Source organism: Oncorhynchus keta, chromosome 14, assembly GCF_023373465.1.
Source record: "Oncorhynchus keta strain PuntledgeMale-10-30-2019 chromosome 14, Oket_V2, whole genome shotgun sequence".
Classification (NCBI taxonomy): Eukaryota; Metazoa; Chordata; class Actinopteri; order Salmoniformes; family Salmonidae; genus Oncorhynchus; species Oncorhynchus keta.
The window spans coordinates 67,996,348-68,135,952 of record NC_068434.1 but is presented as its reverse complement, the minus strand read 5'-3'; the positions used below and the strand labels follow the sequence as shown (position 1 = coordinate 68,135,952).

At 44.1% G+C, this 139,605-nt stretch overlaps 3 protein-coding genes, 1 long non-coding RNA gene and 1 pseudogene across 13 annotated transcripts in view; 2 read left to right on the top strand and 3 right to left on the bottom strand.

Moving 5' to 3' along the window:
- LOC118393858 (putative golgin subfamily A member 6-like protein 3) overlaps window positions 1-8,037 on the top strand; it is a 30,785-nt gene extending 22,748 nt beyond the window's left edge. For 5 of the 6 annotated variants that reach the window (XM_052462246.1, XM_052462248.1, XM_052462245.1 and 2 more), the window contains 6 exons: window positions 1,149-1,351; window positions 1,539-1,719; window positions 3,851-4,078; window positions 6,170-6,292; window positions 7,622-7,748; window positions 7,894-8,037. In XM_052462246.1, coding sequence (XP_052318206.1) covers window positions 1,149-1,351; window positions 1,539-1,719; window positions 3,851-4,078; window positions 6,170-6,292; window positions 7,622-7,748; window positions 7,894-7,904 — 873 coding nt within the window. In that variant the 3' untranslated portion in view covers window positions 7,905-8,037. Of the gene's footprint in view, window positions 1-1,148; window positions 1,352-1,538; window positions 1,720-3,850; window positions 4,079-6,169; window positions 6,293-7,621; window positions 7,749-7,893 lie in introns of those variants that run through there. The other variant, XR_008064182.1, reaches the window with a different exon arrangement.
- A 10,788-nt stretch (window positions 8,038-18,825) lies between these two features.
- LOC118393857 (uncharacterized) lies at window positions 18,826-31,956 on the top strand. 3 transcript variants are annotated; one of them, XR_004827635.2, is made up of 11 exons: window positions 18,826-18,990; window positions 20,191-20,352; window positions 20,440-20,607; window positions 20,805-20,968; window positions 24,715-24,873; window positions 25,214-25,276; window positions 25,372-25,463; window positions 25,562-25,638; window positions 25,781-25,849; window positions 29,524-29,756; window positions 30,287-31,956. It is a non-coding gene; the product is annotated as an uncharacterized LOC118393857 (long non-coding RNA). The 3 variants fall into 3 exon arrangements; XR_004827634.2 differs by lacking the exon at window positions 29,524-29,756 and having other exon boundaries at window positions 25,413-25,463; window positions 30,287-31,955; XR_004827633.2 differs by lacking the exon at window positions 29,524-29,756 and having other exon boundaries at window positions 30,287-31,955.
- Window positions 31,957-50,338: 18,382 nt separating this feature from the next.
- LOC118394167 (pre-mRNA-splicing factor ATP-dependent RNA helicase PRP16-like) lies at window positions 50,339-73,368 on the bottom strand. Of its 3 annotated transcripts, none has more exons than XM_052462241.1 (25): window positions 73,085-73,368; window positions 72,229-72,573; window positions 71,880-72,085; window positions 71,600-71,764; window positions 71,320-71,488; window positions 71,067-71,185; window positions 70,887-70,960; window positions 70,627-70,782; window positions 70,318-70,479; window positions 65,174-65,281; window positions 64,959-65,083; window positions 64,689-64,826; window positions 64,162-64,348; window positions 63,427-63,612; window positions 63,039-63,179; window positions 62,081-62,308; window positions 60,897-61,004; window positions 60,678-60,790; window positions 58,450-58,658; window positions 57,595-57,749; window positions 57,324-57,479; window positions 56,886-57,146; window positions 56,625-56,720; window positions 56,393-56,514; window positions 50,339-52,398 (listed from the first exon to the last, which is right to left on the bottom strand). In XM_052462241.1, exons 2-25 carry the CDS (start codon window positions 72,555-72,557, stop codon window positions 52,317-52,319), a joined length of 3,795 nt encoding a protein of 1,264 aa, XP_052318201.1. In that variant the 5' UTR covers window positions 72,558-72,573; window positions 73,085-73,368; the 3' UTR covers window positions 50,339-52,316. The 3 variants fall into 3 exon arrangements, with proteins under 3 accessions (XP_052318201.1, XP_052318203.1, XP_052318202.1); XM_052462243.1 differs by having other exon boundaries at window positions 71,880-72,082; XM_052462242.1 differs by having other exon boundaries at window positions 73,265-73,340.
- A 4,526-nt stretch (window positions 73,369-77,894) lies between these two features.
- LOC118393855 (cytochrome b5-like) lies at window positions 77,895-82,380 on the bottom strand. The gene is made up of 5 exons (XM_035786994.2): window positions 81,969-82,380; window positions 80,517-80,645; window positions 80,345-80,371; window positions 80,198-80,229; window positions 77,895-80,068 (listed from the first exon to the last, which is right to left on the bottom strand). The coding sequence occupies exons 1-5, from the start codon at window positions 82,170-82,172 to the stop codon at window positions 79,978-79,980; spliced, it is 483 nt and encodes a 160-aa protein (XP_035642887.1). The 5' UTR covers window positions 82,173-82,380; the 3' UTR covers window positions 77,895-79,977.
- A 12,037-nt stretch (window positions 82,381-94,417) lies between these two features.
- On the bottom strand, window positions 94,418-110,822 carry LOC118394165 (adenosine receptor A2b-like; annotated as a pseudogene).
- Between the last annotated feature and the right edge of the window lie 28,783 nt (window positions 110,823-139,605).

Genomic DNA, 139,605 nt, shown 5'->3' with positions numbered 1-139,605 from the left:
ACGAAGGAGTGGCTTCGTAAGAAGCATTTCAAGGTCCTGGAGTGGCCAAGCCAGTCTCCAGATCTCAACCCCATAGAAAATCTTTGGAGGGAGTTGAAAGGCCGTGTTGCCCAGCAACAGCCCAAAATATCACTGCTCTAGAGGAGATCTGCATGGAGGAATGGGCCTAAATAGCAGCAACAGTGTGTGAAAACCTTGTGAAGACTTACAGAAAATATTTGACCTCTGTCATTGCCAACAAAGGGTATATAACAAAGTATTGAGATAAACTTTGTTAGTAGTGTGTTACTGATGGTAGGCTTTGTTACTTTGGTCCCAGCTCTCTGCAGGTCATTCACTAGGTCCCCCCGCGTGGTTCTGGGATTTTTTTCTCACCGTTCACCGTTCTTGTGATCATTTTGACCCCACGGGGTGAGATCTTGCGTGGAGCCCCAGATCGAGGGAGATTATCAGTGGTCTTGTTTGTCTTCCATTTATTTCCTAATAATTGCTCCCACAGTTGATTTCTTCAAACCAAGCTGCTTACCTATTGCAGATTCAGTCTTACCAGCCTGGTGCAGGTCTACAATTTTCTTTCTGGTGTCCTTTGACAGCTCTTTGGTCTTGGCCAAAGTGGAGTTTGGAGTGTGACTGTTTGAGGTTGTGGACAGGTGTCTTTTATACTATAACAAGTTCAAACAGGTGCCATTAATACAGGTAACGAGTGGAGGACAGAGGAGCCTCTTAAAGAAGAAGTTACAGGTCTGTGAGAGCCAGAAATCTTGCTTGTTTGTAGGTGACCAAATGCTTTTTTTTTCATCATAATTTGCAAATAAATTAATAAAAAAATCCTACAATGTGATTTTCTGGAATTTTTTCCCTCATTTTGTCTGTCATAGTTGAAGTGTTCTTAAGATGAAAATTACAGGCCTCTCTCCTCTTTTTAAGTGGGAGAATTTGCACAATTGGTGGCTGAATAAATACTTTTTTGCCCCACTGTACATACATACAAACAAACAAACAAACATACACACATACATACATATACACACACACACATACAAACACATACACACGCATACACACACGCACACACACAAACATACACATACACAAACACACACATTCTCCCTACACACTCCCTCACTGACACTCCCTTCTGTCTCCAGCGGGACAACCAGCAGGGGGCAGTGTGTGTTCTGCGCGGGGAGCTGCAGCGGTGGCAGGCGGAAGTCCGGTCTCAACAGGAGAGCAGTGAGGAGGTGTCGGGCCTGAGGGCTGAGCTACAGGAGACCCAGGGCAGGCTGCAGCAGTGTAGAGCAACCATGAAGCACCTCCGCTCTGACCTGGAGCACGCCCAGAGACAGACCAGGTAGGCAGAGGAGGAGGTGGGTGGGAGGAGTGAGAGGAGTACAGTACACAGAAAGACAGGAACATGGATTTCTCTTCACTTTAATAAGCAGTGAAGTACCCTCAGTACTGTCCTGTTGCACGTGTATGTAAGCCATTATACAGGCATATTGAAGTAGACTACAGTGTTCTGAGAATGTGTTGTCTAGGCTGAGGGCTGTGCTGCAGGAGGCTGAGAGCAGAGCAGTGGACACAGAGACAAGGCTGCAGCCCCTGACCAGGTCCCTGGAGCTGTACAGGGTCAAGTACCAGGCCTTCCTCACCAAGATCTCCCAGCAGGACAGCACTCTACAGGCCCAGGACGAGGACCTGAAGGAAGCCAGGGCTCAGGTCAGCTCCACGCCATCCTCACCCTGCAGGAAAACTAAGAGCTGATACTGGAGCTTTTTCTAGTTTTTCCAGAGCTTCTATTTGCTAGAGGTTCTGTCTACTAGAGGTTCTATCTGCTAGAGGTTCTGTCTGCTAGAGCTTCTGTCTGCTAGAGTTTCTGTCTGCTAGAGCTTCTGTCTGCTAGAGGTTCTATCTGCTAGAAGATGATTCTAAGATAATTGGCGTTAAAAGTTACTTACAAACCTTCATTGGTGTCAGTAATTTTTATTGAGTATTTTTTTGTTACACAACAACATGAGTTGGGGTATTTAGAGTAGTATATACAGTGGGGCAAAAAAGTATTTAGTCAGACACCAATTGTGCAAGTTCTCCCACTTAAAACGATGAGAGAGGCCTATAATTTTCATCATAGGTACACTTCAACTATGACAGACAAAATGAGAAAAACAATCCAGAAAATCACATTGTAGGATTTTTAATGAATTTATTTGCAAATTATGGTGTAAAATAAGTATTTGGTCAATAACAAAAGTTTATCTCAATACTTTGTTATATACCCTTTGTTGGCAATGACAGAGGTCAAACGTTTTCTGTAAGTCTTCACAAGGTTTTCACACACTGTTGCTGGTATCTCCTCTAGAGCAGTGATGTTTTGGGGCTGCTGCTGGGCAACACGGACTTTCAACTTCCTCCAAAGATTTTCTATGGAGTTGTGATCTGGAGACTCGCTAGGCCACTCCAGGACCTTGAAATGCTTCTTACGAAGCCACTCCTTCGTTGCCCGGGCGGTGTGTTTGGGATCATTGTCATGCTGAAAGACCCAGCCACGTTTCAACATCAATGCCCTTACTGATGGAAGGAGGTTTTCACTCAAAATCTCACGATATATGGCCCCATTCATTCTTTCCTTTACACGGATCAGTCCTCCTGGTCCCTTTGCAGAAAAACAGCCCCAAAGCATGATTTTTCCACCCCCATGCTTCACAGTAGGTATAGTGTTCTTTGGATGCAACTCAGCATTCTTTGTCCTCCAAACATGACGAGTTGAGTTTTTACCAAAAAGGTATATTTTGGTTTCATCTGACCATATGACATTCTCCCAATCTTCTTCTGGATCATCCAAATGCTCTCTAGCAAACTTCAGACATGTACTGGCTTAAGCAGGGGGACACGTCTGGCACTGCAGGAATTGAGTCCCTGGCGGCGTAGTGTGTTACTGATGGTAGGCGTTGTTACTTTGGTCCCAGCTCTCTGCAGGTCATTCACTAGGTCCCCCCGTGTGGTTCTGGGATTTCTGCTCACCGTTCTTGTGATCATTTTGACCCCACGGGGTGAGATCTTGCGTGGAGCCCCAGATCGAGGGAGATTATCAGTGGTCTTGTATGTCTTCCATTTCCTAATAATTGCTCCCACAGTTGATTTCTTCAAACCAAGCTGCTTACCTATTGCAGATTCAGTCTTCCCAGCCTGGTGCAGGTCTACAATTTTGTTTCTGGTGTCCTTTGACAGCTCTTTGGTCTTGGCCATAGTGGAGTTTGGAGTGTGACTGTTTGAGGTTGTGGACAGGTGTCTTTTATACTGATAACAAGTTCAAACAGGTGCCATTAATGCAGGTAACGAGCGGAGGACAGAGGAGCCTCTTAAAGAAGAAGTTACAGGTCTGTGAGAGCCAGAAATCTTGCTTGTTTGTAGGTGACCAAATATTTATTTTCCACCATAATTTGCAAATAAATTCATTAAAAATCCTACAATGTGATTTTCTGGATTTTGTCCCTCATTTTGTCTGTCATAGTTGAAGTGTACTTTTGATGAAAATTACAGGCCTCTCTCATCTTTTTAAGTGGGAGAACTTGCACAATGGGTGGCTGACTAAATACTTTTTTGCCCCACTGTAGGTAGAGAACATTGAACAGAACAAGGCTGTCATTAACTCCATTTAGACTAAAATGCAGATAGAACCTTCTAGCTCTCCAATTGTTGTGTTTTTCATCTCTGCTGCTTATACCCTTGCTGCCAGGAGTTGTTCTTGCATACATCACTAGGCCTGATTTATGAGTGTTAATAGCATGCCTTTTTATGTATATGTGTGTTTGTGTGCCTGCCTGCGTGTCCCCGTGTGTCTGTGTCCCAGGTGGTGGAGCGGGACGGGCATGTGCTGTGCTGCGTCTGTGTGCCCAGGCGGTGGTGTTGCAGGGGGGAGCTGAAGGCCCGCAGTGCCCAGCTGGAGAGCGGGGATGGTGCCCTGAGCCAGCACCTCCGAGACACCCAGAGAGACCTGGAGTCCAGCCGCAAACACAGCCAGGAGTGTGAGATGGTCATCAGCACTATGAGAGACAGCACTGCTGCACTGAGACGACAGGTCGGACAGTCAGTCAGTCAGTCAGACCAGTTAGGTCAGTCAGGCCGATCCTCATCTACAGGGATGTAGCTTCCCAATGACAGACTCGTCCAAAGACACAGACAAACCCGGTCACGCTGTGCTAATCACTCCCTTTCCACTACAAACATAGATTAACATACTAGTCCACTCAGTAGTTTCCCTCTACACAGTCAGGCCCACTCGTCCTGCTCACTACCCCTGCTACCTAGAACAGTGCCAGTCATGCGGTGAAGTCAAAGCCAGTCAAGTAGTACTAGCACTGTAGTATACCCAACTGGCCTCTCAGGTGAGTGAAGCTACATGCAGGTCAGTTGTCGTGCCACACCTCTGTAGGTAAGGCTCCATCTCTGCTGCTGATCTGTAAACGGGTGGAGTCAGACAGGGTACAACACACTGGGAGTCGGAGGCCTGGGGACCTCTGGAAGTGTTTTCACTGATTCCTATTGATCGGCTTCATGGCCCCCATACAGGAGGAAACACAATGAGAAAACACAGGCAGTGTGAGCTCCCTGGACAGCACAGAGCACAGCACAGAGCACCACCGTTAATGGCTGGCAGGAGGAAGCAGAGAGGAGGGGAAGACTGGATTACATGGGCAGAGCAGTGGAGAGGAAGGATTGATGTTTGGACTTGTTTGGGTGTGTGTGGTTGTGTGCATGCATGTGTGTGTGAGACACGGGGTGGTTGACAGCTCCATGCACGGAAGAAGCAAAGTGGAAAATCATGCTGGGGATGCGATATGTGGCTGAAATAATAGCGGCCGTGCCCAGTGGAGCTCAGCGTTTATGTGGTGTGGGGGTGGCTTGAGATGCAGTTGGGCATTTACCTCCTTCTGTGAGCCCACAATGGAGGCGCCGTTCCCATCACCTTCAGCTCTTACCCCCACACCCCACCACCTGGGTCCCTAACAACACCCCCTCCCACACAGCAGAGCTCCATTGGTAACACAGAGGCTCTCAATCACACACACAGTATTGATCTCTCCCATCCTCAGCTGTGTCCTTAGTGCACACAGCGCGACACACCACCTGCTCGGTTCAGACTTTTAAGTGATCACTTCCTGCCAAGTTATTTTTTCACACCAGTGTTTCTTTACCTCTTTCCTAAGTTTACATTTGTTGTCTGGAAACTGGGGTATGTGTATGTCTGTGTGAGAGAGGGAGGTAGAGAGAGGGAGAGAGAGTCTGATTTCATTTAATGAGCCGATCGCTCTGAGTCTGCTGTGAGACATCAATACAACCAGCTGATTTCACCACCTCTCACTCCATCTTCATCTTGCCTGTAACGGGCCCTGGCTTTATGAACACTACAGACAGGAGGTAGTGAAGGCTGTCTGGAAAACATAGACAACAAATAACAACAGTGGGTAACAGAGAGGAACACCATATTCAGATAGATATATTAGCCTCATAAACTTAGAGGCCATTTGGGAGTGTTTTATAAGTGCAGCAACACAAAGTAATCCTGACAAACCACCGACACACAATCGGACATTTTGACTGTGTGTGTGTGTGTGTGTGTGTGTGTGTGTGTGTGTGTGTGTGTGTGTGTGTGTGTGTGTGTGTGTGTGTGTGTGTGTGTGTGTGTGTGTGTGTGTGTGTGTGTGTGTGTGTGTGTGTGTGTGTGTGTGTGTGTGTGTGTGTGTGTGTGTGTGTGCCCCTCAGACAGGCCAACTCATCTGTGAGAAGCAGAATGTGCTCCAGTCACGAGCCATCAGGCCCAGCACATCGTGCAGACGGGGGAGACTGAGGGGAAACGTTCTGTTTGCCTGTCTCTGTTTCATTAGTGTGAACTCACCCAGCACCTCAGCCCCAAACTTAGTCTCATAGTGACCCCCGGCCTGCCTCACCCACAGTCAGACAGGAGGACCCCATGCAGTCTGCCCTTCAACCATAGTCTCACAGAGCTCCAGCCAGTCCTTCTGTCTCTACCTCGCAACACTCAACTACACAACACAGGAAAGAAATGGGAGGAGAGACCGACGAAAGTCAACCGCATGACAGTGGTTCTGTACCGGTCTGTCAACAGATATATCTGTGTACTATGTTTGTTCCTGTGTGCCTCTCTCAGGTGGAAGAACAGGAGGAGAGTGTGGTGAAGAGCCAAGCTGATTTCTCTGTCTACAGAGCCAGTCACATCCACTCTGACTCAGACTACGACTCCCAGCTCTGCCGCATCCAGGAACTACAACAGGTACAGTAGGGGCAGAACACTTCACCTCCTCATGCTGGAGTCCTGCTAACACAACCAGTCACTGTGGCCAGTGAAATCACAGTGACCAGAGAAAGTCATTGTCTTTAAAACTTCACTCTTCAACTATAGTTAGAAGTTTGGTCCTACTGTATGTTCAGTAAGTTCACTGTAGTTCTGTGTATTCCAACCCTGGCTTTAAACTGACCCTAGACGGAAGTCAGAGCAGCCATCGCCAAACAGACCCTGACCCACACCAACCAAGGTCCATAACGGCCACGGTGACTAATTGTTTGTTATGTCAGCATGCGTGTGCCCGTTTGCCATTAATGGAGTGTAGTGGGGCGATCCGTCAGGCTGTCAAACAGGCCCAGTGTCAGCTGGAGTGGCTGGCGTGTCAGAGGAGCGCCCGCGCTGCGCTGACGTGATTTACTGCCTTACTCCCAACGCACGCAGCCACCGTTCCCTGCTCCACTCCGACTCAGCCCAGATTGATTACCCAGCCCGGCTGGCCCACGATTCCCGCCATCTTCTGGCAACCTTTTAGCTGCGTTTTATAGATGGTTAGAGCACCTCGTTTGACTATTTATACATCTGTAAGTGGCCATGAAATCTAGATTTGTCTTGACGGGTGTCAGCGTCAGGGGGTAGTGAAAGCAGAGCCTGGTGACAACTCGTTATTTTAATGGTCTGAGATGAAGGGGGGAGATGGCAGGATCTTCCCTCCTCAACATGGCTGAATTATACTTTTATTATTTTCACTTAATGTTTACGTAGATATTTCACTCAAAGCTGTTGGCTTGTATTTTCTCCACCACGTTTGATAGGGTCTGAGAGCAGTGGGGAGATGGCTGACACACATACACACACACACTCTACCGGAGGAAGAGTGACAGTGACATGTTGACCTGTCAGCTGCCTGCGCTCACACACACACACACACACACACACACAACTTATCTTAGGTAAATATGTCATGGCAACCACACAGTGCAGTTGGCTGGTTAATTGAATAGTTAAAACATCAGTAGGTCTGTGCAGATTGGATGTGACACCTGTCAGATAGGTGCTCCCCTAACACAGGACACTTCCTCCACACACTGATACCCATGCCATCACGGTGGAAATGCCAAATTAGGGGCAGGCGCTTCACTGAACGCGCTAGAGCAGGTGTGGAGATGTCCTGGGGGGTGGAGGAGGGGTGAGGCATTGCTATGCTGGGTCTCTCAGGTGAGGATGTGGAAAGCCTTGGGCTTCGGTCCTCCCCTTCCCCTCAGGCATAGTCATAGGTGTGTGACAGGTGTGTGTGTGTGTCCGTGTGTGTGTGTCTAGGCATTCTCCCAGACCATGGAGCAGTGTTCCCAGGGTAGCCAGGACCTCAGTGTGTGCCAGTCAGAGGTTCCTCAGCTGAGAGAGGAGGTGTCCAGACTCACCCAGCTCAAGGACAACACTGTGGCAGGTGTGGTGGGCATGACACAACTCAACCAATAACTTTGTGTTTATGATAGAATACATAAAGGGTTAATTTTTTACTGCATAGTGTGGGTGTATTTGTGTGTGCCTCCTTGTATGTGTGTGTGTGCATCCATGTGTGTGTGCTGTAGAGGTGCTGTGACTGCAAGAGGCTGGGAGGCAGCTCCAGGCAGAGGCCATGATGGAGGGCCAGTGCAGGCTAGAGGAGGTGGGAGCTCAAGAGCAGAGGGCTGCCAGGCTGGAGCAGGACCTGCAGGCCGCCCACAGACAGTGTGCCAAGAGACAGCAGGTACACACTGCGGCACGATGCCAGGCCAGGCCCCATCACCTCCAACATGCCTGGAGGATAGGATAGAAAGACCTTACATACACCTACTCACTCAGAACTTCAGGAAGTGTAAAACATGCACACACACATAAATAGAACTCTCTGGATAAGAGGATACACACACAGGAGTATGCAATACCTTTCAAAAGTTTGGGGTCACTTAGAAATGTCCTTGTTTTTGAAAGAAAAGCTGCTTTTTTGTCCATTAAAAATAACATCAACTTGATCAGAAAAACAGTGTAGTCGTGGTTAATGTTGTAAATGACTACTGTAGCTGGAAACGGCTGATTTTTTAAATGGAATATCTACATAGGCGTACTGAGGCCCATTATCAGCAACCATCACTCCTGTGTTCCAATGGCACGTTGTGTTCCCTAATCCAAGTTTTTTGTTTTAAAAGGCTAATTGGTCATTAGAAAACCCTTTTGCAATTATGTTAGCACAGCTGAAACTGTTGTCCTGATTAAAGAAGCAATAAAACTGGCCTTCTTTAGACTAGTTGAGTATCTGGAGCATCAGCATCTGTGGGTTCGATTACAGGGTCAAAATGGCCAGAAACAAAGGACTTTCTTCTGAAACTCGTCAGCCTATTCTTGTTCTGAGAAATGAAGGTTATTCCATGCAAGAAATTGCCAAGAAACTGAAGATCTCGTACAATGCTGTGTACTACAGAACAGGGCAAACTGGCTCTAACCAGAATAGAAAGAGGAGTGGGAGGCCCCGGTGCACAACTGAGCAAGAGGACAAGTACATTAGAGTGTCTAGTTTGAGAAACAGATGCCTCACAAGTCTTCAACTGGCAGCTTCATTAAATAGTACCCGCAAAACACCCGTCTCAACGTCAACAGTGAAGAGGCGACCCCGGAATGCTGGCCTTCTACTGGCCAATAAAAAGAAAAGATTAAGATGGGCCAAAGAACACAGACACCTGACAGAGATATGGCTTTTTCTTTGCAACTCTGTCTAGAAGGCCAGCATTCCGGGGTCGCCTCTTCACTGTTGACGTTGAGACTGGTGTTTCTAAGTGGCCCCAAACTTTTTAACGGTAGTGTATGTTCACACACACGTACACTCACACTTTGACTGAGCCTTCCCTCTTTTCCCTCCCAGGCAGTGCAGATGCGGGATAACCTCCTGAGGCGTTCGAAGGCTGACCTGCTGGAAGCCCGAGAGACTCTGAGGAATCGGGCTGTGGAGGTGGAGCGGCAGGCAGCTGCAGTCAGGGGCCTGGAGGCTGACGTCCAGAGGGCTAGGAGGGAAGGACAGCAGAGAGAGGCCGAGTGTGGCTCTCTCAGGACCCAGCTGATGACCCTCAGGGAGGAACTAAAGGAGGCCCAAGGATGCTGCAGGGACACAGGTAGGAGGATTACACAGTCCTGGGGGGTGGGCTGGGAGACTGGTGTCTATAAAGCTGGACTCGTGCGTAGTCAGGTACCTTTGTAGCTCTCTCTCTCTCTCTATTTCTCTGTCTTGCTCTGTCTCTCTTTGTCTGACTGTTTGTCTCTCTCTCTCTCCTTCCCCCTTCCTTGATGGAGAAGAGGTTCTAAAAAACAGTTAAAAGCAGATGCATGAGGAAGAAGGAATGAGAGTAATGCTGATGGAAGGAGGGAAGGGGAGAAAGAGGAGAGTGACATGGTTGTAGTGGCAGCAGCAGTGCAGCCTCTAGGGCTGACTTTAATGATCAGTATGAGACAGTCACCTGTTTACGTCCTGCCTGCCCCAGAAGCCTCAGCAGCTAGCCAGCAATGAAACAGACCATCAATTCACAGCCTGGGGCCTTTTGTCTGACACACACACTCACACATACATACTAACATATGCATATGTACTCAGAGGGACCATCAAAATAAGAGACTACAGAACAGAAGAAGGGCAAATCAGCACACAAGATAACAGATAAGATATGTAATATAATAGTGTTGTTGATAGTAAATGATCAAAATATGTGTGGGGGGGGTGCAGCATCGGGCACAGGAACACCTGGCAGAGCGGGTGGCAGAGGTGGTGAGGGCAGAGCAGGCCCAGAGGAAGCTACAGGCAGAGCTACGCACCTTAAAGGAGAGACTCCGCACCACAGAACATGACCTGCAGGGCTACAGATACTCTACAGGGCTTTGGGTTCCCTAAAGCCCTCTGACTGTCTGCCACTATCTGGCTCCAAGTAGAGGTCTGCGCATGACTGATTTATTCATGCCATTCCCACCTGCACCCGCAGCTTTTCATACCACACCTACTCGCTCCCGCTGGCTTTCTGTCTAACTCCCACCTGCTCCCGCAGCTTTTCATACCACATCTACTCGCTCCCGCTGGCTTTCTGTCTAACTCCCACCTGCTCCCGCAGCTTTTCATACCACACCTACTCGCTCCCGCTGGCTTTCTGTCTAACTTCCACCTGCTCCCGCAGCTTTTCATACCACACCTACTCGCTCCCGCTGGCTTTCTGTCTAACTCCCACCCGCTCCCGCAGCTTTTCATACCACACCTACTCGCTCCCGCTGGCTTTCTGTCTAACTCCCACCCGCTCCCGCAGCTTTTCATACCACACCTACTCGCTCCCGCTGGCTTTCTGTCTAACTCCCACCCGCTCCCGCAGCTTTTCATACCACACCTACTCGCTCCCGCTGGCTTTCTGTCTAACTCCCACCTGCTCCCGCAGCTTTTCATACCACACCTACTCGCTCCCGCTGGCTTTCTGTCTAACTCCCACCCGCTCCCGCAGCTTTTCATACCACACCTACTCGCTCCCGCTGGCTTTCTGTCTAACTCCCACCCGCTCCCGCAGCTTTTCATACCACACCTACTCGCTCCCGCTGGCTTTCTGTCTAACTCCCACCTGCTCCCGCAGCTTTTCATACCACACCTACTCGCTCCCGCTGGCTTTCTGTCTAACTTCCACCCGCTCCCGCAGCTTTTCATACCACACCTACTCGCTCCCGCTGGCTTTCCGTCTAACTCCCACCCGCTCCCGCAGCTTTTCATACCACACCTACTCGCTCCCGCTGGCTTTCTGTCTAACTCCCACCCGCTCCCGCAGCTTTTCATACCACACCTACTCGCTCCCGCTGGCTTTCCGTCTAACTCCCACCCGCTCCCGCAGCTTTTCATACCACACCTACTCGCTCCCGCTGGCTTTCTGTCTAACTCCCACCCGCTCCCGCAGCTTTTCATACCACACCTACTCGCTCCCGCTGGCTTTCTGTCTAACTCCCACCCGCTCCCGCAGCTTTTCATACCACACCTACTCGCTCCCGCTGGCTTTCTGTCTAACTCCCACCTGCTCCCGCAGCTTTTCATACCACACCTACTCGCTCCCGCTGGCTTTCTGTCTAACTCCCACCTGCTCCTGCAGCTTTTCATACCACACCTACTCGCTCCCGCTGGCTTTCTGTCTAACTCCCACCTGCACCCGCAGCTTTTCATACCACACCTACTCGCTCCCGCTGGCTTTCTGTCTAACTCCCACCTGCACCCGCAGCTTTTCATACCACACCTACTCGCTCCCGCTGGCTTTCTGTCTAACTCCCACCTGCTCCCGCAGCTTTTCATACCACACCTACTCGCTCCCGCTGGCTTTCTGTCTAACTCCCACCCGCTCCCGCAGCTTTTCATACCACACCTACTCGCTCCCGTTGGCTTTCTGTCTAACTCCCACCCGCTCCCGCAGCTTTTCATACCACACCTACTCGCTCCCGCTGGCTTTCTGTCTAACTCCCACCTGCTCCCGCAAGAACTGGTCCTGAACCGCGGCCCCGCAATGTTATTTTAGGCGTATGTGATGCAGCTAGCTTGCTATTTTGTGCTCTATTGTCAATATCATAATGCCCAAAAATAACCTACGAAATAAGTAACATTTCCAGAGTCTCACATTCTCCATTATATTAGGCTATCTATATTACTGGGCTAGATCAGCCAATAGGCTAGACTTAGTTTGAAGAGAGCAGAGTTGGAGAGAGAGCGGACACTTGCATTTTCTCTTGAGCTACGTTTAATAGCCTACCTTTTAGGAGCGGGGCGATTTTCAGACGGTGATAAAATAATATGGGTGATTCATATGTATTACTAGGCAGTGTAGTAAACTATAACCTAATTATATTTATGAAGCTAATTCCCTTGGAAAGAGAACTGCCCCGTGCTTCTCCACCTATGCATAGGCTACAGCCTACTCTATTAAATTGAGACCAAACGCGCACCTGATCTCACACTTCCAACTAGGAAAGGTATGGCTACTGAACTTGAAGCAGCAAGAATGATGACAGCTGACACTTGCTCTTTCTCTTGAGCTACGTTTTGCATATAGGCTATAGCTATACTTTTTAGGAGCAGTACTATTTGTAGGCAGATACAAATAAACGAGTAATCAATATTTATTGAAAAAGAAAAGGGTAGAATGCTCACCATGGTATTTGCGCGTTTTGCCTTTTCCTTTTCAATGATGATCACATTTTTGGATTGCACCTCGACTCACTTTGGTTGAGCTCCCTCTTTATTTACAGACACATGTAGTAAACTACAGCCTAATCATATTTAAGTTAATTTCCTTGGAAAGGTTTGGCCACAGGATGAAAAATGCCGGACCGTGACTCAATGATCTCTGTCGGGACATGCAGCCCTCCACCGCCAAGCACACAGCATGACTTCATGTCATGAACCCTGTCTTTAACCACAATCCTTCACATTTCACTGAGCCATTAGTTCAACAGTGACTTGAGTATTTGCTGATTGCCATGAGTCTGTAAGACTGTCTTATTCCCATTTAGATCCAAACTGAACCTTTTGGCCAGTAAGGCCACAGTGTCTTTATGACTCATACAAGCCTCTCAAACAATCACTCTAAATAATGCCTGTGAAGAAAATGTGATCTGATGAAAATCTGATGTTAAATGTGTTTAGAAACCCACTGTGCCTCACACACACTCTCAACCTTGTCTGTATCTTAGTGGCTGAGAGAAAGAGAGAAAAGTGTTTTGGCTTTGTGACCCTTGGCACGCTGCCTCCCCCGCTCTCCTCCTCCTCCCCCCTGTCCATCTGGGCTGTGTGTGCTCCGGCCGCTCGATAGGCAGATCATTCCAGGTCGGGGCCCTCTTGTGAAATCATATGTTTAACTGGCCAGGAGAAGAGAGATGGGAGCGTCTTAACCAACACCTTGCCAAAGGTCTCCTGTTCAGTCAGCCGTCCTGCCGCTTGGAGTGCGCCCGCCGCCTGCCAATAGGCATTAGGGAGGATTTAGTAATTAAGTGATAGGCTGAGGACTAAATTGGGTGTTTGTGGGCTGGCGAGCCACCCAGAGGTCCCCACAGCCATGCAGATAGGGGATTCTAATTGCTAGGGATATTGATCAGCCTGGCGAGGGGGGGATGCAGGGGATTCACAAGCCATCGATTTGCTGTTACTGCGGCCGCCTTGTCAATGGGAGAGGGAGGTGAGCACTGAGAAGCCCCCCCCACACACACACTCTCAAACACTCACTCCCTTCTGGAAGGGCTTTACCCCTCAACCCCTGCCCACCTCCTCTCTATATCTCTCGTTCTCTCTTTGTCTTAGACTGTCTAAAGGTGTTGCTTATCGGATGGGTATTGGCAGAGAAGAGGGGCAGCTCTTTGGTAGAACATGTCCCTAGGGAACGCCTTCTTCACACTCTGCTCTCCATACAGTATAAGTTTCTCCTTCACACTCTGCTCTACGTACAGTATAGGTTTCTCCTTCACACTCTGCTCTACGTATAGTATAGGTTTCTCCTTCACACTCTGCTCTACGTACAGTATAAGTTTCTCCTTCACACTGCTCTACATACAGTATAAGTTTCTCCTTCACACTCTGCTCTATGTACAGTATAGGTTTCTCCTTCACACTCTGCTCTATGTACAGTATACGTTTCTCCTTCACACACTGCTCTACATACAGTATAAGTTTCTCCTTCACACTCTGCTCTACGTACAGTATAAGTTTCTCCTTCACACTGCTCTACATACAGTATAAGTTTCTCCTTCACACTCTGCTCTATGTACAGTATAAGTTTCTCCTTCACACTCTGCTCTATGTACAGTATAAGTTTCTCTTTCTCGCACTGCTCTACGTACAGTATAAGTTTCTTCTTCACACTGCTCTACATACAGTATAAGTTTCTCCTTCACACTCTGCTCTATGTACAGTATAAGTTTCTCCTTCACACTCTGCTCTACGTACAGTATAAGTTTCTCTTTCACACTCTGCTCTACGTACAGTATAAGTTTCTCCTTCACACTCTGCTCTACGTACAGTATAAGTTTCTCCTTCTCGCACTGTTCTATGTACAGTATAAGTTTCTCCTTCACACTCTGCTCTACGTACAGTATAAGTTTCTCCTTCACACACTGCTCTACGTACAGCATAAGTTTCTCCTTCACACTCTGCTCTACGTACAGTATAAGTTTCTCCTTCACACTCTGCTCTACATACAGTATAAGTTTCTCCATCACACTCTGCTCTACGTACAGTATAAGTTTCTCCTTCACACTCTGCTCTACGTACAGTATAAGTTTCTCCTTCACACTCTGCTCTACGTACAGTATAAGTTTCTCCTTCACACTCTGCTCTACGTACAGTATAAGTTTCTCCTTCACACTGCTCTACGTACAGTATAAGTTTCTCCTTCACACTTTGCTGGTGTGTCCCTTGTCCCCCTCCCTAACTCGGGGTATGTCCCTCCCTGGGCAGGCGAGGGCTTTGACGCTTTACTGTGGTCTGAGTTAATGTCTCAGGGAGAGAGGGCGCAAACTGGGATTTGATTAGCTGCTTCACCTGACGGTAAACAGGCCATGGCCACCCCTCACACACACAGCTCTGATCCCATCACTCACGCCCCAGCGCCCCATCAGCCCAACGCTCACCCCACTACACCATGCCACACCGCAAAGCACCGCACAGCCAGAATTAGTGCAACGGCCTCTCATTAAATGTTCAGGCTTGCCTGCTCAGATTAAATCTGACAGACACAAACACACACGCATTACTCTCAAATGAGCACATTTTTCACAAGATAAATGAAATTCCCTTTGATTTTGAAAATGTAGACAAGAGTGAAAACAAAGTTTACAGCATGTGGGGAGTAGCGTTGGCAGAGAGAGGTATCAAACATGCCAGTTTGAAAGTAGTGGTCGTTTAAAGACTGGGAGCCCCTGACTGATGGTGTGTCTGTGGCCGTGTGCATGCATCAGGACCCAGGTGGAGAGTCTGAAGAAGGAGGCAGGGGAGAGCAGGCAGGCCCAGCTCAGTGCTCAGCAGGAGGCCAACACACACCAGCAGAGGGCTCAGCAGCTGGAGGCAGAGCTGACCAACACCAAGGACACACTCAGGACTCTACGGAAACAGGTAAGACCTAACATTAACACATACAGCAAACCAACCAACAAGTTCCCCGTCGTGGGGTACACCCCCCAAAAAAAAAACTGTCCATTTTTATTTTACAACGGGGCTATACATTTGGGTGAGGTGTTTTTCTCGCCAAAAATACAATTAAACCATCTAGTGTTCAGCGAAATAACAACACAATGTCAAATACAGGTAGTCTAGTCAAATAATTAACATCCAATCACATTAACTGTTACTCTCTCGTGGGAATTTCACTAACGGTCCGTATGTAGCCAAACGTAGCTGCTGCACATGTTGGTCTCTGTACTGATGGAGCAAAAAACATGACAGGGAGACATAGTGGAGTGGTAATGCCCGCGCAAGCAATTGCTCCCGACACCACTTGGGTACACTGCAGCATCCACTGAGAGGCTCTTGCTGCCAAGGGAATGCCTGACAACTTCAAAGACGTTTTGGACACTACAGTGAAAATTGTTAACTTTATTAAAGCAAGGCCCCTGAACTCTCGTGTATTTTCTGCACTGTGCAATGATCTGGGCAGCGACTATGTAACACTTTTACAACATACAGAAGTGCGCTGGTTATCAAAGGGCAAAGTATTGACAAGTTTTTTTGACCTGAGAGACAAGCTTAAAGTGTTCTTTATTGACCATCATTTTCACTTCTCTGACCGCTTGATGACGTTTCTCACACGACTGACCTATCAGGGTGATGTTTTTTCTTGCCTGAATGATCTGAATCTAGGATTACAGGGACTCTCCGCAACTATCACCTCATCACCTGCTCATTTATCACTCCAGTGTTTATCTGCTAAATTGTAATTATTCGCTACTATGGCCTATTTATTGCCTACCTCCTCATGCCTTTTGCACACACTGTATATAGACTTTCTTTTTCTACTGTGTCATTGACTTGTTTATTGTGTTATTGGCTTGTTAATTGTTTACTCCATGTGTAACTCTGTGTTGTTGTCTGTGTCACACTGCTTTGCTTTATCTTGGCCAGGTCGCAGTTGCAAATGAGAACTTGTTCTCAACTAGCTTACCTGGTTAAATAAAGGTGAAATACATTTTTTATAAAAAAAATATATTCAATGTGCAGGACAAAATTGAGGCTATGATTAAGAAGTTGGAGCTCTTCTCTGTCTGCATAACAAGGACAACACACAGGTCTTTCTATCATTGTATGAGTTTTTTTGTGTGGAAATGAACTCAATCTTACGGACAATGTCAAATGTGATATAGCAAAGCACCTGAGTGAGTTGGGTGCGCAATTACGCAGGTACTTTCCCAAAACGGATGACACAAACAACTGGATTCGTTATCCCTTTCATGCCCTGCCTCCAGTCCACTTACCGATATCTGAACAAGAGAGCCTCATCGGAATTGCAACAAGCAGTTCTGTGAAGATTTTATTTAATCAGAAGCCACTGCCAGATTTCTGGATTGGGCTGCGCTCAGAGTATCCTGCCTTGGAAAATCACACTGTTAAGACACTGATGCCCTTTGCAAACACGTACCTATGTGAGAGTGGATTCTCAGCCCTCACTAGCATGAAAACTAAATACGGGCACAGACTGTGTGGGAAATGATTTAATACTGAGACTCTCTCCAATACAACCCAACATTGCAGAGTTATGTGCATCCTTTCAAGCACACCCTTCTAATTAACCTGTGGTGAGTTATTCACAATTTTCGATGAACAAATAAGGTTTTATATGCAAGATGGTTAAATAAAGAGCTAAATTATTGATTGTTATTATATTATTATTTGTGCCCTGGTCCAATAAGAGCTCTTTGTCACTTCCCACAAGTCGGGTTGTGACAAACTCACACTCATTCTTATGTTTAATAAATATATTGTATAGTGTGCATGTGTGGCAGGCTTAAAATGATGGCAAAAAAACAACATTTGAGAGTGGTGCTAAAAGGGGTACTCAGAAGGACGTTGAATGTTTGAAGGGGTACGGGACTATAAAAAGTTTGGGAACCACTGCACAAGAGGAACAGTCTTTTAACGCCACTTCGATACCAAAGTGAATTAGTCGTATCAGGTTAGGAGACTGAGGTTAAGGTTAGGAAAATGCTCTCCTAACCTGCCATAGAAATCACTTTGTATCGAAGTGGCGTGAAAAGAGGGTGTTGCATTACACTAGAACAATATATTGATTTGGGATAGCTAATGACCCAGTAGCCTTGCACTTGACTTTCCCTACTAGCAGTGACTTTGCTGATAACTTCTTTATTGAGAATTGTTTTGTTTTCCACTTTAATAATTTTATACAAATCATTTTTAATTAAAAAAATGTACCCCCTTTTTCTCCCCAATTTTTATCTTGTCTCATCGCTGCAACTCCCCAACGGGCTCGGGAGGTGAAGGTCGAGTCATGCGTCTTCCGAAACATGACCCGCCAAACCGCGCTTCCTAACACCCGCCTGCTTAACCCGGAAGCGAGCTGCACCAATGTGTCTGTAGAAACTTAGAGCTATTTATCACTTGTCAGAAATGTCCAGATCAACTAGCCCATGCCAGCTAACATTTTTTTTTCTTTTTTTTTTGCCGATATGTATTGTTGTAATTCTTTTAATTTTTAAAAATGTTAGAATTGCAAGAAAATATGCTTTGAAACTGCAAAATGCAAAATTTACACCCCATTACGAAATGTGTAGAATTGAATGAAATAAGCTTTGTCACACCCTGATCTGTTACACCTGTCGTCGTTATTCCACCCCCTCCAGGTGTCGCTTGTTTTCCCCAGTGTATTTATCCCTGTGTTTCCTGTCTCTCTGGGCCAGTGTATTTATCCCTGTGTTTCTTGTCTCTCTGTGCCAGTTTGTCTTGTATGTCCAAGCCTACCAGCGGTTTTCCCAGTTTCCTGCTTGGCCTTTTTCACCTTTTGCTAGTCCTCCCGGTTCTGACCCTTGCTTGTTTTCTGGACTCCATGCCCGCCTGCTTGACCATTCTGCCTGCCCTGACCTCGAGCTTGCCTGCCCTTCGGGAAACATCCTGAACACTGAACTGGTTTTGCCTGTCCACGACCATTCTCTTGCCTAAACCCTTTGGATTTATTAAACATCCTAAACTCCAACCATCTGCCTCCTGTTTCTGCATCTGGGTCTCGCCTTTACACCTGCAAAGTTCTCTCCACCAACAAGAGGGGTGTGAATCGTTTGTCATGAACAGTGCTTGGGCCCATAGAAATAGACGTTGCGCATGCGCAGGTGGGGAGTGGGATGTTCCCCAATGCTGGAAGGGGGGGCCCCCCGAGTGAGAATTTTTGGGAACCCCTGTGCTAAATGACTCAAATGTAAATGTAGCTTAACCTCAGAATATTGCCTGTAAACGTGTGGTCGGTTGGTTGACTGTGGTTGTTTCTGTGTTCCAGCTGCAGGAGCAGGCTGATGCCAGCCAGGCATTGCGGGCAGAGCTGTCCCAGGAGCAGGCCAGGCAGCAGTAGCTGCAGAAGAGGAACCAGGGGGCCAGGGAGAGAGAGGGTCGACTGGAGTCAGAGAGAAACCAGCTCAGAACCAGCATGGAAGCAGCTCACAGCCAGGTAGAGTCAAACACTATAATTAATCAATAAGGCACCTCAGGGGTTTGTGGAATATGGCCAATATACCACGGCTAAGGGCTGTTCTTATGCACGTCGCAGCGCAGAATGCCTGGATACAGCCCTTAGCCGTGGTATATTGGCCATAAACCACAAAGCCCAGAGGTGCCTCATTGCTATTATAAACTGGTTACCAATGTAATTAAATGTTTTGCTATACCCGTGGTATACGGTCTGATATACCACTGCTGTCAGACAATCTCCATTCAGGCTTGAACCAACCAGTTTACAATGTATATAAAACTAGCACTCAACTAGACATGTGCAGTCAACAACTCAGCACTCAACCAGGTGCTTTCACACACATACTAATGTATCTAAAAACTAGCGCTCAACTACAAATATGCAGTCAATAAATTCACACACATTGCAAATGCATGTCACACTCACACAACCAACAAATGTTAATTATACTGTAGTGTTTGTCTGTTGATTTATGACTAAAGGCAATATTCCAACAAAAATAATGTAGTGTCAGTGAACGTCATGAATTTAACCTGTGCTTGCTGACAGTTAAAAGTTTCAAGAGGCATTTTTTGGCTTTGCATGTTGTTTTTCCATTCGTCAGGAGTGTGTCTTCTCCTCACATAGTGTCTGACTAAAGCCTGGCTACACATCTACAAACCACTCAGATTCCCCCTCCAGCCATGCTCGCAAATTGAATTAGTTTCCGTCTCTGAATTTGTGTTTCAAAAATAGTAATTATTTTTTAACCCCAGAGGAAGCAAGAGAAACGAGTCAGATCTGCACACGTCATGAATTTTGTGAAATAATAGTTTTCCACCAGCCAAAGGGATACAAGCCTGAAGCGCGGCAATTTACCAACTGTTCAGCTGCTAGGAAATTAAATTGAAGCACATAATTCATATCTTTAGAAAGTTAAATCAATCTGATCAAAAAGTTTCCCACTCAATTACGGCCTGAAATGAATCTCCTTAATCCCAATTTTAAATCTGTCATGCATATAAGTGCAGATCTCTCATCTATCTGCCCATCCATGTGACTTAATCCTGGAACAGAGAGCTAAAATGGCGCTGCGATTGTCAGATTTAGTCCCATCTATCTTTGAGCCTGATATACACACAGTGACACACACACCTGATGGGAGCTCTGATAGGGGTGTGTCTGCTGTCTGTCCTACAGCTGAGGGAGCGGGAGAGGACTGTGGGGTGCCTGCAGGAGCGTGTGGTAGAGCTGCAGAGCACCACCCAGAGGCTGCAGGAGGAACAGACAGCCTGCCAGGCTCAGCTGCAGCAGTGAAGGAGGGAGCTGGAGAGCAGGGAGGGCCAGAGACACAGCCAAGAGGTCAGAGGTCACAATCACATACTGTCCATATTTTGAGTGTATTTTGTGTGTAGTTTGGGGCCCATGTTCCGTGTGTATTTTCTCCAGATGAGCGTCTTTCAGGAGACAGTGTGCAGGCTGAGGGAGTGTGTAGAGGAGGCCCAGGCCAGCAGCAGGCAGGGGACCAGGGACACAGCAGCAGCACAACACAGCCTCAGAGAGCTGAGACTGGAGCTGGCCTCCACCCAGGCTTCCCATAGAGAGAGCATGGAGCTGGTGGGTGCCCTGCTTACACACTGGTACTCTGTCAGGCATGTATTGAAAATACTGACGTTAAAACAATGACATTAACTCTCAACTTGTTTTAGGTTAATGACTGTGGAGGAAATAATGTGTAGTGGGACTAACAATGTATATTTTGTGTGGATGTTTGTTTTGTGGTGTGCGGCTGTGCGTGTGGTGGTACTGTTCAGCTGGCTGAGCAGAGTGGTGAGGCTGCAGGTCTACGTAGTGAACTGTCCCGCCTGCAGCAGAGGAGCTCCCAGCTGTCAGAGGAGAGAGGGGGCCAGGAGGAGAGGACCAGGCAGCTGGCTGCAGAGCTCCACAGACTACGCACTGCCAGCAGACACTGGACGAGGTGAGAGAGAAGGATCCACACATCAACATTTCCATTCATCCTCATGGCAATTAACCAATAACCATTCATTTCATTGTCAATAACCACTGATCTGGTTCTAGATCTGACACTGCCAACTGCCAACCATTAGGTCATGGACCAGATAGCCTCACATTAAATCCTAGACTGTTACAGCCTGTAGCCAACCACTTACACCATCACATGATTAGAAGTGTGATGGCTCAATCTTTCAACCTTATGTGTTGTATAATAGCAAAGGGGGTTATCTAGTGTAATATATACCCAGGGCTGGAAATGAACACTATGCCTGGTCATTAGTGTGGAGCACACAGCCCCTCTGAAGTAGAGACTTAACCTCCACAGGTTGCGCTGTACACTAATTGACCACTACAGGAGAGAGCAGGTTCTGTTGTAGAGAAAAGAGGTGTGACTTGTAGCAGTGCCCTTTCTGTGTGTGCGGGGCTATATTCCTAAAGCTGATTGGATAATGAGAGCTCTCTCTCAGACCCCCATAGATTCTGCATGTACAACACACACACACACACAGTTGAAGTCGGAAGTTTACATACACCTTAGCCAAATACATTTAAACTCAGTTTTTCCCAATTCCTGACATTTAATCCAAGTACAAATTCCCTGTTTTAGGTCAGTTAGGATCACCACTTTATTTTAAGAATGTGAAATGTCAGAATAATAGTAGAGAATGACGTATTTCAGCTTTGATTTCTTTCATCACATTCCCAGTGGGAATTAGTATTTGGTAGCATTGCCTTTAAATTGTTTAACTTGGGTCAAACGTTTCGGGTAGCCTTCCACAAGCTTCCCACAATAAGTTGGGTGAATTTTTGCCCATTCCTCCTGACAGAGTTGGTGTAACTGAGTCAGGTTTGTAGACCTTGCTCGTACACACTTTTTCTGTTCTGTAAGATTGAGGTCAGGGCTTTGTGATGGCCACTCCAATACCTTGACTTTGTTGTCCTTAAGCCATTTTGCCACAACTTTGGAAGTATGCTTGGGGTCATTTGGAAGACCCAAGCTTTAACTTCTTGACTGATGTCTTTAGCAGTTGCTTCAATATACCCACATCATTTTCCTTCCTCAAGATGCCATCTATTTTGTGAAGTCCACCAGTCCGTCCTGCAGCAAAGCACCCCCACAACATGATGCTGCCACCCCCGTGCTTCACGGTTGGGATGGTGTTCTTCGGCTTGCAAGAATCCCCCTTTGTCCTCCAAACATAACGATGGTCATTATGGCCAAACAGTTCTATTTTTGTTTCATCAGACCAGAGGACATTTCTCCAAAAAGTATGATCTTTGTCCCCATGTGCAGTTGCAGAACGTAGTCTGTTTTTTTAATGGCGGTTTTGGAGCAGCTTTCTTCCTCCTTTTCTTCCTTGCTGAGCAGCCTTTCAGTTTATGTTGATATAGGACTCGTTTTACTGTGGATATAGATACTTTTGTACCTGTTTCCTCCAGCATCTTCACAAGGCCCTTTGCTGTTGTTCTGGGATTGATTTGCACTTTTCGCACCAAAGTACGTTCATCTTCATGAGACAGAACGCGTACTATTGATTTGTATGACGGCTGCGTGGTCCCATGGTGTTTATAGTTGCGTACTATTGTTTGTACAGATGAACGTGGTACCTTCAGGAGTTTGGAAATTGCTCCCAAGGATGAACCAGGGGTCTAAAATAGAGAAATCTGAGGTCTTTGCTGATTTATTTTGATTTTTCCCATGATGTCAAGCAAAGAGGCACTGAGTTTGAAGGTAGGCCTTGAAATACATCCACAGGTACACCTCCAATTGACTCAAATTATGTCAAGCCTATCAGAAGCCTTTTATTTCATTTTTTATTTTACCTTTATTTAACCAGGCAAGTCAGTTAAGAACAAATTCTTATTTTCAATGACGGCCTAGTGGGTTAACTGCCTGTTCAGGGGCAGAACGACAGATTTGTACCTTGTCAGCTCGGGGATTTGAACTTGTAACCTTCTAGTTACTAGTCCAACGCTCTAACCACTAGGCTACCCTGCCGCCCCTATCAGAAGCCTCTAAAGCCATGTCATGATTTTCTGGAATTTTCCAAGCTGTTGAAAGGCAGTCAACTTCGTGTATGTAAACTTCTGACCCACTGGAATTGTGATCTAGTGAATTATTATTGAAATAATCTGTAAACAATTGTTGGAAAAATGACTTGTCATGCACAAAGTAGATGTCCTAACCGACTTGCCAGAACTATAGTTTGTTTACAAGAAATTTGTGGAGTGACTCCAACCTAAGTGTATGTAAACTTCTGATTTCAACTGTACATACAGAAAGAGTTTGCAAAGACGCAAATATTTAAACACACAGTTTTGCTTAGAGGAACTGCCTCACATAATAGTCAGTTTAACAGTTTAACTGAGATACTCATACAGTGCAGAAATGTAGTAACAGGTTTTCAAGTGAAAATGTCTGAGGCGTTATGGTTCAAATAGTCTAAGCATTGTGTTTGTATTGTGACAAATCCAAAGCACTTTGTTTGTGTACACAGGCACATAAGAGCTGTGTGTGCTTGCTCTGCAGTGCCAAACCTCTACAATGTGTTTGTATGTGTGTTTAGCCGAGGGCACATCTCTGTGGCTCATCGCTGTGGTCTCACGTCATCCTCCTTAAGTGCTGTCAATGTTGCATGGTAACAGCGGCGCTCTGCCCTCTTAATTGGTTTAGGAAGAGCATCCTTGTCATTTTGCGGTCAGCAAACTCCGCCAGAGAAAATGAAGTGTGAGTTGCACCCTCCCCACACAACCCATCCCACAAAATGATTATGTGCAGCTGTGTGTGTGTGTGTTTGTCAGTTTTTACTTTCCACTTTTAGAAATAATTGCTGGTTGCTCGATGGGATCAGAGGAAGGGTATAATGATTGTCTCTGGCTGTGTGGTATGGCTGGGTTCTGGGGAGGGCTCGGGGAGAGCAACTCATTTCACACACCTAAATGTGAGTGTGTGTGTGAATGTGTTAACATTAGTGTGTTTGTACAGCATGTAACCTGTTTGTGGTGTATGTGCTTGATGTGTATCTACATACTCTACGCGTGCACGGATTAGCAGGTGAACGCAGCAAGAGGATGACCAGACTGTGGTTGCGATACTGTCACACAGGGGTTAGGGGGAATACAGAGCTGCAGTACTGCAGTTTGGAGCCTCCAGTCCCCACACACACACCACTTTATTTGCCTTTGCTTCTTTCATTACATGTATTGCCTCTCCTCTGCATTGCGTGTTCCCTGGGCTTGTGGAAAGGTCATTGTAGTGGGGATGTGAACACTGCACGGCCTCAGTGTGTCCCAGCCAAGCAGGCAGAGTATAGAGCGGGGGATGAGGCTAGGGAGGACTGGTTACTGCTGTCCTTCACATTGTTCCTATAAAGAAAAACGTGTATTTTTATGGTGACCAGTTCTTTGATGTAGTGGCTCAACATGTACATGCATGTTAGCCTACGCAAGCACTGTTCAGAGTGATTTAGAGTCAGATGAATGTGACTATGACAGGACAATGTTACTAGAAGGAGATGTTTATGGAGGAGTTCACTACAATGTAATGAACTATCGTTTCCCAGTTTCCTACCTGGGCAGGGTTATAGGAAACCCCCATGAATATGTTGCTGTTCACCATTAATTTAAAAGGTTCATCAGTTTTCAGAAATGAGAACAAAAATGATATTAGGAAATGCCAATGACAGGTATCATCCCTCTCCCACCTAGACTCGGTCCTGTGAGGGCAGGCTGGCGGAGCTGAGTGCCCAGCTGGGGAGGTCTCGGTGCTGGGGCCGGGAGAAGCTGGTAGCCCTGGAGAAGGAGGTGGTGCTGATTAAGGTGGAGATGGCTTCTCTCAGGGAGAACTAGCATGCCAAGGTGGCCCAGGTCAGACACACACTTACACAATGGGTTCTGGGGACATTCTGGTAGGGTTTATGACTAAGGATAGGAGGTTTTGCTGACCATGTGACCTGATCAGGAAAAACTCTGGGCCGTTATAATACCCGGAAGCCTTACTGCCTAACTGTGTAACTAGGCCCAAAGTTTTCCTGATCAATTGATGTGCTCATGAAAACCTCTTGGCTCTAGTTATGACACATATCCTCACACTTTGCACTGGCACAGAAAGGCCAAACAGCATAGTTAGTAATCCCCTCTCAATGGAAAATGAGCTGTATAGCCATTAGGATGTGCAGCAGGGGTTTGTTCATGTGTCTCTGTTCAGGTGGAGGCCTTACACTCACAGCACGATTCCATGGAGCACAAGTACAGCACAGCAGCTAATGAGGTAGTGAACCCTTAAAACCTCCAGATATGTCAGATAGACACTGTTAGAGTTGTAGACTCTCATTACCTCCCTCCCCCCATCTCGTGTTGCACCAGTCTCTGGGTAATGCTCGTTCAGACAGTTCTCTTCTACACAGGGAGAGTGAGCTGGTGATAACCACCGTCAACCAGTGGGTGAAGGAGCAGAAGTAAGAGCATACCTAACTCCACACACACACTGATGCCCAGTCACATTCTACTCTACATTCACTATGCAGCATTAACCCGGTCTTAACCCTGTCGACAGGCAAGGGTCTGCAGGAGGAGATGAAGAGGCTGAAGGCTGAGCTGGAAGAGAGCAGGATTGAAGCCGAGAGGTTCAGAGTACGTACCATACACAGTTACACACACTGGATAACGCTGTTAGACCTCCACACATTTACAACCCTGATATACTATAAAAAACAACACCAATTGAAGAGCATTGTTCCTTTCTATTGAGTAATGTCACTTGTTTTTGTATCAGGCCTCAAGTCAGTGTGAGCGGCCAGCGCAGTGCCCTGACCAGACCTCCCATCCAGCTGCTCCACACAGAGTGAGTACTGTACTACTGGCACTGACCTGAGACACTGGATCTGTGGGCTTGGCTCTAGTCCATCCCCTGGCAACTTCCCAGTTCTCCAGGAACAAGCTGCAGCAGGTCCATACGAGGCAAATGACTACATGTCCTCTAACTCTTCACTAGTTTCTTTGCTGGGGCTCTAGAGACAGAATCAGTGACAAAGCAGTGACTTCCCGGACTGAGTGAATTCCTTTCTGTGTGTTTCCAGAGTAGAGCTGAGACATGGGTCAATAGCAACAATCACCAACACATCTCGGACAGTATTGGTTAAGAGCGGGAGCCCGTCTAACTCATAAGGGCTATTGGCAGCCATGTTGATTTCTGTTGTTCTGGGATTAGCATCTGTGTTTCTGGGGGCTAATGGTCCGTGTCGTCCGGCTGTGAAATCAGTGGCCTGAGAGCCTCTGAGAAGCCTGCAGATTGGTGTTTCAAATCCCCACCCCCCTCTAATGCAGCACAGCCTGTCTCAGCCACTCTCTCCATCTCCCAGAGTAGAACAGTTTCGCTGTTCCCGAGTTCTCCCTCCTCACCCTGGGTGACCCCCACTGCAGTCTCCCCACGCCTGGGCCCAGACGCCACCGGCCCTTCCTGCCCCACAGGACCACTGCAGCTTGTTAACACCGAAGATACATTTGTGCAGTCAGGCAGGAAATCCTAGAGGTGGCTATGGACGGTGGTAATCAAAGGCCAGGTGCTCTGACACTGAGGACTGGAAGAGGGCTTAGAGATGACCTCTAGTCTGGCCTCCTATCATGGCCGATCCGGACAGACAGAGCCATCCAAGGACACGGTCACCTCTCCTCTGGGCCAGACATGTCTTAGTCCTGTCTGTTTTCAGACACTCAGACAGACGTCACCCACACATTGCCATGGGACCGACTATATCTTTTTAAAATTGAACTTGCATTTTATATGTGATGCTGAGAAAAGGTGATTTATTGGTGAAATTGTGTTCCATATGGTTGTTTGACAGTTGAAGCCTTCTCATTTTGCGCTGCCTATACCTCCTCGCTTTAAAGTAAGCCAGTCCTGTGCTCACTGGCATTTCCCTGTAATGCGTTCCCGTCTGATTTCCTCCTAAATTGAAATGCGGTAAAGTTAGGACTGATTGGAGGGATTACTTTTGGTGAGTGTGAGATAGGAGGGAGAGAGAAAGAGACTAGACTGGTTGTGAACCCAATCAGAGCCCTGTGTTGACTGTGCTGATTAGAGGCTTGTAGTGTGTGGGATCCATTCTATCCCATCATTCCCTGTTTGCTCTGATAACGGAACCTCAACACTCATCATGTCCCTAACCTCATCCTCATGCTGTCACTTACAGCACACCACACTGATCTCTCTCAAACGTCTTATGCAAGGTGGGTAAATGTACCAAAAGACCCTTTAGAACTTTAAACCTGTTTTGAAAGAATAGTTGGCATGCTTTGGAAAAAATTCACTGGTTGGCTGAGTGTTAAAAAACATTTAAAAAGTTGCAATATGTAGTTGAGGAGCACTGAGGCATTGAGGATGGACATTACTCTGGAGAGAGTACCGTACCCTAATAAGTGTGTGCGTGCATTGTGCGTGTTGCCTTGCCTGATACCAATGGAGGGCAGATGCCAACTCAGCCCATAAAGGCCCACTGGATGACTGCGACTTCACTCAGCTAATGTTCCAGGACATCCAGGAAGCCTGTAGGGAGCTGGGAGAACACAGAGGAGCTCTAAAAGCAGCCAGAGAGAGTAAATACAAATAAATAGATAAATAAGTGAATGGCATGAGAGGAGCAGAGGGAACAGTCGTCCATTCTCGTGTACGCACCGCGTTTGTTTATTTATGGTGTCTGAGGGCCTGAGCAGGGCTGGTGGGGGGAGGAGGAGGGTGCTGGGGGAGGACACTGGGCCTCTCCTTCCTTACGCATGCCTGGCTCTGCTCCCCAGCTTTCATTAAGTGTCATTAGCAGGGCTTTCAGCGCTAGAGCCAAGCTGAGACCTGACATCCACTCCATAGATATGTGTGCATATGGATGGACTGCTGATCCTTCTTATCCGCCACTGAGGAGGGAGAATTAGGCCAGGGAGAGGAGAGGAGAGGGGGATGCAGCCATATCTGACTTTAATGGCCAGAATATAGCTATTACTTAAATGGAGGACAGTATTCATGCCTGATTGGTTGTCATGAATATGCCATACGGGTCAGGTTATCCACATGTAAAGTGTTTGTACACTGGTGATTGTAAGGGCTATGTACACTGCAGTGTGTTGTAGATCAGGATGACTAGGATGCATATCGATACAGTTACATATCAGGATATTCTAGTTGACTGTACCTGCACCAAAACACCAGTTTATTTCCTTCATCTTTTTAATGTGGGAGCCAAGACAAATTCAGCACTTTTTATTTCCATGAATGATCTTCATTTTCTCATGACTCTTGTCACTGCAGCAGACATATGGTGAGCAATATGATTGGAACATCAAATCACAATAAAATCGCAAATACCGAATCACAACACATATAGAATCGCAGTATATATCGTAATCGGCACCTAAGTATCACAATAATATTGTGTTGTGAGATGCCGGGCCATTCCCAGCCCTAATGGCCAGTAGCAGAAATAAAGGCATGCAGCTGATGTGAGATGTGCATTTCCTTCTACGCAAGGTGTTCATTATCAATGTCCCTTTCCAGTTCACTTCCTGTTAGAAGGCCGGCTGATTGATGGCTTGTGCTGTTTATTTGGATATCAGCGAATGAAATATTCATGTCGTACGCTTTCCCAAGCAGAAGTTATCTAGATGCAGCGTAAATGGTACTTGGGATTAGATTTTCACAGCAGATTGCAGTTATTACAGGAGAAAAAGGTGAAAAGAGACTGTGTGAGCAGTCGTTTTCCTGGGAGGCAATCTATTTCTCTTCCACTCAGAGCACCGGAGCGCTGGACCAGGCTCTTAATGCACGGGAGAGAAAGTGCTTTGGTCTGCAACCTTTCACACCTTCACCTCCCCTTCATGTGATTGAATAGTTAATAACTTTGACTTTCCTTTGAAAGCCTGTGACGTGGCTCCTACTGAACAGCCTGTTGTCTGGCTGACACACCTGCCTATTGCTCTGTCTGTCTGTCTGACTGACTGCCTGCCTACATGTCTACTTGGCCCAGATGCCAGATTGTCTGATAGCCCACCTCTCTCTTCTACAAGCCCTCTCACTTTCAAGCCTGTCCCTCGCATGAATTACCACCTAGCTTATCTGTCTTTCTTAAAGGAGCCTGTACATTATCAGAATTTTGATGGAAAGGGGTTTGGATTGCTTACTCTTCCTTCCTCCCTAAAGACACACACACACAGGGAGCTCATTAGCGCACCCCGTGCTCACAGCTCCAGCAGAATGTAACCTTGCCTAATTGTGCGCCATGCTCATTTGTTCTCCCTGCATGATGTGGCGATTGCTTATTTATTCTCCTCAGGGCTCCTCTCTCACATTAAAATTATTGACTTATTTCATTCACTGCACATTTGCCAAGCTTTATTTGATAAGCTCATTTCCCTTGGTGCCCAAAATCCCCCCTGTTCCCATGTTTTAAAAGTTCTAATGTTCCCAATGCAGATTATTATTCATACTTGTGATTGTTTCTTCGTCTAATTATCTGTGTTGGAATAATTTAGCATCTGTGAGCCTGTTTATCCCGGAGGACTGAAACGGCACAAAAGGGCACACATTAACGATGCGACTGGAATATCTGAGGAGCCAGTTGTGTACACAAAGCTGGCAGACGCGGTCAACAAGAAGCTTAACAGGGATTGGGACATCGTGGAAGGTTTACCAAAATAAGCAGACTGAATTTGCATTTGGTTAGAGGGCTGTTGACGAACAGAGCCATCAACATTTGGTCCATCAGGTAATGAGACAGGCTCTGTTTTGATGTGAATATATGCAGCGAGATGGAGCTAAACTATTTGTAGTCAATAGAGGTCATGGTTAAGGTGGGTAGTGCAGATCCATTCCACTCTGACCCATTGACCACCATCAGCCCTCTCCTCCCCTACAGTGGGGAGACCCTCCCTGCCCCACACCAAGAGGGGAGTTCTAGAGAGACTCAGCAGTTTAGAGAACAGAGCCAGTATCAGAGCAGAGACAAGCTAGCAGCAGGAGACCTGTTCAGTAGTGTACCAACTCACCAACAGAGGACACAGTGGGATAGTATTAGGTAGGGGAATGATTGGCATTATTTCTGCAGTGGGAGGTGAATGATACCTCATGAGTCATTTATTAACAGTAATTATATGGATAATATTCATGATGACAAATATGCAAACTTAAGGTCCATGGTGATGCCAACATACCAATAGTAACACTGAGCTCTGAGGCTGACTATTGAAGGTAACTTATTTGAATAATCTGTTTCTGTCTGCCTCTGCTCTGTCTCAGATCTGCTCTGACTGCGACAGGAGCCTTGAGTGGCCAGAGAGACAACCTGTGGAGGAGGAGCTCTGGCTGTCAACCTGCATCTGCGCTAGCCCCAGACTCAGCCTGTGTCTGCCTGGCAGGGAGGGGGGCCATGTTTGCTGCTGAGGTGGCCCTTAGGACCCTGGAGCGCAGACCCCTGCCATGTGGCCACCACCGCTGGAGCAGACCCGCTCTCTCAGCTGGGACAGGCCATGCCCTACACATCTCAGGGAGGGACACTGGTGGGGGCTATTATGAACCAGTGAGAAGGGAAGTACAGGTAGTTATGACTCAATAGAATACAGCACACAAATATTTATGATTTTGTAGCTTGATAGATATTAATAAATGATTGTATTATATTTAAGATTATTTAATGACAATACTAAACTTGAATAATTTAATTTCTTTGGTATTTTCAGTATATATTTTTTCAAAATCAAATCTTTGTGGCACAATATTGTAATCTCTTACCATTACTCCTTCAGACCAGTTCTACATTATGATTGTCTACTTATTCACAACAGGTTCTGTTGAACACAGATTCTGTGTTGTGAATCAGTAGACAATTACAATCTTACCTCTACAGTATCTGGGTCCTTCCACCAGTTCGGTGCCTTTTTAGAAGTGTAACTTGTGATTTCACAAAATGTTGACATTCTGTCCTAAAGAGCACATGTTCAACTTCATAAAAAACACGTTGCCATTCCAATAGGTTACATTTTTAAAAATACTATAGTTAGTGCCTATTAAGTGCCAAATAAAGTATCAGGGTTGACGGTATCAGGGTTGACGGTATCAGGGTTGACGGTATCAGGGTTGACGGTCATTTTTAAATCAGCCATAAATCCTCTCGTGACAGGGGGAATGGAAGCTTGTTCGTTTTCTATCACAAAACAGAAAATGGCCCAACAAGTTTTTACACTATGATTTGACTATTTGATGTTCAATGTTTCTTTTGAAAAATACATTTTAAATTAATAGTTTCACCATATTAAAACTAGAGGGTTGACCTTAAAATGAGGGACAGATGTGAATGAATCACTAATCAAATGAAATAAATATAATCTTCAGAACTGACGTAAAATAACTAGGTATGTACAATGGAGAAATGTTTGGATTACATGGGTTGAAGTCTTCCTAGAAGTGACACAGGGTTGGCAGAGGGACATGTCAAAATGATGAATTTAGCAAGCCTTTATTCATATTAAAAATCAGATTAATTGAATTCTCCATGCCGTCTATATTAAAGGGCACTTCATTGAGTAGAACGGGCTTTTAAAATTAATAATTTCTACTTAATATCAAAAGGCACTCTTCGTGGAACGACCCATCTGACAAATATTTGTATCTATCCATTCAGGGTTTTGATTTACATTTTTATAGAAACCTAGAAAGAATTAGAAAAAGTGTCCAGCCTTTTATTGTGGTTTGAGAAATAGTCCTGCTTATTTCTGAGGTTGTCAAATGATTGATTGATGTCTAGATCAAAGTACTAAAAATGTATTGGGGGGAGATTTCATGGTTTCAGTCACCTAGAGCAATACATCCTTGATTTCATGTAAATCCTAATGAATTGTGTAGGCAGAGAAGTCTTTGTGGCCAAATAAAAGTCTGGTAAAGGCAACTAAACCCATAACAAGTGTCCCTTTGTTCTAGCACTACTCTATTCATCATGGGTCGGCTGTGTGAATCCAGGCATTGCTGCAACTCTGAGTTCCATGCCCACCAGCTTTCAATAACTGGGGATGTCGGAGCTTGACAGTAGAAAGTATTTTCTTCTGACTAGAACAAAATAAGAGCCCTAAGCAATAGTAGATGAGCTGTTAGTAAGCACACAGTCCACTGGGAGAGAGACATGGCAGCATACTATACATAGTGCAGTGGTGAAGGCGAAACAAAAGCGAAATGTAATACTATTGTTTGCCGATATTAAAGATATCCAAACTATAGTGCCCCCCAATTACAGTAATAAACCATGACCATCATTGTAATGATCCACACCAGCATGCAGGGCGAACTTTAGAGGTGTGTTCACAGGGAAGGTTTGTGTCCTAAAGAGGCCCTAGTCACCCAATGGGATCGAGCAGTGGCTGTTGTTCACTGGCAGCCTGCTAGGATTAATCCCAGCCTTACAGGAAGACACCATCTTTTTCTGCCTTGGTCAGATCAATAGGCAACATTCTCTCCAGCACAGCAGTCAATACCCAACACTTAAGGTGTCTGTGGAAACTAAAGAATGCCAATAATTGTTATTAATGCCTAGGATTTCCCCAAGTACTGCATTTATAGGGTAATTCCAGTGTAACAGACATTCAACCAACATCACACACACAACACCAATGCCCTCCGGAGACGTAGTGTATACATTAAGAAACCTATACACAAATACAAAGATGGGGAAAAAATCTACAAAATGGAAGTGTATCCTTTTTTCAAATAAGTATTGTGTTTGTAACCTGATTTATAAATGGTATTGCTCTTTTGAGTCCGATACTCTAATGGTACTGAGTAGTGAGCTACTGCACCATGCTCTGGGTAAAACCTTGGCCCATTCAGGCCTTATGGAGAAATTGATCACTGAAATCCAATAATTTGTCCACGGTGCTAGTTTATTCAGTATGCCTGATATGCCTCTGGTATATTAATCAATACAGCCTGAGGTATGATATATAAGGCACAAGTGGGTGTGGTATATGGCCAATATACCATGGCTAAGAGATGTTCTTAGACACAATGCAATGCGGAGTGCCTGGATACAGCCCTGGGTGGTTCGAGCCCTGAATGCTGAGCGGTGGTATATCAGACCGTATACTACGGGAAGGACAAAACATTTATTTTTACTGCTCTAATTACATTGGTAACCAGTTTATAATAGCAATAAGGCACCTCGGGGGTTTGTAGTATATGGCCAATATACCATGGTAAAAGGCTGTATCCAGCCTAGAACAGCCCTTAGCCATGGTATATTGTCCATATACCACAAACCCAGAGATTCTTTATTGCTGTTATAAACCAGTTAACAACATAAATATAACAATTAACAATTAGTTTTTCGTTATACCTGTGGTATGTCTGATATATGCACCGATGGAATGCTGTTTCAGCCAATCAGCATCCAGGACCCAAACTGCCCGGTTTATAATGGCATTTAATAAAATGTTGAACATTGTGTGTGTGTGTGTCTAATAGCAGGTGTTATTCCGGCCACGTGCTGAGGAATGGATTTGTGTTGATTGTGGAGTGTTATGAAACATGACAGACATTAAAGAAATAGGACATTGTAATGCCTTTCTCCTTGCCTCTAAGATCAAGAGGATTTTTTCTGAGAGCCAAAGAAAGGCCTTGATTATTTTGTCTGATTGCTCAAGGATCATAATTATACCTCTGCCACTTTGAAGCTGCTCTGTCAGGAAGATAAAAAAAATAGAATTCTAGGCATTGCCTGCCATATGAATAAGATCACATTACATACATTGAAATATGTCAATTTGACCTTTCCCCCATCAACCCTACCTCCTGAAGTCCTTTTTTCATCTACTGCCTGTTAAGATTCCAGGAAGTAACAAAGAATACAACTTCAGAATTGACTTTGCCATGAGTATCTACTCCAGCATGGGGTGGGCTATCCTGTATGGATTTTGGAATTCCATCCAATTGTGTGTTAATTCATTCTGAAAGCACAGGGTCAGAGTTCACAGGTTTTAAATGTAAGCCATCGTCATTTCACAAGGCCTAAATACATACTGTACATAGGTATTACAAGGACAAGATCTCCCATTGGGTGGGCTGCAGCAGAAAGAGTAGGACCGCTTCAGGGAGAGGGGCCCTCGGAATTGCTTTTATTTCACTCAAGCACCACCACTCCACACGACACAACAACCGCTCTAGCAGTGGAAAGTGAAGGACAGTAAACTCCAAGCATACATTCCCTACCTCCTCTTTCCATTGAAAATCTGAATTCAATCAAGCGAAGTCCGTCCCCGGCAGGCAGGGACACAGAGAGAGCGAGGGGACGGATGAGAGAGATGAGGGAAAACTCAACTTAAGTTTCCACTGGGCCTGCTGGGCTCCTAATGCGGCCTTGGATGTAATTGGGTCCCAGAAGGCTGTTCATTATCGTGGCTGTTCATTATTGAGGCAACAAAACAGGGGTGGAAAGGAAATAAATGCCTCGCTCCACTCTGTGCCCTCCTCTCTGTCCCAGTGCCATTGTGGGATTGGAGTTAATTAAAAGAGCAGTTGATGCCACTGTTTTCCTCATCAATCTCACTTGTGCTCTTATTACGTTTGTAATGACAGTGGGGCTTGTCCTGGTCTGCCACACAGCAGGGGAGAGGGGGAAGAGAGTGGGTACGAGGTATGAGGGACAGATATTTCAACAAATCTCTCAGCGGTCAACAACATCTGTTGAGGATGTAGGTGGGGGGTGGGTGTAGATACTGCAGCGCTGTGAGAGGACGACATACCTCTTCTTCATTCAGGGGTGTTGAGGATGAGGACCAGTCTTTACCCCCTAATCCTGCAACTCCCTTGAAGGCTATTTTAATTCCTTTCATCATTACACAGATTTTCCCTGGAAACTTCTGGCAATCTCTGGTAAATAATGATGGACATTTCTGTGGCATGGTGTTTCTGGACCTCCAGAAAGCCTTAGATACAGTAGACCACCCTATTCTACTCTACAAGCTAATGGTCCTAGGTTTTAACAGCATGGCAGTAGACTGGCTCAGATCATATCTTTCAGGAAGGTATCAGAGGGTTGATGTCAATAGCACTTTTGTCTATTGCCAGGTTAATCAGCTGTGGAGTTCCACAAGGGAGTGTTTTAGGGCCCCTCTTCCTGTTATATATCAACTATATGAAATCATCTTGTTCCTGTCAGCTTTTTTTGTATGCAAACAATTGAGCTATTTTGGTCTCACACAAAGACAAGAGTATGGTAGCAACTCGGGAGCCAGCTTTTGCAGAACTGGAGGGTATCAGTAACTAGCTGTCAGATAACAAATTGTCTATCAATTTGGGGGAAACTGAGTCAATTTTATTGTCTCTAGATTAGGCTAGGTAGATCACCACGCTTCAGAGTCATGGTTGGTGACAGCTAAGAACTGTGTTAGGTACTTAGGCTGTGAACTTGACAGGTTTTTGACCAAGGAGGGCAGTGGACAGAACGTTATTGCCAAGGTGAACCAGAAAGTCACATTTCTTGCCAGAAAAGCCACATTTCTGGATAAGGGTACCTTGAAAGTACTTTCAACAGCATTAGTGCAGCCTCACTATGATTATGCTTGTACTACTGGTACAGTAGCGCCCCAAAGGTTTTAAAAACAAATTGCAAACGGCACAGAATAAAATGGTAAGGGTTATACTGAATCTTAGCTCTCGTTCTCAGGTTGGCTCTTCTCAACTCAGAGAACTCCAGTGTCTAACAGTTGTTAAAAGGGAATTGTTGGGATTGACTCACAAAATCCTGTATGGCACAGTCCCCGGTATCTAAAAAGCTATTTTACTTCAGTGAGGGACTCACACTCTTATGCCATGAGGCAGTGCCACAGACTTTGTGCCATATTTTTTTACTTTTGTTTATTTAGTAAATATTTTCTTAACTCTATTTCTTGAACTGCATTGTTGGTTAAGGGCTTGTAGTAAGCATTTCACAGAAAGGTCTACACCTGTTGTATTTGGCTCATGTGACAAATAAAATGTGATGTTATTTTAAGAGCTGTACTGGGGAAAACATGTTTTTATATATATATATATGGCATTGGTAGTGTGGAACAAAATCCCGGCTGCGATGAAAACAGTTCCTGACAGCCATAGGTTCAAACACCCCTGCAGGGCTTGGTTAATAATGTAAACCACCCTGCTCTATTGGAGGGATTCTCTATGCGTGTATATTTGCCTTTTTGTCTACAATGAGTGTACAAAACATTAGGAATTCATGCTCTTTCCAGGACATAGACTGACCAGGTGAATCCAGGTGAAAGCTATGATCCCTTATTGATGTCACTTGTTAAATCCACTTCAATCAGTGTAGATGAAGGAGAGGAGACGGGTTAAAGAAGGATTTTTAAGCCTTGAGACAATTGAGAAATTGATTGTATTTAAGTGCCTTTGAACGGGGTATGGTAGTAGTAGTTGTGATTGAATAGAATGTTGGGGTGTACAGTATGTCTTTTGCTGGGTGTTAATTGTTTGTATTTTAAATTGGCAAATCAACATTTTTTAAACGGTGACTGCTGACACTAACACACAAGGACTATTTCAAAATGTCAGCCTATAGTCTCATTAAAATTGGTGGAATCCATTATAGCCTCCCTCTCCTTCATTAGCCTACTCTCAATCAAGCAGACTTGGGGAATTGAGAGGTTGAAGGAAATGTTCACAATTATCTGCATTTGCATAAGGGTTACTGGGAGAGAGAACTAAATTGACCCAAGTAGAAATTAAAATTCAAGAGGGAGGCTGCCTCCACACAGCACAGGGGAACAGGCAGCAAGTTGTTGCACACCACTCAAGAAGGAATAATTCACAACAAAGCATCTATTTTTCATCTAGTCCTCCAAATGGTTGCCAAGGAGAATATAAGGTTTCAACTAGAAAACAAGGACATCAAGACATGTCACCAGAAACACGATGATGACACTGGCACATCATTAAGGCTGTTTGTTTCATACTGGGTATGACCTCAGAGGATTTACATATGGCTTCAGACTCAAGAGAGATGCGAAACACATCGACTTAGCTCCTCTCTTTACACTCAACATCTCACAGCTGAGAAAATCCAAAGCACTGGAATCATTCATGTAGAGCTGTTGCTGCATTATGGGAGGAATTCAGACCTGAGTTACGTGCACGTAAATGGAACTTATTTCCCTTTTTATGCACTCTCTCGAGACACATATTCTGACCTTGGGGAAACGCCTGTGCCAGACAGGTATTTGTTTGGGGTGTCAGAGGTGTGTCTACTCTAACAGTAGTGGTGTGTGGGTAAAATCACCAGGGGGAGAAAAGGCATATTTTAACCTGTGTTGTGATAATTGGGTTGTTTGCTCTATAACCTGCAAGTTCATATGCCTTGACACCGTGATATATAGGCCTATGGCAGAGACAATAAGAAGACACAGTGGCAGGATAAATTGAACCACACCTTTGTTTCATCACAATACCCGAGAGCAACATCTGTCCGGTGAAGTCCACAGAACATATTGCATGCAACAAACAGTTACATGACCTACAGCATGGTCAAGCAAGTTAATGTTTCCAACATTTTTGGACTACTGAACAACTATTGATTTAGAACCATGGAGAGCTGCCTCCACTATTATTCCAGCACCATTTCAACAGCAAATCAAATCAAACATCGTTAGCAGGTGTTATTGCGAGTGTAGCGAAATGCTTATGCTTCTAGATCCAACAGTGCAGCAGTATCTAACAGGTAATATCTAACAATTCCACAACAAAACCTAATACACACAATCTAGTAAAGAAATTAGATGAGAATATATAAGTATAAAATATATAGATTAGCAGTGACAGAGCGGCTAAGATACAATAGACAGTAAAGAATAGATAGTGAAGGATACAGTAGATACATCTGAGATGAGTAATGCGAGATATGTAAACATTCTTAAAGTGGCATTATTAAAGTGACTAGTGTTCCATTTATTAAAGTGGCCAATGATATCAAGTCTGTAGGTAGGCAGCCGCCTCTCTGTGGCTGTTTAACAATCACCTATGCTTAGTCTAATACTGTAACGAGTTTCCTCCTCTTCCTCCGAAGAGGAGAGGCGAAACGGATCAGAGGACCAATACGCGGCGTGGTAATTTTCCATGGTACTTTTTAATGCTTTCAGGTACACATGAACAAAACTAACAAAACAAGAAATGTGAAACTCAAATTACAGTCCTATCTGGTGCACACACAGAGACAGGAAACAATCACCCACAAACCCACAGTGAAACCCAGGCTACCTAAGTATGATTCTCAATCAGAGACAACCAATGACACCTGCCTCTGATTGAGAACCATACTAGGCCGAAACATAGAAATTCCCAAAACCTAGACAAACAAACATAGACTGCCCACCCAACTCACGCCCTGACCATACTAACTAAACACAAAACACAGAAAATAAAGGTCAGAACGTGACAGTACCCCCCCCCAAAGGTGCGGACTCCGGCCGCAAAACCTTGACCTATAGGGGAGGGTCTGGGTGGGCGTCTGTCCGCGGTGGCGGTTCTGGCGCGGGACGCGGACCCCACTTCACCCTTGTCTTTGTCCGCCTTATTTTCCGCCTCCGTGACTTTCTCACCATGGCAACCCCTCTCAATGACCCCACTGGACAGAGGGGCAGCTCGGGACAGAGGGGCAGGGGCTCTGGACAGAGGGACAGGGGCTCTGGACAGAAGGACAGGGGCTCTGGACAGAGGGACAGGGGCTCTGGCGCCTCTGGGCTGAGGGGCTCTGGCGCCTCTGGGCTGAGGGGCTCTGGCGCCTCTGGGCTGAGGGGCTCTGGCGCCTCTGGGCTGAGGGGCTCCGGCAGCGGCGCCGGACAGGCGGGACGCTCCGGCAGCGGCGCCGGACAGGCGGGACGCTCCGGCAGCAGCGCCGGACAGGCGGGAGGCTCCGGCAGCAGCGCCGGACAGGCGGGAGGCTCCGGCAGCGGCGCCGGACAGGCGGGAGGCTCCGGCAGCGGCGCCGGACAGGCGGGAGGCTCCGGCAGCGGCGCCGGACAGGCGGGACGCTCCGGCAGCAGCGCCGGACAGGCGGGAGGCTCCGGCAGCAGCGCCGGACAGGCGGGAGGCTCCGGCAGCGGCGCCGGACAGGCGGGAGGCTCCGGCAGCGGCGCCGGACAGGCGGGAGGCTCCGGACAGGCGGGAGGCTCCGGCAGCGGCGCCGGACAGGCGGGAGGCTCCGGCAGCGGCGCCGGACAGGCGGGAGGCTCCGGCAGTGGCGCCGGACAGGCGGGAGGCCCCGGCAGCGGCGCCGGACAGGCGGGAGCACCTGCAGAGAGGAGACAGAGAGACAGCCTGGTGCGTGGAGCTGCTACAGGAGGCAGCGGCGCCGGACAGGCGGGACGCTCCAGCAGCGGCGCCGGACAGGCGGGAGGCTCCGGACGCGGCGCCGGACAGGCGGGAGGCTCCGGCAGCGGCGCCGGACAGGCGGGAGGCTCCGGCAGCAGCGCCGAACAGGCGGGAGCACCTGCAGGGAGGAGACTGAGAGACAGCCTGGTGCGTGGGGCTGCCACAGGAACTACCAGGCTGGGGAGACTTTCAGGAGGCTTGATGTTAGGAGGAGCCTGAAAGACCGGGCTGTGGGGGAGCACTGGAGCTCTGGTGCGCAACCTTGGCACCACTTCCCCAGGCTGGACAACTACTCGAGCCCGGACCCTCAAGAGTGCAGGCACAGGTTGAACCGGGCTGTGGGTAAGCACGGGAGATCTAGTGCTTACTACACGCACCTCTCCCCTAGGCTCCACTCCCACAGTTGCCCGGTACGAGCGGAGCGCAGGCAGAGGACGCACTGCACCCTCCCAGCGCCCGGAGACACAGCACGCAGAGCCGGCGCAGGATAACCTGGACCCAGACTGCGTACCGGCGACCAGACCCGCTGAGCAGGCACCATACGCCCTGGCTCAATGCCCACACTCGCATGGCACTCTCGGGGGGCTGCCCTATAGCGCACCGGGCTATGGACACGCACTGGCGACACCGTGCGCTCAACCGCATAACACGGTGCCTGACCAGTAATGCGCTGCTCATAATAAGCACGAGGAGTGAGCTCAGGTCTGCTACCTGGCTTAGTACCACCCCTCGTGTGCCCCCAAAAAAAAATTTGGGGCTGCCTCTCGTACCTGTCGCACTGCCGTGCTGGCTCCTCATATTGCCGCCGATCAGCTTTCGCTGCCTCCAGCTCTGCTTTGGGGCTGCGATTTTCCCCAGCCCGTGCCCAGGGTCCCTCTCCGTTCAATATCTGCTCCCATGTCCAGGAGTCCTGTGATGGTGGCCTCTGTTGTTGATGCTGCTGCTGCTGTCGTCGCTGTCCTTTACCACGCCGCTTGGTCCGATTGTGGTGGGTGATTCTGTAACGAGTTTCCTCCTCTTCCTCCGAAGAGGAGAGGCGAAACGGATCAGAGGACCAATACGCGGCGTGGTAATTTTCCATGGTACTTTTTAATGCTTTCAGGTACACATGAACAAAACTAACAAAACAAGAAATGTGAAACTCAAATTACAGTCCTATCTGGTGCACACACAGAGACAGGAAACAATCACCCACAAACCCACAGTGAAACCCAGGCTACCTAAGTATGATTCTCAATCAGAGACAACCAATGACACCTGCCTCTGATTGAGAACCATACTAGGCCGAAACATAGAAATTCCCAAAACCTAGACAAACAAACATAGACTGCCCACCCAACTCACGCCCTGACCATACTAACTAAACACAAAACACAGAAAATAAAGGTCAGAACGTGACAAATACAGTGAAAACTAAAAGATACCAAAAATGATTTAGTCCAATTAACGTAAGCTAAATATGATGTGGCTGTCCATGGTACTGATGTGTGTGTGTGTGTGTGTGTGTGTGTGTGTGTGTGTGTGTGTGTGTGTGTGTGTGTGTGTGTGTGTGTGTGTGTGTGTGTGTGTGTGTGTGTGTGTGTGTGTGTGTGTGCGTGTGCGTGTGTGTGTAAGTAAATGATATACTTAGAGAAATGCCAATGCCATCCTCCTCTTTCAGGTTGCCTAAGCGGTCTATGACTGTCATATACACTTTTAGTTTTTGTTGTCCTACCTAGGCTACCTGGCTAAAATGCTTGCTCGCTAGCTTAGATTCCTTTCATGGTCAACGATGAGCCGTGTCCAGCTAGTGAACATTAGCCTAACGTTACTACATTTAGCTGCATGTTTAACTTCCATCCTCTCAGGCCAGGAGCAAGTGTATGAATTTATGGTTGGATCAGAATCACCGTTATAATCATTGGCCAGTACAGAGAATTAAGTTTAATAAAAGTCCAAATCTCTATCTCCATCCATGGCTAATTTAGAAAATTTAAAATTTTAGCTAGCTAGCCACTGGAGGACAATGACACAAGGAGATGGGACAATTCAAATCTTGTTAATGACATTTGGCTTCTAATGTGATGTGATTGGTGTGAAGACAAATCAAAACTGGCTTCCGTTAAGACTTCTTTGGAGGCGCCAGGACCATTCACAGCTGAGCTCACTCTGTTTAGCTCAAATATGATTTAATTTACAAAAATATCAAGAGGCCAAATGCTCGCTGGCTTCCCTTGTATTCAATGCTACAAGTGGCAACAATGTCATACTCTTTTTTTAATACTTTTACCTCTTTTTCTCCCCAATTTCATGGTATCCAATTGGTAGTTACAGTCTTGTCTCATCACTGCAACACCCGTATGGACTCGGGAGAGGCGAAGGTCGAGAGCCATGCGTCCCCCGAAACACTCAAACAACCCGTACTGCTTCTTGACACTTAACCCGGATGTGTCAGAGGAAACACTGTACACCTGGCGACCGTGTCAGCGTGCATGCGCCCGGCCAGCCACAGGAATCGCTAGAGCACGGCCAAACCTTCCCCATGGGTCTCCCGGCCGAACCAGGATCTCTAGTGACACAGCTAGCAACTGCAATGCAGTGCTTTAGATCACTGCGCCACTCGGGAGGCCTTGTCATACTCTTTTTGACCAGACAGCATAGATGGGATACACATGCAGAGATAGAGGAGAGCTGTTTCGTTTGCTTGGATGCTTTCTCCAGTGAGATACATTCAGCCTCATGTGAATTGAAGGAATTTTATGAAACACAGAGACAAAATAAATATTATTTGGTATATATTTTTTCCTTAGTCATTTTCTTTGCATGGCTTCCCTTGGTATCTATGAATACACACCACTGAGTGTCTACAGATATGCCGTATTCTGACCTTGACTTAATTCTCTCACAATATCACCACTTTTACGCACAAGGAAACCATGAATAAGGTCGGGCAAACCTCTCGGTTTGAAGAAATAACACCTTTCTCCATGCACTGTCATTTATAAATCGATAAGAGCTATTAATAAGCGCTAAGTAAATGAGTCATCCGTTTGGAGAAAGGGATTTTAAATACAATTAGCAATTGTTTTAGATAATTTAATTCATTCTCATCGCTGGAGATGAATGTCATGGACACAAAGTGAAAAGCATAAACATGACAAGCATTCCCGCCCCTTTCCACAGTGAAGTATAAAATTCAGTGACCTTATGCATCATTTTTATTGTATGACATTTGAAGAAACTTGGAGATGCAAGCCAAATGGGTAGGCCTGGAGCATGTGATGATGATGCAAGCCAAATGGGTAGGCCTGGAGCATGTGATGATGATGCAAGCCAAATGGGTAGGCCTGGAGCATGTGATGATGATGCAAGCCAAATGGGTAGGCCTGGAGCATGTGATGATGATGCAAGCATTGTGCAATGACAGTCACACCATATTTAACCTTTGGGCACTGTCGAATGTTTTAATTATATGCCCTGACTTTCTCTGTGTCCTACTATTTATTCATGTCAAATATTAGCCTCTATCAGTATGGACTGTCAGTAATAACCACACATATTTAACTGCCAATTTGGTTGGAATAATACTGTGAAATTGTAGAAATGATCATAATGCCCTTTTAGTGTTAGTTGAAAAGGCCGCCTGAAATTTCTGCATGTTTTGGCTTACCTGGTGACATCACCAGGCGATGAATTAGTTAATAGACTAATAAAAAGAGTTCCAAACCTCTCCCAATAACAGCTAGTTCCACCCTCCCCACTCAGACCACTCCCAGACAGTCCTAGCAAAGTTCTTACTTGAGAAAGTGCTCTTTCCTAAGAAGCTATTTTTATTTAAAACCATTTCAGTAAGGTACTTAATCGTTACCCAGAAATGATTTGACACTGAGATAAAAAATGCTGCATTGAAACTGATGCATGGTGCAAAACTTGGTGTGTCATCACACTGTTCCATGGTCAGTGTGGGCAATAGGCCAGGGTATACTGTTCTCCCTATTATAATTATATGTACATTCATATTCCAACATTACCATGGGTTGAAGAACTGAATGTGGCCATTTTCAGAATGATTTTTTTTGTGCTCCATAGGCTACATTATACTGTTGTGCCTTCTGGGACCCTAAAAGGTACACAGTATTTAAAGGGATTGCTTTAGATAAATGAAGAGAAAAACAAATTGAAGAAAAACTCCCTGACCAAATTGGTAGGCCACCCAGTGGGTGTGTTTTCTGGGATTTAATACAAATGTATTCAGTGCGTGGAAGGGAGCCACACCTGCAAACCTCGTTACGCACATGCATAGGGTAAGTCTGAATACCAAATACTGAAGTTCTTAAATCAAAATGCATAAAAAGGCATACATTTCTTATGTCTGAATTGGACCCTATGTGCTGGGGTTTAATTGGGAATTCAGAGGTTGGAGAGTTATGCCAAGATTAGGGGTAGGACTCGATTCAATCCGTATTGCGGAAGTTCAGCACTGTAGGGCACTTGAAATTTTTAGGCAATGTTCCTACGTTTGCGCAGACTGCATTCACGGTATACGCTGCGCATATGTCAGCTCAATTGTAAATTACCTTTACATTTTATCTTTAAATTGAGCTAAAGCACTGAACTTCCGCAATACGGATTGAATTGAAGCTAAGGTTAGGGTTGTGGTTGTGGCTAGGGTTAGGCTTGAACCTGGATGTGGACATAAAACTATGGTTAGGGTCACGGTTGGAGCTAGGGTTAGGGTTAAGCTAACATTCAAAGATAAGGCTTGGGACAACACTAGCCCAATCCCTATTCCTAGCTCAACACAACCCTAACCCTAGCTTCAAGTACACATCACGGTTCAACCCTAACCCTAGCTTCAAGTCCACATCACGGTTCAACCCTAGCTTCAACCACAACCCTAACCCTAGCTTCAAGTCCACATCACGGTAAACCTAGCCTCAAAAAAATCCTTAAATGTCCATCCCTAACTATAACATTTTCCGACAAGATAAAACTGCCAAAGGGGGCGGAGTTGCAATCTACTGCAGAGATAGCCTGCAGAGTTCTGTCATACTATTCAGGTCTGTGCCCAAACAATTCAAGCTTCTATTTTTTTTAAATCCACCTTTCCAGAAACAAGTCTCTCACCGTTGACGCTTGTTACAGACCCCATTCAGCCCCCAGATGTGAATTGATTGCCCCCCATCTATCTTCAAAGTTCATACTGTTAGGTGACCTAAACTGGGACATGCTTAACACCCCGGATGTCCTACAATCTAAGCTAGATGTCCTCAATCTCACACAAATTATCAAGGAACCTACTAGGTACAACTCTAAATCCATAACCACGGGCACCCTCTTAGATATCACCCTGACCAACTTGCCCTCTTAATACACCTCTACTGTCTTCAACCAGGATCTCAGTGACCACTGCCTAATTGCCTGCGTGCGTAATGGGTCTGTGGTCAAACAACCACCCCTCATCACTGTCAAACGTTCCCTAAAACACTTCAGAGAGCAGGCCTTTCTAATCGACCTGGCCCGGGTATCCTGGAAGGATAATATAATATAATAATAATATATGCCATTTAGCAGACGCTTTTATCCAAAGCGACTTACAGTCATGTGTGCATACATTCTATGTATGGGTGGTCCCGGGGATCGAACCCACTACCCTGGCGTTACAAGCGCCATGCTCTAACAACTGAGCTACAGAAGGACATTGACCTTATCCCGTCAGTAGAGGATGCCTGGTTGCACTTTAAAAGTGCTTTCCTCACCATCTTAAATAAGCATGCCCCATTCAAAAAATGTAGAACTAAGAACAGATATATCCCTTGGTTCACCCCAGACTTGACTGCGCTTGACCAGCACAAAAACATCCTGTGGCGTTCTGCGTTAACATCGAATAGCCCCCGCGACTTTTCAGGGAAGTCAGGAACCAATATACTTGGTCAGTTAGGAAAGCTAAGGCTTGCTTTTTCAAACAGAACTGTGCATCCTGTAGCACTAATTCCTAATGTTTTGGGACACTGTGAAGTCCATGGAGATTAAGAGCACCTCCTCCCAGCTGCCCACAGCACTGAGGCCAGGAAACACTGTCACCACCGATAAATCTACGATAATCATTTCAATAAGTATTTTTCTACGGCTGGCCATGCTTTACACCTGACTACCCCTACCCCGTCCAACATCTCAGCACCCCCTGCAGCAACTCTTGCAGCTGGTCACGGGTGCACCTCAGCCACACTCAAGGTACTAAACGACATCATAACTGCCATCGATAAAAGACAGTACTGTGCAGCCGTCTTCATCGACCTTGCCAAGGCTTTCGACTCTGTCAATCACCATATTCTTATCGGCAGACTCAGTAGCCTCGGTTTTTCGGATGACTGCCTTGCCTGGTTCACCAATTACTTTGCAGACAGAGTTCAGTGTGTCAAATCGGAGGGCATGTTGTCCGGTCCTCTGGCAGTCTCTATGGGGGTGCCACAGGGTTCAATTCTCGGGCCGACTCTTTTCTCTGTATATATCAATGATGTTGCTCTTGCTGCGGGCGATTCCCTGATCCACCTCTACGCAGACGACACCATTGTATACACTTTCGGCCCGTCACTGGACACTGTTATCTAACCTCCAATCGAGCTTCAATGCCATACAACACTCCTTCCGTGGCCTCCAACTGCTCTTAAACGCTAGTAAAACCAAATGCATGCTTTTCAACCGATCGCTGCCTGCACCCGCATGCCCGACTAGCATCACCACACTGGATGGTTCCGACCTTGAATATGTGGACACCTATAAGTACCTAGGTGTCTGGCTAGACTGCAAACTCTCCTTCCAGACCCATATCAAACATCTCCAATCGAAAATCAAATCAAGAATCGGCTTTCTATTCCGCAACAAAGCCTCCTTCACTCACGCTGCCAAGCTTACCCTAGTAAAATTGACTATCCTACCGATCCTCGACTTCGGCGACGTCATCTACAAAATTGCTTCCAACACTCTACTCAGTAAACTGGATGCAGTTTATCACAGTGCCATCCGTTTTGTCACTAAAGCACCTTATACTACCCACCACTGCGACTTGTATGCTCTAGTCGGCTGGCCCTCGCTACATATTCGTCGCCAGACCCACTGGCTCCAGGTCATCTACAAGGCCATGCTAGGCAAAGCTCCGCCTTATCTCAGCTCACTGGTCACGATGGCAACACCCATCCGTAGCACGCGCTCCAGCAGGTGTATCTCATTGATCATCCCTAAAGCCAACACCTCATTCGGCCGCCTTTCTTTCCAGTACTCTGCTGCCTGTGACTGGAACGAATTGCAAAAATCGCTGAAGTTGGAGACTTTTATCTCCCTCACCAACTTCAAACATCAGCTAGCTGAGCAGCTAACCGATCGCTGCAGCTGTACATAATCTATTGGTAAATAGCACACCCATTTTCACCTACCTCATCCCCACAGTTTTTATTTATTTACTTTTCTGCTCTTTTGCACACCAATATCTCTACCTGTACATGATCATCTGATCATTTATCACTCCAGTGTTAATCTGCAATATTGTAATTATTATAGACTCCCCTTTTTTTCTGTGTTATTGACTTGTTAATTGTTTACTCCATGTGTAACTCTGTGTTGTCTGTTCACACTGCTATGCTTTATCTTGGCCAGGTCGCAGTTGCAAATGAGAACCTGTTCTCAACTAGCCTACCTGGTTAAATAAAGGTGAAATAAAAATAAAATTAAAATTCTCTGATCCAACTCTACGCAGACGACACCATGCTGTATCCATCTGGCCCTTCTTTGGACACTGTGCTACCAAACCTCCAAACGAGCTTCAATGCCATACAACACTCCTTCCGTGGCCTCCAACTGCTTTTAAATGCAAATAAAACTAAGTGCATGCTCTTCGACCCATAGCAGCCCGCACCCTCCCGCCCGACTAGCATCACTACTCTGTACGGTTCTGACTTAGAATATGTGGACATCTACAAATACCTAGGTGTCTGGTTAGACTGTAAACTCTCCTTCCAGACTCACATTAAGCATCTCCAATCCAAAATGAAATCTAGAATCGTCTTCCTATTTCGCAACAAAGCCTCCTTCACTCATGCTGCCAAACATACCCTCGTAAAACTGACTATCCTACCGATCCTTGACTTCGGCGATGTCATTTACAAAATAGCCTCAGCAAACTGGATGTAGTCGATCACAGTGCCATCCGTTTTGTCACCAAAGCCCCATATACTAACCACCACTGTGACCTGTAGGCTCTCGTTGGCTGGCCCGCACTACATATTCATCGCCAAACCCACTGGCTCCAGGTCATCTATGTCTTTGCTAGGTAAAGCCCCGCCTTATCTCAGCTCACTGGTCACCATAGCAACAACCACTGTAGCATGTGCTCCAGCAGGTATATTTCACTAGTCATCCCCAAAGCCAACACTTCCTTTGGTCGCCTTTCTTCCAGTTCTCTACTGCCAATGACTAGAAAGAATTGCAAAAATCACTGAAGCTGGAGTCTCCCTCTCTAATTTTAAGCATCAGCTGTCAAAGCAGCTTACCGATCACTGTACCTGTACACAGCACACCCAACTACCTCATCCCCATACTGTTACTTATCCGCTTGCTGTTTTGCACACCAGTATCTCTACGTGCACATCATCATCTGCACATCTTTCACTCCAGTGTTAATGCTAAATTGTAATTATTTGGCCTCTATAGCCTATTTATTGACTTACTCCCCTACTCTTCTACATTTGCACACGATGTACATAGATTTTTCTATTGTGTTATTGACTATGTTTGTTTATGTGTAATTGTGTTGATTTACACACTGTATCTAGACTATTTTTTCTACTGTGTCATTGACTTGTTTGTGTTATTGGCTTGTTTATTGTTTACTCCATGTGTAACTCTGTGTTGTTGTCTGTGTCACACTGCTTTGCTTTATCTTGGCCAGGTCGCAGTTGTAAATGAGAACTTGTTCTCAACTGGCCTACCTGGTTAAATAAAGGTGAAATTAAAAATAATAATAACTAACCCCAAACCCTAGCTTCAAGTCCCAATCACGGTTCAACTCTTACCCTAGCCTCAACCACAACCCTATTTATCTTCAAGTCCACATCATGGTTCAACACTAACATCAACCACATCCCTAGCTTTAAGTCCAAACCATGGTTAAATCCTAACAATAGCTGCCTGCAACTCTAATTTTGGCTTAACCATAACCTTGGTTTATAATACTTTTATCCTACTTTTCTTTTTGGACCCGTAAGGTGCTGAAGCTCAGCATGGCACGCTCTCTAACAAGGTGCAGGAGTCTGGCTCTGGGTAGTCCAGCTCAATTTAACCACTGCATATCTGGAGGGAAAGGGGATAGCTAGTCAGTTGCACAACTGAATGCATTTAACCCAACCCCTCTGAATCAGAGAGGTGCGGTGGGCTGCCTTAAATCGACGTCCACAGAGCAGTTGTTGTTGTCTGGGGTTAATTACTTTGCTCAAGGGCAGAACAGCAGATTTTTCCACCGTGCCAGCTTGGGGATTCTAACCAGCGACCTTACGGTTACTGGCCCAACACTGTTAACCGACAGGCTACCTACCCGTGTTTTTGTGAGGGGGATGCACTGATTTATTTTGTTTTATCTGACAGGTTTACTCATCTAAGCTCAAGTTGTGTTCACTCTCTCCTATATCAATAGAACGTCACCGCAATTTGATCTTGTCAGAGCTAGGTGTTGAGCCATTTCTACTCTACTACACAGTGACATCAGTCATCATGACCTTTGCACTCCACCCCTATGGTCAAACATACGAGAAAAAAAGTACAAAATACCACAAATCCATGCTAGCTGGCTGGGAGAAACAGAGAGTAAAAAAGACACTGCTTTGTTTGGCCAAGGAGGGTCATCCATCATAATTAGAATTAGAAAGTGTCACCTCACCTTTCTGCCAGATCAGCGGCTGATTAAATATTCTCTGGCTGCGGCCAATAATTGAATTGTGTGTGTATGTGCGAGCATGTGTGTAAAACCCAAGGGCTGCTGGGAAAAGCTAAATTAATTACGGACAGGTCTGCCACCGCTAATGAGCGGGCCATGATTAGCTGCATATTTATTCAAATTGGGTTGTTGGGCAAGGTTCACCATTCCTCTGGCAGAAAAGCTGTTGGAACTGTAGTCACTCGTCAGATATTAGCAGGTTATATACATGAAAATCTATCCACCTGTCAATCATTAGCAGGTGATTACATACATGTAAAAGACTGGACTAAACTACATAAACATGGACTATGGGCTGGATAAAATCTGTATCACAGAAGATCCGTGTTGAAATGTAAGGGTTATTTCCAATTGAGCCGACATGGCTTATGCAGTGTTTACTGTGAATGCAGTCTCTGCGAACAGGGCCTTTAAAATGTCATTTGAGCTATAAAACGCAGATCTTCCGTGATACGGATTGAATCCAGCCCTTCAAGCATTGATCATTAGCTCAGACATGAGGTTTAGGAGATGGATTCAATCCGTAATCGCTGAAGAGTCCGCGGTATAGCATTGAAATGTAGGGCTGGATTCAATCCGTAATCGCTGAAGAGTCCGCGGTATAGCATTGAAATGTAGGGCTGGATTCAATCCGTAGCACTGAAGATTAGCGTTGTAGCGCGGTAGAAATGGTAAAATCATTTGATTTAGACATGCAGTCTGCGGATACATTGCCTTTAAATTTCCAATCACGCCATAATGCTGATCTTCGGCAGTACAGATTGATTACAGCCCTTAAAGGCAATGCTCCCACGTTCACGGAGACTGCATTCACAGTAAACGCTGCATGTCGGCTCAATCAGAAATGACCTTTACATTTCAATTGCGCTTTACTACAGCACTTCCGCAATGCAAATTCAATCGAGCCCTTAGGCTCTGACTGAGATAGCGTTTACTTTGTTTTACCTGTGGTGAGGGAATCAAGGACACATAAACCAACAGAGTAAAAAATAAGACCATTTATTTTCAGTTCCCAAACTGTAGTCAAGTTAAAAATTATATTCGCAAACCATGGGCTGGTGTTACCAGAGCCTAATTTCACATCACAAAACAGAATCACTGACCACCACAAGACAAGATACTGGTCTGTACAAAACTATACAAAGTCAATCTAGTACACAGAATGAATGACTTCAGAATCAAGTCCACCGCTTGGAACTTGCTGAAACACCTTGCTAAACCTGACTACTCAAGTGCAGGACATATCAGTCTGGTGAAGAGACATGATGTAAGACAGGGTTTCCGAAACTCAGTCCTGGGGCCCCCCAGGTGCACGTTTTGGTTTCTGCCCTAGGACTACACAGCTGAATCAAATAACCAACTAATCATTAAGCTTTGATTATTTGAGTCAGCTGTGTAGTGCAAGGACCAAAACATGCCCCTGGGACTGAGTTTGGGAAACCCTGATCTAAGAGACGTGCCACAGTTACACACACACACATATCAACTCCAACCATGTACCCTGCAAAATACATTTCTGGGATCATTCACCCACTTGACTTGGAGGGGAATCTCAAGATAAAATTGGTGGCCATTTTCAACACAAGGACCATGAGAGGCTGAGGCCATCATGAGTTTCATCCAGGTTCTGACATTCATGTGTAAACGGAGAGAAGCTGAGGAATATTACAGTGCTGTGGAGGGCTAATGGGGTTAGGAAAAGCTCAATTGCTAAAGCTTGTCCTCCAAACAGTTTGCATGAAGGGTGTTGTTAAGGTAGCTCCAGATATAAGGTCTGAGCCACTCATGCCACAAGCACAGTTTGGATAATGCTTCAGTCAGTGAAGGGGCACTTCACCATGGCACAGGCCATTTGCTACACACAACATACAAAAGGATACAGAGGTCAGCCAGTTGTACAAGGTGAAAATGATCTCTTGAAGGAGATTTGAGAGGGACATGATTCATGGACACACGACAGTACAACTTCTGCCTCCTCTCTCTACTCACACTGAATGTCATACAGCCCAATGAACACACTACGGGATCAGACTAGATTGGACCAGCCGCCCACTTATGACTGACAGCACAATGCAGCACTACTTAAACACTAGTAATGGGGGGGGTCTATACAGTTACATATCGGGATATCATTTGACGATATTTAATTGTTTTGACAATATCGCAATATTATTTTTGCGCTAGTTTCCTGTACCAAAACGCCAGTATTTTCCTTCCATTTCTTGTTCTCCATCTTTTGTATTCAGAACTTTTATTTCCATGACTGATCAAAACTCGTTTCTCATGGATCTCTCTCTTGTCCCTCTGCAGCAGATACATGGTGAGCAATATGTTCGGAACATCGACTCACAATAAAATCACAGTATCGAATCGCAATACATATCGTATCAGCACCAAAGTATCATGCTAATATGGTGAGGTCCCTGGCAATTCCCAGCCTTATTGAACATAGTTTATATTGATCGGGAGAGACTACCATCAAGAAAACAGCCCCTTGTAGGGTACAGTAGGAGATGGAACAACTAAAGGTTTCCTGCTTGGACACTGTAGCCTGTGAAGGATTATGATAAAGGCTTTGGCAGATTTTCAAAGTATATCACATACCCTTTAAAGACGATACCTTTTCAATGATGTTTCATCATTGTTTTTTTTTTTTTGTTCGTTTTTTTACTATCACAGAAATAGAAAATACTGCATTCTAACAGCCGTATACTGTATCTCTCTGCACGTAAAAATGGAGGGACACGATGTGGATTTGCTGACAGAAAAGGTCTGTTACGGGAGCCTCATGTCTTATACAAGTTCTACCTCTGCTGGCCTCTGTCTGAACTGCAGCTAGTACCGAACAATAGGAGGGGCAGTTATCCAAGCCCTCTCAGCAAAGCTCATCCAGTGATGGTATGGTACACATACAGGTGATATTTAGTGGTGAGTTCAAGTGTTTAAGTCTTAACAGAAGATCTAGAGCCCAAAACGAGCTGGGGTGCGCTTTGGGGTCATGGGTGCCTCTTCCTTCCTTCCCGGGGTGCAGATTTTCACAGCCCTATCGAGACAAAAGAATAGACAATTGGCAATAACAGAAGGCACATTTTTTTTTAAACTTGCCATGTCAGACATAATGGGACAGGCTAGCAGGGGGGGACAGGCTAGCAGATGGGGGACAGGCTAGCAGATGGGGGACAGGCTAGCAGATGGGGGACAGGCTAGCAGATGGGGGACAGGCTAACGGGAGAGAGACAGGCTAACAGGGGGGGGGACAGGCTAACAGGGGGGATAAGCGGACGCTGCTGACAGCAAAATCTATCATCTTTAATTACAGCAGCGTGACACTCTGACACTACCCAGCATTCCCTCCTCAGTCCTCACACACACACCAGCAGTTACAGCCATCAGGTCATAACCCAGTCCTTCCCTTCATCCCTCAGTTCTGTCCACCCCACCTCACCCCCAGCTAAAGTGACAACAATGTCCTCAGGCCTTCAACATTTATTTATTTATTAAATTAAACTTTAATTTAACAGGGTGATTTCTAGAGGCTAAGAAAGTCTTTCACCTTTATTTTCCAATGTCTTTCACACACACACACACACACACACACATCCTGAGAGGCCTGCTGGTAGGAGGATATGGAGAAGTGAGGAGGACAGCCTGGCTGAGATTAAAGCCAAATGCTAACTAATGTGCCTCCCTTTACATAATCCTCAGTAAAAGCAGAGTTTGGAAGCAGGATGGATCATTCTAGGTCTAGTAGACAGATATATTGTTGTCAAGTGCTTTAAGAGCTCTCTGTCTGAGGGCCACTCTTCTTTCCACACACAGGTGTTTGGTGAACACAGCAGAGGGAAGACGGCACCCTCATTCCTACCACCACTTTCACATACAAGGACAGAACACTTCTCATAGCCCTGCATTTACATTGAATAAAAGCTCCCATAAAATCACTGACTTAAAGCTTTGAGCCCACTTATCTGAGTACGGGTGGGGTTGCTGAATGACAGACAGGAACCAGATCAAAATGTGTCGTAGAAGTGTTTCATGGGGGCACGGTGAAGGGATGCTTGTGTTCACAGGCAGAGCCGGACAAAAGCAGCAGACAGCCCACGAGAGCCGGCCATGTTTATTATCATAATTCTGAGGCACTCGTTCTCTAATCTATTCCTTAATCCTCTGCGTTTTAATGTGATCATTTTGGAGACTGACAGACACTCTTATTGTTAATTAATCAGCAGATTTATTGCTAATATGAAAGTGTTATTTTTTACCCTCCCAAACACATCTCTTTTGTGAGCCTTATGGAACAGGTGCAAACTAAAAAGGTGTCCCTTCTCATTTGAAAATAAACGCTGTCTTCTTTCTCCCCTCTGCTGTGGCACCATTTAAATAGCAGCAGTAATGGGGGTCAGCCAGGAGTCAATATTATTTATTTTTGTCTCGTCTGGAAGGACTGGAGGTGAGAAAAGCTCATCATGGAAAATGAGGTAGGAAAGACAGAGGATAAGAGAGGAGAGGCAGAGAATTAGAGAGAGAGATGGTAGAGAAGACAAAGAGGATAAGAGAGAAGGAGAGACAGAGATAGAGAGAGAGATGGTAGAGAAGACAAAGAGGATAAGAGAGAAGGAGAGGCAGAGATAATTAGAGAGAGAGATGGTAGAGAAGACAAAGAGGATAAGAGATAAGGAGAGGCAGAGATAATTAGAGAGAGAGATGGTAGAGAAGACAAAGAGGATAAGAGAGAAGGAGAGGCAGAGATAATTAGAGAGAGAGAGATGGTAGAGAAGCAGCTAAATTAACCCGTTTCTACGACTCGGAAGGGGCCCATTCTGGAAAACAAACATTTCCCATTGACCCCCATTGTAAAAGAACAAACTTTGCGTCGATTTTTCTGTTATACAGAAATAACAAAACATACAGAAAAGCTGCAATGTTGTTCGATGTACATTTAACCAGGTCAAAAATCCCGACCTACGGTTCACAATGTTCCCACGTAGGGAAATGGAGCCTGCGAGAAGAGCCCTGTGGCTTCAGGCTATTCGGTGTGGGACAGTGGGAAATGTGGGGACGCGGTGTCCAAGTAGGCTACACGTAGCAATGTGTGTAAAAAACATTTAATCACAGGTAAGACATTTAACTTGTTAAGTACAGTCTGCTTGTTAATTCCACTCACTACTTGTAGCTTTATAGTGTGTTGTTGGTCTTGGCTAGCTTAATGTTCTGGTTGGTAGCTAGCTAGCACTCACATGGCTCAAGTTAGCGAGAGTTGCACCCCTTCTGAAAAAACCTACACTCGATCCCTCCGATGTCAACAACTACAGACCAGTATCCCTTCTTTCTTTTCTCTCCAAAACTCTTGAACGCGCCGTCCTTGGCCAGCTCTCCCGCTATCTCTCTCAGAATGACCTTCTTGATCCAAATCAGTCAGGTTTCAAGACTAGTCATTCAACTGAGACTGCTCTTCTCTGTATCACGGAGGCGCTCCGCACCGCTAAAGCTAACTCTCTCTCCTCTGCTCTCATCCTTCTAGACCTATCGGCTGCCTTCGATACTGTGAACCATCAGATCCTCCTCTCCACCCTCTCCGAGTTGGGCATCTCCGGCGCGGCCCACGCTTGGATTGCGTCCTACCTGACAGGTCGCTCCTACCAGGTGGCGTGGCGAGAATCTGTCTCGTCACCACGCGCTCTCACCACTGGTGTCCCCCAGGGCTCTGTTCTAGGCCCTCTCCTATTCTCGCTATACACCAAGTCACTTGGCTCTGTCATAACCTCACATGGTCTCTCCTATCATTGCTATGCAGACGACACACAATTAATCTTCTCCTTTCCCCCTTCTGATGACCAGGTGGCGAATCGCATCTCTGCATGTCTGGCAGACATATCAGTGTGGATGACGGATCACCACCTCAAGCTGAACCTCGGCAAGACGGAGCTGCTCTTCCTCCCGGGGAAGGACTGCCCGTTCCATGATCTCGCCATCACGGTTGACAACTCCATTGTGTCCTCCTCCCAGAGCACTAAGAACCTTGGCGTGATCCTGGACAACACCCTGTCGTTCTCAACTAACATCAAGGCGGTGGCCCGTTCCTGTAGGTTCATGCTCTACAACATCCGCAGAGTACGACCCTGCCTCACACAGGAAGCGGCGCAGGTCCTAATCCAGGCACTTGTCATCTCCCGTCTGGATTACTGCAACTCGCTGTTGGCTGGGCTCCCTGCCTGTGCCATTAAACCCCTACAACTCATCCAGAACGCCGCAGCCCGTCTGGTGTTCAACCTTCCCAAGTTCTCTCACGTCACCCCGCTCCTCCGCTCTCTCCACTGGCTTCCAGTTGAAGCTCGCATCCGCTACAAGACCATGGTGCTTGCCTACGGAGCTGTGAGGGGAACGGCACCTCAGTACCTCCAGGCTCTGATCAGGCCCTACACCCAAACAAGGGCACTGCGTTCATCCACCTCTGGCCTGCTCGCCTCCCTACCACTGAGGAAGTACAGTTCCCGCTCAGCCCAGTCAAAACTGTTCGCTGCTCTGGCCCCCCAATGGTGGAACAAACTCCCTCACGACGCCAGGACAGCGGAGTCCATCACCACCTTCCGGAGACACCTGAAACCCCACCTCTTTAAGGAATACCTAGGATAGGATAAGTAATCCTTCTCACCCCCCTAAAAGAGTTAGATGCACTATTGTAAAGTGGCTGTTCCACTGGATGTCATAAGGTGAATGCACCAATTTGTAAGTCGCTCTGGATAAGAGCGTCTGCTAAATGACTTAAATGTAAATGTAATGTAAATGGAAGCCTTTCAATATTACATTTTTCTGAGTAGCGGGAACGCTCAGCAATGTGGAAAAGTAATCTTTAGACGTGTACTTTTCTTAAATGTAGCTCTGTAAGAAACTTGAGTTTGAAAAAGGTAAAGCTGTTGCTGTGAGCCAATTGGGTAACCAAGGTAACCACAGGCGGGTGAGGCCGCGGCGGTCTATTTAATAGCGACTGGGACTATTGTCAGAGTGAAACCTCTCCATGAAGATAGATGAGTGTATACCTGACGCTGCCCACGTTACTCTTCCTGTCCTGATCCTCTCTCCTGCTCCTCAGTTGCTGCTCCGCCAGAGACATCTCCTCCTCCATGTTAGTGATCTCCTCCTTGGCCCGCCGCCGGTTCTCCTACACAGAGAGAGAGAAGAACAGAGGGGTGAGAGGAAAGAAAAGGACAGAGGGAGGAGGAACTAACCATGAGACGTAGGGAGGGAGGAAGTAAGGGCCGAAGAGCTTACCATCCTGCTCTTCCCTGCCTGTTTGACGCTGTAGAACATGGGCCCCAGCTCAGCCAGCCACTCCCCATCCACCGCAGTCACACACTGCATGTACTCCTACAGGAGGGACATCAAACAACACAGGTTACAACACATTAGAACACAGTAACAGAGCTAAAAGGCTGATATATATGACAGCTCTTTCTGGTGAGTCAAGGTGTAGAACATCATCTCTGAACAGTCCAGATCATAGCGTAGCTGTGTGGAGGCTGGGTCTGTTACCTTGGTGGTCATGACCAGCTCGTGGTAGGTGATGTAGTCTGGGGTGTAGCCCATACCAAACAGAGAGCTGGTGGGGTGGAGGTGGCAGGGCATGCCTGTCCTCACGTTCACATACTCCCCTATGCCTTTCAGCTTGGCTGCCTGGTGGAAGTAGGCAGCACAGATACACTTCCTGATGATGTCCCAGTCTGAGCCACAGGACACCAGGTTCATCCTCTGCTGCACCATGATGTCTTTGAGCTGCGAGCGCACCTCGCGCACCTGAAACACCCACCACACACAGAGACACGTTAGCTACCGGAGAACCAACACAAGAGGACATTGAATACACATTGCTCAGTGTGTGACTATTGTGATGCAAAGTGGTAATAAAGTGCATTTCGATCCTAAACCAGGGAGACTGGTCAGAGAGGGTAAAGGACAAGAGCGTGGTCTGACCTTTCGCATGGCCTTGGTGTGGATGAAGTGTTCGTTGCACCAGATGCTGGAGTAGTTGTTGTTCTTCCACTGCAGGTAGACGTTCAGGTAGGTCAGGTGGTCACTCTCTGGGACAGAGAACTTCTCCCTCACCTGGTCACTCTCCTCCTCACGACCCTGGAAAGGTCGGGACACAGAGGAAATACAGGGGTCATTTTTCTTAACAGTAAGATAAACAAACATTAGCAACACATTAAGACATTCATTGGTTGGCGATCTCAATGACATCTACCTTAGGCCTGTAGAAGATGGCCGGTACAGACAGCATGGAGACGATGATGAGGATGTCAGCACTGCAGCCCATGTCACATGATACGATCAGCATCTTGGACAGAGCCGGGTCCAGAGGGAACTCCACCATCAGCCTCCCAGTGGGGGTCAGGGAACCTGAGGGGGACACAAATATTAACACTTCCTGTCTACAGACAGAGGAGAGGGGAAATACAATAAAGGTGACACCTTCCTGTCTATAGCCCTGAGAGAGAGATAAAGTGCTGACATAGGAGGATGGTTACAAAATCATATTTAAATCTAACTTTGGCAGCTCTGATTTAAATGATTACATGACAGACTATAAAGGAGCTTAGAGGGAAAGTGCAGATGCAGAACAGGCTGTATTGGCCAGGTAAACCTTAAATCAGAGATAATCTGCTGTTAACACACCACACAGGCAAACGTCAAAAGTCCTCCACAGACACCAAATCCCCTAATCCCCAGGGATCTGGCTCAGATGAGACAGAGATGAGACTCAGCCAGTCAAATCTAACAGAGGATAAAGCACTATGCAATTACTCCACTACCTACACCACAGTGCTACCTAGCTCTATACTTTACGGTGTGCAGTGCATGTACATACCATTACAGCAACCTATTGACTAGTTCCATCATCCAAATCTCTCCTCGCACGTGTAGTTATTGTTAATCTGTAGTTATTGTTAATCTGTTGGCTGTATTGCTGGTGGGGAACACATACTTATCCCAACATATTTTAACCTTGTTTTCTGAGATAAATTATTATATTTGATCAATTTGTACATTTAGTGGCCTAATCTTGAGTGATGTGGTCCAGGCCATGGCAGAGACCCACCTGTGTTGTCCAGGGCCCCCAGGATCCACAGCTGGTACATGGAGTTCAGCATGTTGTCCTCAGGCGGGGGGTCCATGAAGTGGAAGAGCAGCAGGTCCTGGACCCCCAGGGATTTGAGCAGCAGCACCACGTTGGCCAGGTTGGTCCTCTGAATCTCTGGGATGGTGGTGGTCAACATCTCATTCTTGAAGGCGCTCTGGGTGTACAGCCTGGATGGACAGAGGAGGAGAGGAGGAGAGAAGGAAAGATTTGAGTGAGAGCGACACCAACGGGGGAGGTTATTGAATAATCTAGCAGACACATTTTTTTGTAAATGCACAAATGCTCCATGGAGTGACAGGTCTGGAGATGCTGTCTTCACCATCTGGTTAAACCCGCTCTGCATGGCACTGATGACTTCACACAGTGCTCTAACCCTGTAACAACGGCGCAGCGCTCTAACCCTGTAACAACGGCGCAGCGCTCTAACCCTGTAACAACGGCACAGCGCTCTAACCCTGTAACAACGGCGCAGCGCTCTAACCCTGTAACAACGGCACAGCGCTCTAACCCTGTAACAACGGCACAGCGCTCTAACCCTGTAACAACGGCACAGCGCTCTAACCCTGTAACAACGGCACAGCGCTCTAACCCTGTAACAATGGCGCAGCGCTCTAACCCTGTAACAACGGCGCAGCGCTCTACCCCTGTAACAACGGCGCAGCGCTCTAACCCTGTAACAACGGCGCAGCGCTCTACCCCTGTAACAACGGCGCAGCGCTCTAACCCTGTAACAACGGCGCAGCGCTCTACCCCTGTAACAACGGCGCAGCGCTCTAACCCTGTAACAACGGCGCAGCGCTCTAACCCTGTAACAACGGCACCGTGATTGAGAAGCCTCCGTTTCCATGAAAGCTGAACGCTCCCCAACTGACATTTAGAGAAGGGCAAAGAGACAGGCCTACTGCACATTATAAACATTTAACCAAGCTACTTATGAGGTATTTACTAACCAAACTATTTAGAGCAGCTCCCATTGCTGCTTCAGACTGATAGGTCTGGCTTAACAAAGCATCTCTCAACCATTTCAGATAGTGGCTAATCCCTCTGAAGTGTGTGCATTATGAGGGAATGATCTGTGTTTGTTTACGCCGGGTTGAGTGAATGTCCTCAGGGCTGGAGATGTGCTGTGTGTGTGTGTGTTGGGTGCAGTCACAGCTAAGAGGTGCTTTGAGTAGCAGATTCTCCACACAAGTCGAGTCACCCAGCACGGCCCGCACACGTCACCTCCCACCCCTCCAAACGCCTAGGCCCCACCCACTAAAGCCCAACTCCCAAATTGATTATTCATAGGGGGTAATCTTGGTAGAGGGGGCTTTTATAAAATTCCAAGCTCATTTACAAGGCAAAACAATCTTTTGTCTGGTGTGCGTGTCACCATCTCCCTCAACTTGGTGTAGTATGACAGATAGGTGAAAGGTCATGTTAAATCTCAGAGAGAACAGGCTTTTGTGTCACATTCTCCCTGCTGTAAACAGAGTTAAACTGCATGAAATCCTGTGGAGATTAGGATTCTCCCTCCTTCTCTCCCTCCCAGCCTCTGATGGCTTTGAAAGCAGCCCGGCCGCCTTGCAGATCCGAGGCCTGGACAGCCCATCTGAGGGGAGCTCTGATGTGCATCAGCCAGAGGATGAAACACCGGCGGCGGCATTTCACACAACAACACACACACAAGCTTCAGATAGACACCCGTTTCAGCACGGCTCACCATACAAATGGATGCTAATGTTGTTAGCTGGTGTTCTACCTTTTTGGTGGATAGGAGCGGTTGGAATGAGATAGCAGGCAGAGTGAGGAGAATTGTGTAATTCAGCCTGTTTATTCCTGTATCTAGGCCCAGATAGACATGAAAAGGGGAAGATATGGCTGATCTAATATTTTAGTTCCAGACTGCTTCAGTCAGATGTAGGAGTATTGAAGTATCTTTCTAGAAGCCAGGACAGTCTTGACATGTGAATACTCCCTTCCTGCTAGCCCTGACTGGAACTCTCAAACATCACACTAAGGTGACACCTTCAAATAACTGCCTTTCATTATGGCTCCATACTTCTCTACCACAACTGGAGGACAAGGGTAGCCCTCTGGAAACTGAGGAAGGTGGGAGGACTGCACATTTGGAGTGTGAGACTACGTGAGTGTGAGTAAGTGTGTGTGTGTGTGTGTGTGTGTGTGTGTAGACAGTGACTTACCTGTAACACTGGCCTGGCCCTGTACGTCCTGCTCTGCCCGCACGCTGATTGGCGTTAGCCTGGCTGATGGGGTACACCTGCAGGGCATCCATACCAATGCGAGGGTTGAACACCTGTCAAAGAGAACACATCAGCAACAAACACAGAGAAATACTATCCTAACATGGCTTGTCTATATCATTTGATAGTCTGGGGAAGATAGTGAGGGTGACAGGGTACCTTGAGTTTGCAGTATCCAGCATCCACAACAAACATGATACCATCCACAGTCAGGGAGGTCTCGGCAATGTTGGTGGCAACAATGCACTTCCTCACACCATCTGGAGCCTGGCGGTTAGAGAACACAACAAAGACATTACCCACACGTCACTTTACCAGTAAGAAGGACGTGTTCCTTTTTGTGTAATATACAGTCCCTTCGGAAAGTATTCAAACCCCTTGACTTTTTCACGTTACAGCCTAATTCTAAAATGGAATAAATTGCTGTTTCCCCCTCATCAATCTACACACAATACCCCATAATGACAAAAATAAATAATGTTTTACATAGGTATTCAGACCCTTTACTCAGTACTTTGTTGAAGCACCTTTGGCAGCGATTACAGCCTCTAGTCTTCTTGGGTATGAAGATACAAGCTTGGCACACCAGTATTTGGTGATTTTCTCCCATTCTTCTCTGCAGATCCTCTCAAACTGTCAAGTTGGATGGGGATGGTCACTGTATAGCTATTTTCAGGCCTCTCCAGATATGTTAAGAGATCGGTTTCAAGTCCAGGCTTTGTCTGGGCCACTCAAGGACATTTGTAAACTTCTCCCGAAGCCACTCCTGCATTGTCTTGGCTGTGTGCTTAGGATCGTTTTCCTGTTTGACGGTGAACCTTCACCCCAGTCTGAGGTCCTGAGCACTCTGGAGGAGGTTTTCATCAAGGATCTCTCTGTACTTTGCTCCGTTCATCTTTCCCTCGATCCTGACTAGTCTCCCAGTCCCTGCCGCTGAAAAACATCCCCACAGCATGATGCTGCCACCACCATGCTTCACCATAGGGATGGTGCCAGGTTTCTTCCAGACGTGACGCTTGGCATTCCGGCCAAAGAGTTCAATCTTGGTTTCATCAGACCAAATACTTTTTTAAATATTTTTTTTACTGGTTTTGCTTTGTCATTATGGGGTATTATGTGTAGATTGATGACGAAATGTTTTATTTAATCTTAGAATAAAGCTGTAACCTAACAAAATGTGGAAAAAGTCAAGGGATCTGAATACTTTCCGAATGCACTGTATGCACTGTATATGCATTCCGACTACCTAACAGCAAGTATGCTTGTGTACATAGGATACTGCAGTATGTTAAGAGTTCCAACTGTACATGTTAGTGTAACAGTAACTGGGTGTTATTGGTTACCTTCTGGAAGATCTTGGCCTGGAGGTCAGAGGGCAGCTGGGAGTAGATGGGCAGTACAGTCAGAGGAGGGGCGCTCTCCAGATCCTCCAGACGCTCCACAATCTGGTCTGACGTCACCTCGATGTCCTCCTGGCCAGGCATGAAGATGAGGATGTCTCCCCCCATACCACTAAGGTGGATCTGTAGGGCCTGCTTCACTGCTGCCTCCACATAGTCTTCCTGGGGAGTCTGCCCAAACACACAACACTGTTAGAATACACAGCAACCACGCACTACCTTGGTACAAATAACAGTAGTCTTACTCCATGACTTAACCAGCCCCCGTGGCTGAGTCCATTGTGCGCGTGATCATTTTCTCTATCCCCACCAGGCGTGACCATTACACGCAGGTTAAAATACCAAAACCATCTGTGAATCAATTCTATTCATTTCAGGAAAGGTGGAAACACATGAAACGTTCATGGACATTCAGCTAGATAGATGTTGCTCGCAGTTTCTCCAGGGATGCTTTTTTACCAGACATGCAAATGGTCCTCTTTTTAGCTGGTTCTTTGTCAATTTGACAAATGTGTGCGTTTCTCTACTATGACGATTAACCCACAGACAAAAGTGAAACCAAGTTAGTTCTAACTAAGTTAGTTCTTAGTTATCTTTGATTCATCTCTCCTTGTTAGTCTTTAAAAGCACCCACATGGGTTTGTATCTTCGTGAAAACCAATAAGGAGATGGAAGAGGCGGGACTTGCATTGCATCGAGCATCTGAAATACAACCAAGTAGTGTGGATGAAATGATTGAAAAACATGCATGTGTACATTTATTTTGCAACCCTCGCGCACGAAATGTGGCCGGTCTAGTCAGGGTATAAGTCATTATGCAAATTAAATGGCTGTGTTGACTCCCTGTAAAAACATATCCATAATAAGGAAGAGATGTTGAATGGAGAGTTGGACACAATACCTTGCTGAATAAGATGTCTACAGGGAATGTTCTTCCTGGAATGTGGAATATGGGAACGTTGCCGAAAAATGCAGCAAATTTGTCAGAGTCCATGGTGGCTGAGGTGACTATCAGCTTGAGGTCAGAACGCCTCGATACAACCTGGAAGAAGAGGACAGAGAGTTCTACTACTGCTTACAAAACAAACAAAGCCTCCGAATAAAACATATGCAAAAGATTCACAATTGAATAACATCCAGGGAGTTGTAAAAGTGTCTCCCTGGACTGGAAGTCTAAGCCAGCCCACTGCTCTTTCAGCACTCTCGATCCTACCTTCACCTCTTTACCACTCTATCCACTAAACATACAAACGACCTGGAGAAAAAGAAAGAAAAGGTGTCTCTCTGACCTCTCGTAGCAGGCCGAACAGCACGTCTGTGTTGAGGGAGCGTTCGTGGGCCTCGTCCATGATGACAGCACTGTAGTGGTCCAGATCTGACTCTCTGAGAGACTCTCGCAGCAGGATACCGTCTGTCATGTACTTTATCACAGTCTTCTCCGACGTACAGTCCTCAAAACGGATCGCATAACCCACCTGCAAAGCAACAAAAATGTAAATGAATGGTTTAGTAGTGAACTACATACATTTACATTCCACGTATGAATTACGGCCTTCAAACGACAGTGCTACGGGTCAACCAAAGAAACGAGCTGGCGAGGAGAGTTCCATGACAAGTTGCAGAATGGAAGCGGTGTACAATCTCCGAATCACCACTAGATGGCAGTGTTGCACAACATATGAATACAAGCGTCAAATCCATAAGGAAAAAACCAAGACAGCACCATGACTCAACATCAATTAACAGATAACCTCTACACACAGTGAACATTGATATCTGGTGGGACACACACACACACACACACACACACACACACACACACACACACACTTATTCTGTTCTGGGGTAGTTCCGTTTCTCGATAAACAAGTTCATTGCAGTTCAGAAACTCTTGTCAGGTCTGTTACACTGGGTTAACTGATAAGACTAGTTATCCACTGCTTTGACTGATCCATAGATCACTGTTTCTAAGATCTAGTTAATGTTTGTCTAGTGGCTCCTCCATAAGCCAGCTGAATGCTCACCTCCTCTCCCAGGTTGCTGCCCAGCTCCTCGCTGACTCTCTTGGCCACGCTCATGGCTGCCACTCTGCGGGGCTGGGTGCAGCCCACCATGCCGTAACTGGTGTAGCCGTCCTCGTGAAGGTACTGGGTCAGCTGGGTGGTCTTCCCACTGCCCGTCTCCCCCACCACAATCACAATGCTGTTGTCCCTGGACAGAATCACATCACAACCAATAACAATACAATCCTGATGGGACTTTCAACCTTACGAAACTGTGGAAACATGAATAATGGCTTACAAAAACAGATCTGGAAGTGTATTTGTCAATGATTTATAAACGCTGTTTAACATTACCTAAGTCATCTTTGATGTGGTCATTCTCTAACCAAAGGTAAATCACATATGAACATTCTGACTTCACAGCCCCCAACTCCCCCCTTCATTGCCATACATGTCTTTATCATACATCCTGAATGAAAGCCTGCATCTGGGGTAAGACCGGGGGTGATGTCCAAGGACAGCCAGGCCGGGTCCAGTAGAGTAGCTACCTGATGATGTTGAGCAGCTGCTGCCTCACAGCGAAGATGGGCAGATACTGCCTCTGCTCCAGCAGGGTCTTCTTCTTAGCAAACTCACTGCTGGCCTCACTCTTATCTTTCATGTGGTCTGCAAACTTCTGATCCGTTCTGGAGGGAGGAAGGAGAGGAGAGGGAGGCCATTAATGAGGTTGTTCTTGTCGCACATTCTTGTCACAACAGATGTTTAATAAACATTCAGAATGGAAAAAATAAATAAGTCTTTAGTAAAAGGCTTGTTACCTGTAGTCCACCCTGCCATCCTCACCCACTGGCTTGCCCCCAGAGCTATCCCCGTCCTCGGTCTTCTTGATGCCCATAATGTCACCCAGCTTGGTGCCTGCCAGCTCCCAGTGTTTCTGTTGAGCCTGGAGAAACAATCAAAATGACAGTCAGATATTCAGCCAGTAACCATACCATCAAGTACTGTATAGCTGTTTTAATTAAACATCGCCTACCTTCTTGCGTTCCTTCTGCTCGCGGTGCTTGCGGACCAGCTGGCTGCCCTTGCGGGAGATGATGGCCATGTCAGAGGTGGCGTCTTTCACAGGGATGACAGGCTCCGGCTACAGCACAGAGAGACATCAGCAACCGTACGCATTCAGTACACAGCAACTCTGATAGTAAGTCCACTAGTTATTACTCAGCCAGTTCCAAATACTTATCAGCAGACTGTCACAATCCCTCAACAAGCCTGCAACAGCTCTCCGCCAATGGCTCAGACCTTAAAAGTATATACACTCCCCAAAATATTTGGAAAGTGAAGAAAAAAATCATATTTGTCTCTATACTCCAGCATTTTGAATTTGAGATCAAATGTTTTATACGAGGCGACAGAACAGAATGTCACCTTATTTTCATAAGTATTCCGACGCTTTCCTAAGAACCTCAAAATTGAACTCAGGTGCATCCTGTTTCCATTGATCATCCTTGAGATACAACTTGGAGTCCACCTGTGGTAAATTAAATTGATTGGACATGGTTTGGAAAGGTATACACCTGTCTACAGTTGAAGTTGGAAGTTTACATACACTTAGTTTGGAGTCAATCAAACTCGTTTTTCAACCACTCCACAAATTTCTTGTTAACAAACTATAGTTTTGGCAAGTAGGTTAGGACATCTACTTTGTGCATGACACAAGTCATTTTTCCAACAAATGTTTACAGACGGATTATTTCACTTATAATTCACTGTATCACAATTCCAGTGGGTCTGAAGTTTACATACACTAAGTTGACTGTGCCTTGAAACATCTTGGAAAATTCCAGAAAATGATTTCATGGCTTTAGAAGCTTCTGATAGGCTAATTGACATAATTTGACATAATTTGAGTCAATTGGAGTTGTACCTGTGGATATATTTCAAGGCCTACCTTCAAACCCAGTGCCTCTTTGCTTGACATCATGGGAAAATCAAACGAAATCAGCCAATACCTCAAAAATTTTTGACCTCCACAAGTCTGGTTCATCCTTGGGAGCAATTTCCAAATGCCTGAAGGTACCAGGTCTGTACAAACAATAGTACGCAAGTATAAACACCATGGGACCACGCAGCCATCATACCGCTCAGGAAGGAGACACGTTCTGTCTCCTAGAGATGAACGTACTTTGGTGTGGAAAGTGCAAATCAATCCCAGAACAACAGCAAAGGACCTTGAAGATGCTGGAGGAAACTGGTACAAAAGTATCTATATCCACAGTAAAAACGAGTCCTATATCGACATAACCTGAAAGGCCGCTCAGCAAGGAAGAAGCCACTGCTCCAAAACCACTATAAAAAAGCCAGCCTACAGTTTGCAACTACACATGGGGACAAAGATCGTACTTTTTGGAGAAATGTCCTATGGTCTGATGAAACAAAAATAGAACTGTTTGGCCATAATGACTATCGTTATGTTTGGAGGGAAAAAGGGGAGGCTTGCAAGCCAAAGAACACCATCCCAACTGTGAAGCACAGGGGTGGCAGCATCATGTTGTGGGGGTGCTTTGCTGCAGGAGGGACTGGTGAACTTCACAAAATAGTGGCATCATGTGGAAGGAAAATTATGTGGATATATTGAAGCAACATCTCAAGACATAAGTCAGGAAGTTAAAGCTTGGTTGCAAATGGGTCTTCCAAATGGACAATGACCCCAAGCATACTTCCAAAGTTGTGGCAAAATGGCTTAAAGACAACAAAATCAAGGCATTGGAGTGGCCATCACAAAGCCCTGACCTGAATTCCATAGAAAAGTTGGGCAGAACTGAAAAAGTGTGTGCGAGCAAGGAGGCCTTACATACCTGACTCAGTTACACCAGCTCTGTCAGGAAGAATGGGCCAAAATTCACCCAATGTATTGTGGTAAGCTTGTGAAAGGCTACCCCAAAAGTTTGACCCATGTTAAACAATTTAACGGCAATGCTACCAAATACTAATTCAGTGTATGTAAACGTCTGACCCACTGGGAATGTGATAAAATAAATAAAAGCTGAAATAAATAATTCTCTACTATTATTCTGACATTTCACATTATTAAAATAAAGTGGTGATCCTAACTGACCTAAGACAGGACATTTTTACTATGATTAAATGTCAGAAATTGTGAAAAACTGAGTTTAAATGTATTTGGCTACGGTGTATGTAAACTTCCGACTTCCCACAGTTAACAGCGCACATCAGAGCAAAACGATTTGGAGAAGGGTCCACAAAATGTCTGCAGCATTGAAGGTCCCCAAGAACACAGTGGCCTCCATTATTCTTAAATGGAAGAAGATTGGAACCACCAAGACTCTTCCAAGAGCTGGCTACCCGGCCAAACTGAACAATCGGGGGAGAAGGGCCTTCGTCAGGGAGGTGACTAAGAACCCGATGGTTACTCTGACAAAGCTCCAGGGTTCCTCTGTGGAGATGGGATAACCATCCAGAAGGACAACCATCTCTGAAGCGCTCTACCAAATCAGGCCATTGTAGAGTGGCCAGACGGAAGCCACTCCTCAGTAAAAGGCACATGACAGGACTCACAGACCATGAGAAACAAGATTCTTTGGTCTGATGAAACCAGATTGATCTCTTTGGCCTGACTGCCAAGCGTCACGTATGGAGGAAACCTGGCACCATCCCTACGCTGAAGCATGGTGGTGGCAGCATCATGCTTTGGGGATGTTTTTCAGCGGCAGGGACTGGAAGAATAGTCAGAATCGAGGGAAAGATGATCAGAGCAAAGTACAGAGAGATCTTTGATGAAAACCTGCTCCAGAGCGCTCAGGACCTGAGACTGGGGCTAAGGTTCACCTTCCAACAGGACAACGACCTGTTGGAAGGTGAGGACACAGCCAAGACACGTAAGCACACAGCCAAGGGACAACGCAGGAGTGGCTTCGGGACAAGTTTCCGAATGTCCTTGAGTGGCCCAGCCAGATCCAGGAGTTGAACCCAATCGAATATCTCTGGGGAGACCTGAAAAAAGCTGTGCAGTTACGCTCCCCATCCAACCTGACAGAGCTTGAGAGGATCTGCAGAGAAGAATGGGAGAAACTCCCCAAATACAGGTGTGCCAAGCTTGTAGCGTCAAACCCAAGAAGACTAGAGGCTGTAATCGCTGCCAAAGATGCTTCAAAAGAGTCTAAATAGTTATGTAAATGTGATTTCATTTGTTATTTGGAATAAATTTGCAAACATTTCTAAAAACCTGTTTTTGCTTTGTCATTATGGGGTATTGTGTGTAGATTGTGGGGGGGGGGACGATCGAATCAATTTTAGAACAAGGCTGTAACATAACAAAATGTGGAAAAAGTCAAGGGGTCTGAATACTTTCTGAATGCACTGTATATTTGGCCTTGTGTTGTGCTGCTGAAAGGTGAATTTATCTCCCAGTGTCTGGTGGAAAGCAGACAACCAGGTTTCATTCTAGGATTTTGTCTGCGCTTAACTCAATTCCTTTTCTTTTTATCCTAAAAAAAACCATCCTATTCCTCACCATAACATGATGCAGCCACCACCATGCTTGAAAATATGAAGAGCTATACTCCATGATGTGTTGTGCTGAATTTTCCCCAAATATTTCTTTGCCACATTTTTTGCAGTTTTACTTTAGTGCCTTACTGCAAACAGGATGCATGTTTTGGAATATGTTTTATTGTGCACAGACTTCCTGCTTTTCACTCTGTAGTTACTCCACAATACTAACTTAATTGACAATGTTGATCCATCCTCAGTATTCTCCCATCATAGCCATTGAACTCTGTAACTGTTTTAAAGTTACCATTGGTCTCATCGTGAAATCCCTGAGTGGTTTCCTTCCTCACTGGCAACTGAAGGACGCCTGTACCTTGGTATTGCCTGGGTGTATTGACATGCCATCCAAAGTGTAATTAATAGCTTTACCTTGCTCAAAGGGATATTCAATGTCTTCCTTTGAAAAACAATTACCAGTCTACCAATAGGTGCCCTACTTTACAAGGCATTTGAATACCTCCCTGGTCTTTGTGGTTGAATCTGTGTTTGAATGTCACTGCTCGACTGAGGGACCTTACCGAAATAATTGTGTGTGTGAGGTACAGAGGTATTCATAAAAAGATCCTGTAGAACACTACTATTGCACACAGTGAGTGAGTCCATGCAACTTATTGAGCACATGTTTACTCCTGAACTTATTTAGGCTTGCCATAACAAAGGGGTTGAATACTTATTGACTCAAGACATTTCAGATATCTATTTTTAATTCATTTGTAAACCTTTCTAAAAGGATAATTCCACTTTTAAATTAAGGGGTATTATTGTGTATAGGCCAGTGACCTAAAAATCTCAGATTAGATTTAATTCAAGGTGCAACAACAAAATGTGGAAAAGTAAAGGGGTGTGAATACTTTCTGAAGAAACTGTATTTGGACAAATTCACTAATAATGTATTAAATTCTGTGAACGTTTAGTATTTGGTTCCATATTCCTAGCAAGCAATGACTGCATTAAGCTTTTGAGCCTAGAAATGTATTGGATGCATGTGCGGTTTGTTTTGGTTGTGTTTCAGATGTTGTTGTGCCCAATAGAAATGAATGGTAAATTGTGTCATTTTGGACTTACTTTCATTGTAAATAAGAATAGAATATGTTTCTGAAGACTTCTACTTTAATGTGGATGCTAGCATGATTACAGATAATCATGAATGAATTGTGAATAATTATGAGTGAGAAAGTTAGAGGCATAAATATCATACCCCCCAAAAATGCTACCCTCCCCTGTTATTGGTAATGGAAACAAAACCCGAAGCACATTTAACTTATTTAGGAAAACTGCCCTAATGTTGGAAACAAACATAGTTATGCTATCACCTAGAGTCCCCAAAAAATTCCAAACTATAGTACAGAATATTTTACATACAGCAGGTTTTTAAAGGACCAAAGAGAGTGGTCTGCTTTGCATTTTCATTTTTGTAATTGGAAAAGAATATTGCGACCCTGGTATGGTCAGAGCCAAAGTGTCGCCTCACAAAACATTTGATCTCAAATCCAAAATGCTGGAGTATAGAGACAAATTAAAAGTTTTAGCTTCCCTGTCCAAATAAACAGGTAGCGGCGGAGTGTTGGTAATTTAATTGGCCCATAATGTGCTGTAATGATTTATTACCTGCTTGGTGAAGACTATCCTCCCGTCCAGGAAGGGAGGGACCAGGTTGTGAACCAGCAGGTGGACCTTGGCAGCGTTGTCCTCCTCAAAGTCATCATCCACCTCCAGCCTCTGGACCACTCCACTGGTCAGCATACGGTTAGTCTCCCAGCGCTCATTATCCTGGCAGGAGGAACACAACACGAATCGTTAAACACAGTCAACACACACACACAAAATTAAAATCCATGGGTGGTATTAACGATAACTAAACGGGCTACATACACCCAGGGCTGGAGGTGGTTATAGAGTAGCAACACAGTGCCATACCTCATTGATCTGTCGTCTCTGGGCAGAGATGCGTTTCTGTGTCTGCTTCTGCAGGATCTGCTCTCTTTTCTTCACATAATCCTCAGAGGTGGAGGTCAGTGGGTTGTGGAACTCGTCATAGCCTTCGTCCATCATGTACCAGTCTCTGTCTGCTTGCTGCAACACCGCAGGGCAATAGTCAATACATAGAAATGTGCATTTATGAAAGTTGGGAAAGCTATTCATTTGTGTTACTGCCAAGACTCCACATGTCCACTGACCTTCTGGTCCTCCTCCCACTGCTGCTTCTCATCATCATTATCAAAGGCGATGCCATCCTCTCCTTCATTCTTACCTGGGGCACAGAGACACAATCCACAAACATCAGCAAGCCTTATCAGAGCATTAATAAGAGCTCAAATGTGACTGGGGGAAGAGGGAGAGGGGAAAGAGGGGCTTACCTTTCCCACGGGACAGACGAGGAGTGGAGCCTAAGTGCTTCCTGTCATTGGCCCATTCGTTGTACTTGTATGATGGGGTGGGAAGGGGCGTGTCATCAGGATACCGGCCTCTGACTGACCTGGGAACAGAAACAACAAAAGTTCATTTAAAAGCTGAAAATAACATTTCTAATAGCCACTGAAAAGGAGTCTTTTAATAATACTATTAAACCCAGTTAAATTAACATACAACTGTTGAGCTGCAGTTGCTTACTTGTCCTTCCTCTCACTCTCCCGTCCAGAGCGGGGGCTGCGCTCCGACCGTTCAGACTTGTCAGAATCCTTGTGTGAAGGGGCAGGAGAGGGAGATTCCCAGTGGGAACGGCGTGAGCTGGCATAGCCGCTGTCATCCTCATCCCAGCTGGTGCGCGAGGGAGTGCCATCTGATTCAAAGGGTATGAGGAATGAAGGGAGAGAGAGTAGTTTGTGTATTGTAAGCGTGACCTAAGGACCTTAAAGAACTGCCTGTCCGGGGGTGTGGCAGGGTTACTGACCTTTGGGGCGTGTCTGGGGCGTTGAAGGCTCCTCTCTCTTGCTCCCCCGGCTGATGCGCTCGGAGGACCAGCCTTCTCTCTGTGAGCGCTCACTCCTCTCACTGCGGTCTCCACGCTCCGACCGGCAGCTGCCGCCGCCGCGGCTGTGACTGCGTTCCCGCTCATCTGCCATCAAAACAGTTAGTAATTACTTCAGTCAGAAATACACAATAGATAGAAAAGACCGCTATTGCCAGAATATTAACAATGTGCATGCAGATGTATACATTTTTTTGCTCACCTCTTTCACCCCTTCGATCTCTGTCCGTATCTCTGATCCTCTCTCTGTCCTTCTCCCTCTCTCTGTTCTTGTCCTCTTTGGAGGAGGCGTACATTCCATGCTCACGCCGGTCTTTCTCCCTCTGCTGGTGTTTGCGACGGAACTCTTCACTGACCCCTCCAGGGTTAGAGGGTGTCTCTGAGCCAGTCACACGGTACTTCCTGCTACTTTATGAAACATAGAATAAAGTGTCAATTAGACAACACTGCATGCATCAGTTTAGATCTCTTGATAGGGAGAGTTTGTATTCTGTGCCAGTACGAAAAGAGGCTACAGTAACTCAAACCAAATAACAAATCACATAACATACCTCTCTTTTTTACCACCTTGATCCTCCTCGTCTTTGTCTTCTTCATCAGACCCAGAATCACTCTTCCCTTCCTCCCAATCCTTGTAGGAGGATACCTTGGATTTCTTGTTATTCCTGTCATCACTGTCAGCCTCAGCCTGCTCCTTGCCCTCACGCTCTTTTCTCTTTTGAGCTGCCAGCAGATCCAGGCCCAGGAGAGAGGTGCGTGGAGTGGGTGCACGAAAGACATGAGGCTCTACTGCTGCACTCTTCTTCTTCACAATCAGCCCGCCAACCTGCGCAGTGGGGTCACTGCCCTCCAGTCGATGCAGTGACGCATCATCATCCATGGTCTCAAACAACTGTCTGGATTGGATACCACATTTTTGGGGAGATTAGCCAACTACTAATTACGTAACGTTAAGGATGTGTCAGATAATTTAGACCGAAACACTTAACCAAAAGCACTTTGCATACGGAAATTTGACCGACTTGAGATTAATACATTAAACTAATCGATCAAAAGTATAAAATCGCTTGAATAATTCACGGAATGTATTTTATATTGCTACAGTAGCTAGCTACGTAGGTATTTAGTCAGTACTGTAGCTACACTAGCTACTTATATTATATTTGTTACTACTACATTAACGCCAATGAACGACCGATTATAATTTAGTGACAGACGTGACTTCAAATAAAACACGTTAAAGTAGATAACGTTACCTAGCTAGATAACTGGATATCGCTCAGCCAATTAATTAAATAGCGAGCTAGCTATTATACAAAAAGGAAATTAAACTAATAGGTACGACTATACACCCGATATTACAGTACAATTGTAAAATCCCATTTAATAAAACACGGGCTTGCTTACCTTTAACAATATAGGTGGTGAGTCTATCAAGACGCTTACACTTGCTAGTCTTTTTTTAGCGAGCTAGCTAAACCTGCCACATGTATTTATTGTAAATCAAAAAACGATCTTCAATAACATTAACAACCCGAGTTATTGGGAAAATAACATTAATGTAAGTACGAAAACTGTGCCACCCACTTGAAATGATTCAAACCATTAGCTATTATCTTTTGTAAATTGTGCGTTTTTTGTTTACAAAGACAGAAGCCGCCATTGCTATCCCACAATTCCACGGGATATTCCTAAAAAAAAACTTTATTAAAATGATGTACCAGAACACTGGACAATCGAGTTTCTTCTTTGTGTGGCTTTTTCCGGCAGACTAGTTGCATATTGCTGCGTTTCGCAGGTTGGAGTGCGAATTGCACATTTTGGTCACCAAAAAAAAAGGGAAAAGGAGATTAGGATCTCCATCTAACCCTGCACCTATACACTTGAATCGTACTACACTGGCATTGACGCTAGTCGGATGTGGCAAGGCTTGCAAACTATTACAGACTATAAAGGGAAGCACAGCCGCGAGCTGCCCAGTGACGCGAGCCTACCATACGCTTCGAGGCAAGTAACACTGAAACATGCATGAGAGCATCAGCTGATCCGGACGGCTGTGTGATCACTCTCTCCGTAGTCGATGTGAGTAAGACCTTTAAACAGGTCAACATTCACAAGGCCGCAGGGCCAGGCGTATTACCAGGACGTGTACTCCGAGCATGAGCTGATCAAATGGCAAGTGTCTTCACTGACATTTTCAACCTGTCCCTGACTGAGTCTGTAATACCAACATGTTTCAAGCAGACCACCATAGTCCCTGTGCCCAAGAACACTAAGGCTTTATTTGATGTATTTAACCTTTATTTAACTATGCAAGTCAGTTAAGAACAAATTCTTATTTACAATGACGGTTGACCGAAAGGCAAACATGCCTCCTGCGGGGACAGACAAAACACACATCACGACAAGAGACACAACACTACAAAAAGACAGACCTAAGACAACAACATATCAAGGCAGCAACACGTGACAATACAACAGGGTAGCAGCGCAAAACATGGTACAAACATTATTGGGCACAGACAACAACACAAAGGGCAAGAAAGTAGAGACAACAATACATCACGCAAAGCAGCCACAACTGTCAGAGTGTACATGATTGAGTCTTTGCATGAAGAGATTGAGATAAAAGGTCATCTATAAATCTATGATAGGTAAAGCTCCGACCTTATCTCAGTTCACTGGTCACGATAACAACACCCACCCGTAGCACGCGTTCCAGCAGGTATATCTCACTGATCATCCCCAAAGCCAACACCTCATTTGGCCGCCTTTCCTTCCAGTTCTCTGCTGCCAGTGACTGGAACGAATTGCAAAAATCGCTGACGTTGGAGACTTTTATTTCCGTCACCAACTTTAAACATCAACTATCAGCAGCTAACCGATCGCTGCAGCTGTACATAGTCCATCTGTAAATAGCCCACCCAATCTACCTTCCTCATCCCCATACTATTTATATTTTATTTACTTTTCTGCTCTTTTTCACACCAGTATCGCTACTTGCACATCATCATTTGCTCAATTATCACTCCAGTGTTAATCTGCTAAATTGTAATTATTCGCTCCTATGGCCTATTTATTGCCTACCTCCTCATGCCTTTTGCACACACTGTATATAGACTTTCTTTTTTCTACTGTGTCATTGACTTGTTTATTGTGTTATTGGCTTGTTTATTGTTTACTCCATGTGTAACTCTGTGTTGTTGTCTGTGTCACACTGCTTTGCTTTATCTTGGCCAGGTTGCAGTTGTAAATGAGAACGTGTTCTCAACTAGCCTACCTGGTTAAATAAAGGTGAAATAAAAAAAATGACTGTCCAGTTTGAGTGTTTGTTGCAGTTCGTTTCAGTTGCAGCTGCAGTGAACTGAAAAGAGGAGCGACCGAGGGTTGTGTGTGCTTTGGGGACATTTACAAGAATGTGACTGGCAGAATGGGTGTTGTATGTGTAGGATGAGGGCTGTAGTAGATATCTCCGATAGGGCGGAGTGAAGCCTGAGAGGGTTTTATAAATAAGCACTAACCAGTGGGTCTTGCGACGGGTATACAGAGATGACCAGTTTACAGAGGAGTATAGAGTGCAGTGATGTGTCCCATAAGGAGCATTGGTGGCAAATCTGATGGCGAATGGTAACGAACATCTAGCCGCTTGAAGGCACCCGTGCCTTTCGATCTATAAATTATGTCTCCGTAATCTAGCATGGGTAGGATGGTCATCTGAATCAGGGTTAGTTTGGCAGCTGTGGTAAAAGAGGAGCGATTACAATAGAGGAAACCAAGCCTAAATGTAGCTTTAGCCTGCAGCTTTGATATGTCTTGAGAGATGGACAAGCTATGAGCTATGTTGTTGATGTACATTGAAAAGAGCATGGGGCCTACGATTGAGCCTTACTCCCTTGGTGACAGGCAGTGGCTGACACAGCAGATTGTCTGACTTTATATACTGCACTCAAATTCAGACTTAGTGTAAGGAGCCAGGAGAGATCTTAGGGCAGGTAGGGTACAGGCCGGTGCTGATGGAGGACAATAGCACCCAGCAACAGTCAACAAAGAGCCATTTAAAAGTGTAATGCTTAAAACCAGCAAATCAAATTGTATGGGAACAGACTTGGTGGAAACAACCGAGCACTGAAGTTGATCCTTGGTAAAGATTGCCACTCCTCCACCTTTGGAAGATCTGTCTTGCCCGAAAAAGGTTATAACCAGAAAGGTTAACATCAGTATTGAAAACACTCTTCCTTAACCCCTGCTAGTGTTATTTTACTGCTGCTGTTTAATTATTTGTTACTTTTATTTTCTATTTTTTAGAAAAACAGTTATTTTTCTTAAACCTTCTTAACGCCCTGTTGGTTAAGGGCTTGTAAGTAAGCATTTCACTGTAGTATTCGGCGCATGTGACAAATACAATTTTATTTTATCCCCCACCCAATCCTACTACTTTGGCCCTAAATGATCCTACACCAGGCCGTCGGCCTGGGAGGATGGAACCCCTTTTCTCAAAACTTCCTATAACTCTTCTGCACTAAAATCTCTCACACCCAAATATTCCACTGCAACTATCTATCTTCTGAGATTTCTGCTCCATCATTGCAGTGCAGTTGGCTATAAACGCAAGAAATTCAACCATACTAAAAAACTATTCCTTTCTAGTTCTCTTTCTTCGGGCTACCTCACTGGGGGCCTCCCAGTCAACTCACTGACCCTTGGGCTATCCTCTACTCTCTTCACTGCCTCAGCATAAGAATCGTTCTACCCCACTCAAACTCTGGCAATCTCAACCGGTCTCTCACAGGGCATGTAGGATCTCCAGCTGAATGGACACCCCCACAGTTGACACATAGTGCTTTCTTTATCCCAACTGTACACTCCCTCTGACTATACCCTTCTGTACATTTCTCACATCTTTGGATCTCCCTTCTACACACTGCTGCAACATGTCTGAATCCTTGGCACCTAAAGCACCGAAGCAGGTTTGAAAGATAGGCCTTCACAGAATGCAAATATCACCTAACCTGACCTTATCAGGTAGAAGCTCTGTGTCATAGCTCAACAAGACAGACAGGGTATTCTCAGTCTCGCCATTGCCATCTGGGTCTACCTCTCACCAAACGGCAGGCGTCACAAACACAAGGAATATTCCTTTCAATTTTATTGACCTCTACACTCAATGCTACCCCATTGATCACCCCTTTTAACTGCACTCTGCACCGGAGAGCAAAACACACACAGGTTGAGCCCAAACCGCATGACTCGAAGCGCCCGCTTCCTCTGGGAGGAATCCACTTTCCAAAAATCTCACTCCTAGCAGTCCAAAATCATCTCTGGTAGAATTCTCAAGGTGAATGTTGGAAGACTCTACCACACCAGTCGCCGCAGGTAGGCCCACTACATCCCGGACTGCACGGAAGGCTGCTCCAAATATTGGCCAGATGGGGCAAATGGAATGGCATCAAACACATGGAAACCATAGCACTTATTCTGCTCCAGCCATTACCACGAGCCTGTTCCCCCCAGTTAAGGTGCCACCAACCTCTTGTGCTGGACTGACACAACATCGGAGCTCACATCTGCTTACTGACTCCATTTCGAGATCATCAAAGTTCTCAAGAAAGCATGAAGACCTATAAGTAAGACTACTTGGTTTGTAATTTGGAGATGTACTGTGGGACTAAAAAAGTATTTAGTCAGCCACCAATTGTGCAAGTTCTCCCACTTAAAAAGATGAGAGTGGCCTGTAATTTTCATCATAGGTACACTTCAACTATGACAGACAAAATGAGAAAAAAAATCCAGAAAATCACATTGTAGGATTTTTAATAAATGTATTTGCAAATTGTGGAAAATAAGTATTTGGTCAATAACAAAAGTTTATGTCGGACTCAACGGGAATTTTCATTTCAACCGAGACTGGTCTTTGAAGTATGATGAATTTGAAAGTGTCTAAATGGAATTTGTTGGTTATCATATGTACAAATCAGTATTATGTCTTGGGCAGGTTGTTTTCAGGTGCTCCACAAGTTGTGAATAGCAACATTTAAAGGAAACATATGACTGAAATATTAAATATATGGTTGACATATACCAATTAAAATTGGTACTGCAATTGAATATCCACATATGCTTTCAAGTACAGCTGTTTATCCACAATTCCCAGATACAGATTTACACTTAAAAATGTCACAGTGGCACCAACACTAATAAACAGACAGCTAACACAATACGAATATAAAAGTGTTTTATGCCTTCAAGAGTACAATTTTAGTCCAATCATTAGAATTCAACAACACTCACAACATAGGGCAGTATTTTTTAATTGCTAATGGATGTGCATAGGAAGAGACAAAAATATATCCTGCACAATGTGTGTAATGCAATAGAATTAATCCAGGTTATAATATATATAACACACACCAATGATGTCATACGTAATGTTTTTTAAAGCATAGTATCACCAAAATAAATGCTTAAATAAATGCTTAAAAGTAACTAGAAAAGGGGGAGTTGGGGATAAGAAAATTTCACTTTTAAATAATATCAATTTAACTTATCAATACCACATCAAGAGAATATACATGGCGTGGAGCCTTTGTAAGGCAAAATATAGATATTCCGAGAACGAGGCCTACTCAATCAGTCAATGCATGCATGCAATGCAATTAATGGCTGAACATAAATGATGTACTTTAACTATGAGGCATACTGTTCAATCAAGTCATTGGTTCAAATCAATTATAATTTTAAAGTTTGAAATGACAAATTGCATGACAATCTATTCTCAAGCAAACAGATAGCTTTTCCTATGTTATTCAGTCACCAGATATGAAATACTAGGCAGCAGTCTGAAGACTCACGACTCAACTTAACCTAAAAAACATGCTAATCAGATTTCTCAGTGTAAGAAAACAGCATTCATTCTTATAGATATGACCCCATAGGTTGCCATGCTCTACTACACACAAATATATTTATACTTCCTAGACCTAGAGCATAGAGACGGTGGGGTTAGCCACTAAACATGTCTGAACAAACAGAGAGAAATACAGAGAGCTCTAAAAGTTTTGGGACAGAAAAGTCCCAATTTTTCTGTTCTTTTGAAATGCTAAGGACTATGAGGTTAAAGTGTAGACTTTTGTTATACATAGTCTCCCCCCCATTTTAGGGGACTAAAAGTATTGGGACAAATGTGTTGGGTGCATTTGCTGTTTGTTTTGGTTGTGTTTCAGATTATTTTGTGCCCATGGTAGCATCCATTAATGTGGATGCTATCATGACTATGGATAATCCTGAATGAATTGTGAATAATGATGAGAAAGTAAGATGCACAAATATATCACCCCCCCCAAAATACTAACCTCCTGTTATTCTAATGGTGAGAGGTTAGCATGTCTTGGGGGTAAAATGTGTATTTCTCACTCATTCACGATTCAATGAGAATTATTTGTAATCATGGTAGCATTCACATTAATGTAGAAGTGTTTAGAAACATATTATATTCTTATTTACAATAAAAGTGACTCCGAAATTGCACAATAATACACTATATACCATTCATCCCTATTGGGTACAAAATAATCTGATACACAACCAAAACAAATGCATCCAACAAATTTGTAGAATCACAAGCTTAATGTAGTCATTGTGTGCTATGAATATGGGACCAAATACTTCACTTTTTGCAACTTTAATACACAAGTGAATTTGTCCCATTTGGTCTCCTAAAATGGGGGGACTATGTACAAAAAGTGTTTTAATTTCTAAACAGTTCACCCGATATGGATGAAAATACCCTGACAGTCTGCACCTTAACCACATACTCATTGTATCATCTAAAATCTAAAGTGCTGGAGTAGAGCCAAAACAACAACAAAAATCACTGTCCCAATACTTTTGGAGCTCACTGTAAAAGTCCCACAAAGCAGATAGCGACAAGAGTTTGCAGATATACATTACAGTTGAGATCACTTGCATATGAATAACTAACTTAAGACACCACACAATAAGTATCAAAAGGCAGAGTGGGTAAACAATATGAATAGATTAGAAAACAATTTAGCGAGACTGAGGGCAGAAAGTTTCCAGATGCATCTCACCCCACAGCCTGTTGGGTGAGGTCTTGAAAAGAAAGCCGAGGGGCAAGGGGATTGTTTGATCCTTTCCCTCCCTTTCCTTCAAGGTGAGGGCACTGTGTGAGTTGAGTGGGACGCACCTCTGAAAAGTTGTGTACGTTCAATGCAAGGGGGGTTTGGTCAAACATGTCAAGGCCTCCAGACAGAAAGAATGAGAAGCGACGACAGCGTCAGGGCTCAGGAAGACTTGCGCTCCAGCATGTAGTATCGATACATGATACCCACAACAACTGCAGCTATGGCAGGTATCAACCATGTGGTCCACGAGCTGGAGAAAGACAGAGAGCACTTAAACATTCAGCCAGGGAACAAACACAGCTCAGTGAAGAATGATTAGGAGACAGAATACTCCGTCAATGCAAATGGAATAATCAAATTCTTATCGCTTATGACTGACCTCGAGCCATCTCCTGTTGTAATGAATTCTTCCTGTGGGATAATTTTTGTTGTTGTTGATAAAACAAAGTTCAAGAGTTAGCATTAGTAAAATAGGTGTTACATTATTATAAAACATTTTTACAGAACATTTACTTGAATACTTTACCTTTGTGCCGCCCTTCTTCCGGTCATCCTAAAAGACAGGGTGAAATAATCATTTACACACTTTCACGATCAGAATAAATCATGGCACAGATTATTTTTTTGTTCCATCATTAATGGAAAACTATGTTTCAATGATTGAGAGTTCAACAGTTGAGAGAAAGCAATCTCTGTACCATATGGAGCTCCCCAATGTAGTACTGGATAAGCAACTCTCTGGCATCTGTAGAGTGACCAACATCCTCGAAGCTCTCTGTGGCATCTGCACCTGCCTGCTCCACCAGAACCTCCTCTCCTCCTGGATGCTGGAAACACAGAAACAAGTGGTAGACTTAATTTCATCATGATCTGTCACTACCGACAGTTACTGCATGGTCGGAACTAGAAGCATTTCGCTACACATCTACACAAGTATTTCGCTACACATCTTCTAACCATGTGTATGTGACAAATAAAATTTGATTTGAATGTAATCACAGACTACACAATTACAGTATAATGTCCTACATGACATAGATGGCTGGCTTATGTCAACCTAAATGTCAATATGATAAATGTGTTAAATAAAGCTATGGCCTCTTAATTATCTGATATCCTGAAATGATTATGTATTGGCATATTATAGGGATAGATTGCTTCATTAAAAATGGTTAAAGCTCCAATGTCAACTTTTTTGTTGGCAGGCTCACTCTTTGAAGGTAAACATATCTTACAGTGTGGTGTTTCTTCACAAATACAGCCCTGATAATAACACATGAAAGAGGTCATGCCAAAGATACTTGTAACTAACCCCTTTAATCTTAACCTGAAATCCAGAACCTGTACCATTAGCAAAAATGGTTTAGCATGACATGGAGTGGAACGATAGCTAAACAGACTGGTACCCCATGCTACTTTCATTGTGGTCATGCTGTGCCATTGGCATTGTATTTCGACCTTTTTTCCCCATTATACCTTTAATAGATGGTTGGTTGCGCAACTTCCGGCGACTGTCCTCGCCCTAGCTTCTTTTGTAACCTTTGCCAAGTGGACTAAAGTCTCACTGTGGTAGTTATAGCTACAGTAAGAGGATCAGACAAGTGTGAACTACCTATCGAACAATTAAGAGTGGTCGTGACAAAATGTTACAAAATTATTTTGGGCCAATTAAGCTAGCAAACTAGTTACGTGAGCTAGCTAACGATACGCTAGGTATGTTCCATAATAATGCATACCCAGGCCAGGTGCAACATTACACAGTCTCTGTTAATATTATTGGGAATATGCAGGTAGACACAGATATCATACACAGTTAAATTAGCCACATTAACTAGCTAGTTAAACACACACTAGCCAAAATAGCAAATGCTATTGCTGGCAAGCTGCCTCCATCAGCATGTGTTGACTGAGCGTTAGATAAATAACGTTCGGATATGGTAGCTAGCTAGAAAGACCCAGACCTTCACATATGTGCATTGTTACGTAGATAAACAACTAACTATCTAGCTCGACGTTTGGTTGGCGAGAACCTAAATTAATTTGAAACCAGGCAACGGAGACCAATATTCCAGCTGACGTTAGCTAGTAACGTTAGTGTCGTAGCTAATGCTATTCAGCTAACGTTAGCAAGGGTGGTATTTTGATCATACCTCCGCCAGGAAACTGGTGATGTCATACACTTTATCGTGGATGATAAGCCATGCGTCCTTGCTCATATTATGAGCTTTTATTTCTTCCAATGTGTAGTATATCACATCGCTATCTGTTGTCTTTTCTGCGGTGTGATTCACATCCCCCATGCTGTTAGCAGTACCATTTGTGTTGATCGTGTTCTCGTTCATTTCCTCGCCCATTATCTATTTTAACACTATTTGCCTAGCTAGCTAAGTCCCTCAGTTACACTTTGATTATCCAACGTTGAATCGTATGCTGTAGAGTTTAAGACAGCATGAAGGTTCGTGTATCCAATGTGGACTGCCTTAGCAATGCATAAGCCCGAGTTTCCCCTTTGCAACCGGCATATCGTTACATCAGCAGACGTGCGGAAAGAACCAATGATTTCATTCCAGTGTCACCTTCCAATGAACATGTATGGGCTTTTAGACAAGTAACCAATGAAAGGCAACATTGTAGAATTGTAACCAATCACAGGTGACCTTTAGATGATCATGAGACCTCGTCAATTAGCATGTTCATGGAAGAGTTAGATAAAGTATTTTACATTACTCACATATCAAATCAGTTTTATTGCTCCTTTGAAATGTCATTGGATTTGGCTAATGATCAATGCAATTCCATCCTGCATACTGTCAGTAGTGTTGTTTTTGAGTAGGTTACACTTCCAACCTCACCCACTGAAGTGATGTCTATGTACACTGAACAAAAGTATAAACACAACATGAAACAATTTCTAAGATTTGACTGAGTTACAGTTCATATAAGGAAATCAGTCAATGGAAATACATTCATTAGTCCCTAATCCATGGATTTCTCATGACTGGGAATACATACAGCATGCATCTGTTGGTAAAAAAATACATTAAAAATGTACAAAAATAGGGGTGTTGATCAGAAATCCTTTGCATACACTTAATCAGGCTGTTGATTGTGGCCTGTGGAATGTTGTCCCACTCCTCTTCAATGGCTGTGCAAAGTTGCTGGATATTGGTGGAAACTGGAACCAGCTGTCATATACATTGATCCAGAGCAACCCAAACAGGCTCAATGAGTGACATGTCTGGTGAGTATACAGGCCATGGAAGAACTGGGACATTTTCAGTTTCCAGGAATTTTGTACAGATCCTTGTGAAATTGGGCTGTCCACTATTATGCTGAAACATGAGGCGATTGCTGCGGATGAATGGCATGACAATGTTAAGAACGACAAGCTCGCAGATGAACTTCCCTGAGACGGTTTCTGACAGTTTGTGCAGACATTCTGTGCAAACTCACAGTTTCATCAGCTGTCCGGGTGGCTGATCTCAGACGATCCTGCAGGTGAAGAAGCCGGATGTGGAGGTCCTGGGCTGGCGTGGTTACATGTGGTCTGCGGTTGTGAGGCCGATTGGACGTATTGCCAAATTCTCTAAAACGACATTGGATGCTTATGTTAGATAAATGAACAATAAATTCTCTAACAACAGCTCTGGTGGACGTTCCTGTAGTCAGCATGCTAATTGCATTCTCCCTCAAAACTTGAAACATCTGTGGCATTGTGTTGTATGACAAAACTGCACATGGATTACCTTGGCAAAGGAGAAATACTCACTAACAGGGATGTAAAACAAATTTGTGCCCAACATTTTTGTGCTTATGGAAAATTTATGGGATCTTTTATTTCAGCTCATTAAACATTTTTTTAATTTTTTTTATTTATTTAACCTTTATTTAAATAGGCAAGTCAGTTAAGAACATTTTTTTTTACAATGACAGCCTATGGAAACAACACTTTACATGTGTTTATATTTTTGTTCAATGTAGTATGTTTCTCTGCATCCAGTGATAAGGAGGCAGAGGGAGGCTACATGTGCAACATTGACATGCTGGTTAAGGGGGGCACTGACAGGAGTGTAGCAGAGTTTTTATCAGGCCTGCCTGATAACATACACAGAGATGTCATGCATTACTGTCATCTCATCACCAATGTAGACCACACCATGCAAACATTGCTCTGAGTTTGAACTAATAGCACCTGATAATGTAGTAACCTGAATAGGAATTCAAAAAACATAATGTAATTTTCAAGAAAACACTAAATACTTCCACTTATATCATGCATTTCATCCTATAAATATATTGTAGCAATACTTGCTATATGAGCCACGTTACAATTCCCACCTAGTTGGTTAAACCTATTTGCGTGATGTGTAAAATGTTTTCCTTTCACGCCAGTGACCCAGGTTTGCTTCCCTGCCATTCACTACACTGGTGTCAGAAGTGGGATGGCGTCATTAGGCTATCGGAACGCACGGGCAGATGTGTGAAGGGGTTTGAAAGAAAGTCGAAGCACCGGGTCGTGCCTTCCTGTTCGAAAGGAGGCAGTGTAGCAATCCATGTTATATGAGCTAAGTTACAATTCCCATCAAGTGTGTTTACCCTATTGGCACAATGTGTAGGGTGTTTGCCTTCCACGCCAGTGACCCTGGTTTGCTTCCCTGCTTCATTGCTAAGAAAAATCATGATCTTCACATGCTACACAAGATGGCAGTAAGCTAATACCCTTTGGCACCTGTGTCTAAACTAAAGACCAAACACCTTGAACTTGTGGATTTATTTTGCTTTGTTCACAGAGGTCCTTCTTGGGTCATCATTTGCACTATTCAATATGTGTACAGATGTAGGATCTTAATTTTAGCTAGTTTGCTACAGCAGGAAAATAATCCTGCAGCAAAAGGAAATGTGAATTATGTGGTTTACAATTAATTGTATTTATTGTAGGGGTTGATACATTTTCAATTAGGGCAAATCAAGTCTGACATTTTAAAGTGGGAATTACAAACTTTAGAAAACTTTTAAACCTTGAATACACCACAAGTTTGCAATTCCTGCTGTACAGGAAAATTCTCAACAACAAAAGTGATCAAATTAAGATCCTACATCTGTATGGCATGATATGAAGTGTGTAAGAATGGCAGTGCCAAACCATACATACAGAATATCAACCAATAACAGAAACATGGGTCAGTCTCGTCAACCTCTTGTATGAAATATCTCCCGTGAAAATATCTACTCTAATGTTGAGTAAAATTAAGCCTCCCATAAACTGGAGGACATTCTTTCAGTCCTTCAAATGCACTTATTTCAAAATAACACATTCACCTAATCTCCAGCAGATAGGCTGTTTGCATCTACAACCAGGGAATATCTTGGGCAGGGGTCTAAGTTCTCTCTTAAGCTGTATCCACATCCCAGGGGGCCCCGTGTTAGACACCTCGATAACAGAAGGAACATTGGTGGGAGCGGAGCAACAGCAGAGTGAGCAACATTTGGAGCCAGCCAGCAGCTGTCTTGTCATAGCCCTCACAGAATAATTGTTCTCACTAGGGGGAACAAGGCATTCCTATGTCACCAAAGACCACACCCTGAGACATAATCTGTGCAATTAGGCCTGCCCTCGGGCAGGTAGATACTGGTCTAGAGGTTGACTGGCTGCCAGCAGAATCATAAGACAAGACATTTCATATTCTTCTAGAGTTTGTCACGAACCAGCTCGAAGTTCGTAACAAAATGGAGACAATGTGGAGCCAAGGAACAACAAAGTATATTTATTAAATAAAGTAAACTAAATACAATTAACAATGGTGTGTGTGTAATCTGTAGTGTTTTTTATTTATTTATTTACTACCCATTTTTCTCCCCAATTTCGTGGTATCCAATTGTTAGTAGCTACTATCTTGTCTCATCGCTACAACTCCCATACGGGCTCGGGAGAGATGAAGGTTGAAAGTCATGCGTCCTCCGATACACAACCCAACCAAGCCACTATGCCTCTTAACACAGCGTGCATCCAACCCGGGAAGCCAGCCGCACCAACACTGTGCACCTGGCAACCTTGGTTAGCATACACTGCGCCCGGCCCGCCACAGGAGTCGCTGGTGAACGATGAGACAAGGATATCCCTACCGGCCAACCCTCCCTAACCCGGACGACGCTAGGCCAATTGTGCGTCGCCCCACGGACCTCCCAGTCGTGGCCGGTTACGACAGAGCCTGGGCGCGAACCCAGAGTCTCTGGTGGCACAGCTGGCGCTGCAGTACAGCGCCCTTAACCACTGGTTCAAAATTTTGGGGTAGCCTTCCACAAGCTTACCACAATAAGTTGGGTGCATTTTGGCCCATTCCTACTGTCAGAGTTGGTGTAACTGAGTCAGGTTTGTAGGCCTCCTTGCTCGCACAAGCTTTTTCAGTTCTGCACACAAATTTGCTATAGAATTGAGGTCAGGGCTTTGTGATGGCCACTCCAATTCCTTGACTTTGTTGTCCTTAAGCCATTTTGTCACATATTTGAAATACTGTCATTGTCTATTTGGAAGACCCATTTGCAACCAAGCATTAACTTCCTGACTGATGTCTTGAGATGTTGCTTCAATATATCCACATAATTTTCCTGCCTCATGACGCCATTTATTTTGTGAAGTGCACCAGTCCCTCCTGCAGCAAAGCACCCCCACAATATGATTCTGCCACCCCCATGCTTCACGGTTGGGATGGTGTTCTTCGGCATGCAAGCCTCCCCCTTTTTCCTCCAAACATAACGATGCTCAATATGGCCAAACAGTTCTATTTTTGTTTTATCAGACCAGAGGACATTTCTCCAAAAAGTATGATATTTGTCCCCATGTGCAGTTGCAAACTGTAGTCTGGCTTTTTTTTATGGCGGTTTTGGAGCAGTGGCTTCTTCCTTGCTGAGCGGCCTTTCAGGTTATGTCGATATAGGACTCGTTTTACTGTGGATATAGATACTTTTGTACCTGTTTCCTCCAGCATCTTCAAGGTTCTTTGCTGTTGTTCTGGGACTGGTTTGCACTTTTCTACAAAAACATTTCTGATGTCTTGGCTGATTTCTTTTGATATCAAGCAAAGAGGCACTGAGTTTGAAGGTAGGCCTTGAAATACATCCACAGGCACAACTCCAATTGACTCAAATGATGTCAATTAGTCTATCAGAAGCTTCTAAAGCCATGACATCCTTTTCTGGAATTTTCCAAGATGTTTCAAGGCACAGTCAACTTAGTGTATGTAAACTTCTGACCCACTGGAATTATGATACAGTGAATTATAAATGAAATAATCTGTCTGTAAACAATTACGTTAAGAAGCAGTGCGGCTAGGTTGGGTTGGCATGGCTTTCAAACTTTGTCTCTCCCGAGCCCGTACGGGATTTGTAGCGATGAGACAAGATAGTAGCTACTACAACAATTGGATACCACGAAAATTGGGGAGAAAAAGGGGTAAAAATTCAACAACAACAAAAAAAATCACAAAAAGTATCATAATCAGGTGTGGCACAAACATAAAACATGATGACCACACTACAGAATGTGACAAGTAGACAAAGAGAAACGATGACATGGACATGGACATAACTCCAGCTACATTGAGTTTACATGTTAACTGGAAGGCTGGATACCAGATTAGTCATTTTTCTGTGCATAAATCTGTACATTGTTGTTTCAGTTTACCTTCAGTTCTTACAACCGACTGTCACCATAAAGGTGTTGAGAGAGAGCCATATGATCACGTCACACATTGTGGAACCTACTGTATATATCGGTAGGCCAATATGCATGAACACTAGATGGCACTACAAGGTCAAGCTGATGCTGCCAACTTTTCTCCCAGTCGCATCAATCAATTATTCCTATTTATAATATATTAATCAAAGGAACACCACTCAGCTTGTCCAGGGGGCACGGTATGTGAACACAGTGGGTGGTGTCACATGATGGGAGAGACATTAAACACCAAACCAAAACAGCAATAACAAACAACAACCAACAAGGACTATCATGATGGATAATTGGCGGAAACATTTGCATGAAAAGGTTTTCGATGCCACGAGAAATCCTCTTTGCCATCTCATGACAAAATTGCTATGTGCCCCATTGACAATAGCCTATTCCTTAAAGCAGGTCATTTGATGACAACATTCTATCTGTTAGCTCCTTTATCTTGCCTTTCCATGGATTTACACTAGGCACATAGCAGATTCTTTGGACCAGACAGATGGTGGTGTTTATACACAGAAAATTGGACAGCGATTTCCCTGCTCTGTGCCTCTCTGTGTCTATCTGCCATGTGGAGTGGGCATTTAGATCATTTATTCTGGTCAGACTGACTGGGACTTAAGAGCAACCACAGTTGCATCCACGACCCTTGCATAATCTTCCCTTTGGTTACACAGCTGTCGACACTGTCAATCATTGCACTATATCTCAACCCAACCTGTTGTATGTCAACAACTTATTTGCATTATAGTTCTGTATTCAATATGTGTATTTATAGAGGAACAATATACAGTATCTAGACTGGAGCGCTGATGCCCCATACATTGCCCATGAGACAGACATACTATATTTTTCTGACAGGTTTTCAAAGTCAACATTGCAAAGAAGAACAAAAACAGTATTCCCCTAGCTATGAGACATGCTCAATAGCCACATGCTGCATAAAGGGAGTGACTGTCAGCCTGATATTAATTGTATGGTAAGTCAATAGATTGGTCTGAATAAACATGTGGAAAAAGCAATAGGAAAGTCGCAGAAGCAGCTCTAATATTAAAATCGAAATACTTGATTTTTGTATACCAGCATTAACTTTCTTACTGACTCAGCTATGTAAGGTGCACTTGGCCACAGACCATTTTGTCGGCTACATTTATTCTCTGGGTTGTGGCAAAGGCAATGGGCAGGCAGTAATGTTATTGGAGATCGCAGTGCAGACTGTAGTACTATATATTTGCGGCCCTGTTGGGAGCAGATGAAGACATCAGTCCCCATGGCTGAGGCAGCTGTCACATCCATCACAGCCACTCTTCAAGGAGAGCCTCGGCTGCCAATGCAAAACATCACAATGACCACAGTCTCCGTACTATGCCAAATCCTCACCGGCTTGGAATGACCTTTTTGGCTATAAATGGAGTATTCAATATATGAATAATATGTCTAGCTGTACTGAATCTGTACTGAATCTAGCTGTATTCAATACCCAGATCCAGATGAAAATTAATTTTGGGACTATGATCAACAGATTGGACCAAAGCATGTCTATACATGTGCACGTCAAACAAACACCTGACGCATATGTTGGTATTAGTAACACTGACAGTTCAGTCGTTTTAGTATTTCCACATCAGTGTTATCGACTATGACAGGCAGTAGTTAGAGACAATCAGCTCTTCCTGGTAAATTACACACCTTTATCAAGGCCTTCTGTTGCTTTCACTATTAATCAATTCTCTTCAGACTCAGAATAATGCCGAAGAGCAAAAAACTGTAATTTATCAATAAAAACATTCCAGCGTTATGTGATGCTATTCCTTCTATATCATAGAGATACAGACTTAGAACTACTGCTTTTTCCGATACTTTCATTCAGAGCAGAATGAATGAGCGATTCATCCCACTTCATTTGAGTGGCCAAAGGACCTTCAGGGGAAAATCAAGCTTTACACTCATGTCAGATGCACACAAGATATTTCAAGGAGTGTCAAGGCTTTCTTCCTGGGAAGGAGAGGCGGACCAAAACGCAGCGTGGTTATAGTTCATGGTTCTTTAATAAGAAACACTTAACATGAACACAACGTGAAAACCCAAAACAGTCCCGTGTGCCACAAACACTGACACAGGAAACAATCACCCACAAAATACCCAAAGAATATGGCTGCCTAAATATGGCTCCCAATCAGAGACAACGATTAGCACCTGCCTCTGATTGAGAACCAATCCAGGCAACCATAGACTTACCCAGACACCTAAAAGAACACAACCCCATAAATCTACAAAAAAAACCTAGACAAGACAAAAACACATAAATCACCCATGTCACACCCTGGCCTAACCAAAATAATAAAGAAAACAAAGATAACTAAGGCCAGGGCGTGACAAGGAGAGGAACTCAAATAGCAGCCCTTGTATGAAAGGTCTACCAACACATTTCTATACTGTGTATGGAGCGAACATTTAATCAAACTGAGTAAAAGGATGAAAACACAGCATGCATACTCTCTTGCAATGGAGAGGAGCTTTAGGTGGGAGGAGCTTTAGGAGGATGGGCTCATTGTAATGACTGGAATGGAATCAATGGAACGGAGTCAAGCATGTGGTTTCCATGTGTAATGGAACGGAGTCAAGCATGTGGTTTCCATGTGTTTGATACCATTCCAATTATTCAATTTCAGCTATTACAATGAGCCCATCCTATTATAGCCCCTTCCAGCATCAGCCACTGCTCTCTAGCCCAATATTTTGCCCAAACCCAAGCCTGAGCCCATATCAGATATGGTGAATTTAAAATAGGTCATTGTACAGTGTCAATTTGCCAGTCTTTGTCTCATATGATGCTGATACTTGGTGAATTGTCAGATTGGAAAGGAAGTTTCCTAAGGACTATTATTCTATTATATTCTCAAATGACTGAAAACTTTTGTATTCCGGCTATGACTGCAGCTGAAAAGATGTATTGTGTAACTTTTGTGGGATAATGAGGATCCTGCTCTACTTTTCACTGGATAAATTAGATACATTCCTGAACTTGCTTATTCAAGAGGTAGTCCAGAGCTATTTCTGCCAAGTCAGAACCATGGCTGAATAACTGCATATCACCCACTACCGTGTAAGCTAGAACTACCAATGTAATTGCATTGTGAAAAATAATTTTTAATTACAGATGTCAAACAGTTTTTCATAGCTTGTTTTACATTTTTTCAAAGCTTCATTTTCAACAGTGTTTGGATTCAGTCATATTGAACTAAAATCCTCCAGAAGGGCACACAATATTGGGATGTCAGATTCATGGAGTGGTTTCAGAAATGCAATATGCGGTGTTCTTATAATACAAAGTACAATCTTACCAGTCTAACTTTGTGGTGTGTTGCCATGTCCTCAGGGTCTGCTTGTAGGCCAAGTAAAGTGTTCCTTGTTCTAAAGTGTGACATATCTGCCTTGATGTCAGCATATCAATGACAATGCACTCTGCCATGAGAGCATAGACACAGAGAGAGGAGATAAAATAACAAAAACAAACCTCCAAACACTCATGAGATGAAACCAATTGTTTTGAGAGCTGAAACGGAACTATCCTGAAGTGCTTCCTTCCTATCAAGAATTCCTTCATAATATCTGATTAATTCAGGATGTGAACAACAGCTAAGTAATTAGCAAAGTCATAGTCTCTGGTGATGAGCTGAGCCATAGACAGACCTGTGACTGTTTACCTTTTCATTGGGATTGGAGGGATTGATGTTGTACCCAGTCATTACCCTATTCAATCATTATTACAACGTGAGAGCATGGCTAATGAGAGTTATCTCTGTCAGTTCAGCAAAACCCAGCTCAGCTTTAGCATCAAATTATCTGCTGAATCCATTAAGCTACTATACACAACTTGCTCAAAAATTGCTGGAGAGACTGATAATCAGATTTAGATAATACTAATTTGATGCTGAGATGATGATGATGCATGATAATGGTTCCAATCCCCTGGCAGGGCTGCTATAGTCCCACAGTTACTGGATATCACTTTGATGGGCCTTTCCTGCATCCAGAGGTCCTCTATAACCGTTCTCCTGAAGAGGACTTCACTTTAGTTTTATTGAGCCTTAAAGAAAATCAATGTCTTCAATCTATATACACGTATAACCCAATATGACCACCTTGACGTATAGTCCATGACAAAGTAGCAGTCTGAAGGGCCTGTAAGGATGATCACCGGAGGGTAACCCTGAGTGGTGTGGGAGCCGTCCTGTGAAATAGATCTAATCTTACTACAGTAAGAGCATTATGTTCAGGCCCTGCTGCTTTATCTGCTCTTCCTTTGCCCATTTCAGAAGCAGTGAAATGGCTGTAGTTTTAATCTGCCAGCTTTGATGCACTGCTTTGATGGTGCTCCCCTTCACATCCCATAATAAGCGGAGCGTGCACTGTGCTGAACAGCACAGCAGGTGCACAGGGAGGGATCATCATCAGGATGTGTGGGGTTGCTTAAGAATTACTCCTAAAGTAAATCCATGTTACTGGCAGCTGCTACTTTCTTATCTGCTTAATCAAAATGTTCTACTTACTTACAGTATACCCAGGGCTTGATTTAATCTTTCAACACTGTGCAATGTCAGTACTGCATGCAACCATATGCAACATTTTGCAATTAATTAACATTAGCCCAATTCTGTGACAGAACTAGCACGCGACTGTTCAATAAAACTGAATAGTTTGAATTCAGAAGTGGTGAAACATTTCATATCCATGGATGCTAGCTGGAGGAAAAATGTATCTGTAAATGGTTGTTCTTTGTTGAGAACATCAGAACTTTCCCTGACAAAATAGCCCCCCGCTGTATGTCTGAGTGCCCGTGTGTCCTCCATAACATCAGAGACCCAACCACACTGTCTGACAAGCTGGCACCTCCTACCCTGCCGTCAGCAGCCTGAACGTCTTTACGACAAAAGGCGTTATAAGCATGCAGCTGTGCTCTCCTCCACAGCTCTGACAGACAACAGGCTCATGCCACAGCCGTGTGAAGCTTATCAAAGAGGAAATTAGAGGGGGAGGATAGTGTTTGCACGAGCTGTCCCTGCTAAGTAAACTGATGTTTTTAATTTCAATGTTTCTGACACCACTCTTTGTGAATATATAGAATAAGCACAAAAGTGCAGGCAGAGGTGATGTCTGGCTGCATTTAGACAGGCAGCCCAATTCTGATATACCTTTCACTAATTGGTCTTTGAAAAAGCTCTGAAAAATATCTGATGCCAAACAGATCTATTGGGATTGGTCAAAAGACCAATTAGTGGAAAAAATATAAAATTGGGCTGCCTGTCTAAATGCAGCCTTTGTAGACTGAGAGGGTAATGGACTAAAGAGTCTAGACTGATGGGTCGAAGCTGAAAAATGTGAAGTTGATCAATTCTTGTCGAGGAAAGCGATAATTTTTGTATATCACAAACCACGTTTCCATCCACAGTTTTTATGCGAGTAGTCATACAGCTGTGATGGAAACAGGAAGTTTCTGTACATTTAATACATGTCGACATGGCTTGTGCTCCTCCCACTACGGCCCTGCAGTTTATTAGGCTACAGATTAAATCAATTATGATGAACTTCACAGGGTGGTGAAAGTGCACGGTATGAGCTTGATGCTCCTTTGCAATAAATGTTGATGGTCTTATTCTGGTGGCATGATGATTATTCTCTCACTTATCCCTAATAATCTCATCGTGTACTATAGGCGAACCTACCCACAGAGCCTAGCTGCACTGTATCTGTGAGTTGTTGGCTAGAGCGCCAGTGTTGCCAACTCCTCAGTAAGGAAAGTAGCTATTGGCTGTCCTAAAAGTCGCTAAATGATGTCATCGCCTAATTTGCATAATTGGCCAATGTGCATGTAATTGTGATGGACGCTGTAGGAGAGCGGAATAATGTCATGGGAGAGACAAAAAGTGAGTAAAAAAACACCCTAAATATGTTTCGAACTACAAATGAGCAAGCTGCAGAGAGTGGCACACACAGCGAATGAGAACCAGATATTTGAGACCATACTCCTCCTTCAGCACTTTATGGACCCCATTGTTAATCCCAGTCATAACAGAGGCATCGTCAGTCCCTATCCCCAGGAGTTTCTCTTTTTTAAGACAACACTTCTCGAGGAAAGCCACAACAGCACAGGCTATATAGATTTGTCATCTCCACCCTCCAACTCAACAAGCCCCAGAAATGTCAATACAATTGTCTGCTTGGTGTCACTAAAGTACCTTATCACAACCCCCAGGTACTTAGAAACACGTACATCTGTGGACTCATGGAGGAGGCTGAAACGCTGGTCACCCACATCTGCAACCAACTTTTTCAGAAAGTATGGTGCTAGAACACCATTAATCATTTCTGTGCACTTTGAAGTGGGTAGCAGCAGTGGAGTCTGAGAAAGCAGCTCTACATGCTTCTCCAATGTGATCACATGCCAGCATGGAACAGTGTTCAGCGATAGCTAATGCCATTGTGGCCACAGCCTTTTTTGAGTCCATTTTTTTAACCATAAATGCCAGCTTGTTTTGGGTGGAACTGTTATAAGGCTTTGCCTTTTGAGTATGTTTTTGATTTGTCATGTGTTTTTTTACATCACTAAGTTTGGCGTAGAAATCAGCCTTACAATACAGGCAGTATGCCCGTGTATCATCTCCAACAAACGGCTTCAACCAGCCTTTGAATTCAGGGTTTGATTCTTACTCCTTTCTGTATTTTTGAGTGTACAGTTTAGACTGAGACATGAGCTAGCCAGCTAGATGTTTAGCTTATGTCACAGAGGCACACACACAGTGGACAAGGTGAGTATGTGACTGAGGCTGTTTGAGTCAAATGCAGTGATTTCTTTTTGTGCAGTGATTTATTTTAGACAAAGAACATTTTACATTTACATCCCGCCCTGAATGTAAGCCAGGGTGGGATCAGCCAGCGGCGGCTTCCCGCATGCACGATTAATTTGCAGTCTGGACGCGGAGGGGTGAACATCTCCTGCTCTGACTGCAGCTGGGAGGGACTGCTGCTCGAGGATTGGGCCACCTGTGAGTGCTTTGGGACGATGGTGGGGCCCACGGCAGCACCCGTTGCTTGTTGAGAAGAGTAAGAACGATACATGTTTTCACGTCAGAGTCTCCAAAAGTCTGCAATAAGACCAGAAAAAGTTGCCAGATTTGTGTTAGATTTGTCGCTAGTTGCTTTTTTGAAAATGTGTCGCTAGAAGGTCTGAATACTCACTAAATATAGTGACAAAGTCGCTAAGTTGGCAACACTGCAGAGCGCATGTGCCAAGACCAGACTAGGCATATTTACAATTTAACGCAGTTGAAAATGCGATGGAAACAGACTGAACATTAGATTTTTTATATGGTACATGAAAATATAAGCAAAAAATAACCATTTGTGTGCACTACGTCATCACACACTGATTTTTATCTGCAACAAGCACATTTGGTAGAAACACACCACTGGTGGGAAAATGTGCATATTTTCTTCATGCAGATTTTTAAATATTCGCATGAAAATCTGTCGACAATTGGATGGAAACCTCGCTAGTCCTCTCTCCACTGGGATTTTCTGCTTTAAACCCTAATACAGGGGCTGAGTCACTGGCTTACTGGTGCTCTTCCATGCCGTCCCTAGGAGGGGTGCGTCACTTGAGTGGGTTGAGTTACTGACGTGATCTTCCTGTCTGGGTTGGCGCCCCCCCTTGGGTTTGTGCCGTGGGGGAGATCTTTGTGGGCTATACTCGGCTTTGTCTCAGGATAGTAAGTTGGTGGTTGAAGTTATCCCTCTAGTATGGGGGCTGTGCTTTGGCAAAGTGGGTGGGGTTACAGTTGAAGTCGGAAGTTTACATACATACACCTTAGCCAAATACATTTAGCCAAATACAGCTTAGCCAAATACAAACTCAGTTTTTCACAATTCCTGATATTTAATCCTAGTAAAAATGCCCTGTTTTAGGTCAATTAGGATCACAACTTTATTTTAAGAATGTGAAATGTCAGGATAAGAGCAGAGATAATTATTTATTTAATATTTTATTTCTTTCCTCACATTCTCAGTGGGTCAGAACTCAATTAGCATTTGGTAGCATTGACTTTAAATTGTTTAACTTGGGTCAAATGTTTCGGGTAGCCTTCCTCAAATGAAGTATCTGTATGGCATGATATTAAGAAGTATGTAAGAATGGCAGTCTCATCAACCTTTTATATGAAAGATCTCCCCTGAAAATATCTTCTCTAATATTGAGTCAAATTAAGCCTCCCATAAATGGGAGGACATTCTTTCAACCCTTCAAATGCACTTATTTCAAAATAACACGTTCACCTAATCTCCAGCAGATAGGCTGTTTGCATCTACAACCAGGGAATATCTTTGGAGGGGTCTGAGTTATCTCTCGAGCTGTAACCACATCCCAGGGGGCCCCGTGTTAGACACCTCAATAACAGAAGGAACATTGGTGGAAGTGGAGAAACAGCAGAGTGAGCAACATTTGGAGCCAGCCAGCAGCAGAGCAGTGTGTCATTAATACCCCTGTCTTGTTCTAGCCCTCACAGACTAATTGCTCTCACTAGGGGGAAACAAGGTATTCCGGTGTCGCCAAAGGCCACACTCCCTGTGACATAATTTGTGCAATTAGGCCTGCCCTCAGGTAGGTAGATACTGGTCTAGTGGTTGACTGGCTGCCAGCAGAATCATGTTAAGTCATTTTATATTCTTCTAGAGTTCCTGCTCCTCTTGGGATTTGTATATGGGAGACCGCACTTCACCTGACCTATCTTTCCATCAAGTATATTTTCATAGTTTAATAATCCCTGTGTTATGACTACACAGTACATACAGTTGAAGTCGGAAGTTTACATACATTTAAACACAGTTTTTCACAATTCCTGACAATATTTTAAGAATGTGAAATGTCTGAATAATAGTAGAGAGAATGATTTATTTCAGCTTTTATTTCTTTCATCACATTCCCAATGGTTCAGAAGTTTACATACACTCAATTAGTATTTGGTAGCATTGCCTTTAAATTGTTTAACTTGGGTAAAACGTTACGGGTAGCCTTCCACAAGCTTCCCACAATAAGATAGGTGAATTTTGTCCCATTCCTGCCGACAGAGCTGGTGTAACTGAGTCAGGTTTGTAGGCCTCCTTGCTCGCACACACTTCTTCAGTTCTGCCCACACATTGTCTATAGAATTGAGGTCAGGGCTTTGTGATGGCTTGACTTTGCTGTTCCTAAGCCATTTTGCCACAACTTTGGAAGTATGCTTGGTGTAACTGTCCATTTGGAATACCCATTTGCAACCAAGCTTGAACTTCCCGACTGATGTCTTGAGATGTTGCTTCAATATATCCACATAATTTTCCTTCCACATGATGCCATCTACTTTGTGAAGTGCACCAGTCCCTCCTGCAGCAAAGCATCCCCACAACATGATGCTGCCACCCCCGTGCTTCACGGTTGGGATGGTGTTCTTTGGCTTGCAAGCCTCCCCCTTATTCCTCCAAACATAATGATGGTCATTATGGCCAAACAGTTCTATTTTTGTTTCATCAGACCAAAGGACATTTCCCTGGAAAGTACGATCTTTGTCCTATGTGCAGTTGCAAACTGTAGTCTGGCTTTTTTATAGCGATTTTGGAGCAGTGGCTTCTTCCTTGCTGAGCGGCCTTTCAGGTTTTGTTGATATAGGACACATTTTACTGTGGCTATAGATACTTCTGTACCTGTTTCCTCCAGCATCTTCACAAGGTCCTTTGCTGTTGTTCTGGGATTGATTTGCACTTTTCGCACCAAAGTACATTAATCTCTAGGAGACAGAACACATCTCCTTCCTGAGCAGTATGACGGCTGCGTGGTCCCATGGTGTTTATACTTGTGTACTATTGTTAGTACAAATGAACATGGCACCTTTAGGCATTTGGAAATTGCTCCCAAGGATGAACTAGGCTTGTGGAGGTCTACATTTTTTTCTGAGGTCTTGGCTGATTTCTTTTGATTTTCCCATGATGTCAAGCAAAGAGGCATTGAGTTTGAAGGTAGGCCTTGAAATACATCCACAAGTACAACTCCAATTGACTCAAATGATGTCAATTAGCCTATCAGAAGCTTCTAAAGCCATGACATAATTTTCTGGAATTTTCCAAGCTGTTGATAGACACAGTCAACTTAGTGTATGTAAACTTCTGATAAACTGGAATTGTGATACAGTGAACTATAAGTGAAGTAATCTGTCTGTAAACATTTTATGGAAAAATTAATTGTGTCATGCACAAGGTAGATGTCCTAACCAACTTGCCAAAACTATAGTTTGATAACAAGACATTTGTGGAGTGGTTGAAAAACACATTTTAATGACTCCAACCTCAGTGTATGTAAACTTCCGACTTCAACTGTATATCCTGCCTGTTTGGCCCTGTCCAGGGGTATCCCCGGACAGGGCAACAGTGTCTCACGACCCCACCTTTCTCGGCTTCCAGTATTTATGCTGCAATAGTTTGTGTCGGGGGGCTGGGGTCATATCTGGAGTATTTCTCCTGTTTTATCCGGTGTCCTGTGTGAATTTAAGTATGCTCTTTCTAATTCTCTCTCTCTTTCTCTCAGAGGACCTGAGCCCTAGGACCACCTGGCCTGATGACTCCTTACTGTCCCCAGTCCACCTGCTCGTGCTGCAGCTCCAGTTTCAACTTCTGCCTGCAGACATGCTGCCTTGTAACAGAACTGCTGTTTTAAAATCTCTAGAGACAGCAGGAGCGGGGATACTCTTAATGATCAGCTATGAAAAGCCAACTGACATTTACTCCTGAGGTGCTAACCTGTTGTACCCACTACAGCCACTGTGATTATTATTATTTGACCCTGCTAGTCATCTATGAACATTTGAACATCTTGGCCATGTTGTTTTAATCTCCACCCAGCACAGCCAGAAGAAGACTGGCCACCCCTCATAGCCTGGTTCGTCTCTAGGTTTCTTCGTAGGTTCCGGTCTTTCTAGGGAGTTTTTCATAGCCACCATGCTTCTACACCTGCATTGCTTGCTGTTTGGGGTTTTAGGCTGGGTTTCTGTAAAGCACTTTGTGACATCAGCTGATGTAAGAAGGGCTTTATAATTAAATTTGAATGCTTGATTGATGAGTGAGGCTGTAATAGGATCTTAGCAGACATGATGTCGGAAAAACAGGAGAGAAAAGGAATAGATAAAGAACCTTTAATCCACATATTTGCCATTATTTTATTAATGGTCCTAATTGTTCATTCAAGATAATTGGAGAAATATGAAAGGGTGACATAAATAGTATGGCCTTCACAGCAGAGCACAACTACAGAAGTTCAACTTCTAGATTTCAGATTCTGAAATAGTGCCAATAAATGAAAACATCTGTGGGTAGTGCACAGTTATTCTGACTTGGTCTAGTCCACCATTATTATTGACAAGAAAAAGCTTGCCAGGTTTTTGGTTCAAACAAACTGATCCTTCCCATTAAACATCACTCCATATTACAGTTCTGAGAAATAGGCTACAACATCGTCGTCCTTGGAACGACACAGTGCTGCTTCTCTGAAATGAAACAGATGTCCAGATTTCCAGGAAGCTATTGGTTCATTAGCACTCTCTCTGTCAGTGAATTCAAATGTTTAATCATGTGTTGGCATGGTTATGTGTCTCATGTCAAGTAAGTAGCTGCAGGATTAAAGAAACATATCATATAATTTGCATATCAACCTAAATAAAAGCATGTTGATAGAAAAATGTGTCTCGTGTACAGTCCCTATAGAGTCTACACCCCTTCAACTTTCTTTTCACATTTGGTGGGATTGAAATATATTTCATTGTATTTTTTTGTCATTGATCTACACAAAATATTCCGTCATGTCAAAGTGAAAATGTTTTTTTTAAATCACAACATTTAAATAGCTAAAATATAATTGTTGCATAGGTTTTCACACTCTTGTTTAGGCAAACCTAAATGAGTTAGGAAGTACAATTTGGCTTAACAAATCACGTTAAATAATATGGGTTCCCTTCCTCTGTCCCCCATACGTACAAAGGGCAGTGATTGGTTGGTTGGGTAACAATACAAAATGACATTGAATATATCTTTAGCATGGTCAAGTTAATAATTATGCTGTGGGTGATGTATTAAACCACCCAGACACATCAAAGACGCAGTCGTCGTTCTGAATTGACAGCATGACAAGAAGGAAACTGCTTAGGGATGTCAGCATGAGGCCATTAGTGATTTTAAAACAGCTACAGAGTTCAATTGCTGTGATGGGAGAAAACAGAGGATGGACCAACAACATTGTAATGACTCCACAATAAATGACAGAGTGAAAAGAAGAATACAAATATACAGAATACAAATATTCCAAAACATGCAGATGTATGCAACAAGGCACTAAAGTAATACTGCAGAAAAACACAGCAAAGGAATATACTTTTTGGCCTAAATGCAAAGCCTTATGTTTGTGGCAAATCCAGCACAACACATCACTGAGTAACTGCCTCCTTATTTTCAAGCACCGTGCATCATGGTATGGAAATGCTTGACATTGGCAAAGACTGGGGAGTTTTTCAGGATGAAAAGAAACAGAATGGAGCTAAGCAAAGGCAATCCTAGAGGAAAACCTGCTTCAGTCTGCTTTACACAGACACTGAGTGAGGAATTCACCTTTAAGCAGGACAATAACCTACAATACAAGGTCAAATCTACACTGGAGTTGCTTACCAAAAAGACAGTGATTGTACCTCCTGAGTGGCCAAGTTTTGACTTAAAATCTGCTTAAAATCCATGCCAAGACTAGAAAATGTTTGTCTACCCATGATCCCCAACACCTTGACAGAGATTAAAGAATTTGCAAAATAACAAAAATGGGCAAATATTGCACAATACAGGTGTGCAAAGCTCATCTGATACTTACCAAAGAAGACTCACAGCTGTAATCGCTGCCAAAGGGGTTTCTAACTTGTATTGACTCATGTATTGTATTGACTTAATGTTATTTTTCATTCATCTTTAAAAAAAAAAAAAGTAAAATGAATTTTTCTTCCACAGAGTATTTTGTGTACATAGTTGACAAAAAACGACATTGAAATCCATTTGAATCATACTTTGTAAAACAATACAATTTGAAGAAATCCAAAAGGGATGTAGACTTTCTGTAGGCACCGTATTAAAAAAATGGAGGTTTAAATAATACAGCTGCATATTCATATTAGCCAACACGGTATATCCGGCACATATACCTTGCAATACAATCTCTAAAAACAGCTGAGCAAAATGTATACAATGTGCTCTGTAATAAAATGACCAGTTTGATTCCTTAACAATGCGTTCTCAAATGTCATGTTGGATGCATTAGAATATAAGGTATGGAGAATGATAGTCTGCAGAACTATAGAAAAAGCAGTTGGGATATGAATCTTTGAGTTTCCAAATACTAAACGTTCAGTGAATGTAAATAGATTTAGGTGGTTTAAATTATTAACCTAACTTTCCTACTAACCTTCTAAATGTTCACAGTGCCAAATTCTTGCCAAACCATTATTCTACTACTAAGCTATGACTTAGTGAGGCGTACATTTCACGTGTAACAGTATAACTTTAGACCGTCCCCTCGCACATACCCGGGCGCGAACCAGGGACCCTCTGCACTTCATCAACAACAGTCACCCACGAAGCATCGTTACCCATCGCTCCACAAAAGCCTTGCAGAGCAAGGGGAACTACTACTTCAAGGTCTCAGAGCAAGTGGCGTCACCAATTGAAACGCTATTTAGCGCACACCACCGCTAACTAAGCTAGCCGCTTCACATCCGTTACACACGCATATACATTCAAACATCACATTGTGTTTCACCATTGTTGAGTACGGAGACAAACAGCAAAGGTGTCTCAGGCAGTATTTGAAGTATCTAAATAAAATGTAACCTTCCAATATACAGTATATCACAAAAGTGAGTACACCCCTCACATTTTTGTAAATATTTGAGTATATCTTTTCATGTGACAACACTGAAGAAATGACACTTTGCCACAATGTGAAGTAGTGAGTGTACAGCTTGTATAACAGTGTAAATTTGCTGTCCACTCAAAATAACTCAACACACAGCCATTCATGTCTAAACCGCTGGCAACAAAAGTGAGTACACCCCTAAGTGAAAATGTCAATATTTTGTGTGGCCACCATCATTTCCCAGCACTGCCTAACCCTCTTGGGCATGGAGTTCACCAGAGCTTCACAGGTTGCCACTGGAGTCCTCATCCACTCCTCCATGACCACATCACAGAACTGGTGGATGTTAGAGACCTTGCACTTCTCCACCTTCCATTTGAGGATGCCCCACAGATGCTCAATAGGGTTTACGTCTGGATACATGCTTGGCCAGTCCATCACCTTTACCCTCAACTTCTTTAGCAAGGCAGTGGTCGTCTTGGAGGTATGTTTGGGGTCGTTATCATGTTGGAATACTGCCCTGCGGCCCAGTCTCCGAAAGGAGGGGGATCATGCTCTGCTTCAGTATGCCCCAGTACATGTTGGCATTTATGGTTCCCTCAATGAACTGTAGCTCCTCAGTGCTGGCAGCACTCATGCAGCCCCAGACCATGACACTCCCACCACCATGCTTGACTGTAGGCAAGACACACTTGTCTTTGTACTCCTCACCTGGTTGCCGCCACACACACTTGACACCATCTGAACCAAATAAGTTTTATCTTGGTCTCATCAGACCACAGGACATGGTTCCAGTAATCCATGTCCTTAGTCTGCTTGTCTTCAGCAAACTGTTTGCGGGCTTTCTTGTGCATCATCTTTAGAAGAGGCTTCCTTCTGGGACGACAGCCGTGCAGACCAATTTGATGCAGTGTGCGGCGTATGGTCTGAGCACTGACAGGCTGACCCCCGACCCCTTCAACCTCTGCAGCAATGCTGGCAGCACTCATACATCTATTTCCCAAAGATAACCTCTGGATATGACGCTGAGCACGTGCACTCAACTTCTTTGGTCAACATTACATTACATTTAAGTCATTTAGCAGACACTCTTATCCAGAGCGACTTACAAATTGGTGCATACACCTTATGACATCCAGTGGAACAGCCACTTTACAATAGTGCATCTAAATCTTTTAGGGGGGTGAGAAGGATTACTTACCCTATCCTAGGTATTCCTTGAAGAGGTGGGGTTTCAGGTGTCTCCGGAAGGTGGTGATTGACTCCGCTGTCCTGGCGTCGTGAGGGAGTTTGTTCCACCATTGGGGGCCAGAGCAGCGAACAGTTTTGACTGGGCTGAGCGGGAACTGTACTTCCTCAGTGGTAGGGAGGCGAGCAGGCCAGAGGTGGATGAACGCAGTGCCCTTGTTTGGGTGTAGGGCCTGATCAGAGCCTGGAGGTACTGAGGTGCCGTTCCCCTCACAGCTCCGTAGGCAAGCACCATGGTCTTGTAGCGGATGCGAGCTTCAACTGGAAGCCAGTGGAGAGAGCGGAGGAGCGGGGTGACGTGAGAGAACTTGGGAAGGTTGAACACCAGACGGGCTGCGGCGTTCTGGATGAGTTGTAGGGGTTTAATGGCACAGGCAGGGAGCCCAGCCAACAGCGAGTTGCAGTAATCAAGACGGGAGATGACAAGTGCCTGGATTAGGACCTGCGCCGCTTCCTGTGTGAGGCAGGGTCGTACTCTGCGGATGTTGTAGAGCATGAACCTACAGGAACGGGACACCGCCTTGATGTTAGTTGAGAACGACAGGGTGTTGTCCAGGATCACGCCAAGGTTCTTAGCGCTCTGGGAGGAGGACACAATGGAGTTGTCAACCGTGATGGCGAGATCATGGAACGGGCAGTCCTTCCCGGGAGGAAGAGGAGCTCCGTCTTGCTGAGGTTCAGCTTGAGGTGGTGATCCATCATCCACACTGATATGTCTGCCAGACATGCAGAGATGCGATTCGCCACCTGGTCATCAGAAGGGGGAAAGGAGAAGATTAATTGTGTGTCGTCTGCATAGCAATGATAGGAGAGACCATGTGAGGTTATGACAGAGCCAAGTGACTTGGTGTATAGCGAGAATAGGAGAGGGCCTAGAACAGAGCCCTGGGGGACACCAGTGGTGAGAGCGCGTGGTGAGGAGACAGATTCTCGCCACGCCACCTGGTAGGAGCGACCTGTCAGGTAGGACGCAATCCAAGCGTGGGCCGCGCCGGAGATGCCCAACTCGGAGAGGGTGGAGAGGAGGATCTGATGGTTCACAGTATCGAAGGCAGCCGATAGGTCTAGAAGGATGAGAGCAGAGGAGAGAGAGTTAGCTTTAGCAGTGCGGAGCGCCTCCTTGATACAGAGAAGAGCAGTCTCAGTTGAATGACTAGTCTTGAAACCTGACTGATTTGGATCAAGAAGGTCATTCTGAGAGAGATAGCGGTAGAGCTGGCCAAGGACGGCACGCTCAAGAGTTTTGGAGAGAAAAGAGAGAAGGGATACTGGTCTGTAGTTGTTGACATTGGAGGGATCGAGTGTAGGTTTTTTCAGAAGGGGTGCAACTCTCGCTCTCTTGAAGACGGAAGGGACGTAGCCAGCGGTCAGGGATGAGTTGATGAGCGAGGTGAGGTAAGGGAGAAGGTCTCCGGAAATGGTCTGGAGAAGAGAGGAGGGGATAGGGTCAAGCGGGCAGGTTGTTGGGCGGCCGGCCGTCACAAGACGTGAGATTTCATCTGGAGAGAGAGGGGAGAAAGAGGTCAGAGCATAGGGTAGGGCAGTGTGAGCAGAACCAGCGGTGTCGTTTGACTTAGCAAACGAGGATCGGATGTCGTCGACCTTCTTTTCAAAATGGTTGACGAAGTCATCTGCAGAAAGGGAGGAGGGGGGGATTCAGGAGGGAGGAGAAGGTGGCAAAGAGCTTCCTAGGGTTAGAGGCAGATGCTTGGAATTTAGAATGGTAGAAAGTGGCTTTAGCAGCAGAGACAGAGGAGGAAAATGTAGAGAGGAGGGAGTGAAAGGATGCCAGGTCCGCAGGGAGGCGAGTTTTCCTCCATTTCCGCTCGGCTGCCCGGAGCCCTGTTCTGTGAGCTCGCAATGAGTCGTCGAGCCACGGAGCGGGAGGGGAGGACCGAGCCGGCCTGGAGGATAGGGGACATAGAGAGTCAAAGGATGCAGAAAGGGAGGAGAGGAGGGTTGAGGAGGCAGAATCAGGAGGTAGGTTGGAGAAAGTTTGAGCAGAGGGAAGAGATGATAGGATGGAAGAGGAGAGAGTAGCGGGGGAGAGAGAGCGAAGGTTGGGACGGCGCGATACCATCCGAGTAGGGGCAGTGTGGGAAGTGTTGGATGAGAGCGAGAGGGAAAAGGATACAAGGTAGTGGTCGGAGACTTGGAGGGGAGTTGCAATGAGGTTAGTGGAAGAACAGCATCTAGTAAAGATGAGGTCAAGCGTATTGCCTGCCTTGTGAGTAGGGGGAAGGTGAGAGGGTGAGGTCAAAAGAGGAGAGGAGTGGAAAGAAGGAGGCAGAGAGGAATGAGTCAAAGGTAGACGTGGGGAGGTTAAAGTCGCCCAGAACTGTGAGAGGTGAGCCGTCCTCAGGAAAGGAGCTTATCAAGGCATCAAGCTCATTGATGAACTCTCCAAGGGAACCTGGAGGGCGATAAATGATAAGGATGTTAAGCTTGAAAGGGCTGGTAACTGTGACAGCATGGAATTCAAAGGGCGAGGCCTGTTCTGAGTGGAACCTGTCCAGTTAAACCGCTGTATGGTCTTGGCCACCGTGCTGCAGCTCAGTTTCAGGGTCTTGGCAGTCTTCTTATAGCCCAGGACATCTTTATATAGAGCAACAATGATTTTTTTCAGATCCTCAGAGAGTTCTTTGCCATGAGGTGCCATGTTGAACTTCCAGTGACCAGTCAGTATGACGGAGTGTGAGAGTGATTACACCAAATTTAACACACCTGCTCCCCATTCACACCTGAGACCTTGTAACACTAACGAGTCACATGACACCGGGGAGGGAAAATGGCTAATTGGGCCCAATTTGGACATTTTCACTTAGGGGTGTACTCACTTTTGTTGCCAGCAGTTTAGACATTAATGGCTGTGTGTTGAGTTATTTTGAGGGGACAGTAAATTCACACTATTATACAAGCTGTACACTCACTACTTTACATTGTAACAAAGTGTCATTTCTTCAGTGTTGTCACATGAAAAGATATACTCAAATATTTACAAAAATGTGAGGGGTGTACTCACTTTTGTGATATACTGTATATATATATATATAGAGAGAGAGAGAGAGGAGAGAGAGGGAGAGAGAGAATTGTGTGTGTGTGTGCGTGGGGGTACACTCTTACAATGTTGCAGTCCAGAAACGAGAGTTTTTCCCATCTATGCCTGAGCCTCTGATGGAAACAGTAGAACTCAACAAACACATGCTTCAGTATTCCCCTCTCTCTCTAGGAGCAATTGTCTGCCCAGACCCCATAGATGTATCAAAAGAATCACACCCTGGTCACCACTGTAGAGAAGTGCTTTAGCACAATGCAATCTTAAGATCATGTGGTTCAGAGATGAGAACTCAACCATCTAGGGCAAAAGTCTGGGCTCCTGACAGGGACAATAGAATTCTCCCCACTGCATGTTACAATAGTAAAATATGTTATCTATTATCACCTCAACAAAACTGATTCTATATTGAATTTATTCTAACAAGCATGTGTATCTGTAGTTGGTGCTTGTCAACTCTAAAATACACTAGACTGTGTAGCCTTAACAAAATCCACAAACAAATGCATATGGGGTCTCAATGTTTAATAGTGACAGCAGGGATAGTTCAAACTGCAGTAGGATGGTTCTCCACACAGGTAAGTGAATCAGCTGAGCAGCACTTAGTTGATCTCTAAGAGCATGGCACAGGAGAGGAGAGGAGAGCTGAATAGATTGTGGGAGATAAATGTGAGCAAGATTGAATCAAATAAATCACAGCAGCAAAGGATTGTAGAAATGAACATCTTGACAGTCTTAAATGACAACAACTAGGCTACGAGGATAAAGGCAGGGTGCTCTGCATCCTACTCCAACTAGGTCTATTGACAGGGATAATGTGGCAGTTCTTATTTGTCAGCATGAATGAAATTAGTGAGTTCTGTCTTTATGACTGTATTAGCTTTACAATACTTGGAATAGTTATAGCTAAAGCTCCCTGTCGCAGAATGACATGCTAGTGATGAAGCCATCTGCTCCTGCCAGCTAGCAAAAGGTCTACTTGTATCTAGCTAGCTACATTTATAAGGTTCCTATGTTTTAAGTAAAATTGGGAGTTATTTTACAGATTTCATTGATTGTATCACGTTTCTATAACTAAGTAGATACCAAAAATAAATAAATACTTTACCTTTTGTCGGCCTGCGTTCCCTCTCTCGAGGTGTCACCAAAGCTTATGCTTTTTTATTTCACCTTTATTTAACCAGGTAGGCCAGTTGAGAACAAGTTGTCATTTACAACTGTAACCTGGACAAAGATAAAGCAAAGCAGTGCAACAAAAACAAGAACAGAGTTACACATAAACAAACTATAACACAAAAGAAAATAAAGATGTTTCTAGTTTTGTACAGTGTGTGCAAATATAGTAGAGTAAAGAGGTAGGCAATAAATAAGGCCTAGAGGTGAAAATAATTACAATTTAGCATTAACACTGGAGTGATAGATGTGCAGATGATGATGTGCAAGTAGAGATACTGGGGTGCAAAAGAGCAAGAGGGTAAGTAATAATATGGGGATGAGGTAGTTGGGTGTGCTATTTACAGATTGGCTGTGTACAGGTACAGTGATTGGTAAGCTGCTCAGACAGCTGATGCTTTAAGTTAGAGAGGGAGATATAAGACTCCAGCTTCAGAGATTTTTGCAATTCATTCAATAGGACATTGCCAACAAACAAATATATGTTCAGAAAAAATAAATATATACTATGTAAAAAAAACAGCTCCTCCCTCAGCAGAGACCAATCATCTCAAACTAAAGTAGATACAATGTATCAGCCCACAATGTATCAGCCCACCACCTATGACTGGATCTCCTGAGCCAAGGCCCAGAAACCTGTCTGAAACCATGGGGGGTCAGACTTGGCCTCAAATTGGAATAAATACAGTGTGGGAAATAAGTGATATTCAGTAAAGCCTCTTGCAGAGTTTAATTCCCATGTAGGCAGCTTCTCAAATCTGCCTCTCCTTTTCCATGCCACACAAAATGACTAATTATTTTCATTTATTTAGCAAGTTTCATAATATGGACTATATTTTCAGATTTTGGTCAAACAGCATACATTCCATGTCATAAATCTCAAGAGATCACAACCAACAGGTTTCAGCCTCAACATTTACCATAATAACAAGTCTAAAGGAAGTTGGAAATTGAATAAGAGAGCTGCCCAGTATCATACAATGTAGTGCGGACAGTAGCACAGTGATGGCTTTGCATAGTCTTAACCACTTTCTTTTAAAAAAGGGACCATGAATTGGGAGGTGACCCTGGTGATATGAGAAGTCAAAGGGAGGGAAAGGGTAACGCCGACAGACATGAGTGTGGTGGTGACCTTTATACACTGGAGCCGTTTAATGACCTTTCTCAGGAGATGAAATTCAATGACTTAAAGGTTTACCTTGCAAGGCTGCTACGTAGACGCCGGGCCTTTGATATACAAGATATAGGTGTACAGAGTAGATGGCCTGAAGCCCATCAAAGCACTTGTAAACATTTCCTTCTGAAGTTCACCTAACACATTTTATTGTTTGATGGCTAAATATCCATTTAAATCAATCAAAATGTGTTTATTTTGACATTTAAGTGCAATATATTGACGGGCTGTAGACAACATGCAGATCAAATTGTAGCACCATGTAAAATACTGGTAATGCAAATACAAACAAGGTGGCGGGAGACATGGCTGGTTGAGGGCTACATTCAGATGGATTTACCAACTCAAACAAAACTCAACTAAACATGTGGTGCATGGAATTCTGACAGCATGGTGTGACAGTAAAATGTAAAACAAAAAATACATCTATAACAAAAAAAGAAACATTCCAGCATGGACCAAATACTGTCAATTGGGGATTCAAAAAATGTCAAAGAATTGTATGAGTTCCACAAAAAATAAGATTCAAAATAACTTGAAATGCATAGTGATGGTGAGGAAGATTGGTGTTTGACAGGGCTTTGAAGCATCTAACTATGGCCTGACAGCACTCTCATGTCTCCTTGCCACACTTTGTTTTTAAATATAATCTGATACCACAATCTCAATACAAGCAGCTCTCCTAAATGCCCTTCAGGTGTTTGGCGTTGAAATTTACCAGATGTATCATTGAATAATGTGAGTGAGTACCATGTCAATGACAAGCCTAATCCCTCAGAAGGGGGTGTCACTGGACAGGGTGAGGTGATCAGGGTGTTGGTTGACGACACACTGAAGCAGCGCTCCTGGAGGGTGTTGTTATTGTCCCAGACTACCGGCTGTGAGCTGGCTGTGCAGCCCAGGGCCTTGGCCAAATCCTGGCAGAACTTTCTACGGAAACTGCGGTTAATCTGGATTAGAAGTAGAAGATGCAGTTGGGGAAAACGTTGGCGGTTGGCAGCCACACCACCACAAACTCAATCCACTCCATAACTATAATGCCTGAGATGGCAGGTGGAAGAGAGAACGGAGAAAAATACATAAAAAGGGACAGCATAGGCTATGAAATAAAACCGACTATGCACAAGCATAGTCAGTCGAAGTCTACGCCCCTTCAGTGATTGTCAACAGTACTACTTGTAGCAGGAGTGGGAACTCTTCAATCAAGTGTTTGTTGTCATTCAACGCGAGACGATTACTTGTCATGCACATTTTTTCACTTGAGAAATACGGCACCAAACATAGTTATATGTGAAATTGCACGACTAAGATCTCATAGCCGAGTTAGGGTTAGCAAACAGAACCTAGGATGCGGGGCCTTTAGGTAAACACATTTACAAAGAATCAAACGGCCATTGTCTATCACGAAGGTTGAATAAAATGTGAACTTACTCTGCCGATTGTCCGTAGTGTTAGTTCTTCAGTGAGTCGAAATTTGAGAAACTATCCACAGACAAGTATTATTAGACTTAAAACTATGGGACAATCAAGATGTGTTTGCTCCTGTCCTGACCCAAGTCACGTGCACAAGAATATGCACGTCGATGCACGCATACTAACCAAAGTCTTGCAGGTGTTTACATGGTTTTCCGCATGTGCCAGGTGACATACATTTCAGCAGCAATACCAGCGGTCTAAAAAGTCAGGTAAATAACACTTTCCGGTGTATAATTTGTCTCGGAAGTTCACCCACTGAATGACCAACTATACCGACAACCAGTGTGGTTAACTGTCATTTTATTCAAGATTCTTGCTTGTAAGGAAACGTTTCCCGTTTACACTGCTAAGTTTCAGGCTGTATACCAGAAGCTGCCGGTATCAGTCTGATTCAGCAGCCTACCCCAGTCACCTTACACCCAGCACATTGGCATTTCAACTTTACAGCCTTGTAGCCAACATTTGTTACGGGCATTTTGCTGAGCTCGTTTAGAAAGGTGGTGAGTGACTTTGGGAAAAACATGCAACCTGGTTATTTCTATAGGCCTACTCACCATTATAGATAATTGCCGCCATGCACGCCGTCCAACATGTGTGGTACTGAGTCATCACAGGGACAAGCACCCTGGATGCTACAGGTCTGTTGCGCTCACAACACCTGGGGTCGTCACATCTTTACTCGCTGTCTCATTGCAGCAAACCAACCAAAGGCGCAAGTCAAGATGAGGCGTGTTAATGTACGATGGATTGCAAACCAGTGACGCTGTAGTAAAGTGGACCTCAATTATCCCGTTAGGAAAAGATATGGGCACAAGTAAAAATGGAGGAAAACACCATGCAAAGGCGATCAGCGTTCTTCTCCTTGTCATCAGTGATGAGTATTTCAGCAGGTAAAACACTGCAATGTATCTTTCTAAACTTATAGATCATTGCGTTGAAGAAAGCCACAATGTGACAGAGGGAGTCTGGGCCTTCACTGTAGTCGCACAGATTCAAGGGCGTGATGATCAGTCCAAACGCCAAATCAGCACCGGTGAGGGAAAGTAAAACGTAGCGAGAGTTCCTTGACCAGCCGGACACCGGTGAAGGAATCACCATAACAACTGTAATATTCCCCCAACGTGATCATTGCTGCTAAAACTGACATTATGCCAATGTTGATGGTCCGGTTCCATTCTAAAAGCATTTGCGTATCTGTGCTGGTTAGATTGGTGTCATCGGACAAATTGAGTTTTGCAAACAATGTCCTCAACTCTGGCATTAGTTTGTCACTTCCTCTGTAACCCCCCATTTCTATTTTTTATTTCAGGTGAATTTACATGATAAAGTAAATTTACCAAGCCGTGGTAAACACAACAACAAATACCACTACCACACGTGTTGCACGGTAGGTGGTAGTCACGTGCCCCAATCAAATAATGCCAGGTAAATATATCAACCAAGAGACACATTATTCTTCCTTGGCCATAAATAAATAGACACGTTTTCATCACATTTTGGAGTTGGTGTCCATTGTTTTGTTGTATAATGTAGTCAACATTGTATTGATACACTCATTTATTCTGTTGTGGCCTAGTTGTATGAGCAATGGCTCCATCGCCGCTCAATTCTTCTACAGGTGGAATCAGGTGAGGACCACCTAAGTGTAACAGTATAGCTTCCGTCCCTCTCCTCGCCCCGAACCAGAGACCCTCTGCACGTATTCGACAACAGCCACCCTTGAAGCATCGTTACCCATCGCGCCACAAAAGCCACTGCCCTTGCAGAGCAAGGGGAACAACTACTTCAATGTCTCAGAGCGAGTGACGTCACCAATTGAAACACTATTAGCTAGCACCATCGCTAACTAGCTAGCCATTTCACATCGGTTACATAAGCACAGGCAGAGATGAGCTACATGGGGGACTGGACTGGGGAGGAAGAGAGAGAGGACATGAACCTAAATAATTGAAATATGAGCCCATCTCCTCCTCCAATCCCTGCGCTAGACTCCGCACAGATGGATTCGTCATTAGGACAGTGACAAGTGCATATATCAAGGCGTATTCCAGGCCATCCTCCTTCCACAGAGGGACATGTTCATGGCTAGCTGACACTACTAGCCTACCTGCTGGGGAAGCAGCCCTCTGGTGGTCCTCCATAGCAGCTGGACCTCACTAATCAAACATTGATACTGTACAGATAGCTCACATTCTCTCATTAGTGGCTCAGGCAGAAATGTTATTTCATCAATCCAAGGGCCTTTATGAGAAATATCAGTCGGAGATCAATAATATTTAGATTTGTCACCAAATACAAGGTTATTTCATTTGATTTGACAGGATATACTTCACATTGTATGAAAAAGATGTAACAAGTTTAGTTGGAATCCATTTCTTTGTTATTACCAGAAGGGTTATTTGTAGGCTTTCCTTAGCTCTTCTAAATGTGACAAGTTGATAGAGTAAATGTATCTTTCCACTGAAACATTGAGCCCAGACAAATAATATTCCATTATTTTCTAATGTCTGCAAAATGAATCATGCTGTTGAGGTGAATAAGCATGAATCATCAAGAACAAATGAAGACACAAGCTGCCGTGAGATTTTAAAAGCAATACAAATACATATTGGCCATTGAAAAGCACCATCATGATCTCATGCTACATAAATGTTTTATGCAAATTAAAGGATGTAAAGGAAATGCATGTGTAGATAGGCACTGCTATGCTTCAGAGACGGGGCATCGTACAAGTCTGAAGATAAAAGTACGGGGCCAATTTGTTCCTTTCTGTAATCACTCAATTAATCAATTTTCTATTTTGAGCCACAGGAGAGTGGGGCTGATGCACATCTCGGTTTGACATTGGTTACCTGAAGCTTGGTGATAAGTGTCCTCGTTCTTTTTTAGATTGTCTGTGATGATTTATGACTGTTTTCTCTCTGTTAGAAAGGCTGCTCTGTGCTTGTGGGTTTTACATTGCAACAACTAAACTTCTACCCCAGTGAAGACGAATATCTCATAAACCAGGGTTCAAGTCAGATCATTAGCCTACTGTACGTTGAGTCAGTAATATATGGGGCAGGATAATGATTCTTTAGGTTTTTGTGACACATTCAATCAGAATTCAAGCACCCTTTCATAATATAATCAAAAATGACACAGGAAACATAATTAGTCTAATTAGTCAGAATATGATCTCAAATGTGATTTTTTTTAATAGTGCAGGGACAATATGATTGGATGCTTTGATAAATCTGACTTTAATGTATATTGTGATCCAGGCAGAGGTAGTGTTGCACGGCAGCAATCATCCCATACTGGACAACTAAACCTCTGAATTACCTCATGTGCCTCCTCAGAACAGCAGAACTAACAGGATTAGAATCTTTAGGAAGTTCACAGAAAAGAGGGTGGCTCATCCCTGCAGAAGGTCAAATGGTTCTGGCATCGAAGCAAAACAACCAGGGTTATCTTCTTAAACCCCTCTGTAATTTTTCCCTAATCTTTTATGTGCTATAGTTTGGTTCATTTTCTATCTGTAGCTTCTGTAGCTCAGTTGGTAGAGCATGGCGCTTGTAACGCCAGGGTAGTGGGTTCGATTCCCGGGACCACCCATACGTATGCACACATGACTGTAAGTCGCTTTGGATAAAAGCGTCTGCTAAATGGCATATATTATATTTATTATATTTATCTCTTTTCAATAATATTTTGAATTCCCATTAAGAAATAGGGATTTGACAAATAGAATGTCCCATTGTTTTATGGGAGTCTTTATATGTACAGTTTAAATATGGATGGTGTGAATACTTTAAATGAGTAGCTGTTAGGGAAAGATAGAAGTGTGTGTGTCCGTGTACACATGTAGGTTTCTGTGTGTGTGTATGTGTGTGTACACATGTAGGTTTCTGTTTTGTGTATGTGTGTGTACACATGTAGGTTTCTGTTTTGTGGATGTCTATCTGCACCTGCAAGATAGGGAAAGATGTGTTATGTTTTTTGTGTGAGTGGGTGGACTTCGATTGTTTTGCGTGGGCTGCATCAATGTCAAGTGGTAAATGGTAAAATGTGCAGCACGATAGCAGTAATATTACCACAACAGAAATGAGTAATTCGCAACTGCTCTCAGCTCACTTGTACTTGAGCAATATGCTTTCAAAGTATGTTCGATTTTAGGAATTTCCCCCAACCACACAGCATAATGTATGATTTGGCTAGGTAGTGACAATGGAGGAATCATGCGTAAAGTTTCCTTTACTTTATGATGCAGATAAGCTTGCTAAAATAAAAGATTAATAATTGGACTAAGTGCATAAATATGAGTTTACAGGCACTCTAAAGCTATCATTTGATTTGAACAGGGCATAGTTTCTTTAAAATTAGACACAAAAAAACAAGGCCTTTCGTAGGAGAGGATTCATTAAGATATAAGAACCATTTTTTTCTCATGTAAATTAGATGCCGTATATTATTATTTCCATGTACAATATTCAAATATGTACCCTTTATAAAGAAGAAGAAAGAATTCCCAATATTTGTACTGATAATGACAATTTTACATTTGTTTTTGTTCAAATTTAAACCAAATTTCTATGACTTGCCTAAATGCTTATTTAATTTAATTCACATTAGTTGACAATGGTAGCTATCAATTATCAATAAAAACTGGACAATGGAACTGATGTCTGTGCCCAGTGAGAATGTATCCAGAGGAATAACGTGTCCCCTCTCTTATGTGAATATTATAATTGAGGAAAGCTATTCACAGAATTACATTGGCTCTTATCAGTCCAAACCCCAAGTCAAGGCCCAAGGACACTGATATTCACCCAGAGAAATTCACTACCTTACTCATTTTTCTTTACTTGGACATTGTCATCAGAGCAGTTAAATCTTATGCAGATGATTCTGGTTGTCTTTCAAGATACGATCCAAATCGGGAAAAGTTTTCTCACTGACACTGACGGGAAGTGGTCTATGCAACACTCCATTATTTGAAGATTTGCCCTTTTACCTTGTCATAATGATTCATTGGAACATTAAAGGACACCATAGTGAGCCATGTGCACAATCCCCACAGCAATCTGACAGACATCTCACCGAGATTTAAAATGATCAAGGCACAAGTGAGTCCATTAGTAAGCGCAGGCAGCGTTTTATTTTACCAAGGCAACAATAAAGGCATAAAGTCAGTCATTTAATAGATGTCCGGTTGTCTGAGACCATCCAGAGTCTTTCATTGTGAAATCCACAGCTCAGAATCATGCATTGTAGCTTGGTAGGGGTTGAGTGTTAGAGCCCTATAGATTTTCTTGTTGTTGATTTATTGATTTCACCTAAATTTAACCAGGTAGGCTAGTTGAAAACAAGTTCTCATTTACAACTGCGACCTGGCCAAGATAAAGCAAAGCAGTGCGACAAAAACAACAACACAGAGTTACACATGGGATAAACAAACATACAGTCAATAACACAATATAAAAATCTGTATACAGTGTGTGCAAATGAAGTAAGGAGGTAAGACAATAAATAGGCCATAGTGGCGAAGTAATTACAATTTAGCAATTAACACTGGAGTGATAGATGTGCAGATGAGGATGTGCAAGTAGAAAGACTGGTGTGCGAAAGAGCAGAAAACAAAAACAAATATGGGGATGAAGTAGGTAGTTGGTTTGTTGGGCTATTTACAGATGGGCTGTGTACAGCTGCAGAGATCGGTAAGCTGCTCTGACAGCTGACGCTTAAAGTTAGAGAGGGAGTTATGTCTCCAACTTCAGTGATTTTTGCAATTCGTTCCAGTCATTGGCAGCAAAGAACTGGAAGGAAAGATGGCAAAGTAGGTGTTGGCTTTGGGGATGACCAGTGAAATATACCTGCTGGAGCGTGTGCTACGGGCAGGTGTTGCTATGGTGACCAGTGAGCTGAGATAAGGCGGAGCTTATGGAGCCAGTGGGTTTGGTGATGAATATGTAGCGAGGACCAGCCAACGAGAGCATACAGGTCGCAGTGGTGGGTAGTATATGGGGCTTTGGTGACACAACAGATGGCACTGTGATAGACTGCATATAATTTGCTGAGTAGAGTGTTGGAGGCTATTTTGTTAATGACATCACCGAAGTCAAGGATCGGTAGGATAGTCAGTTTTATGAGAGAATGTTTGGCAGCATGAGTGAAGTAGACTTTGTTGCGAAATAGGAAGCAAATTCTAGATTTAATTTTGGATTGGAGATGCTTAATGTGAGTCTGGAAGGAGAGTTTATAGTCTAGCCAGACACCAAGGTATTTATAGTTGTCCACATATTCTAAGTCAGAACCGTCCAGAGTAGTGATGTTAGTCGGGCGAGCGGTTGCCTACAGCAACCGCACACTGAACTCTATCTGAGAAGTAGTTAGTGAACCAGGCGAGGCAGTCATTAGAGAAACCAAGGCTGTTGAGTCTGCCGATAAGAATATAGTGATTGACAGAGTCGAAAGCCTTAGCCAGGTCGATGTAGACGGCTGCACAGTACTGTCTTTTATCGATGGTGGTTATGATACTGTTTAGGACCTTGAGCGTGGCTGAGGTGCACCCGTGACCAGCTCGGAAACCGGATTGCATAGCGGAGAAAGTACGGTTGGATTCTAAATGGTCGGTGATCTGTTTGTTAACTTGGCTTTCGAAGACTTTAGGAAGGCAGGGCAGGATGGATATAGGCCTGTAACAGTTTGGGTCTAGAGTCTTACCCCCTTTGAAGAGGGGGATGACCACAGCCACTTTCCAATCTTTAGGAATCTCAGACGATACAAAAGAGAGGTTGAACAGACTAGTAATAGGAGTTGCAACAATGGTGCCGGATAATTTTAGAAAGACAGGATCCAGATTGTCTAGCCCAGCTGATTTGTTGGGATCCAGATTTTGCAGCTCTTTCAGAACATCAGCTGTCTGGATTTGGGTGAAGGATAAGCGGGGGTGGCTTGGGCCAGTTGCTGCAGGGGGTGCAGTGCTGTTGACCGGGGTTGGGGTAGCCAGGTGGAAAGCATGGCCAGCCGTAGAGAAATGCTTATTGAAATTCTCTATTATTGTGGATTTATTGGTGGTGACAGTGTTTCCTATCTTCAGTGCAGTGGGCAGCTGGGAGGAGGTGTTCTTATTCTCCATGGACTTTACAGTGTCCCAAAACCTTTTGGAATTAGTGCTGCAGGATGCAAATTTCTGTTTGAAAAAGCTAGACTTTGCTTTCCTAACTGACTGGTTCCTGACTTAACTGAAAAGTTGCATATCGCTGGGACTATTTGATGCTAGTGCAGTATGCCACATAATGTTTTTGTGCTGGGCAAGGGCAGTCAAATCTGTTCTACATTTAGTTCTACATTTTTTGAAAGGAGCATGTTTATTTAAGATGGTGAGGAAAGCACTTTTAAAGAACCACCGGGCATCCATTACTGACGGGATCAATATCAATATCCTTCCAGGATACTCGGGCCAGGTTGATTAGAAAGGCCTGCTCGCAGAAGTGTTTTAGGGGGTGTTTGACAGTGATGAGGGGTGATTGTTTGACTGCGGACCCATAACGGACGCAGGCAGTGATCGCTGAGATCCTGGTTAAAAACAGCAGAAGTGTATTTAGAGGGCAAGTTGGTCAGGATGATATCTATGAGGGTGCCCATGTTTACGGATTTAGGGTTGTACCTGGTAGGTTCCTTGATAATTTAGATTGTAGAATGGCTAGGGTGTTAAGCATATCCCAGTTTAGGTCACCTAACAGTACGAACTCTGATGATAGATCAATTCACATACAGTGGGGCAAAAAAGTATTTAGTCAGCCACCAATTGTGCAAGTTCTCCCACTTAAAAAGATGAGAGGCCTGTAATTTTCATCATAGGTACACTTCAACTATGACAGACAAAATTAGGGATTTTTTTTATATTTATTTGCAAATTATGTTGGAAAATAAGTATTTGGTCAATAACAAAAGTTTATCTCAATACTTTGTTATATACCCCTTTGTTGGCAATACAGAGGTCAAACGTTTTCTGTAAGTCTTCACAAGGTTTTCACACACTGTTGCTGGTATTTTGGTCCATTCCTCCATGCAGATCTCCTCTAGAGCAGTGATGTTTTGGGGCTGTTGCTGGGCAACATGGACTTTCAACTCCCTCCAAAGAATTTCTATGGGGTTGAGATCTGGAGACTGGCTAGGCCACTCCAGGACCTTGAAATGCTTCTTACGAAGCCACTCCTTCGTTGCCCGGGCGGTTTGTTTGGGATCATTGTCATGCTGAAAGACCCAGCCACGTTTCATCTTCAATGCCCTTGCTGATGGAATGAGGTTTTCACTCAAAATCTCACGATACATGGCCCCATTCATTCTTTCCTTTACACGGATCAGTCGTCCTGGTCCCTTTGCAGAAAAACAGCCCCAAAGCATGATGTTTCCACCCCTATTCTTCACAGTAGGTATGGTGTTCTTTGGATGCAACTCAGCATTCTGGGTCATCCAAATGCTCTCTAGCAAACTTCAGACGGGCCTGGACATGTACTGGCTTAAGCAGGGGGACACGTCTGGCACTGCAGGATTTGAGTCACTGGCGGCGTAGTGTGTTACTGATGGTAGGCTTTGTTACTTTGGTCCCAGATCTCTGCAGGTCATTCACTAGGTCCCCCCGTGTGGTTCTGGGATTTTGCTCACCGTTCTTGTGATCATTTTGACTCCACGCGTGAGATCTTGCGTGGAGCCCCAGATCGAGGGAGATTATCAGTGGTCTTGTATGTCTTCCACTTCCTAATAATTGCTCCCACAGTTGATTTCTTCAAACCAAGCTGCTTACCTATTGCAGATTCAGTCTTCCCAGCCTGGTGCAGGTCTACAATTGTGTTTCTGGTGTCCTTTGGCAGCTCTTTGGTCTTGGCCATAATGGAGTTTGAAGTGTGACTGTTTGAGGTTGTGGACAGATGTCTTTTATACTGATAACAAGTTCAAACGGGTGCCATTTAATACAGGTAACGAGTGGAGGACAGAGGAGCCTCTTAAAGAAGTAGTTACAGGTCTGTGAGAGCCAGAAATCTTGCTTGTTTGTAGGTGACCAAACACTTATTTTCCACCATAATTTGCAAATAAATTCATTAAAAATCCTACAATGTGATTTTCTGGATTTTTCTTCTTCTCATTTTGTCTGTCATCTTTTTAAGTGGGAGAACATGCACAATTGGTGGCTGACTAAATACTTTTTTGCCCCACTGTATGGTATCCAGGGCACAGCTGGGAGCTGAGGGGGGTCTATAACAAGCGGCAACAGTGAGAGACTTGTTTCTGGAGAGATGGATTTTTAAAAGTAGAAGCTCGAACTGTTTGGGCATATACCTGGATAGTATGACAGAACTCTGCAGGCTATCTCTGCAGTAGATTGCAACTCTGCCCCCTTAGCAGTTCTATCTTGACAGAAAATGTTGTAGTTGGGGATGTAAATTTCAGAATTTTTGGTGGCCTTCCTAAACCAGGATTCAGACACGGCTAGGACATCAGGGTTGGCGGAGTGTGCTAAAGCAGTGGAGGTAAACCTAGGCATTGAGTGATGATGAGAGAGGTTGCATCTCTGGAGGCGCCAGATAAGCTAGGTGAGGTCTCCGCATATGTGGGCGGTGGGACAAGAAGCTATCTAAGGCATGTTGAGTGGGACTAGGGGCTCTGCAGTAAAACAAAACAATGAGAGCTACCCTAAACAACAGTATACAAGGCATATTGACATTAGAGAGAGGCATAAAGCAATCACAGGTGTTGATTGGGAGAGCTAAGACAACTACGGGTAAACAGCTAAGACAACAACAATGGGTAAATGGCGATGAATGGGCAGAGAGGGTCAGTTAGCTACACACAGGGCCTGAGTTCGAGGCTAGGGCCGACAGATGAACAAAATGAAGTACCGTGTTAATGAACAGTACAGCAGGTATCAGCTGTGTAGCCGAGTGATCATAAGGTTCAATGAGCAGCAATAGATGAAACAGGGAGCCTTTCGGTAGTCATTACTACGCTAGGCGAGTGGGAGACACAGCGTTCAGAAAGCTAGCGGGCCGGGGATAGCAGATGGGTCTTCACCGACATCCATGACGCAGAGGCCGGTTGAGAGCACATCGGCCGAATTACGTCAGCACACTAGTCGTGATGGATTGGCGGGGCTCTGTGTCGACAAAGGGTCCAAGCCAATTGGCAAGAGAGGTATTGTAGTTGGTGTACTTCGTTGGCTAGCTGGGGGATGAGCCTAGCTAGAGGCTAGCTCGAGGCTAACTGGTGCTTGCTTCTGGACAAGGGCGTTAGCCACAATAGCCACCTGGTATCAGCTTGCTGGCTGAGATGATCTGGTGTAATGGTCCAGAGCTTGCTGCAGGAATCCGGTGATGTAGTGGAAAAAAGCAGTCCGATATGCCCAGGGCTGATATCGCGCTATGCAGACTGGCAGGTATTATCCGGCTAAAGCGGCTGGTGTCTGAGCTAAAGGTAAAGACCGCTAGCAGTGGCTAACAATTATTAAATAGCTAGTAGCTAATTAGCTGGCTAGCTTCTGATGGAGGTTCCAGTTATAAGGTCTAAAAAATAGCAGATCCGTACCACATTGGGTGAGGTGGGTTGCAGGAAGGTATGTTTAATTAGAAAATGGAAAAAAGAGATGAAATATATACAAAAAAACAGAATATTTACACTGGACAAAACAATACTGTTAGAGCCCTATAGGTATTGGAATATACATAGACAAGGACCTTCTTTGTTGCAACATTTTGACCAAATAATAATGCTTTATCTCAATCTCTTCATTCAAAGACTCAATCATGGGGCGGCAGGGTAACCTAGTGGTTAGAGCCTTGGACTTGTAACCAAAAGGTTGCAAGTGGAAATCCCTGAGCTGACAAGGTACAAATCTGTCATTGAAAATAAGAATGTGTTCTTAACTGACTTGCCTAGTTAATTAAAGGTTAAATAAAATCACGAACACCCTTACTGACAGTTGTGGTTGCTTTGTGTGATGTGTTGTTGTCTCTATCTTTTTGTGCTGTTGTCTGTGTCCAATAATGTTTGTACCCTGTTTTATTCTGCTACCATGTTGTGCTGCTACAATGTTGTTGTCATGTTGTGTTACTACCATGCTGTGTTGTCATGTGTTGTTGTCTTGTGTTGTTGTCTCTCTCTTTATGTAGTGTTGTGCTGTCTCTGTTGTCGTGATGTGTGTTTTGTTCTATATTTTTATTTAATACATTTTTTATTTTAATCCCAGCCCCCAGCCCCCATCCCCGCAGGAGGCCTTTTGCATTTTGGTCGGCCGTCATTGTAAATATGAATTTGTTCTTAACTGACTTGACAAGTTAAATAAAGGTTAAATATATATATATTTTTAAATACAGGTAAAAAGTATTTTTCAATGATGTGTGTGGTGGGTATGAATGATGACCATTAACTGTTTTTCCTCCTGGGTAAGCCTGCTGCACTGGTTCATATATTTACAGACTTATGCAATACTTATGTCACTGTGTTTCTGCCTCCCACCCTCACACAGAAATTCCAATCCTGAGGCTGGAGCATTTGAGCATTACATAATCACTCCTCCCCTCTCACTCAAAAAGAGCTCTGCTATGGCATAAGCTATTGACATTCATTAAATGTCTTCCCTCTTCTGCTGTTTTTCTGTGCACAGCATTCATTTTTAACCCTTAACCTTTCCTCTCTGCTCTTGGGAGTGTTAGAGGCTGGTTGCTAGATGCAGGGAAGCTGTGCACTGCATAATGTTTAGGCTGCTTTGTTTTCTGCTCTCCCCACAGACTGAGCTCTCGGTGTGGGGAGGAAACGGAGGGGAGAGGGCCCGGGCAGGTTTCCAGAACACTGCCTTCCACAGTTTGTCTACAAAGCAGGAAGATGCGGTGGTGGATACAGTCCGCATCCCCAGTCTATTGGCACCTCGCCTTCGGGAGCATGACCTCTCTTTGCTATGAATAAATAAATTAAGCATAAAGAATGAATTAATAAATGAAAGTGTGGTAATGGTAATCAGCCTCTTGGAGAGCCTGCAGATTCTCTTCATTAAAGTTTCATAACCAATCATTAAAATGCAGGCAAGGAGGAAGAGAACCAACCCCCTTTTCACGAGGGAACTAAGTTTTGTATAAATGTATTCATTCATCATGAAATGTGAAGATGATGTGGCTCAGAAATATTCGGCAGTTGGAACTGCTCAATGAACTTCCCCTCTAACTTACTGTACTGTAGGGCTAATCATCTTGAATCATCTTACTTCATAGACAAGGTGTTTACTTAGCAATCAAAACAGCACATCCCTCTGGTGGCCTAGCTTACTGAGCAGCTCCCAACAGTTGTTTGTTGATTGGCCTTTCAGACACTTGTTATTTCTATCAGGGAGAGCAGACCTTTCCACCAGTGGTGATGACAGAGCGACAGGGACAGAGCCTCTTGCTTTTCTTTAACAGATGGAGGTGCCTGCTCCTCCGTATCCCCTTTGACATGGTGTGGAGGAAATCTATCATGGAGTTTTCAAGAGACCTCATACTGTAACTTTTTTTCCTGTGTAATTTGCAATGCATGTCTTCTCCCCGAGGGCTACTAATTCATTAGCAGTCTGCATGACTGACGGAGCATGGAGGTGCCTTACAGAGTCTACTTAACCCTGTTTTCCTCTGGAGACGGGAGCCATGAAGACATCCAGCACACCACCCAGACAGTATAATAACTTTAAGTTGTTTAGGCAAAAAAAGCCTCTCCTTAGTGAAACACTGCTGTAAACTATAGGATCAAAGAGAGAACTATGGCCGTGGATATAATATATACCATGAGAGTGATACAACCCCAAGCTTAGCAATTGATGCTATAGCTTCGATTGGACTCAAATACATGCAAAACAATTCCAAAAGGGTGTTCGAGCCTTGAATGTTTTATAGTGTAATGCAATTTTAAAGCCTGTCATAGTTATGACTCCACACAATTATCACGTCATACAGAAAAGGAAATTATAAAAACGTCACATTCCTTTTTAAAGCATAGCTAGTAATCTCTCAAAAAGTAGTATTTCTCCTTTAAAGGACAATAAAAGGATGATCAAAACTGACTGCTGTTTCTTGTTTCCTTCTCTGTGGTATTTGTCTTGTCCTCTCAAATGGGACTGCTAAATCACAATGAGGACATAGATTCAGGGAGAGCTGCTTGCAACTGCATACATTGTTGAAGCTGTAATTTGTATTTCCAGACAGTATGGGAAAGAAACAGATACTGAGTTAATGATACATAAAACACAAGAAATGCAGCTACATTAGGTGAAGAAACTGGCAACATCATCAAAATGCAATATAAGAGACATATGGGTCTGTTAAAAGACACTAGACAGAGGAAGATTGGAAAAAAGTGTTATGGACAGACAAATCTAAGTTTGAGGTGTTCAGATCACAAAGAAGAACATTCATGAGATGCAGAAAAAATTGAAAGATGCTGGCTGCTTGACGCCATCTGTCAAGCATGGTGGAGGCAATGTGATGGTCTGGGGGTGCTTTGGTGGTGGTAAAGTGGGAGATTTGTACAGGGTAAAAGGGATCTTGAAGAAGGAAAGCTATCACTCCATTTTGCAACGCCATGCTATACGCCATGCACCCTGTGGACGGTGCTTAATTGGAGACAATTTCCTCCTACAACAGGACAATGACCCAAAGCACAGCTCCAAACTATGCAATAACTATTTACGTAAGCGCAGTCTGCTGGTATTCTGTCTATAATGGAGTGGCCAGCACAGTCACCGGATCTCAACCCTATTGAGCTGTTGTGGGAGCAGCTTGACCGTATGATACATAAGAAGTGCCCATCAAGCCAATCCAACTTGTGGGAGGTGCTTCAGGAATGTCTGCAAGGCTGTAATTGCTGCAAATGGAGGATTCTTTGACGAAAGCAAAGTTTGAAGGACACAATTATTATTTCAATTAAAAATCATTATTTATAACCTCGTCAACATCTTGACTATATTTCCTATTCATTTTGCAACTCATTTCATGTATGTTTTCATGGAAAACAAGGACATTATTAAGTGACTCCAATCTTTTGAACGGTAGTGTATATCCCAGCCCTTTCCTTCAGTTTAACTGGACAGCCGTTTGCCTTTCCCTGTTACCACCTTGACACATTCGATAAACACCATGATTCCATCTCAGCAAAGATAAAGCCGAGATGAGGACGGACCTACTCCAGTCAACACAGAAAGCCACGAAATCATCTGTGTTCACTGATAGCAACCAATTTAGTTGTGTATGCATTGCTATTGTGATTCTATTGAAATGGTTTGAAAGTAAATGTTTCAAGTTAATTAAGAAAATGTTAAGTGAAGGTTACGTGGGTGTGTCAGTTCTGAAAGCAGATCCTTAAACCCTTGTGCTGATGTGAAGAACGAGGCTTTGACAGGCTTTGACCAAACTGATGCTATTTGCTTTACTCATGGTCAGCAGTGTCAATTAAACCTACATTTCCCGAAGTAGATTAATGGGAGCATTTGAACAGGGAACAATTAGGTGAGGAAAATGTATTTAAATATGTGTTAGTCATTACCATTAATAAGGAATGAGGGTTAAACTCCCAAATGGTAATATTGGACATATGGTAGTGGATAAGAGTCTCTCATTGGACCACACAGTATGGTATGGGCCAGGGGAAACCTGCAAATGCGCAGCTCCTCAAATCCATGCCCCTCAAATTCTTATTGGTATGGGTCCTATTTTGTGGCTTTGATAGGATGGCGGTCCAAGCTACGAAATATACAGTACCTGCCAGATTCATAATACCTGATCTCCCCATCATAACATAGCCTCTGATATCAATAAACCCACCAATCAATTACTGTAGATTCTTCTTTATCAGGGGACTACTTCAGATAAGAAAACAGACATCATGCCTTAAACACCTTTTATCGATTTGCAAACAGTCAGATTTATTCAAATCATGAGCTCAGTCAAACTGGAACTTAACTGGATAACGTTTGAATAACATATCACTACATCAGAACATAGCTCTAGGTGCATGTGAGATTAAGTGTGACATTTGTTCTCAGCGAAAACTCTGAATTCATCATCCACCTCAATTCCCTTATCACATGATTGATTTTCAGTGACTGTTGTATAATAATATTGTATCTGAGACTTTGAAATGTTATTTTTAGGATGTATTCTTAAATGAATGCATTCCCGTTTTGAATACACACACACGCGTGTCCGTTGCTGGCTGATTGAACATTACAGAGTCCCCTGTCAGCTCTGGGCTTGGAGTTGAAAGTGAGGCACAGTTACAGTGTGGTTTATCCCATGTTCTGAGGAAAGATCAAAAACAGAATCACTATAATGCGCAACGCCACAACTTTTCATCTCCGGGCTCGGGATCGCTGCCAAGGCCGATAATGAGGTACTATTAAGCGCCTCTACCTGCAGAGAATTACTGTGTCCTCACGGCTTACAGGAAGTTAGATTTTCAACAACCACTGATGAAATCTCTTTGCAAATCAACAGGTTAAAATGCAACTAAATAAACTCAATACTAATCATCTCCCAACTGAACTCACAGAACCAAACAGTAGTAAACAACTTGAGCATCAGATCTTTTATTTACCTGATGTCATCCCCTGTTGTCAGAACTAACTGCGGCAGTGTCAGGCCATTTAAAATGCAGCCTCTTGAATATTTATTCCGGTATATATAGTCCCTTTATGGAAGTTATTATATTTGCAGTGGATAATGACAGAGCTCATTTGCACCTCATTAATGTAATTGTATTGGGAAATGTTGAAACAGCCTCCCTCACCAATTTTGTCTGTGAAGAGCAAAAATTATTGGAAAATAATGAAGGTCTCTGCGGCAAACAGAAGGGATTTCAGGACGAGATAGAGGAAACCAAATTGTTGGATGTCATCATGCTTTGAATGTTGAAAAGGAGCTCTGTCTGCTTGGTGATCGAAATAGATAAAGACGAAAGTAAAACTTTCCTCATTGTCTAGTCTACAGACTTTGCTAACTATATTTTATGAATAACTGCTGGTGAATTACAATAACTCCAATTGCTGTTGTTAAAACCATACGCTGCATAAAAAAGGTACCCAAATAACTAGACCCACTTTACATTGAGTTGTACTGGTACCATGTTACAAAGAAACTGCATTTACTCACTAATATGAAACAGAGTTCGGCCTCTGTACTTCCATTGCAATTCACTTACTGTTTCAAATCTGCAATTAGAAAGTTTATCAGTCATTACATTCTGGTTGTCAAAGTACTAACTGAACTGCACAAAGGCCACTGTAGGTAAAGTGTAAACTCAATAGCATTGAAAAGGATTCCATCAATAGTTCTTGTCAATATGACCCCTCCATTAAGAAGTGACGATTTCAATGCAGATAACTTCGATTCCTTGAATAAACCCAGCTATATTGTCAAATCTGTTCGTCTTCAGAAGGGCACATTTAAGCACAATGAGTCCAGATACGGCATAGACAGTCAGACAAAAGGAGACGTCAGTAGAGTGATGTATGACGGATATCATCGCACTCACCAAGGTTTTAACTGTGGCTCGGTTGCTAGGAGAAGAGATTAGTGTCACCCGTCTCCAGAGTTTCATTTTGAGAATATGACGTTGGAGGTCAGAGAAACAGAGCCGTTATGTACTTATATTTGACCTTCATCTGTCACTGTGTCCCGCTCTACATATTATTCATGCCATCGAACAGATGGGCTATGTTTATATGACCACTGTAATACATGGCCATTACTGTTCATCATGGTGTTTTTCAGTAGCCAGGCAAAGCCATCCAATGTTTTTTTTCCATCAGCAGGCAGGTTTTTGGGTAATGGCAGGCTGCTCTTATTTTTGGATGGAGCTGACAGACAGAAGTTGCGTTAATGCGTGTGTGTGTGTGTGTGTGTGTGCCTACGTGCATGTGTGTGTGTGCGTGTGTGTAATAGAGTTGTCCTTTTTTCTTCTTTTAATGCCTTTTAAATGGAAAGTAATCCAAAAGTAACGAAAAGTAATCCAATTACATTACTGAGTTTAGGTAATCCAAAAGTTACCTTACTGATTACAATTTTGGATAGGTAACTAGTAACTGTAACCGACTACATTTAAAGTTTTTTTTTGTTGGTATTGTCAGGATAGGTGCAGTGAAATGTGTTGTTTTACAGGGTCACCCATAGTAGTACAGTGCCCCAGGAACAAATTAGGGTTAAGTACCTTGCTCAAGGGCACATCAACAGATCTTTCACTTTGTCGGCTTGGGTATTCAAACCAGCAATCTTTCGGTTACAGGCCCAACACTAACCGCTAGGCTAGGCTACCTGCCACCCAAAAACCTGCCCAACCCTAGTAACCTAGTAACCTACCTAACCATGCGTTTAGTGTGATATATGACACAATATCATTTTGTGGAAATTAGAAATGGTGTCTTAATTGTAATCAATGTCACTTTTATATCAGATTGCAGAAATGTTGAATATGTTGTGAGGAATTGTCTGTGTGGTTAGAATTTGATTCACGAGCCAACAGCCATCAACCAAGAGGCTCTTGTTAATCATTGCATGTAGCAGTAGCACAAAGTGCAGCCAATCAGGACATAATCAAAGCATGGTAATCATTTCATATTTTGTTTTATCCTTGTGAGACAATAGCACTGCTTCTTTAATGACTAAGTGAGAGCACACTGTTATTCTGGAGACCATTCAGCACTCCAAATATCTGCTGCCATCCAAATATCCATAACCCCCCCCATCTCTCTCTCTTTCTCTCTCTCTCTTTCTCTCACCTCCAGTTCTTGCCTGAAGCCGGCGCTAGGTCTCCATCTCCCCTTGTTCTGGCTTTGCTGCTGTTGATCTAAGTGGGAGCCAGGGCTTGCAGAATAATACCCCAGGATTTCGTTTTTATATTGCGCTTCCAACACCTCTGCAGGTTCCAGTGCTGTACTCACATTTAGTTTGACACCAGTGAGAGAGAACTGTTGACTGAGAGGTGGAGTCTCATTGTCCAAAATGACATAATGCAACATGTAGAATCGCTGAGAAGGATAACACAGAGACTCAAAATAGATCCAGTGGACCAGCTCCTTATGCCGGCTGACATGAATGAATCTGTCTCATATCTTTCTTAAAGAAAGTGGGAATTGCTGTGAACATCTCCTGAAACATGATACTGTGTAGTAATATAGCTTAATCTAGTAATATAAATTAATCGCAAATTCCTTGTAATTGTTTTTAATGGTTTTCTTGACTCCTAATGAAACCTGTTAGTTGTCGATCTGTGCAAGAATAGTCATATGGTATGGTGCAGAAACAATGGAGGGGTTTATTTTATTCCCTGCCCTTCCCCTCCCAGGTTTCTAGGCTTCTTTCTGGTTAGGCCTACTTCCCAGGAGGCTTTCCTGTGACACTGAACTTTGGACGCCGGATACAATCGCTGTCCACTCTCCAGTGGTGCTGAACTTCAGACGCCGGATACGATTGCGGTCTACTTTCCCGTGATGCTGTTGTTCAGTAGCGCTGAAACTCTGACATTCTGATTCCATCATTGTCTATATCAGTGGTGCTGTTAGCTTCTTTGTTTACTTTAGCATCTGACCTTTCTCTCTTGTGACCCTATCAGAATGGTTGTAACTTTAAAGCGGATCTCTTTGATTTGAAGAGGAACTCCCTGCCTGTCAGTGTGATAGGAGGAGAGGTGATAGAAGACTGAGCAGAGTGATAGAGAGTAGAGACCAAGTTGTTATCCTGTCAGACTGACAACACTCAGGGGATCCTGGGTAACAATGAAGCTGACAAGACTAGCACAGCGGAAGACTGAGTGGAGTTCAGTGTGGAGGCCTGGAGTGTGTCTTGCCTGTGTGTATAATACACATCTGGCTGTCAGCATCAGTGTCTTTTATCCTCCATCCCTCTATCCCACTGCTGTAGGCATGAGCACCTGTGTGCAAATCTACCTCGCTCCTTTCATCCACGTCTGGTCAGCTGGTAGGTGAGAGCACATGTGAGAGCCGAGTCTGTTTGTTCTAAATGAAGGAAAACATTTTAAAAATCTCTTATTCTGTATACAGTGAAGCACAGCAAAACTTCAATAGTTTCTAGCTAGTCCCAGAGGTTCCACGGAGGTAGTTTCTCTTTGAATCAATACACACATCTCTGTGCCAAAACTGGATAATTACCCCCATGAGTTGTATGAGTTCCACGTTTCAGGTTTCAAGTTGTATTTCTCACATGCTCAAGTACAGTGAAATGCTTAACTTGCAAGCCCCTCCTAGCAGTTTATTATTCAATACCATAACAGTATAACTAAAAAACATGAGGAATAAAACGTATATATATACAGTTGAAGTCGGAAGATAACATCCACCTTAGCCAAATACATTTAAACTCCGTTTTTCACAATTCCTGACATTTAATCCAAGTAAAAATTCCCTGTCTTAGGTCAGTTAGGATCACTACTTTATTTTAAGAATGTGAAATATCAGAATAATAGTAGAGAGAATAATTTATTTCAGCATCTATTTCTTTCATCACATTCCCAGTGGGTCAGAAGTTTACATACACTCAAGTAGTATTTGGTAGCATTGCCTTTAAATAGTTTAACTTGGGTAAAACGTTTCAGGTAGCCTTCCACAAGCTTCCCACAATAAGTTGGGTGAATTTTGGCCCATTCCTCCTGACAGAGCTTGTGTAACTGAGTCAGGTTTGTAGGCCTCCTTGCTCACACACACCTTAAGCCATTTTGCCACAACTTTGGAAGTATGCTTGGGGTCATTGTCCATTTGGAAGACCCATTTGCAACCAAACTTTAACTTCCTGACTGATGTCTTGAGATGTTGCTTCAATATATCCACATGATTTTCCTCCCTCATGAAGTCATCTATTAAGTGCACCAGTCCCTCCTGCAGCAAAGCACCCCCACAACATGATGCTGCCACCCCCGTGCTTCACGGTTGGGATGGTGGTCTTCGGCTTTCCCTCCAAACATAATGATGCTCATTATGGCCAAACAGTTCTATTCTTGTTTCATCAGACCAGAAGACACAATCTTTGTCCCCGTGTGCAGTTGCAAACCGTAGTCTGGCTTCTTTATGGTGGTTTTGGAGCAGTGGCTTCTTCCTTTCTGAGCAGCCTTTCAGGTTATGTCAATATAGGACTCGTTTTACTGTGGATGTAGATACTTTTGTACCTGTTTCCTCCAGCATCTTCACAAGGTCCTTTGCTGTTGTTCTGGGATTGATTTGCACTTTTCGCACCAAAATATGTTCATCTCTAGGAGACAGAACACATCTCCTTCCTGAGCGGTATGACTGCTGCGTTGTCCCATGGTGTTTATACTTGCATACTATTGTTTGTACAATAGTGGTAACAATGTGGTAACTTCTGGCGTTTGTAAATTGCTCCCAAGGATGAACCAGACTACAAAAAGAAATCTGAGGTCTTGGCTGATTTCGTTTGACTTTCCCATGATGTCAAGCAAAGAGGCACTGAGTTTGAAGGTCGGCCTTGAAATACATCCAAGGAGGGCCTCACGGGTGGCGCAGTGGTCTAAGGCACTGCATCGCCCAGTGCCAGAGCCCAGGCTCTGTCGCAGCTGGCCGCGACCGGGAGGTCCATGGCCTAGCGTCGTCCGGGTTAGGGCCTGGCCGGTAGGGATATCCTTGTCTCATCGCGCACTAGCGACTCCTGTGGGGCACGGTGTTTCCTCCGACACATTGGTGTGGTTGTATGCACGCTGTGTTTAGAAGCAGTGCGGCTTGGTTGGGTTGTGTTTCGGAGGATGCATGACTCTCGACCTTCGTCTCTCTCGAGCCCATACGGGAGTTGTAGCGATGAGACAAAATAGTAACTAATAAAAGCAATTGGATACTATGAAATTGGGGTGAAAAAAGGGGGTAATATTTAAAAATTAAAAAAATACATCCACAGGTACACCTCCAATTAACTCAAATGATGTCAATTAGTCATTCAGAAGCTTCTAAAACCATTACATAATTTTCTGGAATTTTCCAAGCTGTTTAAAGGCACAGTCAACTTAGTGTATGTAAGCTTCTGACCCATTGGAATTGTGATGCAATGAATTCTTAGTGAAATAATCTGTCTGTGAACAATTGTTGGAAACATTACTTGTGTAATGCAGAAAGTAGATGTCCTACCCGACTTGCCAAAACTTCAGTTTGTTAACAAGAAATTTGTGGAGTGGTTTAAACATTTGTTTTAATGGCTCCAACCTAAGTGTATGTAAACTTCTGAATTCAACTGAATATATATATATATATTATTATTATTATTATTATTATTGTCACATACACCAGATAGGTGCAGTGAAAGGTGTTGTTTAAGGGAGGAAAACAAATGTAAGAAGAATGTAAGCTACATATACAGGGTGAGTGCCAGTACCATTTGTACAATGTACAATGCAGGGATACTGGAGTAGTTGAAGTATATATACATAAAGACAGGGATGAGGAGAAAGTGACTTGTAACAGGAATAATAATAATAATATTAAATAGTTTGGCAGCAAAGGTTCCTGAGGATCTAAGGGACCATGCCATATACTGTTTCAGCCTCCTGAGGAGAAGAGGTGCTGCCGTGCCTTCTTAACAACTGTGCTGGTGTGAGGGGACCATGTTAAGACCCCAGTGATGTTGACACCGAGGAACTTGAAGCTCTTGACCCTCACCGCTGCAGCCCCCTGTTTCCTATAGTCCACGATCAGATCCTTGGTCTTGCTGACGTTAAGGGAAAGTTTTTTGTCCTGGCACCACACTGCTAGGTCTCCTGTAGGCTGTCTCAGCGTCATAGGTGATCAGGCCTACCACCGTTGTGTCGTCAGCAAACTTTATAATGGAGTTGGAGTCATGCATGGCCACCCAGTTGTGGATAAACAGGGAGAACAAGAGGGGGCCAAGCACACACCCCTAGAAGGCCCCCGTGTTGAGGGTCAGCGTGGCGGAGGTGTTGTTGCCTATCCTTACCACCTGGGTTCGGCCTGTCAGGAAGTCCAGGATCCATTTGCAGAGGGAGGTGTTCAGTCCCAGTGTCCTGAGCTTGGTGTTTAACTCTGAACTGTAGTTACTGAACAGTATTCTCTCATAGGTATTCCTCTTGTCCAGGCGGGAGAGGGCAGTGTGGAGTGCAATTGAGTTTGCATCGTCTGTAGATCTGTTGGGACGGTATGCAAATTGGAGTGGGTCTAGTATGTCTGGAATGATAGAGTTGATGTGTGCCATGGCGGAGGTGTTGTTGCCTATACCTGCAGCCTATCCAACCAGCCTTTTAAAGCGCTTCATGATTACAGATTTGAGTGTTACAGGGCAGTTGTCATTGTGGCAGGTAGCCTTAGAATTCTTGGGAACACAAATTATGGTGGTCAGCATGAGACATGCGGAGATGATTCCTCTCCACCCTACTAGCTACCTCAAGGTGCATACACACCATTGGTGAGCTAACCCTACAAGTACAGTAAGGTCTTCAGCTGTCCTTGAACAGAAGGTACTGTAAGTCATCGTCATTACCTCCTTTGCTACGAGCAATGTCAGGAGTAGTAAGGAAGCACAGTAAAAGTAATAATTAAGTTCCAATCACAGCAGATAAAACATGACCCTCGCTCTGAGGCATATATAAGGAGAGAGAGAGAGACAGAGAGACAGAGAGAGAGAGAGAGAGAGAGAGAGAGAGAGAGAGAAAGAGAGAGAGAGAGAGAGAGAGAGAGAGAGAGAGAGAGAGAGAGAGAGAGAGAGAGAGAGAGAGAGAGAGAGAGAAAAAATACTGTACCCAGTCGAGTGGAAATAAATTGTCTACCCTTGTCAATGTTCTGACCTGTTTAGCAGTCTAAATGGTACACTTTGTAGATAAAGTCAGGCCTCCTCTTCTCTCCTCTCCCCTCAGTGAGGAGACCCTCCAGTGACCGTGAGGTGTGAAATCCAAGCTGTTGCTCCATGAGGTGACTTCCTGTGATGGGATGGACGAGCCCACAGAGGACTAAAGACCTCCACCACCACCCCATCCCCTCGCCTTCCTGGCCTGTCTCTGACCCCACCCTCTCCTGCTGTTCCTCTCACCCTGCCAAGCCTGCTCTCATCCAGAGAGGAAGAGGTGACGTGAGAGTCATAACTGCGCCCAAAATCTGTTTTCTAATTTTTCTTTCCACTCACCAAGCAAGGATTTTTTGTATGGAGGTCAATGAGAGTGTCCAATTTGGTTATTTGCTACTTGTGGCTTATTTTATTGAATATAAGTTTCATAATGATTAGGTTTTTACAAATGTACTGATCTAAGTAGGACATGTGACATCCTGGCAACTTTGAGAAAAAACACTATATAAGCGTTGTGCCTGGCCATCACTAATTACCACAAAGTCATAAACCCTGCCTATTTCTACAATTTCTGTAATTTAAATATTTTTAGACCTAACTCTAACCACACTTATAACATTATGCCTAACCCTAACCTTAATTTAAGACAAAAAAGCAATAGTTTGTTTTCATGATCTCGGCAATTTTGACTTTGTGGTTGTGGTGACGAGTGGAAACCGTTGTGGCTATTGTTCACAAGCATATCTGCCCTTTCACTGGCTAGAATGGTCCCAACTGATCTTGCCACCTCCCGACTGCCTTCCGTTTATTAAGACATTTGTTTTCATTGTTAATGCGGCCACTAGAGTATCTGGGGCGGCAGCGTAGCCTAGTGGTTAGAGCGTTGGACTAGTAAGGTTGCGAGTTCAAACCCCCGAGCTGACAAGGTACAAATCTGTTGTTCTGCCCCTGAACAGGCAGTTAACCCACTGTTCCCAGGCCGTCATTGAAAATAAGAATGTGTTCTTAACTGACTTGCCTGGTTAAATAAAGGTAAAAAAAAAAAAAAATGTTTAAAAAATCTGTGTCACGACTTCTGCCAAAGTCGGTTTCTCTCCTTATTTGGGCGGTGTTCGGCGGTCGACGTCACCCGTCTTCTAGCCATCGCTGATTGATTTTTCATTTTTCATTTGTTTTGTCTTTTTTCCCCACACACCTGGTTTTCATTCCCTCATTATGTGTTGTGTATTTAACCCTCTGTTCCCCCCCATGTCTTTGTGTGGTAATGTTTATTGTAAGTGCTTGTGCACATGCTGACTGGTGGGCGAGGGGTTTTGTACCCATGTCATGTTATTCTTGATGACGTTGGTTTTGCTATTAAACTGCTCCGGCTATTACCTAGTTCTGCTCTCCTACGTCTGACTTCCCTGCCACAGGTTACGCACCCCTTACAATCTGGTCAATATAATGGATAATCTGTGTCTCATCACACTCCCATAAGGACTGACACATTTTCCCATGAGTTAGTAATGGGTGAGAAACACATATCCACAAACTCCTGTGGTTCTGAGAGAGGAGGTCAATTACCTGCTCCACCTCGTCAGCTTAGGTTTAGATGCATGTAATCAGAGGTCCTAAACACTGATGGTCTCAACGATATGTGATGTGTTACCTCTACATGTCCACAGAAGCTGCAATGTGTGGGCATTTTAGCTCCGGCAGTAAGTGAAAGGTGAGTGCCTGACTTTAGTCATATATTTGTCAGTGTCTTGACAGCTCTCTTTCATCTCCTCCTATAGGTTATTTTCATTTTCACCAGCCAGATGGTTTGTACATAAAAACTGTCGCAGCCAAAGAGAATATCAGATTAAAATAAAAGAGCACGGATACATAATTTACTAAAATACATACTGCATGATACTTTCACAGTCAGTGTGAAGTGATGGAATGACTATGATTATTCAAATGAACAAGAATGTGACAGTCAAATACAGTAGGCTGTCCTTAACAGGGGAACCCTCAAATTGTTAAATTACTGTAATATTACGACAGCAACCCAATATTTACTGAACGTGTGTTATGATATAGGGGGTAGTTAGTGTTGGCACATAGTTAGGCACAACACTACTAGGATAATTTTCGGCCAATCTCCATTCTAAAGCAAAATTCTGGAGAAATTGGTGATCAAACAGGTAAATTATTATTATTATTATATATATTTTTTACCCCTTTTTCTCCCCAATTTCGTGGTATCCAATTGTTTTAGTAGCTACTATCTACTATCTTGTCTTCCGATACACAACCCAACCAAGCCGCACTGCTTCTTAACACAGCGCGCATCCAACCCTGAAGCCAGCCGCACCAATGTGTCGGAGGAAACACCGTGCACCTGGCAACCTTGGTTAGCGTGCACTGCGCCCGGCCCGCCACAGGAGTCGCTGGTGCGCTGCCCACCCCCACACAGAAACAACCTTAGTTAAAGTGTTAAATGATCTTAGAGCCAACACAGATGCCAAACAGCTCTCTGTCCTTGTATTCTTAGATTTAAGTGCTGCATTCGACACTGTTGACCATGATGTCCTTCTGGACAGACTGGAGAGGTGGGTTGGCCTCTCCAGTCCAGTTCTAAATTTAGGACCTACAGTTGAATTTGGAAGTTTACATACACTTAGGTTGGAGTCATTAAAACTTGTTTTTCAACCACTCCACAAATTTCTTGTTAAAGAAATATAGCTTTTGCAAGTCGGTTAGGACAGCTACTTTGTGCATGACACAAGTCATTTTTCCAACAATTGTTTACAGAAAGATTATTTCACTTATAATTCACTGTATCACAATTCCAGTGGGTCAGAAATGTACATACACTAAGTTGACTGTGCCTGCTTGGAAAATTCCAGAAAATGATGTCATGGCTTTAGAAGCATCCGATAGGCTAATTGACATAATTTGAGTCAATTGCATTTCAAGGCATACCTTCAAACTCAGTGCCTCTTTGCTTGACATCATGGGAAAATCAAAAGAAATCAGCCAAGACCTCCACAAGTCTGGTTCATCGTTGGAAGCAATTTCCAAATGCCTGAAGGTACCACGTTCATCTGTACAATCAATAGCACGCAAGTATAAACACCATGGGACCGCGCAGCCGTCATACCGCTCAGGAAGGATACACGTTCTGTCTCCTAGAAATTAATGTACTTTGGTGAGAAAAGTGCAAATCAATCCCAGAACAACAGCAAAGGACCTTGTGAAGATGCTGGAGGAAACAGGTACAGAAGTATCTAACTCTAAAACCGCCATAAAGAAACCAGACTATGGGTTGCAACTTCACATGGGGACAAAGATCATACTTTTTGGAGAAATGTCCTCTGGTCTGATGAAACAAAAATATAACTTTTTGTCCATAATGACCATCGTTATGTTTGGAGGACAAAGGGGGAGGCTTTCAAGCCGAAGGACACCATCCCAACCATGAAGCACGGGGGTGGCAGCATCATGTTGTGGGGGTGCTTTGCTGCAGGAGGGACTGGTGCACTTCACAAAATAGATGGCACCATGAGGGAGGAAAATGATGTGGATATATTGAAGCAACATCTCAAGACATCAGTCAGAAAGTTAAAGCTTGGTTGCAAAATGGGTCTTCCAAATGGACAATGACCCCAAGCATACTTCCAAAGTTGTAGCAACATGGCTTAAGGACAGCAAAGTCAAGGTATTGGAGTGGCCATCACAAAGCCCTGACCTCAATCCTATAAAAAAAATTGAAAAAGCATGTGCGAGCAAGGAGGCCTACAAACCTGACCCAGTTACACCAGCTCTGTTAGGAAGAATGGGCCAAAATCCACCCAACTTATTGTGGGAAGCTTGTGGAAGGCTACCCGAAAAACATTTAACCCAAGTTAAACAATTTAAAGGCAATGCTACCAAATACTACTTGAGTGTATGTAAACTTCTGACCCACTGGGAATGTGATGACAAAAATAAAAGCTGAAATAAATCATTGTCTCTACTATTCTTCTGACATTTCACATTCTTAAAATAAAGTGGTGATCCTAACTGATCCTAATTTTTACTCTGATTAAATGTCAGGAATTGTAAAAACATTTAAATGTATTTGGCTAAGGTGTATGTAAACTTCTGACTTCAACTGTATTTAACCGGTTGAGAGTTTGTCACCCTTGGTGAACATCTCAGAGAAAATATATATCACTTGTTGCGTTCCACAAGGTTAGTTTTTGGGTCCGTTACTGTTCACCTCCTCCAGCTAAAAAAAAGATATGACCGAGGTACTTATTGTTGGAGCCAAAGCTCGGACAAAGAATCTAGCATGGACCTCTACTGCCTAATATTCACCCTAACTCCCTCCCTCAGGCTTGGTAGTGGTGGCTCTGTTAGGGCTCAGAGAGCATGGAGAACCTTCAGGTCCAGTCTGGAGCACAGAAGCTCAGGGTGGGATGCTGGACAGGGAGCATAATGGGAGCACGTGACAGAGTAAGAACTAATAGCAAACTAACAGGTCAAACCCTAACACCAATTTGAGAAGTCTGAACATTGAGCTGGCCTTTGCTCCAGTGTCGGTCGTTATCCAATGGCGCCATTCACAAGTCCCTCTGAAGTAATTCCAATGTCTGAAACAGGCAGTTAGAAATTTAATGGGATTTAGTTATTTCACCTTTCATTTGATTGGAGTGTGCCAGTTTCGAATCCAAACACCTCAACACAGAAATTAAAGTTATTCTTGTCTTGCCTCCCAGGTAAATGATCCCAGATTGGATTTAAATTGATTTGTTTTATAGAGCTGCTCGCCAGAAGAAAGTAGACATTACACACACAGACCTTTGATGATCTGCTTCACTTTATTTCCTCTCTAATTTGTTTCCTGATAGTGATCAGCTGGGAGTGTAAGCTGGGGAGGCTCTGGCAGAAACTAGGGTACATAATGAATGGATGGGAGAAATAGATGTGTCTGGCGGGCGCTGAGCAAGGACTGATGGGAATGATGATGAATTTACCCCCTCATTAGGCCAAGAGAACACACGCTGAAAGAATGATTCATAATCTCATGAAAATACCTACTGTATCAGCCAAGTTCCCCAGCACCAACTCCACTGTCTGGTGAAACTAGGGCATCCAGTCTTTTACTATGTTGGATTGCAATAAAGCTGAGGTGTCCAGCCTATCAGCACTGTGACAGTCAAAACCATCAGTTCTGGCTTAGCTGCCCATGCCAAGAGGTGGGGCTCAGTGGGTTTAGCTAATGTATTTTCAGCAGCAGAGAAACACTCGCATTCAGATAATCAGTAATGGTTAGTCAAGCACAGTATCGTCAGTCCCAGAGCCAATCATCTCTCTTCAGTCTGGTAAATCACCAAACCAGAGCTTATTACTCACCAGAGAGCAGCCTTCCGTCACCTTGCCAGAGCCCATTTCCTACCACGCAGGGCTTCTGTTCTGTGCAATTCCACAAAGCGCTTTATTTACCCATGTCCTTCTGGACTGGAGAATATTTGGTCATTTCTATATCATGGATTACTGGGTATATATTTTTGGTAATTTGATGTACATGTTTAAGTTCATGTAATGTGATGATACTCCAAATTATTACATAGAGGCACTCAACAATTTCCCAATGTAGAAACAAACACGTTAGGTTGCTCTGATATTTTCAGTTTGTTTAAAATAATAGTTTTGCATTCGTGCATGTGGATGCATGTGGATTTTTGTCTGCTCCTCTTATGCAAATCGGTGTGCGTGATTTCATTTTCACGCCCCTCTTGCTGCAATATCTTTAAACTCCCCCACTCAACTTCAACCTCCAGTGCACATTGTCAGTCATCTGAAATGCCACCACATCACACTCCAGAGAAATGAATTGAAAATATTTTGACAATGTTTTCTCTCTCTATAGGTAAAAAAGTATGCAGGCCACATCTGGGCATATTTACAAGAAAGGTGTCAACAGTATATTTAACCAGGGAATGTGAAATTGAGGTGAGAGAGTAATGTAGTAGTGGTTTCAGCAGTATATCTCTCTGTCTGAGGCCAATTTTCATTCCACCATGACAGGCAGAAGTTCCTGTAGAGATGGTGGTGGTTGGAATCAGGGTGTTCACGGTCGTAATTGAACATTTCTATTATGAGCTTAGGTTGGGGAACTTCATTATACTGCTGACCTGTGCAGTGAAAAGTGCAGTTCAAAAGGCTTCCATTTTCCAGCTTTTACTCGAAATCATTAGCCTTTTGTGTTGCAGTCAGTTTGTCTGTACTGTTGGAAAATGGTATCTTTAATGGGCCCAGCAGGCTGGTTCTGAGACGGTTGTATAGCAGAGATGTCTTTAGGAATGTATGGGATGTACAGTGCATTTGGAAAGTATTCAGACCTTATTCTAAAATTGATTCAATTATTTATTTCCCTCATCAATCTACAAACAATACCCCATAATGACAAGTTAAAACAGTTCTTTGAAGTTTTAGCAAATGTATTACAAATAAAACCTGAAATAGCTTATTTACATCAGTATTCAGACCTTTAGCTATGAGTGTAACGGCTTTCTAGGTGTGGTGAAGGAGAGTCGGACCAAACTGCAGCGTGTCGATTGCGATCCATGTTTATTTAAACAAACGTAAACACGACTAAACACGAACACTACAAAACAATAAACGAAACGAAAACCGAAAACAGCCTATACATGTGTCAACTAACATCAAACAAGGACATCAAGACACTCAGTACAATCACCCACGACAAACTCAAAGAATATGGCTGCCTAAATATGGTTCCCAATCAGAGACAACAATAAGCACCTGCCTCTGATTGAGAACCACTCCATACAGCCATAGACTTTGCTAGATAACCCCATTAGCTACAATCCCAAATACATACACACCAAAACCCCAAGACAAGACAAAACACACCACAATACAAAAACTCCATGCCACACCCTGGCCTGACCCAATACATGAAGAAAAACACAAAATACTTAGACCAGGGCGTGACAATGAGACTCGAAATTGAGCTCAGGTACATCCTGTTTCCATGGATCATCCTTGAGATGCTTCTATAACTTGATTGGAGTCCATCTGTGGTACCTTCAAATAATTGGACATGATTTGGAAAGGCACACACTTGTCTACAGCATAACACAAAAGTGAGTACACCCCTCACATTTTTGTAAATATTTGAGTATATCT

Bases quoted from the DNA above. Each gene is read 5' to 3' on its own strand.
- LOC118394167 (XM_052462241.1), bottom strand. From the start codon at position 72,557: ATGGATGATGATGCGTCACTGCATCGACTGGAGGGCAGTGACCCCACT. The intron at 72,086-72,228 runs GTATGTTATGTG...TGTTTCATAAAG, and splicing joins CAAGGTGGTAAAAAAGAGAG to TAGCAGGAAGTACCGTGTGA. The intron at 57,750-58,449 runs GTGGGTCTCTGC...TGTCCCCCTCAG, and splicing joins GGGGGCCCTGGACAACACAG to GTTCCCTGACCCCCACTGGG.
- LOC118393855 (XM_035786994.2), bottom strand. From the start codon at position 82,172: ATGGGCGAGGAAATGAACGAGAACACGATCAACACAAATGGTACTGCT. The intron at 80,372-80,516 runs GTACAGAGATTG...CCTGTCTTTTAG, and splicing joins ACATTGGGGAGCTCCATATG to GATGACCGGAAGAAGGGCGG. The intron at 80,069-80,197 runs GTCAGTCATAAG...GTCTTTCTCCAG, and splicing joins ACAACAGGAGATGGCTCGAG to CTCGTGGACCACATGGTTGA.